This window comes from Benincasa hispida, chromosome 9 (genome assembly GCF_009727055.1).
Source record: "Benincasa hispida cultivar B227 chromosome 9, ASM972705v1, whole genome shotgun sequence".
Taxonomy (NCBI): Eukaryota; Viridiplantae; Streptophyta; class Magnoliopsida; order Cucurbitales; family Cucurbitaceae; genus Benincasa; species Benincasa hispida.
In genome coordinates, this window is record NC_052357.1 from 59,960,486 (window position 1) to 60,104,664 (window position 144,179).

The 144,179-nt window shown below is 33.8% G+C and overlaps 7 protein-coding genes across 11 annotated transcripts; 1 reads left to right on the forward strand and 6 right to left on the reverse strand.

The window, feature by feature from the left end:
* Positions 1 to 16,324: 16,324 nt before the first annotated feature.
* LOC120086186 lies at positions 16,325 to 22,117 on the forward strand. 4 transcript variants are annotated; one of them, XM_039042712.1, is made up of 9 exons: positions 16,325 to 16,667; positions 18,324 to 18,526; positions 18,924 to 19,535; positions 20,404 to 20,591; positions 20,740 to 20,978; positions 21,060 to 21,259; positions 21,377 to 21,502; positions 21,597 to 21,716; positions 21,800 to 22,117. In XM_039042712.1, exons 2-8 carry the CDS (start codon positions 18,371 to 18,373, stop codon positions 21,693 to 21,695), a joined length of 1,620 nt encoding a protein of 539 aa, XP_038898640.1. In that variant the 5' UTR covers positions 16,325 to 16,667; positions 18,324 to 18,370; the 3' UTR covers positions 21,696 to 21,716; positions 21,800 to 22,117. The 4 variants fall into 4 exon arrangements, with proteins under 4 accessions (XP_038898640.1, XP_038898641.1, XP_038898639.1 ...); XM_039042713.1 differs by having other exon boundaries at positions 18,292 to 18,526; positions 21,597 to 22,117; XM_039042711.1 differs by having other exon boundaries at positions 21,597 to 22,117.
* A 263-nt stretch (positions 22,118 to 22,380) lies between these two features.
* Positions 22,381 to 25,502, reverse strand: LOC120085105. Its single transcript, XM_039040965.1, has 2 exons — positions 25,078 to 25,502; positions 22,381 to 22,849 (listed from the first exon to the last, which is right to left on the reverse strand). Exons 1-2 carry the CDS (start codon positions 25,432 to 25,434, stop codon positions 22,823 to 22,825), a joined length of 384 nt encoding a protein of 127 aa, XP_038896893.1. The 5' UTR covers positions 25,435 to 25,502; the 3' UTR covers positions 22,381 to 22,822.
* A 25,723-nt stretch (positions 25,503 to 51,225) lies between these two features.
* Positions 51,226 to 55,180, reverse strand: LOC120086179 (protein IQ-DOMAIN 32-like). Its single transcript, XM_039042691.1, has 6 exons — positions 54,854 to 55,180; positions 53,977 to 54,309; positions 53,681 to 53,893; positions 53,451 to 53,528; positions 51,704 to 53,354; positions 51,226 to 51,611 (listed from the first exon to the last, which is right to left on the reverse strand). Exons 1-6 carry the CDS (start codon positions 54,938 to 54,940, stop codon positions 51,592 to 51,594), a joined length of 2,382 nt encoding a protein of 793 aa, XP_038898619.1. The 5' UTR covers positions 54,941 to 55,180; the 3' UTR covers positions 51,226 to 51,591.
* A 2,878-nt stretch (positions 55,181 to 58,058) lies between these two features.
* Positions 58,059 to 64,208, reverse strand: LOC120086299 (protein RCC2 homolog). 2 transcript variants are annotated; one of them, XM_039042866.1, is made up of 16 exons: positions 63,640 to 64,208; positions 63,376 to 63,437; positions 63,199 to 63,266; positions 62,989 to 63,110; positions 62,671 to 62,776; positions 62,511 to 62,562; positions 61,837 to 61,954; positions 61,700 to 61,730; positions 61,569 to 61,592; positions 61,284 to 61,408; positions 60,426 to 60,534; positions 60,179 to 60,301; positions 60,042 to 60,095; positions 59,899 to 59,968; positions 58,852 to 58,885; positions 58,059 to 58,714 (listed from the first exon to the last, which is right to left on the reverse strand). In XM_039042866.1, the coding sequence occupies exons 1-16, from the start codon at positions 63,836 to 63,838 to the stop codon at positions 58,344 to 58,346; spliced, it is 1,668 nt and encodes a 555-aa protein (XP_038898794.1). In that variant the 5' UTR covers positions 63,839 to 64,208; the 3' UTR covers positions 58,059 to 58,343. The 2 variants fall into 2 exon arrangements, with proteins under 2 accessions (XP_038898794.1, XP_038898795.1); XM_039042867.1 differs by having other exon boundaries at positions 60,453 to 60,534; positions 63,640 to 64,205.
* A 5,766-nt stretch (positions 64,209 to 69,974) lies between these two features.
* LOC120086858 (aldehyde oxidase GLOX) lies at positions 69,975 to 71,858 on the reverse strand. The gene has a single exon (XM_039043675.1). It carries the CDS (start codon positions 71,844 to 71,846, stop codon positions 70,215 to 70,217), a length of 1,632 nt encoding a protein of 543 aa, XP_038899603.1. The 5' UTR covers positions 71,847 to 71,858; the 3' UTR covers positions 69,975 to 70,214.
* Positions 71,859 to 83,642: 11,784 nt separating this feature from the next.
* Positions 83,643 to 88,683, reverse strand: LOC120086668 (protein DECREASED SIZE EXCLUSION LIMIT 1). The gene is made up of 13 exons (XM_039043418.1): positions 88,372 to 88,683; positions 88,199 to 88,261; positions 88,037 to 88,108; positions 87,799 to 87,855; positions 87,307 to 87,512; positions 86,958 to 87,004; positions 86,773 to 86,866; positions 85,909 to 85,975; positions 85,551 to 85,633; positions 85,378 to 85,469; positions 84,871 to 84,977; positions 84,377 to 84,440; positions 83,643 to 83,940 (listed from the first exon to the last, which is right to left on the reverse strand). The coding sequence occupies exons 1-13, from the start codon at positions 88,473 to 88,475 to the stop codon at positions 83,842 to 83,844; spliced, it is 1,155 nt and encodes a 384-aa protein (XP_038899346.1). The 5' UTR covers positions 88,476 to 88,683; the 3' UTR covers positions 83,643 to 83,841.
* Positions 88,684 to 140,874: 52,191 nt separating this feature from the next.
* LOC120084826 (secreted RxLR effector protein 161-like) lies at positions 140,875 to 141,353 on the reverse strand. Its single transcript, XM_039040642.1, has 2 exons — positions 141,165 to 141,353; positions 140,875 to 141,060 (listed from the first exon to the last, which is right to left on the reverse strand). Exons 1-2 carry the CDS (start codon positions 141,351 to 141,353, stop codon positions 140,875 to 140,877), a joined length of 375 nt encoding a protein of 124 aa, XP_038896570.1.
* Between the last annotated feature and the right edge of the window lie 2,826 nt (positions 141,354 to 144,179).

The window sequence follows — 144,179 nt, forward strand, 5'->3', positions numbered from 1 at the left end:
TATCATTAAACTTCAAGTATCATTGTCGGGAAGATTGTTTTACTCCATAGATCGATTTCTTCAACCTACATACCAGATTTCTTTCACCTACATACCAGATTTCTTTCACTTGTGATCTCAAAACCTTGAGATTGGTCCATATAAACCTCTTTTTCCAAAGCTCCATTGAGAAAGGCTATTTTAAAATCCATTTGGTGAAGCTCAAGATCAAAATGAGCCACCAAAGCCATTACAATCTTTAAAGAGTCTTTTCTAGAAATTGGAGAGAAAGTCTCTTTGTAGTCAATGCCATCCTTTTGAGTGTAACCTTTGACAACAAGCCTGGTTTTATACCTCTAAACATTGCTCTTAGAGTCTTGCTTTGTCTTAAAGACCCACTTGCAACCAACTCTTTTAGAATTCTTCAACAATTCTTTCATTTTTCAAACATTGTTTCCATCCATATATTTCAACTTATCCTTCATGACCATTAACCATTTATTAGAATTTTCACCATTCATGGCTTGATCAAAAGAGACTGGGTCATTATCAATGCTCAAGTGCATAAACAATATACTCATTTGAAATAGATGGTCTTTTCTCTCTAATAGACCTCCTTAATGCTATTTCTTTTTGAGGTTGCACTTGCTCATTAACTTGAGCATTTTCCTCCTCTTCTTGAATAATGACATCCGTAATTGAGTTTAAAGAATCCATTTGTTATTCCATATTCATGCCTTGTGGCTGTGCTACAACAATAGGAACAATAACTTGAGATGAATTACTTGATGGATTTTGGTCCATCAATGACTCTCTTATCTCTACATCATGTGCTTCTACACTCCTATCGACTCTACCATTTTCAATGATGCGAGCATTCACAAACTCTACAATTCTTGTACTATGGTTAGGATAATAGAATCTATATCCTTTTGACCTTTCCAGATTTCCAATGAAATAACCATTAATGGTCTTGAGATCCAACTTTTTTTCATGTGGATTATATATCCTCACTTCAGCTTGGCATCCCCGCACGTGAAGATGTCTTAAATTAGGCTTCTTAGATGTCCACAATTCATAAGGTGTCTTAGGAATTGCTTTACCAGGTACTCTATTCAATATGTATGTGGTTTTCTTCAATGCATACCTCCACAATGAAATAGGTATAGTACTATCATTCATTATACTCCTCATCATTTTCATCAATATACGATTACGCCTTTCCGCTACACCATTTTGTTATGGCAATTCAAGCATTGTATACTGCGCACAAATTCCCTTAGACTCAAGGAGTTTCTTAATTGAACCTGGAATTTGTCCAACTTCTGATGTCTTTCCATAATACTCACCACCTCTATTGGAACGTATTACCTTAACCTTTCTATTTAACTGCCTCTCAACCTCCGTAATGAATGTCTCAAGGACATCAACCAACCAATTAAGTTATTTCATGCCGCAAATAAAGGTAATAGTACCTAGAGTAATCATCAATGAAGGTGATGAAATACCTCTCACCACTCCAAGATGGTACATCGAAAAGACCATGAATATCTGTATGTATTAAATCGAGTAATCCACTACTCTTTGTGGTAGCCCGCTTTAATACATGTTTGGTTTGCTTATCCTTAATGCAATCCACACAAGTACCATTCCAATCAGTAAAATCTAATTAAGACAAAACTTCACCTATTATTAGTCTCAAAATCCTCTCTTTGGATATATGACCGAGTCTTTTGAATGAACCATTAAAGGTCCTTGAGCGAAAAACCAGATCGGACCCAAAAACTAAAATTTACAGTAAACAAACAAAAATTATGCATCTAAAAATAGTTTACAGTATGCTTGAGAAAATTACAGAAGAGAAAAAAATGAGTTTAGAAACCCTTACCTTTGAAGAACTGTTCTTAAAAAAGAATCCCTTGAATAAAAGGACACCATCACAGTGTTATCATCGTATTCTCTAGATGAGAATCCAGGAGGCATGAGCTCTGACTATTTTGGTTGAGAGGGAATTTTAGGGAGAAGAGAGGAGGAGGAGAAGATTGTGTAGAAGTTGGAACTTACATAATTCTTCTATAATTTTTCTTTAGGAAGAAGAAGATGAAAAACAACTGTTCCACCAAACTGGCTTCCCACTAATGTAGTAGAGAGAAAAGGGGAGAGAGTTACAACTCCCTCCATAAAATTATTTTTCAAAAAAAATAAAAGTAATAAATAATTTTTTAATAAATACTTTAATATATATTTATATGATAACTACTTCATCATATAATATATATTAAACTATATGTTATATAAAATATAATATATAACATATAGTTTAATATTGTATCTAGTACAATATAACCTATAAATTAATTCTATCAACCACGATATTTAATATAAATCTCATTTATATTAAATTTAATTATATGAATCCAATTCACATAATTAATATTTAAATCATATTCAAATATTTAATTTTTCTCAAATAAACTTTATATTATAATGTATCAAATACATTATAGTAATTATATCATATATATTTAAATTAAATTAATTATATCAAAAAATTCATTCTCTCAACTAATTTGAACAATTCAAATTAATCAAAAAAAATTCATTCTTATTAATTACCGTTGAATTACAGAGGGGACCTCATAGACTTGTAGCTTGAAACTTCAACGGTACGTAAATTATTAATTAAACTTCTTTAATTACATTATTCACCATCCGTTAACTGTCAGGCACTCCACTAATGACCAACAACTACATTATTCGCACTACAGATATATTTTTGTGTAGAGATGTCCACAGGACGAGGACGGGGAAGCCATCCCCGTCCCCGTCCCCGCGAATTTCCCTGCGAGGAACAAGGCGGGGATTCGCGGGGCTTGGGTTCCCTGCAGAGAAAATTTTCCCACCTTTGTTTTTTTTTTAATTTTTTTTATTTTAATCAAATATAGATTTTTCCAATGTAATTTTAATTGAAACAAAACATTTCTTAGTGCAAATTTCAATAGAATATTATCAATTTTTCTATTAAAAACATCCATTCATAATCCATCAATTATTTTCATTAAAATTCAACTTAAACTTAAATAATAAAAACATCCAGCCATAATTATTTGAAGAAAAGTTACAATATGACAACAACAACATATTTGTTTAAGACACAACATGACAATAACATAGTCAAACCAAGCCACCCTCAACAAATTTCATCCAATTTTGTAAGGGATGATTCCTGAAAAAACACAAATATTGTACATATTAATATAAATTAGTATTAGATTATAATAATAATAATAATACACGAACTTATAACTTACATTATCTGGATCTCGATCCTCAAGAATATTTTCCAAGACTTTAGCATTTATAGGAGTATGCTTATCTATTTAAGACATGTAAAAGGAAAATTAGATCTCAAATTGTAAATAATAAAAGTTTATTAAATAAATTAAACAATAATACTAATTTATACCTTCCGCCCATAACCAATCTTGAGTACACATCAAAGCTTCCAATAAATTTTCATGAATTTGAGAACAATGTGGACCTACATATCTACTACCAATACTAAATGCAGATTCAGAAGCAACAGTAGTGATGGGAATAGCTAGAATATCTTTTGCAATTCGATACAAAACAAATACTTCACTCCATTCAATTTCCACCATTGCAAAATGTTAAAGTCATCCGACCGCAGTAGAAGAGACTCATCCAAATAATGATCTAACTCTGATTTGACATTATCAACGTCATTTTCAACATTATTAACAAATTCTTCAAACTTGAGATATCGATCTTTCCTATTAACAAGAGCAGTTGAACTACTACTCCATCTCGTCTTGAAGTCTAAGAAATACTAATTGTAGATGTAGAACGTTGAGGTTCTTCTATTGTTCTTGAATTTGAACTATAAAACTTTATCAAATCACAACACAAGTCTCTAACGCGTTTAATTTCTATAGTATGATGAGATCTATAGATTTGAGGAAAATAAAACTGGATCAATCTCATATTAAACCTAGGATCTAATACTGTAGTTATTGCTAATACACCATTAATCACACTCAAATATTTTTCAAACTTAGCAATCATTCTTGATGCCATTACTTATACCTTCTCAACATCAAAATTAAGCCATTTAGAAAGTTCCAACCTAATTTCACAAACTTCTTCAAAAAAGACATTGGAGGTTCACATAGTTTTAGACGAGGAAAAATATCCTTGTATTCCAAAGCAGTTTTGAGCATTGAATGTTGAATTCCATCTTGTAACACAATTAAGACTTAGTTTTTTAGTGCATGAAATTTGTAATTGATGAACTCATTCTTCCAACTTTTCCTTCCTTTTTTGCAGAAAGAGTCCAAAAATGAACACCACTAATCTTCTTTATACCATCTGAAATTACAGCCAAACCATCTTTCACTATCAATTCAAAATATGTGCACAACAACGATTGTGGAACAAACTTCTATGCAACCACAGATTTAGTGTCCTTAAATCTAACTTCATTAATAAAATGCCAACCATTGCATCATTTGTTGAACAATTATCTACTGTTAAAGTAGATTATTTACTATCTATATTCCAATAAAAAATACACTCCATTGATGCTTCAGAAAGTAACTGTCCAGTATGTGGATGTGGCACATGTACAAACCTAGTATAATAGTATTATGTAATTGAAGAAAATCAGACAAGAGGATTTCCACGAGCAGCGGAATGATCATTCCAAATTCCATTCGAAATTGAACATCAACAATTACAATACAAGAAATGGAAACTAACAGGTCATGCACAACAAGAAATTACAGCATGCTAACAAGATAATCAAGGGATAGAGTATGCGTACCTTTGGAGGCTCATTCTTCAAACTCCCTCGATCAATCTACCAGCATCCACAACAACACAGCCCTCAAACACAACGATCAGTGCAACTAGGGGTGTTCATGGGTTGGGTTAGGTTGGGTTGAAAGACTTTTTAGACCCAACCAAATTGTTTGGGTTGTAAATTGTTGGGATTGGTGTCCTAATTCTCCCGGAGTCTCCTAGTTTGTAATCTATACACATTGTTATCAATAAAATAAGAGTTATTTTATCTGGCATTTACTCATATCCAATAAACAAAGCTCCATGGTTATCGTATGTAAACTCAAGCATGTATATGAGATATACAAGTGGATCATGCCTTAAGTGATAACCTAAATAGGTTTGTAGTATAAGGATTAAGGAGGGATTCTTGATCCTAGTGACACTACGGATACGACTCGCTTTGTAGAAATTTGCAAGTGTTGTGAACTACTACAGATGATAGATCCTGACCATTCATGTGGAGAAACGAGGGAGGGTGTCCTATACAAAGAGTTTGTATAAGATTGGACCACGAGATGATTCATCTCTGTATATAACGTCGTTGATACTGGAGACGTACATCTCACTTAAACGGCTATAGGTGACATGACTTCAATCCTGAGTGTTTTGGAAACTTCTGCCTTTGAGGCTGGTCCTTTGATTAGTATGGGTGAGAGTGGCCAGATTTCCAACTCAATATGCCTACTTTTTTTGGGACTTGTCTAATTATGGAGTTGGGAACTTAGTTACACAAGATGGAATTCACTCCTTCTCCAAAGTAGAGGTAAGTAAATAGATTTCTCCCTTAAGGGCTGATTTCAGGGTTTGAACATAGTGACCACAGCTTCTCTTTGGAAGAGAGGACTCAGTCATAGTAAGACTATGACTTATGTTCATTAGAGGGATCAGTGGTACTTAAGGAGTTAGATGTAACTACAGGGGCATAAAGGTTATTGGCCCAATTGTACTTACGAGCGATATGTGAAGGGTTATCGCACTGTTGATTGATTGATATGGACATATAATATATCTGTACTAAGGAGAGTTCAACTGTCGATCTTTAGTGGAGTGCCTGGTAGTTAACGGATGGTGGATCCTGTGACTAACGTACCGTTGGAGCTTCGAGCTACAAGTCCATAAGGTCCCATTGGTAGCTCAATGAATTCAAGTTGATGATCAGTTCTTGGTGTTGATTTAAAATGTTCAAATTGACAAGAGGTAATTTGATTATATATGATATGATCGGTATGATGTATGAGATACATCAAGTAGAGGATTAATGTAAATTAGATTTACATTAAGTATCATGGAATAGAAAAAATGTTATGGTTTATATGTTTCATGAGATGAAATATTAGAACTACATGTTATAAATATAGTATGGTAAGTTGGTTATCATGTATAAAAATATTAATTATTGGATAATTATCTCTTTTTCTCTAATAACCAATTGAGTGGGAGGTTATTAGTGGTTTCATGGTAACCGTGAGTTAAAAGGAAAAATGTTTTCCTAAATTTAGTAGTTAAAGATTTGCAAAGGTTGTTGAATTGAGATTTCTATTCTCAGAAGTTCTCATGGTGGCTGTCAAGTAAATGAGATTTACTAAACGACAATTGAAGAGAGACTGGACGATCGTGGAGTGTTTCTATACGATAGTCACTCAGCTGGCCGATTAACTAAATGATCGTGGAGTTTTTGCTAAACAATCGCATAACTTCTGTTAAACGATTGGGCATCGTCTATACGATGGACTTGTCATCTCTCACTTGCTCAATCGTTTACATGATTGTTTCTCTAGTCTCTTCCTCTAACTAAGTCCATACAAAGCCCACACTTCTAGATTTTCACGCCGAGAATACCAAGGTAGCTATTGTGGTGGTGTCATACTCAACTCGATATAGTTGAGGTTTTCGGAGGTCGTTCGATGTGTTCGTGATCTTGGAGATCGCTGAGTTCATGGTCGCTGTGATCGTGCAGTGTAGCAGTCGTAGTGTTCGAGCGTTCGAGTTTACAGTCTTGCTGATTGTTCGAGCGTTAGTGATCAAGGGTGTTGAAGATGAGTCTTCAAAGATATGTGTATTTATTCCTTTGATCTTAGAAAAACATGCTGTAATTTCGTTTTGTGCATAGCCTATATGTTTCTGTTTCTTGATTGTAATTGTTAATGTTCATATAAGAATGGAATTTGGAATGATCATTCCGTTGCTCATGAAAATCTTCATGTCTGATTTCCTTCATAAATTTCTTCAACCCAAATAACCCTTATTAAAAAATGAACCCAACCCAACCCAATCATGAAATATTTAGGTTGGGTTGGTTCGGGTTAATCGAGTCATTTATTTAAAATTTTGTTCTAAAAAGAAGCAAAATATAAATATGTAAAAATCTAATTTAATTATTTTCATATATTGAATTAAGATTAACTACTCAACTTCAATTTATATAGTGTAAATTTTCTTTCTAAAGTGCAAAGAAGTTACTTTTAAGAGTTGTTGAAGAATAAATTATTAGAAAAATATTGAAATTAAATAAAATTAAAATCAATATATGTATAAATAATTATGTTATAAGTAACAAAAAAATATATTTTAAAATTAATAATAAATTTGGGTTGGTTTGAGTTATATTAGGTCAACTCATGAATTAACCCAACTCATAAAATTTTCATTTATTTGAACTCAACCCAACCCAAATGAGTTGATAACTTAACCTAAACCACACGGGTTGGGTTGGGTTGGGTTGATCGATCTTTTCGGGTCATCGAATTTTTTGAACACCCCTAGGTGCAACACGATCACCAGCATGAACACAATAAACACGAACCCAATGAATGGCCTCAAGAACCTCAAAATCAATCGAGTTGAGTGAGGATGCCACCACAATGGTTACCTTGGTATTCTCGGTGTGAGAATTAGGATTTGTGGGCTCTGTATGCTCTTGGTTAGAGGAAGAGACTAGAGAACAACAATCATGTAGACCATTGAGTAAATGGGAAACAAGAGATGTCTATCATATAGACGATGTGCTCAATCGTGTAGAAGATGGCAGTCTATTGTATAGACAATGCCACACGATTTTTTAGCTACGACCAACTGAATGAACTATCGTATAGTTTAAGTGCACGATCGTTTAATCTCTCTATGAGCTATCGCTTAGTGAAACATTTTCACTTGATAGCCTTTTCCGTGAGTTTCTTTCTGAAAGTAGTAACACTTCAAAATAAGGAAAACATTTTTCCTTTTATTTCACGATTACCATAAAACCATCAATAACCTCCCACTCAATTGGTTATTAGAGAAAAAGAGATAATTATCAAATATTAATATTATTATAAATAAATATGATAACCAACTTACCATATTATTATAGTTTTAATATTTCATCTCATGAAACATACAAACCATAGTTCCTTTTCTATTTTATGGTACTTAATGTAAATCATATTTATATTCATCATCCACTTGATGTATCTTATACATCACACCAATTATATCATATATAATTAAATTTTTCCTTGTCAATTTGAACATTTCAAATTAATCCCAAGAACTGATTATCAACTTGAATCCATTGAGCTATCAAGGGGACCTTATAGACCTGTAACTTGAAGCTCCAACAGTACGTGAATAATTGACTAAACTCTTTAGTCATGGGATCCACCATCCGTTAACTACTGGACACTCCATTAAAGATCGACAACTGCACTCTTCTCATTACAGATATATTTTGTGTCCATATCAACCAATCAATAGTGCGATAACCCTTCACAGATCGCTCGTAAGTACAACTGGGCCAATTTACCATTTTGCCCTTGTAGTTTCATCTAACTCCTTAAGTACCGGTGATCCCTCTAATGAACATAAGACATAGTCCTACTATGACTAAGTCCTCTCTTCCAAAGAGAGGCTGTAACCACTATATTCAAGACCCAGAATCAGCTCTTAAAGGGGCAAAGGAAGCAATCTATCTACTTACCCCTGCTTTGGGGATGAAGTGAATTCCATCTTGTGTAACTGAGTTCCCAGCTCCCAAATCAGACAAATCCCTAAAAAGGAGGCTTGTTGAGTTGGCAATTTAGTCACTCTCACCCATACTAATCAAAGGATCACCCTCAAAGACAGGAGTTCCCAAAACACTCAGGATTAAGGTCATGTCACATATGGTCGTTTAGGTGAGATGTAAGTCTCAAGTATCAACGGCGTGATATAAAGAGACTAGTCACCTTGTAGTCCGGTCTTATACAAACTCTTTGTATAGAACACCATCAGCTTTCATGTCTTCACATGAATGGTCATGATCAGACTATCTATAGTAGTTCACAACACTTGTAAGCCTCTACAAAGCGGACCGTATCCGTAATGTCACCAGGATAAGGTATCCCTCCTTTAATCGTTGTACTACAGACCTTTTTAGGCTATTACTTAAGGCATGATTCACTTGTATATCTCATATACATGCTTAAGTTTACATACAATAACCACGAACCTTTGTTTATTGGATATGAGTAAATGCAAAATAAAATAACACTTATTTTATTCATAACAATGTGTATAATGTTTACAAACTACGAAACTCCAGGTTAATTAGGACACCAATCCCAACAATCTCCCACTTGTCCTAATGCCTCGGGAGACTAATGTACAATACATGAAAAATACAAGTACAATATACAATAAATTAGGGCATACTCTATACCCCAGTGTCATCTCCTACTTGTCCTAAACAAGATGTCGCATGTCCCGTAAACCCAGACTCTTCAGATGACCTTCGAACACTTTAGCCGTGAGAGCCTTTGTAAACGGATCAACAATATTGTGCTCCAACGCGATCTTCGTGACTATCACATCATCGCGATGCAAAATCTCCTTGATCAAATGATATTTCCATTTTATATGCTTGCCACAGTCTCGCTGTTATCATAATAAAGAGTGATTGACAAAGACAAATTTAGAACAACATACAAATCTGTAAGGAATTTCCTAAGCCAAATAGCCTCTTTAGCAGCTTCACAAGCAGTTACATATTTTGCTTTCATAGTGGAGTCCGTGATGCATTCTTGCTTCACCACACTATAGCCCCTCCAATCAGAGTGAACACTGACCTCAATGTCGATTTACGAGAATCTCTATTAGTCTGAAAGTCAGAGTCTGTGTATCCTTAAGAATCAAATCCTTATCTCCAAACACGAGCATGTAGTTTCTTATTCTCCGAAAATACTTAAGGATCGTTTTGACCGTTGTACAGTGATCTAATCCTGGATTGGACTGATAATGACTAACAATCCCTATTGCATAGCAAATGTCAGGTATGGTACATAACATTGCATACATTAAACTTCCAACAGCTGAAGCATAGGGAATCCGTCTCATCTCCTCAATTTCTTGAGGTGTCTTAGGACATTGATCCTTAGACAATACAATTCCATGCCTGAAGGGTAATAAAGCCCTCTTGGAATCCTGCATCCTGTACCTGATCAACATTTGATCGTTGTACAATGCCTGTGACAAGGCTAACCTCTTGTTCTTACGATCCCGAGTAATCTTGATCCCTAGAACATACTGCGCCTCTCCCAAATCTTTCATTTAGAATTGGGCGGTTAGCCACTTTTTCCCATAAATAGAAAGCTTTCACGTTCCAGCATTCGATAGAGATTTAGGTAACCCTGCATAACATTAGAAACATGAGTGGTAGCACCAGTATCAAGCTACCAAGTATTAGAAGGTACCTGAATTAGATTTGATTTAAAGCATACAAAAACAAAATGTATACCTATCTTTTCAAACCATTCCTTCATCTTTTGGTAATCAATCTTCTCTTGCCTAGGTTTGTTGCACCAAAAACATTATAGAATCTTAGCAATTTCTCCTTGCCCTTTACCGGGCTACACTTTAAATGGTTGTTTTCCCTTTTCATTTCTTACTTAGAGCTTTGCTGCCACTAGAACCAACGTTTGAATTACTATGATAGGCAAAACTGGCATGGGGAAGTTTGACCTTAAAGTCTTCCCTTTGCCTTGCCTCCTCTTGTATGAGCATGGCCTTAATTTCTAAAAGAGAGAATTTTTCCTTAATTTGGTTACAAGTTCTCCGAAATTGCTTGAAATCATCACCCTGACATCATTTCAGTAGGAATTCAACCAACACTTTCTCACCAAGATCCACATCTAAACTTTTAAGCCAATTGTAGGCGTTCACCATGTGAGTAATGTGTTTTTCCATTGACTAAGCTATAGTGTACTCTCTATTAGATAAATCATTAATAACAACAACAACAACAACAAACTTATCCACAATGTCTGTCATAGTACACTTCTTAATTTCAGTAAAAAATTCCCTCACTTTTTTAGTCTTGGGCTGGGAAGGCTTAATATTAGGCGTTATGCTAAGCTTAAGAAAGCTCATCAAAAGCCTATTCGACCTCTCTCAATTCTCCCACAGTTTCTTGTCGGCCTCCGAACTAGTATCTGTCGATTTAATGGTCTCATCCATATCTAGAACTGAATCGAGTCCCAAAAAGCCAACATTTAGCTTGACATATTTGAACCATTCATCATAATTTTGTCCATTAAATTTAATACCATTGGCAGTCTTATTTGACATATTAGAGACCATGGTAAACATTTACATCTTACATGTAAATTTCTTTGAATTTAAACCACAATTTAGACTATACAATACACCAAAACATTACATTTAAATTCACTTTTGGACTAAATCTAAACACAACCAACAATCATCAATCATGCATCATTCATATAACATATATAAGGTCAATCACTAAGTTAACTTCAATATACAAGTCATCTTCGGATGTACATTATATATTAATTAAACAAAGTTTATAACCTACTTCAAATGTTATTGACCAAGTAAAATCTACCTTTGGGCAACCGTATAACTTCATGTTAATAACTATAAATGTATATCATTCTTAAATGTCATTTATGATGCTATATCAAATAAACATTTATAAAATAATTAAAATCTTTTAATAAACTTTGAGAGGGCCACTTTGGTGACTAACACACTCACTAAAATATTAAAGATTTAAATCATGGTTACAACCAAACACTTCTCTGGTTCATCATTGAAAGAACCACCACAAAATTCTACAAACATTAGAATAATTGTTGTAAAATAATTATTCTCTATGAAATCAATTATAAATAATCAACTTCAATTGAAAAAAAATACCCAAATTCTCATAAACATATATTAGTGATTTTCTAGAACTTGGCCATGATACCAAATGTTGAAATTTGGCAATTTAAATTAAAATGTGGAAGCAATTAACACTAATGAATTCTAATAGGATAATTAAATCAGTCAAGATACATATAATAAAGAAGTGAACACTTACTTGACGATACCACGATGAATATCCAAAATTCTTTAAATCAATGTTCTCCAATCCAATACCGCACATTCTTCAATTTGCCCTCTGATGATATAAGGATTTGTGTAATTCAATGAATTAAACTTTGACTGACAAAGAGTGTGTTATTCTTTTGGAAACAAAAAGCCATGCATAGATTGTGAGAGTCTTACGGAGAAGTTATTTATCACTCATATACACACCACTAACTTAGATAACTACCCACATCCCAAGTAACAACCAATTCGCCCACTACATGAATAACTACCCATGATAACTTAGGTAATTACCCACAAGACAGGTAACTACCAATTTTTCACTACACAATTAAGGATTAATCTTCTATTTTTCCAACTTTACATAATACCACTCAAATTTATAAATTACGCTGTATGGGACGGAGGGATTTACACCCAATAATTGTCTCTTCAATACTATATTAATCATCGCCGTATGTACAATAATAACAATTATCAATGACTTAAATTATATCAATGAATATTAGAAATCAAAATTTCCATCTCCTAAAAGGAAAAAAAGGAGGGAGAGAGAGTACATTTTGTCAATTTTTTTAGTACGGTTCATTTTATCATTTACATTATCACTCATTTGTTTGATTTTTTTTTTAATCTCAATAAAGTAATATTCCAATTATGATTGAATTCTTCCATTAAAAAAAAATCTTAGTTGTTAGTACTAAAAATTGTGCAATAAATCGAGAAAATGAAAATTAAATGAACAATCCAGCTTAGTGTCTAGGAAAATAGTCATGTACTTTGTAATAGGATATATATAAACAAATACAACTCGATGGAAAACTCGTGAATTCAATTATTCACCTCTATATAGTTTAACTAGTTAAGAAAAATAAATTAATACGAATATAACTCATAAAGGAATACAAATTATTCATCCACCACTTAGTCATGTACTTTGTAACATGATATATATACTAAATATAAATTGATTGAAAACTTATGAATTAGTTCAATTATTCACCTCCATATATTGTATAACTTTTTTTTTTTAAAGTTAATTTAAGCATAATTCATTAAAGTACATCTATCATTCCTTTCTAATGAAAAGTTTGAATCATTTGCATTCACATGTTAAAAAAAAGCTCAATTAAGAAAATAATCGTTCAACATTTTTTTCTTAGAGAAACATCCAAAATCTTCTTTCTGTCTGTATTTTTATTTTTTTAAGTAGAACGCCCAAAAAATTTATTTTGTCCAAAGATTTTTGGTATATTTCTAATTGAGTAGAATTTTGAGTCACAATAATCCAAATGAGTTTAGCTCAATAGTATTGATCTCCAAGACGTCGGTGGTTCAATTCCCACCTTACAATTATTGTACTATTTTTTTTAGTAATGGTAGAGCTGATTTTTTTTTCCCCAAAATTTATATAGTTGAAATGTTGTTCCTTTTTATCTTGAAAAATTGCAATGGATTACAAAACAAATTAGGAAAATTGCAACCGTGTGTTTGAAGTTATATATATATATATATATATCAAAATATTCAAATTCTACTTTTGATTGATTTTGTATTCCACTTTTTATTCTTTTAACAAACTTAAAATTATTAGGAATATTAATAAAAAATAGATGTCCATTATTTAGTATCTCAAAGGCATGTGTCACCACTCATATTGTGGATGTGCCTTGTAGTTATTCATGCTTGTTATATATGTAAGTCTACATCCTACTTGCCACTTTACCTATAAATAGTGACATTTGGTGGATCTTAAAATCACATATACATTGATGAGAATTCTATTTCACTAATTTTCATATTATCCAATTTCATGATTTTTTTATTTTATGTTTTTAGTTATTTTATTTTATAATTATAATTATAATTTATTTATTATTTTTATACCCGTTATGTTACTCAATTTCATGACAAAAACGCCTTTTTTCCTAATTTTTCCCGTGCTTTTTCTCCTCTGTTATCTTCACATCTCCAAGTGTTTCTCCTTAACTAATCGCCCTCTTCTTCATAATATTTAATCGCCTGGATCATCTTCTCAACTTCCAAAACAAACATACACAACTTCATTAAGTTTATTGGAGCCGAGCCATTTCAAAGCAGGTTGCTCATCAACCCATGATCATGGATTCTTCTACCGGAAATACCAAGAGCACTTAGAATCATGGAGGATTCTGTTTCTTTTTCAAAGCAAGGCCTCAATTCTCAATAGCAAACTTTTTTTCAACTTTGATTGCGCTATGCCCACACTGATCGAAATTTGAATCTGAAACCTTTTTGTTGTGGCTCTATCTCCACACTTCCACTTCGACCATCGTTTCCCCCGTCCCCCCACGGTTTCATATTTTTGATAGTATACTAGTTTTATGATTTACTTGATATTTTGTAAATCCATCAACTGATCTTGAAGTGTATCAAACATCAATTAGTAATAATATAAAGTAAAATATGAATATATATATTTTACGGATATTTCAAGTATATCAAACATCCAACAATAATTATTTGAACTAAAACATGAGTGTACAATTTTATGAATATTTCACGTTTATCTAGTATATCGCATAACAATCAACGTTTATTTTATAAATATTTCAAATATTCATTTACTAATGTTTCAAGTATATCAGTAGTAGATCAAACAACAATTAGTAACTTATTTTGAAGTAGAGCATGTATGTTTCATCTTATTGATATTCCATGTATTCATTTATTGATATTTCAATGATATCAATAGTAAATTAAATCTGGTCATAATGATCTTTCCGTACAACGACGATCTCAACATTTAATCTCTATATCTTGTTGGTAACATCATTCCAATATTTCCTTACAACGATGTCACTCTGAATTAAGATCAGGCTATGGATATCGCCCAATTTTCGATCTCAACATCTTGTATCAAGTGTATCAAATGTACATAAGTTGTGTATCAAATGTACATAAGTTGTGTATCAAGTGTATCAAGAGGTATCAAATTAACATCAATAATATATCAAACGATATCAGATGTATCGATTGTGTATCAAATGTATCAAGTATGTGTCATCAGGTGTATCTGAATATTTTTTACATTTATCATTTAAAATCATGGACTAGGTTTTTTTTTATATATATATTTTTGTAAAATTGATGGACTGAGGGTCTAATAATAGCAACTTGTTTTTGTCTATTTTGCAAATACACTTTTTACAATTTCTATTTTGCTCAATTTTATGCCAATTTAAAAAATACTTATACTTCTGAATATAGGTATTCATGGGTTGGGTTGGGTTGGGTTGAATTGAAAGACTTTTTAGACCCAACCCAATTGTTCGGGTTGTAAATTTTTTCAACCCAAATAATTATTATTAAAAAATGAACCTAATCCAACTATGGTTGGGTTGGGTTGGTTCGGGTTAATCGGATCATTTATTTAAAATTTTGTTTTAAAAAGAAGCCAAAACATAAATATGTAAAAATCTAATTTAATTATTTTCATGTATTGAATTAAGATTAACAACTCAATTTTAATTTATATAGTGAAAAATTTCTTTCTAAAATGCAAAAAAAAAATACTTTACAGTTGTTGAAAAATAAATTATTAAAAAAAATATTATAATTAAATAAAATTAAAATCAACATATGTATAAATAATTGTGTTATAAGTAATAAAAAATATATTTTAAAGTTAATAATAAATTCGGATTGGTTCAGATTCGTTTGGTTATATTATGTGAACCCATGAACCAACTCAATCCATAAAATTTTCATTTATTTGAATCCAACCCAACCCAAATGAGTTGATAATCCAACCCAAACCGCACTGGTTGGATTGGGTTGATCGATTTTTTCGGATCATTAGATTTTTTGAACACCCCTATTTCTAACGGGAGATAAATATTTTTTTCAAATATTCTTTATAAATTTTCAAAAGGTCATAGATGCTAATAATGTAACATTGCGATTTTTAAAAGTTTAAATTTATTTTTAAACAATGTTGACGGTTTTTACCTGTATATTAACTATAAAGATATTTATTTAATTTAAGAATATTATTAAAAAATTTAGACACTTAGATTCTTAGTAAAATTTTAAAAACAAAACTAAAACTTTTAAAAACATTTTTAAGTGAGCATTAAAAGTGAGCAAAACGCATCGGCGGAAATGTAGGTCAATGTAGAAACCCAGGCCCATAAAACACCCCAGCGTTTTTTCCCTTGTTGAAGTGACACGTAGAATCCAAAAGCCTTACGCGATGCCACGACGTGATCGGCTCTGGTTTACCGGTAACTGAAAAAAGAAAAGAATAAATGAATTTTTATTGAAGGAAGAAACCAGACGCGGTGGTAGATCAGTTGATCCCTTTCGTCCGACGTCGAGTCGTCTGGTCGCCGTTGAAAAAGCCAAGCCATCATTTTAGTCGTTGAACCTAGCATTTGCTTTCGTTTATGGCATCAGAATTAAGATTCGCATAGTGCTCAGTTTATCGCTATCAGGTTTACTTCTCTTACTACTCTAATCCTTCTTCCTTCATTTTCTTTGTATCATATTATTCTTTCTTTACTCAGATACCTGAAATGTGTTGCTCAGTTGAAGTTCAAATTCAGTAATTCTTAACTTTTGTTCGTCTGAGTTTTCTTTATTCTTAATTGAATCCTTGTGGCCAATTCCAAATGTTTTTCTCCACTTCCCTTACCAAATTTTCTGGCTGTTTGAAGAGAGAGTACAATTCTTGTTTTATAATTTTCAATTAACGGTTGTGATGGCTGGTATCATGTTCCAAGGTGGACCTACCTTAAAGCATTCTAAAACGCTAGTGATTTGTTCGTCGAAATGGAAAAACCTTTATGTGACTGAAGGTGAAAAGTAAACAAAAGAATTCTTTATTATTTTTCAGTAAAGTCTAATGAACTCTTGTTATATCCACATGTGCTGAGCTTGCAAATTTAATTCGTCCTCAATATTACGAATTGGACTGTCTGATTGGTTCAAATCGTATATTTTGGCTTTACCGTAACTTGGATTTCCTGTTTTTATACTAAAAAATTTATGACATCTAATATTCTTCGTTTTTATGATGTTGATTTATTTATTTGTATCTATAATGTTTATCCGTGGTCGGCTTTAATTTCTTTTGATGTTAACATGTTGAAATTTTTTTGGTCTTATTCCTTATATTTATTTGTTCTTCTTGTTCTGTTTAAACTGATGTTTCTGTTATTATAATTTGTTAGTTTGTTACTACATACTAGTAATTTGTTTTTCTTCTTAACGTCTGATGATACGGTTGGCATTTTCTAATTGTGAATTCCGATGAAGAGTATCTGTAATAGCCAAATTAATTAGGGATGTTTGTGGATTGTGTCAGTATGTTGATTACGACCACCTTAGTTTACTTCTGGTAGTGAATTAACATCATGATCGGCTGTGGCAGAAATCCAAACGATTCAGGTTAAATCATTGGATTTATGTGGCAAAGATGCAACTTAAGTCTTCCAATCTTATTCTTCCCATATTTATTGCATTCAATGCTTGTCCCATTATGTTTGATTTATAAAACCTTCAATTAATTGATCTATGGACTTTGGTATTATTATGTAATTGAAAGAACATATTGTTTGATGTTAACTGTTGCTGCATATTCTCCATGCCTTCTTTCATTTTTCCCTCAATGAAAGCTTGGCCTTTTATCCCAAAACTAAATAAATAAAATATTGGAGTCTTACTATTTAGCATCTCTTAATTCAGTTGATTTAACACAAAGATGTTGTTTCTATCAAGGAAACGCTGTCCTTAGAAATTTTAGCATTTGACTGAATATTAATGAAGTTATGTTTATACTTACTTTTTCTTTATTGAAATTTTGTTACAAAAGTCAAGATAAGATCTCATGAAGTTTGTTTTTCCGTAAGATGTTTATACTCATCAAATCTTAAAACGAAATGGACTACCTTACTAATATTGAGGACTTTTCCTTCAATATTTTATAATTAGTTTTTTACTCAATTTATCTCTCTCTGCGGAATGTGTTTTTTTCCCCTTTCTGTACCTCTGTTCTGATACCAATATTGTCATACTTTAAATTGTTGCTACTTTATTTACAATTGTTCATCAAACTAGTTTTGATGATTCAATTCCTGAAAATCATACAGAAAAATAGGCAGGTACATTGTTTCATTTCCAATATTGTTGAGTGACAATGGGAGCATCAACATCAACGGAGAAAAAGGTTCCTGATGACCAAAAAGAGGCTGAAGCCTTGGCAGCTTCAACGGGAGCACTTCCTCAGCTTCAGAGTGCATTCTCTAAGCTGGCAAATCCTCAAACTAATGCAATCCCTTTCGAATCCTTACAGGCAATTTTCTAAACTATTTTTTAAGAGCTATATTGGTTAACTCGTAAATGTAAAATTATTACTTTGTTGGTTTGAGATCATTGTTCATAATTTCAATGGTTTTAAGAGGGAGCCAATTTTAATTATGTTGAAAAAGAGAGAGATCAATCCATGAGAATTTATGGAAAAAATCAACGAAAAGAACTTCGAAAAAATGGTCACCTATGCATGATTTTTTGCACTGAGTTCTGCTACAAACCATCAAATGGTTTTCCAAAACACTCCCAAACCTTCTATAGATTTTTGAACTTGAAGAACATGAACACAGTTAGTTGAATAGGCCACATTGAGATCTGATTTTCGTTTATTTGTTCATTCTTCATGTTTGCTATCTTTCTAACATGTAGTTTGGTTTCAGAAATGTTTCTTTTTAGGTTATGAAAACCGAACTCAAGAAACATCTGCAGTGCCTGAATCCTTTCAGGCCATCCTAGATCATGTGGGTTTAACAATTGCCGAACTGTTCTTCATTCCTGAGGAAGGAGGAGTTACCTGGGTTGAATTTCTTAAGGGCTACAACAAATGTTGTGGAAAAATATCTGCATCTGTGTTGCTTAATACATTAATTAGGGTATTTGATGCTACAATGGTAAAGGTGGGATTCCCTCCAAAATTGGAGTTTACATCCTATGAGGATGAATTTAAGATGAGTGGTTTCCTTCTTCCCGGTGATGTGCTTATGCTTTTTTTGACGTGTTGGGCTATGTTTTGGGATTCTAGTACTTTCAAAGCCTTAGGTTCAAATTCAAATTTATTTTTGCCAGATATCAATAATCTGGTGCTGTCTTCAGTGATATCTTGTGCTGAGGTTGGTAATACCGTAAACATTTGGGATTGCGATATCTTAGGTTTGGCCATTGAAGTACCCATAGAAAAGTTTCTTTCTTGGGCAGTGAAAACTGTTCCAAGTCTTCCAGATGGACTCTCAGGATTTGTACATGCAAGAATTCTTCAAGCTCCCAGTCGAGAGGTAATTGATTCGTCTTTCTTTTGATAACTTTACATCTGCTTTAAATCCATAGGCTGGCACTCTGAAGTATACATTTCTTTACTAGGTGGATATATAGGGTGTCTGATTGAAGTGCCTTTAGATCTGCGATATCTCCGTAAAATTATCTGCAGAGGTGTTCTTGCATTGAGATGAGTATGAACTTATTGTCTAAGGAAGTGGCAATCAACTAAATATCAAATATCATTTAATCAGTACTGTTATCTAATAAATTTGCTATTCTTTAACATTTCTCTTGTAGAGATTGAATATGATTATTGGGTAACTAAAAAAGGGACCAATTCCCTTGAACATAGAACTGTGTTTATCGGCCGATATTTATTTATTGCATTTTTATTTATGGAATATTTATATGAGGTCTTCTCTTAGAATGTAGTTCCTGGCTGATTGGAAGTGTTATTTCAGTACTCTTGTTATGATGACGTGGGATCCAGTTGGTTATTATTCTTTGATGAGTCAAAGATGTTAGCACATAGTTGGGCTTACAATCTAGGTCCAGTCTCTCTTGAATGAACTTTGGTGTTATTCTTCTATATTATAAAGACCTTCCTTTAATATTCTCAAGTTAGACGTGATGCTCATTCTTAGGTCATATTTTATGTGTAGGTCCTTAGAGTTTGATGCAATTGTGTTCTTAGGTTATATGTTATTACTTATTAGCACGTGGATTTAGGTTAATGTTTCATGATGAGTTATAGAACGTATCTGGTATATATTCTTTTCTATATTTTGAGAAAGGATACTATTAAGCCTTGTGTCTTTGAAACAAGTTATTTTTCTTATTGAGGACACTAGTGGACCTTCCCTTTTTCTGGTTGGTCAATGGCAGGATGGAGTGAAGTCATCAAGTTCATCAGCTGTCGATATTGACTCACCTGAGACATCGAATTCTTTTGTTCTCAGCCGTGGAACAGCGTGGGCAGTTTCCCTTACACAAAGAGGTGGCATAAGGGAGGAGATAACAAAAATATGTTTTTTGATCAGTGGGGATGGAAATTATGAGAACTTACTTTATAGGTTTGTATCGGAGTCTTCCATAGCTTGTCCTTGTACTAATAGTTAATACTTTGTTGAACCTTTCTTTTCTCGTTGATGGTTTTCAGAATGCATGTCACATGTGTATGATGTTGGTTATTGATGTATTTATACACTTTATGTATTGTAGGTCGTCACTTCATGGGAGAGGCTTGAATAGATTCTGGTCCAATGTCGAAGGTTACCAGGGTCCTTTGTTTGTGGTTGTTCATGCCGTATCTGGAGACACTCGTGATGGTTGCACCAACGAATTGAAATGGACTGTCGGTGTACTGACATTCCAGGGTTTTGAAAATAGGGATCTGTTCTATGGAAGCAGAGGAAATATCTATGCTCTTAGTCCAGTTTTCGATGTATATTCACCGACTGGTAGGACGATGTGGTTGAGGTTCTTGTAGGTTCTCTTATTTGCCAAATATTTGTTAGCTTACTTCAAATGATTGTTTACAGGGAAGGAAAAGAACTTTGTCTATAGCCACTTGCATCCCTCTGCAAGGGTTTATGAACCACATCCAAAGCCGGTTGGAATTGCATTTGGGGGAAGTATGGGAAATGAGAGAATATTTATTGATGAAGATTTTGCCAGAGTTACCGTTCGCCATCACGTGGTTGACAAAACTTACCAGCCTGGTCCTCTCTTCCCAGGTCAGGTAGGAATAATACACGTTCTATCGATAGTTTGAAGATGACATATTCAAGTTCATGCATATTCTTTAAAGCAGCATGCTACTTACCAATTTTCAATTTATTATCTAAATAAAATCCAGGGGTTCCTCCCTGTCGAAGCTTCCATTTTAGAAGTGGAAGTTTGGGGATTTGGCGGCTCCAGGGCTAAGGAAATACAAAATTCCTACAAAAAGAGAGAGGAACTTTTCACTGAGCAAAGAAGAAAGGTAAATGAGTAATCGATTAATGGTGATATTCTATTTCTTTTAAGGAGCTGAATATTGAATTTAGAATCCATTTGCTTTGTGGAAATCTTTGTAGGTTGATTTGAAAACATTTGCAAGTTGGGAAGATTCACCGGAGAAGATGATGCTAGACATGATGTCGGACCCAAATGCTGTTCGAAGAGAAGACCGTTAGAAAATGATGAGATGACATGATGTAAATGAGTAATCGAGTAATGGTGATATTCTATTTCTTTTAAGGAGCTGAATATTCAATTTAGAATGTGGAAATCTTTGTAGGTTGATTTGAAAACATTTGCAAGTGAAGATTCACCGGAGAAGATGATGATAGACATGATGTCGGACCCAAATGCTCTGTTTGACGAGAAGACCGTTAGAAAATGATGAGATGACATGTTTTTTCCCCCTCATTACGAATGGTCAATGCTGTGTGTACATTTGTCGGTATAGCTTAAATGGATGGTGGCAGTACAAAATTCTATGAACTGCAAACTATATACAGTGTCTAATGTTTCTGTTGTCTATTTTCTCCATGATATATACTTGGCCCTGAGGGGCAGTATGGTCACCTGGCTCGTGTCCATTGCCATAGAATAATGTTCTTCATGGCGAAATTATTCAGCGTTTGTGTTTAGCATTTTTAAAGGTGTAATAAGTTTTTGGGAAATTTGCAATGATCAATTAGATATAAATCTAAACATTAATTTCGTCAAGAGACAGCATCAGAAGTTGGAGCCATACGTAGGTTTTATATCGTTGCAACATCAACCAATTTCCTCGTAAATGTTGGGAAAGAATTTTCAATATTTTTTAAAATATGAAACTTGGGGAAAATTTTCTAGTATTATGGGAGACTTGTCTTTGTTTATACAGAAAATTTGTATCAACAAATATCTTCTAATGTAAGTGGATTTTAAACTAATATTAGGGGAATTCACACTATGTCACAATAAATGGGGAGATGGTAAAGAGAACGTGTTTCATACTACAACCTAAATGGAAAATTCTAATTTTTATGGGACTTGGGGTATCTGGAATTGACTGCGCAACAAATCCTACCAGTGCAAATTTCAAATTCGTTATAACGTATTGGTAACATCCACAGACCACATTTGGAACCTGATGTGGAATTCTTCGACTCTAAGAAGACGAGACTAAAAAAATCCCTATGGAATTTAGAACGGAAAACATCTCAGTCCTGTTCCTACTCCACGGAAATTGATTCTATTGTCGACAGCCCAAGGTTATGAAAATAGTATCCACCCTTCCAATCTATCCGTGATTTGATCAACTGTGACAAAGTTACTGCTTGTCTTCTGCTTTTCTAGGCTGCAAAAACAAGAAATACACCAAACTTAAGACAATTACATGAAACTCAAATGCAGTAAAGGGGCATCTATGCCAGTCATCCAAAAAAAAATGACTCGAAAAATGAATGTTAAGTTCATAAAAACATATCTATAATCAAACTTTGGCGTAAAAGTACACATGCGGAGAAACTTGTGAAATACTTCTCAATTACCCAGAAGCATGACAAACTTACCACAATCTTAGATATTACTTGAAGCCTCAGACAACAATTGATTGAACATTTTTGAACTCTTTACAACTACAGATTGCTTGGGGATTCCAAAATCAAGTCAAAAATAAATTTGCAATATACGCTTCGTGTTTTACCATAAGATTCGATGGCCTGATGAAATTTTGCAGACTGGGGACATATATTGTATTCAATAATGTGGCTGAGTATTGTACTGGTAAAACTTTTCCTGGTTACTTGAGCATCTATTGGGCCATGGGTTCTCTTCTATTATACAACAACTCAGTTGCTATATGACTTCTGATTAAAATTTTGCTTATTGGAATTAGTACCATGGTACTTGTTCTAGCATCCCATACAACACCACAAGGTTAGATGATCCAGTATGAGAGAGAGTGTTGCTTAAATAATAAGAATGTAATGAAACTGAATTACTTGAAAGAAGGTTAACTAACAGTCCTCTTTTGCCTATGTGCTGATTTGGTTCAAGGGTAGATGGTGCGACTTCATTCTACAAACATGCTCTTGAAAACTATGACACAAGCGGGGTAACACAAATTGCGTTTTTAAACAGATCTAATACAGAAGACCACAGTCAGTAAAAAAGAGAGGGAAAAATAGAAGCAGCACCCGCACATTTGGGTATTTGTGTCTTAGGAGTTAGGACCAACTTACACTCACTAACTATCCTCACCGAACAATCTACATTTAATTGCCAAAGTAACTTATAATATGTTAAATCTTAGTTATGTCACCAACATGGATTGAATCAATCCTCTCTAAGCCCTTAGTCCTTTACTATTTAAATGGCTCTAGCTCTTCTTGACTACTAGACCGACCTAGGGGATTTACTTACTTAAATGAGGCCTAAGGAAAAGAAATTTAAACTGTATAACTCAAGGTACTTATTAAAAGACCAGAAGCCAAATCAAACCAGCTTGCCTGGTACTTAATAAAAAACATCTCTTGAAAAAAAAAAAACCCATCAAAGCAGAATCTTCTAAACTGGCCATATCAATGATTAGTATGAGAATGACGACTTGCTCCTTAAGCTTTAAAGGATAGAAGAATAATCAAAAGGTGGCTAGATGGAGAAATTCAAAAGGCCAGCCTTCAATAATCCACTAAAAAAATTCGTGCATAGGCTCATCCATAAAGGCCTCATAAAAACCACGGCTAAATTCGACAAAATTGGAATAATTGCTTCAATTCCCTTGAACCAATACATTAAATAATTGAAACAACCAACAACTCTTCATTGCATGGATCCTAAATAAAATGAGAGACCTTTCTAATGAAACTTCATTACTAAATTCAACTACCACCAAGATAAACACAACAATTAATCCGAGAAGACTTTTCACAACCACACCAATCAAACCAAGAAAACTCTTCGAATTCCAAACTGGAAGCACCAAAATCGGCCATGGCCAATAACAAGCAACCTTTCATCTGCCAATCAGGTCTTTCTTTTTTAGCCCAAAAAAAAAATAAAAAAATCTCATTAAATCTAACTTTTAGACAAACCGAAAGCCCCCAAAATTAAAATCTTCTTCGACAAGACTGAAGCCAAAACAGACCTCAAGTAATATTGCATCCAAACCTCTTCACCTACTGCTTCCTTTGAACTCCATAAAGATTCGATAGAAGTAAAAGTAAATCAAAATAATAATAATCTATATGTCTAGATCAAGTTCAGGGCATGCTTGATAAATACACATGCTGTAACACTGAATTCTCAAATGCTAGGACGGTTCGCAAAATAAATGCCAAAAACATAGTTCTTGCGAAGTAAACTAGAAACACTGGGTATTCTTAAATTAGCTTGAAACGCAATAAAATTAAAAATAAAAATTTCACAGTTAAAAAAAAATAATGTTAAAAGCAGAAAGTTAATAATACTCTTCGTGCCCCTATATTGTTCGACAAAATGCCACAGATAGTACTAAAACGAAACGAAACTCAGGCAGAAGAGGGCAAAGAAACGTTCACAGTAAGGGAGAAGAAGAAGACGAACCTTGATACCGGAAAGGGGCTGCTTGAGCTCCTCATCGGGAATGATAACTGGCCAAGTTTCCCCAGCTTCTCGGAACATTTGCTCGGTCTCAAGGAGTTGGCCCTTTTCAAGAATCATATTCCTGATTGTTTGAGCAGGAGTAGAGGTAGCGTCAAACACCTCTTCAACTCCATTGACGAAGGTGACGGCGATCTGGGGCGGGTGGTCGTCGGTTCGGCGCTTGACGATCAATTGGCAAGCGGGGTTGGATTCCTTGGCCTTGCGAGCATTACACTGCGCCAAGAATTCCATGCAAGACGCTAAGCGTGGATCGAGGGCATTGAATTCGATCTTCACTTTAGACAGGAACTTCAACATCGCTGCTTATTCCTTTCCCCTCAACCTTCGAACAAAAATGATTGGGGCCTGCGAGAAGAAGACGATTAAGCTCTAGGTTGTTGAGGTTTTTGACCAAACGGTGCGTTTTGAGAGATTAATTGAAGGCAGATACTTTTCCATTTTTACCCCTTTAACTTGTATAGTTTTACATTTTTAACCTAAACTGTCAATTTTATGAACTTAAAAACTCCAAATATCACCTATGTCCAATTTGCACCAAATTTAAACCATATGCTAAGCTTATAGAAAGGGGTGTAAAAAATATTCACTCATATATAATAAGTTATGAAATACAATTTATAGAATTTAACCGGATACAATATTAGAGTTAGTTTTAATTGAAACTTGTAACTTCATATAGAGATATTTAATGCTTGATTTTGTCCATTGATCAAATTTAATTTTTGGTAAAACTTTTTTTTTTTTTGGATTTTTTTTTGACAAAAACTTGATTTTTGTTAAATGAATGAATTTTTTACATTAGGTTAAACTAACCTATTAAATGATGTCATTGGGAGCTTAGTTTAATAAAAAATCATATATAAAATTATGGTGAACTTTTTCACATTTTTCTATTACAATTGGGGGTAGGGGACCAAAGTGAACATAACTCAATTGATATACGAGTATGCTAATAACCTAAAAGTTTGTGGCTCGAATTTACTGCTCATATTTTTTTTTTACTACAACAATTGTGTTTTTACTATCTTGTTTAATTTGTGTATCTATGAAACTAGGGAAGAAAATAACATTAAGCTTCTCAATTTCTATCTCCTTATGATTTCCAAATTCTTTGTTAAAAATTAAAATTAGTTAGTTGGAGAGTAAAAATTCTTCTTATTATTACTAGTTCAATACTATATGTGTTGCATGTATTTTATAATATTAAAAATACATATTCAGTTGAATTTGAGAAAAAAAATACATGTAATTATTAAAGGTTAAGTAAAACAAATATTTGAAGAATTTAAGAAAAATGTAAGATTTACTGGATCAATGATTTACTGGATCAATGAAATTTATTGTTTAATTTTAATGTTTATGTTAATTATGTTGATTACTTTGATTTTGGAGTTTTCAGAATCATCGAATTTTATGTACAGTTGGAATATAGATTTTTCTTTTTTCTTTTTTTTCCTTTTTTTTTTTTTTTTTTTTTTTTTGAATTTAGATTTTAGAATCTCAATATTGTTATTCTTATAATTTACAAGGGTTAGTTTATATTTTGTTCATTTTTTTTTGGAGCTACAGATGTCAATCAAGTAGGATAAAATCATGGACAACTTTTAATTTTTAAAATTTGTTATAATAATAAAGTATAGGTTGTTGTTTTGAATGCAATATTTACGAACTCAAGTTAACTTATTGAAACCATGGAAAAAATTTAATATATATTTTAGAGCTATTTAAATCTTTGAATATAACTAATCACCTCATATTCAAAATCTTTTAAAATTTCATGATAATCTCTCAGATAAAAAGAATTCTTTTCTATATTTGGTTATCTCTTAATTTTAAATTTTAATATAAATCAAAATATTTTTCTTTTTTTTTTTAAATCATGATAATTGTCTCCTAATTATTCTTTTTAATTTTTTATTTGGACTGTCTGATTAATTTTCTTAATTTCAAACTTGAGTTGAAACCAAATTATTATCATCATCATCCTCTCTTAGTTATATATTAATAAAAATAATATTTCCTTACTTTGATTTGGATGATTTGGATGATTCTCTCAATTAATGGTGTCAACACTCAACATACGGAAGCAATTAGGATCTTAAACATTCTAACTGTATCAATTTTAGCAAATAAGCATGCAAGTTCACAACCAAGTAATAAGGTTTCAAGAAATATTACATTTGAAGAACCTCCAATTCGTTCCAAGTCCAGCTGAATTCTCTTCTCTAACCGATTGTAGATCACCAAAAGTTTCTTTCCTATTATCCTCTAGCCTTAAATCAAATTGTGGGATCTAAAATGAGAAAAAATTGAAGATAGAAATAGATCGGTGAGCTGGTTTTTGGTGGCTGAACTTGAGAGAACTTTTTCTTTTAAAAAAAAAAAAACACAGTTGCAAAAACCTTTGCGACCCAAATTTCTTTTGTTTTTAAAGAAAATGAACATGCAACAGATTTGCATTACAAAGTGACACCAAAACACAATTAATTTAGTGGGATTGTAGGTGAAATAAGTGGATTAATCCACTTATTCCAAACAAATGTTTTTTTTATTTGATTTCCCATCAAATTTTAAAAGTTGAATTTTAATTTAATTAACTCAAATAATTAATTAAAATTCATTTCTTTTAAAACTAATTTTAAATAAAATTAATTCAATTAATTAATTAAATAAATGTAATTAATTAGTTTAATATCCAAGATTAAATTGATCAAAACGTCAATTCCGGACATGAATCCCTATTCATGTAAATCATATTTAAATATATCCAACTCTCAAATTCGTTTAATATGATAATTAAAAATCTAATTATATCGTATATATTTAACAAGTTCCTAAAATCAAACTTGAATGTTTCAAATTCTCTCATCACATTATTCTAGGTCTAGTCCATTTATAAGCTAGTAGGGGGATCTAATGGATCTACAGATCATAAGCTCTAACGATTTGAGATTAATTAGCTAAACTTTTTTAACTGAATTAACCAACATACCGGGTCACTCTACTAAAGCCAGTAGTTACACTCTCCTCACTATAGATATATTTTTGTCCACTTAATTTAACCATCATCAGTAAGTCAATCCTTCACAGGTTGTTCGTGAAGAAAATCATACATGAGGATTTCCATGCGCAGCGGAATGATCGTTCCAAATTTCATTCGAAATTGAACATACACAATTACAGTCAAGAAACAAAACTAACTGATCATGCATAATATGAAATTACAGCATGCTTATAAGATAATCTAGGGAAAAAATATCTTATCTTTGAAGACTCATGCTTCAAAATTCCCTCGATCACGAATGCTCGTTCAGTCTCCAAGACAACAACACACGAACGTTCAAACATAACGACCGTAACACAACACGATCAATAGCAGCCACGAACTCAACGATCTCTAAGAACACGAAACCAACGAACGGCCTCCAAAACCTCGAACTTAGTTGGGTTGAGTGAGGACACTACCACAATGGCTATCTTGGTATTCTCGGTGTAAGAATCCAGAAGTGTGAGCTCTGTGTGGATTTGATTAGAGGAAGAAACCGGAGGAATAACAATCGTGTAGACGATTAAGCAAGTAGGAGATGAGAAGTGTCTATCGTATAGACGAATGCTCAATCGTTTAGAAGAAGGCAAGCTATCGTATAGAAAATGCCCTGCGATCATTTAGCTACGACCAGTAGAGTGAACTATCATATAATGTCACTCCACGATCGTCTAGTCTCTCTTTCAGCTATCATTTAGTGAATCCAAATCACTTGACAACAAACCATGAGTTCCTTTCCCAATTAAGCAACTTTTCTAAATTTAGGAAAGCATTTTTGCTTTTATCTCACGGTTACCATAAAACCACCAATAACCTCCCACTCAATTGGTTATTAGAGAAAATGATATAATTATCCAATAATTAATATTATTATCAATATATATGATAACCAACTTACCATATTATATTTATAACCTATAGTTTTAATATTTCATCTCATGAAACATACAAACCATAACTCTTTTTCTATTTATGACTTACATTAATCCTCCACTTGATGTATCTCATACATCACACCGATCATATCATATATAATCAAATTTCTTGTTGTCAATTTGAACATTTCAAATCAACACCAAAGACTGATTCTCAACTTGAATCCATTGAGCTACCAAAGGGACCTTATGTACCTGTAGCTTGAAGCTCCAACGGTACGTGAATAACTGACTAAACTCTTTAGTCATGGGATCCACCATCTGTTAATTGCTAGGCATTCCACTAAAGACCGACAGTTGAACTCTTTTTACTACAGATATATTTTGTGTCCATATTAACCAATCAACAGGGCGATAACCCTTTACAAATCACTCGTAAGTACAGCTGGGCCAATAACCATTATGCCCCTGTAGTTACATCTAACTCCTTAAGTACCATTGATCCCTCTAATGAACATAATTCATAATCCTGCTATAACTGAGTCCTCTCTTCCAAAGAGAAGTTATGGCCATTATGTTCAAGACCTGGAATCAGCCCTTAAGGGAGCAATCTATCTACTTACCCCTGTTTTGGGGAAGGAGTGAATTCTATCTTGTGTAATTGAGTTCCCAGCTCCCAAATCAGACAAATCCCCAAAAAAGTAGTCAATATCTACCATCTGTAGTAGTTCACAACACTTGTAAACCTCTACAAAGCGGGTCGTATATGTAATATCACCAGGATCAGGTATCCCTCTTTAATCCTTATACTATAGACCTTTTTAGGTAAGGTTGGCAAAAAAACCCGATGGAGTGGGGATTCCCCGATTTGACTGGGGATGGGGTTAAACCGGGGAATTTATTCGGGGCCGGGGGCAGGGATGGGGACAGTATCCCCGCCCCGACCTCGACCCTGACCCCAACCCGATTAATCCCCGACCCCGAATATATATATATATATTTATTTATTTATTTATTTATTCCCCTCCCCAGTCCCCTCTCGCTCTTTTGCAATCTGCAACAAAACATCCCTCCCTTCTCGCTCTTGCTCTCGCCCTCGCCGCACTCTCTCTCGCGCTCTCGCTCTCGCCCTCGCCCTCTCGCTTATCTCCCCTCTCGCTCTCGCTCATCCCTCCCCTCCGTTGAAGTCTACCACGAATGGGGCCTAGCGGGGGACCCCGTTTCCCAGACGGGCGGGGATGGGGGGAGGACAATTTCCCTACGGGGTCGGGGACGGGGGATGCCCCCCGCCCCATTCTGGCCCCCGTTGCCAACCCTATTTTTAGGTTATCACTTAAGGCATGATCAACTTGTATATCTCATATACATTCTTAAGTTTAGATATAATAACCATGGAACTTTGTTTATTGGATATGAATAAATGCCAAATAAAATAACTCTTATTTTATTCATAACAATGTGTACAGTTTACAAACTACGAGACTCCAATAGAATTAGGACACCAATCCCAGCAATCTCCCACTTGTTCTAATGCCTCGGGAGATTAATGTACAATACATGAAAAATTACAAGTACAATATACAATAAACTAGGGCATACTCTATACCCTAGTATCATCTCCCACTTGCCCTAGACAAGATGTCGCATGTCCCGTAGACCTAGACTTTCCAGATGACCCTTGAACACTTTAGTTATGAGAGCCTTTGTAAATGGATCAACAGCGTTTTGCTCTGACGCAATCTTTGTGACTATCATCAAATGATATTTCCATTCGATATTCTTGCCTCGACGATGACTTCAAGGTTCCTTCGAATTTTCCATAGCCCCGCTGTTAATATAATAGAGATTGATCGGCAAAATCATATTTGGAAAAACTTCTAAACCTGTAAGGAATTTCCTCAGCCAACTAATCTTCTTAGCTACTTCACAAGCGGCTACGTATTCGGCTTCCATAGTGGAGTTTGCGATGCATCCTTGCTTGATACTTCGCCAAACTACAACCCCTCCATTCAGAGTAAACACTGACCTCGATGTCGATTTACGAGAATCTCTATCAGTCTGAAAGTCAGAGTCTATGTATCCTGTAAGGATCAAATCCTTATCTCCATACACGGGCATGTAGTCCCTCGTTCTCCAAAGATACTTGAGGATGTTCTTGATCGTTATCCAGTGATCAAATCCTGGATTGGACTGATAACGACTGACAATCCTTATTGCATAGCAAATTTCGGGTCTGGTACACAATATTGCATACATTAAGCTTCCTACAGTTGAAGCATAGGGAATTCGTCTCATCTCCTCAACTTCTTGAGGTGTCTTAGGACATTGATCCTTAGACAAAACAACTCCATGACTGAAGGGTAACAAACCCTTCTTGGAATCTTGCATCCTGTACCTGATCAACATTTGATCGATGTACGATGCTTAAGATAAGGCTAACCTCTTGTTCTTACTATCTCGAATGATCTGGATCCCTAAAACATACTGTACCTCACCCAAATCTTTCATTTGGAACTGGGTGGCTAGCCATTTCTTAATGTCAGTCAGAAACCCTACATCATTCCCAATGAGTAGGATTCATCCATATACAGTACCAGGAAAGCTGAGTTGTTGATGATCTTCTTATAAACACAAGGCTCATCGACGTTCTGATCAAAGTCATGATTTGACTACACTGTCAAATCTAATGTTCCACGATCTATACACTTGTTTTAGCCCATAAATGGACCTATTAAGCTTGCAAACTCTTTGCTCTTGATTTAGAACAATGAACCCCTCTGGTTAAGCCATGTAGATGGTCTCCTCAAGATTACCATTAAGAAAGGCAGCCTTGACGTCCATTTACCATATCTCATAATCATAAAATGTGGTTATGGACAGGAGTATCTTGATAGACTTTAGCATGACAACTGGTGAGAAAGTTTTCTCATAGTCCACTCCCTCGACCTGGGTATAACCATTTGCAACGAGTCTAGTCTTAAAAGGTTTGCACATTTCCATCTACACCTTGTTTTCGCTTGTAGATCCACTTACACACTATAAGTTTTACCCCATCAGGTTGATTTACAAGCTCCCAGACTTGATTGAAGTGCATAAACTCCATTTCCTGATTCATGGCCTTAATCCACTCATCCTTATCAATATCCTCTATTGCTTGCTTAAAACCCCATCATTAGAAATTACGTTCTGGTGTTCAGTCAAACCCATGTAGCGATTTGGTGGGTTCATAACCCTCCCACTACGTCGAGACAGTCTCAACTATTAAGCTGGTTGACTAGATGTAACGACCGACCTCAACAACTCTTTCAATCTGTCAATTTGTTCAAGAACTCTTTCACTAGAAATCTCACGTAAAACAAGCTTACTTCGTGGTTTATGATCCCTGATGTGGTCTTCTTCCAAGAAGATAGCATTTGTGGAAACAAACACTTTATTCTCACTCGGATCATAGAAGTATCCACCCCTCGTTTCCCTAGGATAGCCTACAAAGAGGTAAACTTTCAAACGCGGTTCCAACTTCTTCAGATTAGTCACAAGCACGTGGGCCGGACACCCTTAAATCTTGAAGTGGCATAAACTACCTTTACGGCCTCTCCACAACTCGAAAGGTGTTTCAGAAACACTTATCGAGGGAACGTTGTTCAGAATATAACATGCAGTCTCCATTGAAAAACCCCAAAACGAGTCTAGAAAATGAGCATAACTCTGTTGGGGTTGATGCCCTAAAGTCTCGTGTCCTGTAGTTTGTAAACAGTTTGTACGAATGCTTTTGTTATATAATATATGATATTTACTTCACATCTTGTTTTTTGCTCAATTGTATGTTTTATTTGCTTTACCACAAACCAATAAACATAAAATTCCTGGTTATCTGTATGTAACTTAAGCATGTATGTGGTGACATACATGTGGATCATGTCTTTAGTGATAACCAAAAGGGTCGGTAGTATATAGATATAGGAGGGAAACCTTATCCTGGTAACGCTACGGATGCGGCTCGCTTTGTGGAATGGTCACAAGTGTTGTGACTTGTCACAGATGGTATGATCCTAATCATTTGTGTAGGGGACATGCGAGCAGGGGCGTCCTATACAAAAATTTTGTATAAGACCTGACCACGAAGTGTTAACGTCTCGTTATATAACACCATTCATGACAGAGACTTCACTTCACTAGGATGACCACAGGTAACATGACCTCAATTCTGAGTGAGTTGGGAACTCCTACCGTTGAAGGCAATCCTTTGATTTGAATGGGTTCGAATGGCCAGACCGCCGACTAAAACCTACCATTTTAAGGATTCGTCTGATTTTAGAGCTAGGAACTCAGCTACACAAGATGGAATTCACTCCTTCCCCGAAGTAGGGCCAAGTAGATAGATAACTCCTTTAAGGATTGATTCCAGGGCTTGAACGATGTGGCGCCACACACCTTCTTTTAGCCCAAGAGGTGTTCACACATAGTTAGACTATGTTGTATTGTTCATTAGAGGGATCAACGGTACTTAAGGAGTGAGATGTAACTATAGGGGAAAAAGGGTAAATTGACCCAGCAGTACTTACGAGCATCTGTGAAGGATCATCGTACTTATGATTGGTTATATCCGATGGACACAAAAATATATTTGTGGTAAGAAGAGTTCAGCTGTTGGTCTTTAGTGGAATGCTTGGCAGTTAACGAATGGTGGATCTTGTGGCTAAAGAGTTTAGTCAGCTATTCACGTACCGTTGGAGCTTCGAGCCATAGGTCCATAAGGTCCCCTTGGTAGCTTGGATAAAGTTGAGAATCAGTTTTTGGGTCTGTTTAAAATGTTTAAATTGACAAGAGGGAGTTTGATTATATATGATATAATTGAACTGGTTAATTATATATGATATGATTGATTAAATGTATGAGATACATTATTTGGGAGGAAATAAGATATAAATATGATTTATATCATGTAGAAGAGAAAATATTATAGTAGATATATGATATCAAACTATAGGTTAAGAATATAATATGATTATATTCATTATTTAATTAATCAGGCAGTTATGAGACAATTGACCGAGAATTTCTCCGAAATCGTGCGAAAGTGGGAAGATCAAATTCGGTTCTTGTAACTGAAGAATAAAATGGAAATTGTTTTCATTTTGTAAGAGACGAAGTAAATCGCTTATGGTGTTAATCCATACGATCGCTTATTGTTGAGAGCCTATACGATAGCACTCATTGTCCTAAACGATCACACACCCGTGATTTCTAAACGATTGCTTACTTTTTCTAAACGATCGCTTAGTGCACCAAGCATACCTAAACGATCGCTTACTATTTGCTAGACGATCACTTAGCAAAACCTATATGATCGTGTATCTTTTCCTTAATGACAAGTACCCGACTGTACGATAGTCTTCTACTATCTCCCACTTGCTTGTTCATTCAACACGATTGTCTTTTCCTCCTCCCTCTACCAATTCCATCAAAGTCCACCCTTTGGATTCTCACTCCAAGAATACCGAGGGCTTCGAATGGTGGTGTCGTCCCCAATTGCTGTTGGTGATCGTGTAGATGACCGTGGTGCTGTTAGGCGACTGTTTGTTGGGCGATAAGGTGCGTAGAGGAGTTTTCATCCGCTAGTCTAAGTTTTTTTTTAAGATTGTCTTCAACTGGTACGTTTCTCTCAGTCTTTTGTATTTATTTGTTAAATCATACCTATAATTAGTGTTACAATGCATATCTATTTGTTAGAATGTATGTGTGATAATTTTGTCACAATGAAATCGAAAAGATCCGCTTCCGCTCATGGATGTTCTTGTTCAACAGTTCCTTCAATTGGTATCAAAGCCAAGTTGCTGATATTCTAATTTCATTGATGCAAAGGATTGCATATGCATTCGCGGTGGGTGCAGCATATCTACTCTCTGTTTAATTGTTAAATTGTTTGTGGATGTGTGGATTAATGGAGTTTTCTAGGATGAAACCTCGGTTTGATTAATTCTTTTGCATTTTTGGTTAATTGTAAAGGCCTTTGCGTTTTTTGGCATAATTAATTGTTATCGAGTCTGTAATTCAAAGTCAGTTTGAGTCTTGAGTCATTCGTGAAGAAGTTTGGAGCAAGGATTGTTATTCTTCGAGGAAGAATACGATCAAAAGTTGATCGGGTCGTGTAGACGATGGGGTAAGCGATCGTTGAGTATCGGATGCTCGGGTGTCGTTTAACGTGCGCACGCACTAGACGATCGTTTAGCTTAGGAAGCTTCATCGCTTAGTAACTTACCAAACGATCGCAGAGCAAATAGCGTGGTAAATCGTTTACCTTTTGTCACGTTAAGAGATCGCCTAGACAATCAGGCTTCATAGCCTCGTTATCGTCTAAGTGATCGTTTAGCTTTTTCGCGCTATCGTCTAGTGTGCGCTAAGCAATCGTTTACCTGCAGCATTTACTAAACGATGGAGCTTTACCCAGCGGTTTAAGACCCGGTTCGCTTGCGAACCGGTTTACTCGATGAAAAAATGTAATAGATACAGTTATTTCATTCCGGTTTTGTAAAGGTTCATCCCGGTCCATTGATCTTTGGTTTATTACATGAGATGTATGTTTATTTATATGTCATATGGTATGCACATATAGTAAATCCCACCAAAGGTTATGCATTAGTCATGCATCATCTCTTTATTGTAAATATTATAATTTAGAGAAGCATGATTTAATTATGTAAGAGCATGCTCATGAATCATATAATATAAGAGTTATATTTATGCATGCATAAAAAACATTGACATGCATCATCTTTATATTATAATTGTTATAGTATAAAGGTGTATGGAATGCATGTTTGCTTGGTTATTACATGTATATCAAAGTTATGTATAGTAATGACCGGACATTGCATGAAGCATGACACATAGGTTTCTTTATAAGCGTTATAAACACCTAGTTATGCGAGATGTATTTTAGTTGTTTCTTTTTAAAGATTAAAGAGAAATTAGAACTAAAAGCAATAAGAAAGACATGCATGCTCACTTAGGCTTAATTCATGGTTTAAAATGTTTAAAACTTGGATGACATAGACCTAAGATCACGGTTCTAATATGATTAGCAACCCTTAGACTTTAATATTTTAATAAGTTTAATAGGATTAAATTGACTAATAAAAGATTAAAGTGTAGCAAATCTATCTATAAGGGACCTTTTGTCTAAGGCGAGTTCTGGCTAGGCTGGGGTATTTAAGTTGACGGAAACGTAATACCCCTACTAGGGAACCTACCTGGAAAAGTGAATTAGATAGATTTGATGCATGCATGCAAGTTAAGGAAAGTCCATTAAAGTGTTTAAATGTGACTACTTGAACTTGTTCTTTTTTCATAGACAAAAGTTGTTTATAAGCGGACTTAAAAAGATGACTTAGACTAAAATAAGTAGTCGGATTGTCTAGGTTAATGAACCCCTAAGTAGAACATTCAGTGGGAGGTACTTGGGGCATATGATACTTTATTTAAACCTTTCACGTTTCTCCTATATAGTCCACACCAGGAGATCTACCCTCGGCCTCGTGGCACCCTGGAAGTATCCCCCTAAAGGATGGTGTTTGGGTAGGTCAATATCATGGTTGATGGAGAGAGTGTTCATAGTAAGTGAGAGCGGAAAGTGCAACAACATATCCCTCGGTATCCCTCGTTGGATTGAATAAAGTTTNNNNACATCGCCTCGAGGCACCCTGGGAGTGTCCCCCTATAGGATGGCAGCTTTGCACGTTTTTTTATTTGATCTCCTGAAAGAGGATAAGGTTATTTAGTCTCTTGTCCTAATCTGCTTCTTCCCTACGGTGGGCTCATTAGGGCAGGACTTTGGCACCGAAAGCGAAGGGTCACACTTATGCGTAATTGTTAAAAGTTAACAGTTCTGGACCAAATAAATGATGGCTGTTAGGTTTAGTTCCAAGAGTGGTTCTGCCTAATGGTTGAGGAGGTCTCATGCCAGTGAAGGGGCATCTGATCACCCCATCGATGACGTTTGTCCTGCCTTGCTGAGGCATCATTGCAAAATAGAAGTTTAACACTTAGGGTACTTGGAAACTTTTTTGCAAAATTAATTGGTTAAAATATGGTGTGGCAAAATTTAATAAAACTTTTTTTCGTTATTCAGCAACAAGTTTTGAAAATGGCCACCACCACATTAGCTTTGCTTAATGCCGAGAAATTAATTGGCGATACTTTTTCAACATGGAAACACATGATCACGATAATCTTAATCATCGAGGATCTCATGTTTGCTCTTACGAAGGCATGTCTTCCTATTCCAGCTCCGAATGCTGCTCGAAATGTTCGGAAGGCATACGAACGATGGACACAAGTAAATAAGAAGGTCTGAGCCTATATCTTGGAAAGTCTTAATGACATCTTGGCCAAGAAGCATGAGCCCATGATCTCAGCGCGTGAGATCATGGAGTCCCTGTGGGGGATGTTTGGACAACCTTCTGAACAGCTCAAGCATGAGGCTCTTAAGTATATATTCAACTCCAAAATGGAAACAGACACCTCTGTTCGTGAACATGTGCTTAACACGATGGTCCAATTCAATGTGGCGGAGTTGAATGGGTCTACTATCGATGAGGGCAACCAGGTTAGCATAATCCTGCATTCTTTGCCGTAGAGCTTTCTGCACTTTGTTAGTAATGTGATTCTTAACAAAGTGAAATACACACTTACAACTCTCCTCAACGAGTTGCAGACCTACCAATCTTTACTGAAAATTAAGAAGAAGAAGAAGGCTGAGACAAATGTTGCTTCATCTTCAAGGACGTTCCATACAGGTTCGACCTCAGGAACGAAGTCTACACCTTCTACTTCTAACTCTACAAAGGGGAAGAAGAAGAAGGGTGGTAAGGGGAAAGGGAAGGTGTCTGTTAACCCGCCACCTATCGCCCCAAGAAGGCATTCGTCGCTGGTTGAAAAGGGAAAATGTTTCCACTGCAACCAGGATGGACATTGGAAGAGGAACTATCCTCACTGGCTGAAGGAAAGAAATGCCACCAAGGAAGATAAAGGTAAATATGATTTACTTGTACTTGAAACTTGCTTATGGGAGAATGATGATTCTACCTGGATAATTGATTCGGGTGCCACTAATCACGTTTGTTCTTATTTTAAAGGATTAGATCCTGGCGATAACTTGAGGCTAGTGAGATGATGATGCGAGTAGGCACCGGGCACATCGTCTCAATTGTGGCAGTGGGAGGGATCCAGTTATCTTTACAGAATAGGTTTCTTGTTTTACATGATGTATATATTGTTCCTGAACTTAAGAAGAACCTTATTTCTGTAAACTGTTTGTTGCAATGTAAGTACACTATTTCGTTTAATGTGGATAAAATGTTTATTCATAAAGATGGTGTTAATATTTATACAGCATATCTTGAAAGTAACTTGTATGTGCTAAGATCGTTAGCTATAATTTTCCTCCATAACAAAGAGGTTTAAAACTGTCATAATTCAATCTAAACGTCAACAAATTTCTCCAAAAGAAAATGCCCAACTTTGGCGCCTTCAATTAGGGCACATCAATCTCAATGGGATTGAGAGATTGATGAAGAATGGACTTCTAAGTGAATTAGAAGAAAATTCTTTATCAGTATGTGAATCTTTCCTTTAGGGTAAGATGACTAAACGACCTTTTACTGGAAAAGATTATCGAGCCAAAGAGCCTCTTGAGTTAGTACATTATGACCTTTGTGATTCTATGAATGTGCGAGCCCGAGGTGGCTATGAGTATTTTATCAGTTTTATTGATGATTACTCTAGGTATGGGTATGTTTATCTTATGCAACGGAAGTCTGAATCCTTTTAAAAAGTTCAAAGATTTCAAGGCTGAAGTTGAAAACGCATTGGATAGATGGATTAAAACACTTCAATCGAATCGAGGTGGAAAGTTTTTGGACTCGGCATTCAAAGACTATGTTATAGAACACGGAATCTTTTCCCAACTCCCAGTGTCGGGTACACCTCAGCAGAATGGTATAGCAGAGAGGAGAAATAGAATCTTGTTGGACATGGTTTGTTTGATGATGAGTTACGTTTCCTTACCAGACTCATTTTGGGATTTCACAGGAGGCTGCGGTATACATACTCAACTGTGTTCCTTCCAAGAGTGTTGCGAGAACACCTCTGGAGTTGTGGAACGGGCGTAAAGTTAGTTTACGTCACTTTCGCATTTAAGATTGCCCTACACATGTGCTTGAGGCAAATCCCAAGAAGTTGGAACCACGGTCGAGGTTATGCCTCTTTGTAGGCTACCCCAAAGGTATACGAGAGGGTTATTTTTATGATCCGTCGGAAAATAGGGTGTTTGTTTCCACAAACACTACTTTCCTAGAGGAGGATCATATTAAGGAGCATAGTCCACGAAGTAAAGTCGTGTTGCGTGAACTTTCCAATGAAGCTACTGAAACTTCAACAAAAGTTGTTGAAGAGCCTGCTTCATCAGCAAGAGTTATTGATGGTAGTTCATTTAGTAGGTCAGTTTTACCTCCAGTGGGAAGGTTGTGAACCCACCCATTCGTTATCTGGGTTTCACGGAAATCTTTGCATTATCAGAAGGATGGCGACATTGACGATTTGTTGTCTTATCAGAAGGAAAAGAAGGATGTTGACTGGGATGAATGGGTCAAGGCCATGGATCTCGAGATGGAGTTGTTGTACTTCAGCTCAATATGGGATCTTGTAGATCAGCCTAATGGGGTAAGACCTATAGGTTGTAAATGGATCTACAAGCGCAAACGGGGTGCTGATGGGAAGATACAGACCTTCAAGGCTCGACTTGTGGCAAAGGGTTATACCCAGGTAGAGGGAATCGACTATGAGAAGACTTTCTCATCTGTTGCCATGTTAAAGTCAATCCGCATCCTCCTGTCCATTGTAGCTTATTATAATTATGAGATATAGACGTCAAGACGGCCTTTCTAAATGGCAATCTTAAGTAGACCAGTTACATGGTGCAACCCGAGGGATTCATAGCCTAAGGCCAAGAGAAAAAGGTTTGCAAGCTGAATCGGTCTAGTTATGGTCTGAAATAGACGTCTAGATCTTGGAACATACGGTTTGATACTACGATCAAGTCGTATAGCTTTGACCAGAACGTTGATGAACCTTGTTTCTAAAGAAGATTGTCAACGCTTCAATAGTATTCTTAGTGTTGTATGTAGACGATATACTACTCATTGGGAGTGATGTAGGTCTACTGATTGCATTTAAGAACTAGCCAGCGACTCAATTCCAAATGAAAGATTTGAGAGAGACTCAGTTTGTTCTAGGTATACAGATCTTTCGGGATCGTAAGAACAAAGTCCTAGCACTGTCTCAGGCATCATACATTGATGTTGCTCAAGTACTCGATACAGGACTCCAAGAGGGGCCTACTGCCGTTCAGGCATGGAGTTACTTTGTCTAAGGACATGTGTTCTAAGACGCCACAAGAGGTTGAAAAGATGAGACGGGTCCCATGTGCATCTGTTGTTGGCAGTTTAATGTACGCGATGCTCTGTACTCGACCAGAAATCTACTACAGACCCTCTTAGTTATCACTCAAGACATGATCCACTTGTATGTCACCACATACATGCTTAAGTTACATACAGACAACCAGGGATTTAAGGTTTATTGGTTTGTGGTAAAGAAAATAAAACATTTAACTGAGCAAAATCAAGAAGTGAAGTAAAATATCATATATTATACATCACAAGCGTTCGTACAAACTACAGGACACGAGACTTTAGGGCATCAACCCCAACATTTACAACACTTATAAACATCTATAAAGCGAGTCATATTCCGTAGTGTCACCAAGATAAGATATCCCTTCTTTATCCTTATAGTTTAGACTATTTAGGTTATTACTTAAGGCATGATTCACTTGTATGTCTCACATACATGCTTAAGTTACATGAAATAACCACAAATCTTAGTTTATTGGATTTTAGTAAATGCAAATAAAATAACATTTATTTTATTAATAACAATGTGTTTACAAAATGTTTATAGATTTGAGACCACCGGGAGAATTAGGACACCAATCCCAACAAGTAGGAGTCCATAACTCATTCAGGATTCAAATTGAGTTACGTGGTAATCATTTGAAATATTAATCTCTTCAGTCAACGGCGCTATAATGAAAGACTATATATTTTGTGGTCTGGTCTTATACAATCTCATTACATAAGATACGACCACTCACATGTCTCCACATGAACGATTTGGATCAAAGCGTTCGTAATAATTACAAAGTTGGTCGTATCCATAGTGTTGTCAGGATAAGGCACCCAACTTTATCCATATACTATAGACCTTTTAGGTTACTACTTGAACATGATTCACTTGTATGTCAGCACATACTATTCAAGTTACATGAAAATAAACTTGGATCTTAGTTTATTGGATTTGAATTATGCAATTAAATAAACAACGATTATTTATTAAAGGTAAATAAAATTTGATTTATATAAAAAAAAAATTGCTTACAAATTTACAGACTACGAGTTTAGAACATAAATCCCAACAATCTTCCACTTGTCCTAAAGCTAGTGGATGTACAATACATGAAAGTAAAATACAATAAACTAAGGCAAACATTATACCTTATACATCTCCCACTTGTCCTAGACAAGGTGATGCATGTCCGGTAGACCCAGACCCTCTAGATGACCCTCAAACACTCTAGTGTGAGAGTCCTTATGTGGGATCAACAATGTTGTGCTCCAAAGCTATCCTCATGACAATCACATCTCCTCATTGCACAATCTTTCGTATTAGGTGATACTTCCTTTATGTGCTTGCCATGCTTATGGCTACGAGATTCTTTTGAATTTTCCACAGCACCACTATTATCACAATAAAAGGTTATAGGCAAGGACATATTTGGAACAACTTCCAAATCAGTCAAAAATTTCCTTAGCCATATAGCCTCTTTAGCATCTTCACAAATAACTACATACTTTGCCTCCATGGTAGAGTCAGCAATGTAACCTTATTTGATGCTTCACCAAACTATAGCTCCTTCATTAAGAGTGGACACTAATCGTGATGTGGATTTCTTGGAATCCTTATCAGTCTAGAAATCAGAGTCGCCAGTGTATTCTATAAGGATCAAATCCTTAGCACCATACACAAGGATATAATCCTTCGTTCTCCTATGATACTTGAGAATTTTCTTAATTGTCGTCCAGTGTTCATATCCTAGATTAGATGATATCTATTGAAAATTTCAACTGCATAGCATATGTCAAGCCTTGTACACAACATGACGTACATAAGTCTACCCATAGCTAATGCATAGGAAATATGTCTCATTTCCTCAACCTTTTAAGGAGGCTTAGGACATTTTTCCTTAGACAATATAATTCCATGCCTGAAAGGTAAGTTACCTTTTGTGGAATTTTTTGTCGAGTACTTGACAAGCATTTTGTTAATATAAGATGTTTGAGAGAAGGCTAGCGGTTTGTTCTTACGATTTCAAACAATTTGAATTTCAAGAACATATTTCGCTTTTCAAAACTTTCATTTGGAATTGTGCAAATAACCAGTTCTGAATGTCAATAAGAAATTCTACATCATTCCTAATGAATAAGATGTCATCTGCATATAAGACAAGAAAAGCAACGGTACCTTTATGCTTTTCTAGTAAACACAAGGCACATCAACATTTTGATCAAAGCCATAGGATTTGACTGCAGTGTCAAACCTTATATTCCAATATCTGGATTCTTGCTTCAATCCATAGATGGATCATTTCAGCTTGCAATTCTTTTTCTCTTGACCTTATTTTATGAATCCTTCTTATTGATTCAGGTAGATGCTCTCATCAAGATTATCATTTTGAAAGGCGGTTTTAACATCCATTTGTCATATTTCATAGTCATAATATGTGGCAATGGACAAAAGGATCTGGATAGACTTTAACATGGCAACAGAAGAGAATGTTTCTTCATAATCATCCCCCTCAACTTGGGTGTAACACTTTACCACCAGTCTATCCTTAAAGATTTGTACCTTTCCATCTACACCTCTTTTCCTATTATAGATCCACTTGAAACCTATAGGTTTTACTCCATCGGTTGGTCTACAAGATTCCAGAATGAAGCGGAGTACATGGACTCCATTTCAAGATCCATGGTTTTGACCCATCTTTGTCAATATCATTCATTACCTATTTAAAAAGGACAATGGATCCTCAATGTCATTATCAGATATGATGACTTGGACTTCTATTAAACCCATATATCGTGTAAGATGGGATATAACCCTCCCACTAGGACAAGGCTCTCTCAACTCTTTAGGAGGATTTTGACTAGATGTGATTAGGACATCAACAACTTATGTTAATGTACTAGCATTATCAACAACTCTTGTTAACGTACTATCTTTTCTGTTGGAAATTTCACTCAAAATCAATGTACTACATGGTTTGTGATTTCTCATATGATCTTCTTCTATGAATGTGGCATCTTTCAATACAAAAACCTTAATCCTTAGGATCATAAAAGAGACCACCTCTAGTCTCTTTATGATAGCCTATAAATAGGCATATCCTTGAATGAGGTTCCAATTTCTTTAGATACATCAATAGAACGTGTGGTGGACATCCCCAAATTATGAAATATCATAAACTACCTTTACAATTTTTCCACAACTCAAAAGGTGTTTCAGAAACACTTTTTGATGAAATGTTGTTCAAAATGTATACTACAGTCTCTACTGCATAACCCCAAAAAGAATCATGTAAATGAGCATAGTAATCTGTGTGACCAAACCATATCCAACAAGGTTCTATTTTCCTTTCTGATACATCATTCTCTTGAGGTCTACAGATGCGGGAGCGATTTATCACTTTACCCCAATTTTGTTACAGAAAAATTGCATAACAGAAATATAAAGAATTAGGCTAAACATGCTTTAAACGGTAATTAATTAGGGAAGATGAACTACAACACTTGTAGAACCAACTCTCAAAGACCTTTTCCCAATCTTCTAGATCCACTGCACGGTTAGATCAAAAGCAAGACACGACCACCAATCTTTTTTGCTATTCTCTTTGGAACAAGGACGCTTATGGGAGCTTTAGTTGTCTTGGAGAAGGGGAAGGCAAAACAAAACTCTTCTCTGTTCTTTTTTTTTTCACGTGAGGGTGAGAGTGAGATTTTGTATTATGCATTCTCTTAGTATTCTTGGGTTCAGAATAAAACATAAGGGGAGTTAAATCCCCTCACTCTACTAACCATTCCCCTACAATGCAGGGAAGTTGACTGATTAATTTATTTAATTTGAAACTTAAATTAAATCTAATTTAATTTTGTTGAAAAAAATAGCTTGTAACCCTAGGGGTATTTTAGTATTTGTGTGTACCCTAAGGCTTCCTACTAGTCTATTTATTTGGTCTATTCTCTTGTACTTTGATTATTAGAATCAATAATAAAAATCAATGTCTATCGTGGTTTTTCTCTCTATACTAGGGTTTCCACATAACTGTTTTTGTTATTTTCTTCCTTACTAGGGTTTCCACATAACTATTTTTGTTATTCTCTTCCCTACTCTTTTATTTTTAACATGGTATCAGAGCATGGAGATGAAAACCTAGCCACCATTGAGGAAAATCCAACATGAAAATCCCAAACCAATAACCCAGATATAATCAGTATTATCCAAGCCATTGACAGGTACTTCCAATCTCTTCTTCCCCACTTTCATGAAAACTAGCCACCGCCGCCCTACCCACCGCCAGCCGACTCCTTCGCAGATGGACTGACCAGCTTACAGACCCAGCAACCCCCGACCAGCGAACTAGCAGCTACCCATCTAGTTCGATCGCGCGCAGACGAAGACGACCAGCTCACAGGTACCCATCTGGTTCGGTTGCGCACAAACGAAGATGACAGCGATCGGCCGAACAAAGTCGAGATCTTTCCGGCCGCCCTCAAACACTGTTGAACAACTCCGACCATCCCCGATCTGTGATGCCTAGGCGCGTAGACGAAGACAACCAGCGACCGGCTGAACGAAGTCAGATCTGTCCGGCCGCTCTCAGACACCGCCGAACGACTCCGACCAACCCCGATCTATGATGCCCAGTGTTGACCGGTCCAGATCTGTGATGCCCAGCGCTGACCAGTCCAGATCGACCGTGCCCAGCAGTTCCTGTATGTTGCCGTTGTCGCCGATTTTCTCTCTCAGATCGGCGTCTCATCTCAGCCACTGCCGCACCAAAAGACAGATGGAAGAAGTGTGGGTGTTTTCCAGGCGAGTATGAGCAACCGAATGGAGTAATTTTCGCTGATCATGGATGAGTTTGGAGGGGGAGATTCTTCTTCATACCACCAGGACTTGGAATCGACATCCAAGATCCAACCAGATCTTGTCTCTTTTCCAGTTGCGCCCAATCATGGTGACTCGACACAATACCCAGATTGAAACCCGGTAAATTCTTTCCCTATTTTACCCACTACAAATATCCTGTATGGTTTTTCCTCAGCTGACAGTACCACCAGCCTGAGTACAATTGGAATCAGTATTATCGCCTAGTCAGGCAATATACAGTCTTTTGGTCTTGATAGTGTGAACGGTAAAAAACCTTGGATTGTTGACTTAGAGGCGACGAATCATCTTACTGGTACCTCTGATCAGTTTCTCTCATATTATCCAAGTGCTGGTAACGAACAAATTAGGATTACAGATGGGTCGTTCGCACCTGTTGCAGGAAAAGGAGATTTATCTCCATTTGAGGGTTTGGTTTTGCGGGACGTTTTACATGTTCCTAAAATTTCATATAATTTGTTATCCATCAGTAAGATTATAAGAGATCTGAATTATCAGACAGTTTTTTCACCCGACTCTGTTTAATTTCAGGATCTAAGCTCGGGGACGATGATTGGCACTGTCCGGCACGATAGGGGACTCTACTTCCCAACTGATAATGCTTCCTCTAGGAATGATTATAGGACTAGCCTTGTCTTCTTAAATTTTTCTACCTCTGAGACATTCTCTCCCGTAGCTAAACTCAATACTATCCGAGTATTGCTATCAGTTGCAGTTAACAAAGATTGGCCTCTACATCAATTGGATGTAAAGAATGTCTTTCTCAATGGAGAACTTGAGAAGGAACATGAATCCTCCTCTCGGATTTGAAGTTCAGTTCAAACAGCGAGTCTTCCAGTTGAGAAAGTAGCTATATGGGTTGAAACAATCTCCGAGAGCCTGGTTTGACAGATTTTCCACCTTTGTCAAAGGACAAAGGTATACCCAAGGGCACTCAGATCATACACTTTTTACAAAGAAGTCAACTTCAGGGAAGGTAGCAGTCCTCATTGTGTATGTTGACGATATTGTGCTCTCCGGTGATGATGATGATGAAATTGTGAAACTCAAAGCAAAGATGGCCAAATAGTTTGAAATTAAAGACCTTAGGAAGTTAAGATACTTTCTCGGAATGGAAGTAGCCCAGTCTAGGGACGGAATCTCAGTGTCCCAACGGAAATACACGATTGATCTTCTAACGGAAATAGGAATGACTGGGTGCAAACCTGCTGACACCCCAGTTGAATATAATTTAAAGCTCAGCAATATTAGTAACAGTTTTCTGGTCAATAAAGAAAGGTATCGGCGGTTAGTTGGGAAATTGATATACTTATCTCAGACTTGATATTTCATACGCAGTGAGTATCGTCAGTCAGTTTATGCAAGCTTCTTGTGAAGAACACATGATAGCAGTTGAACGCATCCTACGATATCTGAAAGATACACCAAGTAAATGGTTAATGTTTAAGAAGTCTGATAAATGTTGCATTGAAGCCTACACTGATTTTGATTTGGCAGGATCTGTTGTTGTTAGAAAATCAACATCAGGGTATTGCACCTTTGTTTGGGGTAATCTTATGACCTGGAAGAGCAAGAAACAGGGAGTTGTGGCCAGAAGTAGTGCAGAAGCTGAGTATCGGACCATGAGTTTAGGGATATGTGAAGAAATCTGGTTGATGAAAGAGTTGTTAGATCTTCATCAAGACAATGAGCTCCTAATGAAACTATTTTGTGACAATAAGGCAGCAATAAGTATTGCAAATAATCTTGTTCAGCATGACAGAACAAAACACGTTGAGATCGACCAGCACTTCATCAAGGAAAGACTTGAGAACGGAAGTATATGCATTTCTTATGTTCCCTCAAATCAGCAAATTGCAGATGTGCTCACAAAAGGGTTACTGAGACAAAGCTTTGATTACTGTGTTAGCAAGTTGGGTCTTATTGATATTTACGCCCCAACTTGAGGGGGAGTGTTGAAAAAAACAGCTTGTAACCCTAGAGGTATTTTAGTAATTGTGTGTATCCTAGGGCTTCCCACTAGTCTATTTATTTGACCTATTCTCTTGTACTTTGATTATTAGAATCAATAATAAAAACCAGTGTCTATCGTGGTTTTTCTCCCTGTACTAGGGTTTCCACGTAACTGTTTTTGTTATTCTCTTCCCTACGCTTTTATTTTTAACAAATTTAAATAAATTAAATAATTAATTAATCAAATTAACATTTATTAATTTATTTAGTTTAAATTTCAAATTAATTAATTAATTAATCAATCAATCAAATTAACATTTATTTATTTTTTTAATTAAATATAAATTATTTAATTAATTTAATATTCGAATCATATTCAAATGTCTTTCTCTCTCATAACCTATAGTTTAATATGAATCTTATTTACATTAAGTTTACTATATAGATTTAATATGAACCAATTCATGTTATTTAATATTTGAACCTTCAATATTATTCTCCCATATATATAGTTTTAAATTTGAATCTAATTTAAATAAACTATATATTATAATTTATCCATATACATTATATTAAATGATATCATATACAATAAATTTCCTTAAACAATAACTTGAACACTTCAAATTTACATCACCTAAATCCTGATTTGATCTTGTTGTGAGCTAGCAGAGGCACCTTATGGTCCTACAATTATAAGTTCCAATGATATGAGATTAATTAATTATACTCTTTAATTAAATTAATCAACATTCATTAAATATGGGACACTCTACTATAGACCCAAAGATGTACTCTTATGAACGGTAGAATATTTATGTTTCTGTTGATTTTTAACCATTTCTTGTAAGTAAATCTTTCACAGGTTGTCCATAACTACAACTAGGTCAAATTACCGATTTACTCTTGTAGTTACTTCTTGCTCTTTAAGTACCATTGATCCTCTAATGAATAATATGTTTATGGTCCAACCATAAACAAAGTCTCGCTCGAGCCAGTGAAAGGGTTGAAGCCTCATTGTTCAAGTCTCGGAGTCAGCACTTAAAGAAACAACCTATCTACATACCCTAAATGAGGGAATGAGTAAATTTCATCTTGTGATGCTATGTTCCCAGCTCCCCACTCGGTATTGTTTACAAGATGGTAGGTTTATGGAATCGAAAACTAGGGTCACTCTCACCCATACAGATCAAAGGATGACTCTCATGAGCAGGAGTCCATAACTCACTTAGGATTCATATTGAGTTACATGATAATCATTTGAAATACTAATCTCTTCATTTAACAGTGTTATAACGAGAGACTATATATTTCGTCGTCTGGTCTTATACAATCTTATTGCATAGGATACCTCCACTCACATGACTCCAAGTTTTATTACTTCTTCGACAGTCTATGGTTACACTTAGACCATATTTATTCATTTTCATCACTCATACACATTTGGTCAATCGGATATGAGGGATTGAATTCATTAGAAGAATTTGAGCCCTCAGACTTACATATGACTCATTTAATCCATAAAAAAAATCATTATGAATTTTGAATAATCACGGAGATTTTGCCAAATAGTCTTCAATTTAGTATAATATGCTTCAACCGAAAGTGTACCTTGATTTGTAGTGACTAACTATTTGCAAAGTTGATAAAGATGTAGACTATTGCTCTATCTAAAACGATCCTTGAGTTCATCTCAAACGAACTTTGCAGATCCAGAGTAGATAATACTTATGGAAATTTCTTTCGAAACAGAATTCGTGATCCATAAAGTAATCACTATCGTTGTTACATTTCCATGCAACAGATAAAATTTTCTCTCTAGGACTTGGTTTTACGATCGTTCTATCTACTAATCCTTCTTTATTCTTTCCAGATAAAGCGAATGTCATCACTCTACTCCTTGATCCATACTTGCTTGCTCCATGATCCATCCTTCTCTCACGGCACCGCCCAGACCTCTGTTTCCGTTCAACACCTGCCTCCTCCGTTCGACGTTTACGTGACTCGAACGTTTCTCTGTTCAGCATTCGCAGGACTCAGTGCCGCCCCAAGCCAATCGGCACCTTCACGCACGGGCTCCCAACTGTGACTCGAGGCTGCCGTTCGGCCACCCACGTGCAGATCCATTCCTGTCGCCGCGCCTAACCACGAACCAATGCACCGTCGCTCACCACTGCCCCGATCCTTGCCAGAATCTTGAGAAAAATCTTGAGTAAGACTTAATTTCCTTGGAATTTGGGAGGTGTAATTCACCCATTTGATTTTGAATTAAATTAGTAATCTCTCTTTGGTTTGAAACTTAGATTCAAGATTTGGAAATTTTTAGGTGTTGACCATCAAGATAGAGACCATTTGTTTTGCAGAAAATTGTTAAAGTTTGATAAGTTTTGGGTAAGTTGTTGGATGGTTATTCTTTTGGGTTGAGAGTAATAGTGGAAAATTTAAGTTATTGATTTTGGATTTAATTCATGTTCAGGTTGGCAAATTGAATTGAATTTTGGAATTTGTTTTGGACCAAGCCAAAACTTTGAGTTGATTCAAGTTTATTAAAGAAATTTTAAGGAGATTATTTACGTGGACCATTTTTTTTAAACTAATTTGAGGTAAATGGTACCATTACCGGTGTCGTCATACCAGGCGGCCTAGATTAGATTTATAAAGTTAATTAATGGACTTTAGAAGCATGATTTTGTCTTTGTGATATACTTGTTGCATGACAGATTTGAGTATTATGAGCGTGTTTGAACTTCCATGTTATGCTATGATCTGTGCGGTGGGAATAATACTGAAATTATGTATGTGATGCATGATTAGACCAATAGGGCAGTTTACCGTCTCACCTCGATGCATGTTTTATTTCAGGGGATCGACGGGTCTAGTTTCATGTCTTGACGGTGTTCCTTCAAGCCACTAGACATGCGTGAGCCAACGGGTTCATTTGCATGTTATGATTTGGTGAACCAACAGCATCACTTTCATGTATATTTCTATGTTTTGACGGTGTGCCATCAGGCCACTAGACATGCGAGTCAAGGCAAAACAATATGTCCTTTGGTTGGTTTTTTTTTTTTTTTTTTTTGAAACAGTTATAGTTGTTTGAACTACGGGTTCCGCATTTGAACTTATATGTCTTCTCATGTTTTGTTTTGTTTTTAGTTTTCTTTTCACAAACCTTCCTTGACTGGATCTAAGGTTTAAGTTAATATTTTTCCTCTGCTTTTTAATTAAATTTCTATCTTCATGTTAAGGGGTACCCTGATGAGATCTTGAGTTAAAATCCAGATAGTTTCTTTATACACTTAGGCAGTCCAAAATTCTATTATTTTATTTCATTTATTTCTTTTTCCTCAATGTGGCATTTATGCATGCATGTAGTAACGATCCCCTTTTTAGGTGTCCTAAGAAGTCGGGTTGTTACACAACAGCTGTATAACAAAAACCCTAGTTGGTCCAGAGGGATGGTGGAGGTGAATGATTGAAATGAGCTTAGATTGACGAAGAATAAGTGCTAGAGTTGCTAGGGTTTATGGAAATCATAGTCGTGAACGAAAGAAGAAGACGAAAATGAAAATGAAAAACACAGAAAGATTGAGTAAAATTACCACTCAGATACCATATCATGATAATTGAGAGGGAAAATGAAAATTCATGTTATTCCACAAAAGAGAAATCCTCTCTTGAATATAGATACATGTGCACGGCACGAAATAATAGAAATTAAATGGATATTAATAGAATACGGGAGAAATATATAACAAAATACATATATTGTAATAAGTTCCAACCTTAGACTTTTACGTCATAGATATTTGCTTCGAGTTATTTAAGCTTAGTTGACAACTAACCACTTCATTCAACATCGTACCTTGTCAATTTTGCGAAGGGGAGGTGTGGTAAGGATAATTACCACTTTTATATAAGAATATAACAATAGTAACGAACTGATGGTGGATCATCAATCACAATTTACACAAACTAAACCCAAATGTATATATAACCTTTCCCGTGGTAACCAAACTTCTAGAACAGATGTTACAAACTGCACCAATTTCAGTAGCGATGCTACTCACGAAACTCAAAGAACCGAAAAGAACATGAATCATATATACTCAGTAAAATATTGGTCCACTAATCAAACCCAAATTCATCCTTCAGATCTAATGCTAGTCATAATGTCGGTCTTTGAGGCTGTGATCACTTCAAAAAATGTTGATCACAAGGAAGCCCCAAATTCACCATCTATCTTTGCCACTTTCTCTCTGAAAATTAAAATAAAAGGCATAACCAGTAAGCAAAACAAATATATAAATATGTTTTTTGGGGAAACGAAAATTTTAACAAGAACGTTTACCATTTCCCTTTCCGTTCTTCTGTGCTTGAGAAGTTGATCTTTGGATTCGTGGGGAACCCTGCCTTCCATTGGCACCAGGTAATGAATGCCTTTTCTTGATGTAGATTTCTGCATCTTGGACATCTGGACTGGATCTTGGAGAATTGTTTAAATGCACCTTAGCTCTGGCAGACTCTGTAGCTCGCATGAAATGAGGGAGAGATTGATTGCAACTGCTTTCTCTCGACTCTTCTTCAAGATGATCAGATCTTGCTGAGCCAAAAGAATTGCGTCTCTTTTCAATCTTCTCATCTTTAGGAAAAGGTTCCAAATGATTTGGCGAGTCAACATTGCGATGGAGATTTGAGGGTGATTTCTTACTAGCAGTTAGTGACTTGCGCTTGTGGTTGCTTCTGCTCGCATCAGTTTTTCTCTTATTAGATTTTATTGAGATCTGACTGGGAGGTGTTCCTTGGGATTCAAGATGAGTGACATGGCTTCTTGGAGAGGCTGATGGGGACAACCTGTAATTACCTGTTTCAGCATCCTGTTTTCTCTGCAGATCAGATGCATTTACGTCCGGCTTCAATTCATTTTGAGTAGACTTCACAGTTATTTTGTTGATGAATTCGCCAGAGACAACACTAGACTTTTCTGGAGACGCCAAAAGAGGTTGATATAAGTTTGACACTAGACTGGAGGGAGCACTACCCACGTCAATTTCTGTGCTCTTATTACTGCTACGGTCATGGACACATATCTCAGTTACATTGGTTTCATGCTCATATTCTAAGGCTCCAGCTTCGGATAAATCGGGTGAATCAAGAGTAGAGGTAATAGAAAGTTCAGTCCCACAGTCAGAGCCACCAATTCGAACCGTCCTGGATCCATTTGTGATGAAGTCTTCTGTAGTGGACAACTCCTCCGTCCTTAGAGCAGTACCTGAAGCAGATGACATAGCACCAATACGAGACTCTGCCCCAGTTTCTTGATATGATGAACTGATTGATCTACCTGAACTTTCCATCGAACTCAATTCTTGAAATTTGGACTGTGCAGCAATGAAAGCTGGATTACTTGCCCTCCTCGAACCAAAGATAGTCTTTTTCTCCTTCACCTCTGGTTGATTTGAGGAAAACATCCCAGTCGATGTTTTGTTTTGCTGGATTTCTGTTCCAAGCTTCTCTGTATGAGTGTTATACTGCAACTGAGAATCTGCGACCAATTGCATCCTCTGATCTAAGGGAGAATTTGCCTCCATCAAGGTCTCTTTCACATTCCAGACATCTGTATCCTCCTCAACCCATGCCTGCTCCAAACCCTCCGTCTTGGAAGAGGTAAGTTGACATGGCTGAAACTCTGCACTGTCCATATCATAAGTAATCAAGTTATCTTCACTTTCAGAATGCACAACTGATTCCCCAACGCAGGTTCTTGAAACAGCTGACTTGCAAAAAACATTAGAGTCAATCCCAGCACTAACTTCAGACGCACAAAGTGTTTTTTTCTTTTCCTTTCCTTGCTCCCCCGTCATGAACTCTGCTTCCCTCATCTCCAGAACATCGACTGATGAAAAAGACGTCCATCTCTCCAACCATTTCCAAGTAGTCTCAGATTTAGAATGTTGGTAACTAATGTTGATAGGTCCGGTGGTTGATGTAGACTCCAGCAGCTTCAAATAAAATAAAAACCAGTTTTATAAGATATAAATATATGTAATTGTTATGGTGCTTAATTCTTAACAAATCACAGGATAACAGAATAAAACCTGTCGAACAAAGCTGTTGCCAAGTAATTTCTCAATTGAAACGTAAGTCTCACTTGATTTCCTCAACTTTTCCTTCTCCTGAAATACAAGATACAAAATAAAGAGGAGGTAGCATGAATATTTCTTTCGTTATCATCGCTCTCATGCATAATTGGATTGGTAATTTGAAGCCATGAACAGTATGCATATTTTTTTAAAGTCAAAATCAAATCTGGGTTAAGTTGTGTTACCAAGGCCTTATATCTATTGCTGTCCACGTCCTGTTCTTCAGAATTTGACTGTTCAAGTGCCAAATGGGTAAAACGTGCACGCACAAGAGCTTGGAATTTGATGATGGCCTGAATACAGCGAAGAGTTTCAACAGCATGTTTCCTGACCAAGCGCCCACGGATAGCAGCTTGCAACTTAACCACATTCTTAAGCTTCAGAAGCTCTCCTCGGGCCTGCAAAAGAAGTTCACATAAATGAAGGGACAAGGATGGGGATCGGTCATAATATCTGATCTGAACATTTCAATAGAACATACCAACCACCCTCTGACAACAGTCTGGATGATAATAACGCTGCGTTCCTCAATATCAACGTCAACTTTACTCTCCTTTTGAATGACATCAACAACTTCAGATTCCTTGAGATTTTCAGTACTCTGTAATTGAGGTTTCTCGCTTGCGCACTGCAAAACAGGATCTTTTTCTATTATAGAACCGTTAGTTGGTGGCTGGAAGTTAATGTTAGCAGTATCGAAGCTCTCTTTATTTCCAGGAGAAGCGATTTCAGCTATCACAGTGTTGCTTAGCACTCGTTGCCGGCTAGATCTCTTTCGAAAACTCCAACCTTGTTTGTCATTCAAACGCTTGCTCTGGATAAATTTAAATTGGATCATATTATATGAAACACAAATGCAACATAAAAATGACTAAAATACACATTCCGTATCTTGATCCAATCGCGCATAACAAGAAATGAACCAAAACTTGGAACAATAGCACTTTTAACACTACAGAAAGGCATAATCTCACAAAGATGCATTGAGAAAAGGACAGTAAAGCGATAGAAGGTAATCGAATCCGTAATGCAGCACAATTCTCATAAAATGCTTAGCAAGTCTCCACTATAATTCATTTCTTAATTCCAATTATTTGATAAGCGAGAAACAAACTAGATCATTATCGCTAGATTTTAGCAGAACACAAATTCTAGAAACATCAAATATTGCTTATTCAGTAAACCCGCCGAAACAAGTACATTGCTCACTTCCACTAAGTAGAGACTAAATTTGAGCATTAAACGCCAGTTCAACCAAAGAGATACATTCATAATAAGCAGAAAACTAAAAGAAAAGCAAAAGCTGAGAAAGCAAACGAAGAAAAGCCAAAATTCCGAAGAGCCAATGAGATAGATACCTCAGGAATATCATTATCAATGTCATCTTTCTCCCTCGAATCACCACCGCACGCGATTATCTTAAAGCACGAAGTAGACTTCCCCATAGCTACAAACCTTTCACCGACTGTTTCACAGATCTAGGAGACCAAAAACAAAACCCTCCAGCACTAGACTAGCATCGGGAGCACCAAAAAGAGGCCACACAGAGGAATCCGGAACTCAAAAACCACTAAAACTCAACAAAATTTAGCTATTTGAAATCCGTTTCAGCAAAAGAACGAGAGGGAGTGGGGAGGCCGAGGGAGAAAGGCTTCTGCAGTTCTGCTCCTTTCAAGTATTGCAGATAAAAATAATAATAAAATATTTCAATTCCCCAATTTCTCGACAATTACTCGCGATAAATTACGTTTACTAAGTCAATATCGTTTTAATTAATTTAAATAAAGATATCATGTGGTTAAAAATATGGGCCACCGGCAAAGCGATAGAAGGTAATCGAAACCCCTTCCCCTATATATATTTTTCAATCTGTTTCACTGTTCAATTATATAATAAAATTATTGCTTCTATAATTTCAGCAATAATAAAATCAAATAATGAAGTCAATTAAATAATATGCCCAAAATAGAGAAAGGAAAAAGATATTAGATGGGACGGAAAATTTCTAGATTAATGTCACTAATTTCGTATAATGATTTACACATTTTAAATTTTGAGATGATTATTATAAAATAAATAATATAGTTAAAATAAGAGTGGAAACTGGAAATAGTATAAAACTATTGGATATTAATACTGAGATTGAGGCCAATTATTTTACTGCCACATGTGTGAGATGGGAAGATTGGAAATTCAGGAGACAGAAAATGTGTGACAGGGTAATATGGACAAAGACAGTGTGACATGATAATTAAATTAAATTGGAGGCTACGGATGTAGCTCAACTTGGAGACCATTTTTTTTTTAAAATAAAAAAAGGTCTAATTTTAGATCAATGAAATTTTATGATATAGTTATTTTGATTCATATAACTTGCTCCAACCTCGCAAATTAACCATATATAGTTTGAAGATTCACCCAACATTTCCATGTAAATGGAAGATATGCTTCATATTCAATACTACCACGCTACAAGGTTGGTTCATGTAGTCTGCCTGAACCATATGGATAAAATTTAAAATTTGTATAACTAAAGATACTATATTGAAATTAAGTTCAAACCATAAACACCAAATCGAAACATCTAAAATTATTGGGAATAAATTAAAATTAAACTCAAATTTTAAGGATCAAATTAAAAATATATATAATTATGCGGACTTGAACTTCAAGTGATATATATATATATATATCATAATTCATAACACAACAGGAATTATAGTAGCATTGGAAACTAAAATTATATGAAATTAAAGGTCTGCTTGGATTGACTTAGAAAAAAATATTTTTCAAAAATTTATTTTCATTTGATAAAAACACTTATATGTTTGACAACTTTTTTCAAATTTATTTTTATATATAAATTTGTTGGTTTGTTATATACTAATAGTGCTTTCACTAATGTCAAATTACTATAAAATGGAACTAACAATTTAAAATAATGGTGGTCGGTGGTGGTCGCGGAGAGCAATAGTAGCCATGGGAACATAATGGAAGTATGGTAGACGACTTTTGGAGAGTTTTAGTCATTATAAGAATTGGACAAATTAAGGAGAGATTAACTATTAAACATTTGAAAATCATTTTTAAAAAAAATATTTTCAAGTGTTTATCTTAAGCGAATTTATTTTATAAATTCATTTTTTTTAATTCATTTTAAGTAGTTGTCAAATACTTAAATTTTTTCAAAATGACTTATTTTTTAAATTAAACGGTTGAAATGGTGTTCTTCTATTCGTCATTTCCTATTTGGATGAAATAACAATTATGAGTTTCTGGTAGGGCACCTCTTCGTTCTTGCAACTACTCACCTACCTCAATAGCAGGTAATAACCCACACATATACATGTGATGACACTAATGGCCATAGTATCCAACCATAATATTTCTAGGTTTTTTCTATAATAATAAAAGTGACTGACACAGTTTATGTTAAATTGAAATTTGAGTTTTTTAAACATACCAAAAATCTCAACACAAATCATTTGCACTCGAAAAATGAAACTAAATTTTTTAGTTCAACAATATACAAATTGTAGTATTTGAATTCTGACCTCTTGGTAGAGAGAGTGTGTATATTTAAATCAGTCGATGCATGTTAAAAATGAAGGTTGATGGATTAAGATCGGATTTAATAGAAAATTTGAGTTAAAATGAAGCAAAATAGGTGACAAGAGAGACAATAATTATGTTGGTGAAAGAATGTTTGAAGAACCAACCAGGGCATATTATGAGGTATATGACACTGCACCGTCAGGACGAAGGACCTCACACCATGGGATGTCTGGTGGAGCCAGACTCACATGGGTTGATTGCCAAGAATCATGTGAATGCTTCAAAGTGTAGTGTACTAAAATTGGCCAACGATTTTGAAATTACTAAGCCCACAAGGAATCAATGTATGTTTCTATTTAAGCCACTTGATTCCCCACAAGCCCCAGGAGCTCTCTTGAGAGATACTGTGGTCGGGGATCTTACCCATCTAACAAAAACACAAAAACAAATGTCAAACAACTCGGAATTTTAATCAATCAAATACTTTGTATATACTTTCATTACCCGGTTTGGATTGATCTAAAGCATATGCTGAACCCGGTTCATTGTGTGGCATGTTACACTTTGGTTCCTTTTTCAAGTTGAATGTGACAGTGTTGCCAATATGGCAAACATAAGATGTTACTGTGAACCTTGCTTTATGAACTGGAAAGATGATGAAAAAGACAAAGGGAGAATAATATGCACAAACTCTCCAGAACTAGTAATCCAACAGCGTCTTCTTTCAAAGAGGGGGTTGAGATGTTAGAGTCCTTGAAGATGGGTCCTCCCCTCTCTCTCATGGCTGTATCCAGCGAAGCTCAGCTAGGAGCGAGATGAACTTGAGAAACCCCTGATGCGCTCTCTTCCTGTTCCTTGCTTTAGTTTAGAAGCAAGCATGATTGCTCCCATTGGCCCCAGCACAAACTTCCTCGAGATTCATCGAATATCAGATGTCCTACACAATGCAGAGGTTAACATTGCTGGATGTTTTACGACTAAGACTTATAATAGGTGATGAGAGTGTTGTTCTCAGAACAATCACGTGAAAGAGACTTTCCATTTAGCTCTAAAAATTTCGAAATGTTTTTACACTCGATATACCTTCAAAACTCAAAAATAAAAGTCTTGCTGAAGTTCTGAACAATCAATGTCATCAGGTAAGTTAGTGTACATCTCTGGATAATCATATCATTGAAAATAAATGGTGGGGAAATAATCTCAAAACTGCAGATATATCGTCTGGTGTAATAGATGGTTGAATTCATTTTAATTGAAGGGTCACCAATTAAACCTACACTATGACGGATGGCTTCATGTCTTCCGAGGTCTGCCTCTCTTAGCTCCTACTGCTTTTCCTTGAGAAGCTGCTGGTTTCTTGTTGTTCGATGGGGGACGACCCCGTCCACGACCCATGCCGTTCCCGCCACTGGATGACTTTTTACCACCCTTTCTGCTACCTCTACCCTTACTTTTGCTTCCATACTGTTCACTCGTATCTGATAGCCCATTGGCCTCTTCATCGCTACTGTCATCATCTTCATTTTCCCCCTCTTCTTCCTCCGAGTCTGTTGAATCTTTTGATTTCTTCCTCTTTTTCGCATTCTGAGATGCTTTAGCAGCCTTTGGAGTTGACTTGATGGCTGAACCTTTACTCTGTGGTATCGGATCCGATACCGCATTCTCTGCATCCAGAATAATAGCTTCAGTCTCTGAAATTCCCACTATAATCCTCTATCTTAATCTCAACTTTCACATGCCAAAGCGATCCTGATTATCCTTAATAACCATATTATCTTGTTTATTATTAGTGTTAACATACCTTCATCAAAAGCTTTGCCATCGTGTATATCAAGCTGTTATCAAATAAACTAAAAGTTAGAAGTATACATATACCCAAGTAAAAAGCAACATTTATAATGAAAACCGAACAAAAAAAAAATGGAAAGAGCTGTTTGATAGGTAAATAGCAGTGATTAACAAATGAAAAATGGAAAATGCTGAAGAGTACAGATGCATTTGCTATATATGACTAGTCCTGGTATGTCATTGCAGAATACAGCAGTTTCAAGCACAGCGCAGTTAAGAAAAAGGTCAAGAAAAGCAAGGGAAGGCAAGTCCAGCTGCTCCAATTCCAGAGGAACAAATTGTTATGAATGTGATTCCTCTTTTTTTATGGAAACCCTTAAATAATAAAGGGCCCATAACAAAAATGATAGGCCTCAGTCTCAATTTTATTTATCAACAATGGGAAAGGATTCAAGAGCTCCCCAATCTCTTCCAATTCTCTTAACAGAACCTAGTCACAGAAAAGATGCCCCCTCCCTCGGCACAACTCTTTCAAAAAGGGTCCATCCTCTACCCAACTAACAGTCGCATGGACACAGCAAAATGTAAATTTACCACCCAACACTCATTCGCATGGTTACCTTCCTTCCTACTGGTATACAAATTAGTAATAGGAGACCTTCACAATATCCATTGCTCCATTACCTGAATCATCCTTCCAACTTTACACAAACATGTATGTTTGGAATTGTCATCCACCCCTCACTTCTCATACATTTTCCCAGATATTGCACACTAAATTTGAAAACAAGAAATAAATTCTGGAAATGGGGAAGGGAACTATTACCAAACATGCTTTAAATATTAAACAGACAGAAAATAGAGAAGATAAGTGTTAACAAACAAGGCTTGAATATCTTGGAACCTAATTACAATCGATTAAAACAATTTCCATAAACCATCAACTTACCCATAACATTTTGAACACGTTGACATCTATTTCAAAACCAAAATATTTGGAAAGCATACTAAATGTCATTAAAGTGAGGACATTGATGAATGTATACTTTTAAACTGTTACCTGAGCAAGTCGATCAGCTACATTTGTTCTATCAACAACCACCATAGAATGTCCAGCACCACATGCAACACTAAAACAAAAATAAAAATCTGTAAAATCCTACAATACTTAAGGAGAGCCTCTATATATAAATACTGATATACCTTATGATATGCATGTTCTCCAGGATATCAACCTTTTTGGGTACTGCCGAAGACCTAAACAGCAGAGGCCGGAATAAGATAACATTTAAGATGAAGACAACTAGGCAAGAGGCATTTAGGATTGCAAAAGGACATACTTCTGCCCCATTGGGCCATATCCAAGCTCTCCATATTGTGCATGACCCCAACTAATGCACGAGTTATCGGCACCCACAAAATGGTGCATGTTGCCCGAATCCATGCATCTTATATTCCATCCACTGAGTGAAAAGAAACAAGCACATAGCTTGATGAAACAATATATGAAATAATTCCAAAGAGAAGGCACAATACAATAATTCAAATTCACATTGATAATAAATAGTAGAGGGAGAAAAACTCTACATAGAGCAACATATAGCGGAGCAAAACCTTAAATCCATGAGAGGTTTGGGATACATCCAGTCATCTCCAGCATTTTTTATTTTTCCCCACATATATAGCTGCCCTCCACCTGGGGAAAAAAAAATATCAATGTGTACCAAAAAGCTAGGCTAGTATCACATCTCCAGTTCGAGTTCAAGTTCAACAGATCATCTCTGTCATCATACAAAATACTTCAATACCTAAAAGACTTCTTGCAATGAAAAGAACGAGAAAATCAAACTCAAAAGCAACAAATAGAGGAGTGACAGGTTGCATAAAAATCAGTGGATATACAATTCAGAACACTACAAAGATGGGGGTACGCCATATGCATGAGGTAAAATACATAGCAAACAGAAGACTCATCAGAAACTGAGTTCGGAGGCAGTGGTGGTAAAAGAAAATTCACAAGGTAGAATAATTTGTTAATGGAAGCAATTTATTTAACACATAATAATAATAATTTGTAATAATAATAATAATAATAATAATTAATAATCAGAATGATAATAATAATAATAATAATTTTTTTAGAAAAAAAAAAAAAAAAAAAAAAAAAAAAAAAAAAAAGGAACATTGATTGGTTTTTTTTTCAAGTATTTACCTTGTTTGTAAAGCAACAATCGAATAGTTTGTTTTAGCATTTATAACCACTAAAGTGGAATAATGACAAAGCCTCAAAGAGTAAAATGGAAAGCCAAGGACAGAGATATATCCTTATTCCTTCCAAAAGAAAGTTGAGACAAAAAATCATTTTTCTTTGATAAGAGAGACAAAAAATAATTTGAAAATCAGTTTTTGAAACAATGTCCAGGCCCTCATGTTAGAAACTAGTACCTGCAGTACAAGAAGAGTTCATAGCCCCCGCTGAAACGATAGCATCAGGAGGCAAAGTATTTTTCCTCTGGAATACATCAATACGTCGAGGGGCCCATTCATCCTTCTGCTCTCTATGCCCGAGTCTGCAAATCAACACGTCCAAAAAGTCAACACAAATTGAGAAGTTGAACAAAGAGGGGGGAGGTGGTGACTGAGAACAAGATAAAGAGAAGAAGAGCTAGAAAGGGTATTCGAGTTGTGGAATTGCAGGTAACCAAATGCAAGCTGATCCATATCACAAACCTTCCATAACCGCCAAAGCCCCATCTAAAAATAAAAGTAAACATTAACAAAACAAAGCCATTAGAATCCATGGCATACAACATTGACAAAACAAAGTAAACATCAAGAAAGTAGCCTAAAGCAACACTCACGTATAGACAAAGCCATTAGAATCCACAGCCACTGCATTCCATTAAAAAAAAAAAAAAAAGAAACATAAGTATTAACAAGCAGGTCCAACAGGTTCCAAAAGTGGCTGCATACCATAGAGGAAGGTTGTATGACAAACCTGTATGATTTGTTCCACATGCAACTTTAACAATTTTTTCTCCAGCAAGGGAAGCAATTGCTCTGGGGCGTGGTTGGGCTTCGTAAGCAAGTCTCACTGAGCTATCCTTTGTGTTGTACTGCAATCACATTTTTAGGAATGCAAACTTCATATAAAATAAGTCTTAGCATATCTTACCATTATGAGTACAACAGTGCTTAATGTATTAGGCAAGCATCCCAAATAAAGTTGTGTGAGCATAATCTTAACACCAATTCTCTCATATTATTAATACAGAAAGTTAAATTACAGCAAGTACACGGGTTCCTGGACAAAAAAAAAGGGTCTAAAATGCTGTCATATTCCCATAACACATGGAATAGATGGAAAATTAAAAAATCAGCAAACTTTGAGGGAAGCTAATAGTTGAAAAGTACATTTCTAACAATCACAACCAATGCTTCAGACATAGACCATAAAGGTCGTTTGGGTATTAAAATCACAAAAACAAGATTCCACACTGAAACAATAATTTCAAAAAGCCTGCCTCACACTTGGTAATCACATATCAGACTACAATACTTGAATGAACATAATGGAATGATTCTCACGATGTACAGTGAAAGATATTCCATTTGTTCAATTCAAACTAAAAGGAAAGGAAGAAAAAGTAGTAAGAAAACATTGTATAGTACCTCATTATCTGTTCCATGACCAAGCTGTCCATACTGTGGAAGTCCAGCAGTACTGAGAAAACCAAAAGGCAAAACAACCATTGCTACAAGTAGTCAAGAAAGATGAAATAAAGCAAGAAACTGACAAGAACAATAGAATCTAAAGATACACAAACCATACAGTATAGAAGCTCCTTCAATAGAAGATAACCACACAGTGAATTCACCTCCACAAGCAGTATTTTGCACTTCAGATACAAGACATCGCACAGGAGAGAACTCAATCTCTACATAACAAAAAGAAAGAAAAAGAAACAACGATCAAATACAAGAAAAATTTTCAGTTAGAAATGAAGTTAACTTAACATATGGACATGCACTGATACCCAATTCCCATATGCAACCATTCCAAGGCACATTTCAGATTTCTCTTTCTAAACAATGCAACATAAAAAGTAAACATTTACCTTTAGTAAAAACTCTTATTAATTCAACTCACCATTTTTTATTGAACCTGTACCCAACTGGCCATGTTTGTTCCAACCAAAGGATAGAGAATTTCCATCATCAGTGACCACAACAGTGTGGTTTCTCCCTGCTCCAGCTTTAACCACCTTGTACCTTGCAACATACATCATTAACTCTTAGAAAAACATATTAAACTTGAATAGTCCAATGGATTAAATCTCCGTCAAATATAGTAACATACTTCGAAAGGTCAGATACAATAGTAGGCCTATCTCGTTGAATCAAATCTCCATGACCCAATTGACCTTTCTGAACACAGATAACTTCATAGTTCAGGAAGAATTCAATTAATAGACAAGAAACTATACATACAGGAAAATGAAATGGTTATAAGCTTCAGAGTTGAGAGTAAACATGCCTCATTGCGTCCCCAGGTATAGCAACGCCCTTCCACGTCCAATGCCACACAATGACACGATGCTACGCCAAGATTAACATTCAAAACGTCAATAACCACTTCACTGCAATGCAGGATCAGAGTTGAATACACCATAAAATACATCAAACAACCTCTCTGTCTAGTTTAGGAGAAAAAATGTGACATAAAAACCAAACCTGACCAAACATAACCTATTTTAAAACAAGAAAGTCTCAGTCCCTGAACAGAATAGCAAAAACTTACTGCAACCAGAAGCAACAAAACGAATGTCAACGCCGACAAGCGGACGAAGGCGAGTGGGAGAGACCAAGTTTCCTTCAACGGGACCTTTTTTCCGACCAATTATATCCCAGGAGGTAGCACCACAGAACAAAAGCTCCCCTGCCTTATCTTGCTTCTCCTTAACCTCCTCGACCTCGGAACCGGCATCGAGCGTAGACATTTCCCGCCAAGGTCAGATGGAGCAACGGTAAAAAGGAATTCCAAAAGACACCGGCAGCGAAAAACGACAGAAGGAAGCGGAAAGCAAAGGAGTTGAAAAAAACAAGTAAAGAAATGGGTAAAGAGAAGCTAAAATTGGCGGGAAAATGGAGAAGTTAACGGCTAGTAGAAGAGATCGGGAAGGGTATCAGCTTTTTTCACTCCAAGACGAAGAAGGTGAAGCAAGAAGAAACCCTAATCCAAATGGGAAGCAATAGCAATAACAATAGCAATAGCTAAAGCAAAAGCAAAAGCAAAAATAAAAAATTTTTAAGATAAAATAAAAGAAAAGTGGTGGGGTGGATTTGTTTGGGCATTCCGAGAATTAGGATTTTTCAATTAATAAAGGAAATAAATTCAAATAGAGAGAGAGAGAAGTAGGCATTAGAAATAAATGGATTTTATTGGACTCCGTTCTTTTTTCTTTTTTCTTTTTTTTTTTCCCTCTTTTGGGGTTGCTGAGACTTTTACTTTAAGTCATTATCTCTGAGATTTTCTCTCTTTTTAATCCAAAGTCTTGTCTGTCTTGTCTTCTTCGTTAATCTTGACCGTTCCTGCTCTTTCTGCATTTTATTTCTCCAAATAAATTTAAGAATATACTCTTCTTTTCTCTTTCCTTTTTTTTTTTCAAAATTTTACTTTTATGGAACTTATTGTTTTATTAAAACTGCAACTGCAAAAGCAAAAAACCCGTGAGGAACAGTAAAAAAAAAAAGAAGAAAAAAGCGAAGGAAATAAGGAATTTGTATGGTTCGGAAATTGGAATGGTCGGACGGCGTTGTCTCGGCCTCGTGACCCTATTAACTGTTCCTCGTGATGATCAATTTTGTCGCGGATAAACGGTACATTGTAGGCCCGACCCGACTAAAAGACCTTGATGGGCCTGGCCCAGCTATCTCATACCAACCCAAATAGAATAGAATGTCCAAAAACGTTGTGGGCCTGGCCCAGTTGAGGGTTTGACATGCTCGCACGTCTGTTTCTCATTGAGTTTGAAAAATTGCAAAACCTACTGCCAACTCACTCACCTCCGCACTTTCTTCCCGACAAACATCCTGGAGCTTCTTCTATTGTCTGAATTCGGTATCATCGTTTCTTTGAATATAATTAATAAACACGTCTATTTAATTTGGTTCTCTATTCAATCGCACCCGAGAAGTCCACTGACCAAATTCATGAGTAATAATTAATTTAATTTAGAGAGAGAACTCTTAGATATCACAAGTACCTTCGAATATTCCATATATTGGTTATGCTTCTTTTTCATATCCGACTCTTGATTGCTGGTTCATAGGTGAATCCAGATTTACGTGTCAGTTTCCCCACCATCGCAATTAACCCAAAAGGTAAGTGGACAAGAATATATATAGATTCGAATCCCTAATACCCATTTCGTAACCATATTGCTTTTTCTTTTTCTTTTTTTAAATTAAATCTATTTCTATATATTTTATTCTCATGATTTGTATTTTTCTAGAGTAAAATAATTCAAGTCTTAGTTAAATTTAAAAAGCAAAATAAATTTTTAAAAACCTTTTTTTTAGTTCGCAAGATTTGGTTTGGTTTTTTAAAATACGTAAAACTTAACTTTCAAATGCTAAAAACCAAAAATTAAGGTCCTGTTTGGTTACCATTTCATTTTTTATTTTGGTTTTTGAAAACTAAGTTTATTTTGTTCTCATTTCTTACTCTGATTTGCAACTTTATCAAGTATAATACTTGAATTCTTAACCAGATTTCAAAAACAAAGGCAATTTATTAAAAGCTATTTTTTAGTTTTTTAAATTTTGGTTTGGTTTTTTAAACCTGTGGTAAAAAATAGATAACTAACCAAGAAAATTAGAGGTGGAAATAATATCTATAGACTTAATTTTAAAAAACAATAACCCAAAAACAATGATTATCAAATGATACATAAATGGTTACCAAACGGAACCTAACTTTCTACGTCAATATATGGGGATCAAAATAGTATTTTAAAAAACATATTCGCACATCGTATTTATATATATATAAAAGTTATTATTATTATTATTATTTAATCAATTTCAATAAAAAATAATAATAATAATTTAAGGTACTAAATTTAAAATTCATTGAAAGTACAAGACTATAATTTATCAAACTTCAAAGTATGGAAACTAAAATGATATTTTAACCTATTTATTAGTTGAACTAGATTCAAATTAACCAACCAAAGAGATTCAACTTAACTTGCCTGCAATATGTGTTCACGACCAAGAAATCAGTGGTTCGAATGGACCATATATACTTTAATCTAAAGCTTTAGTCTTGGTCAGTTTTACATTTTAATTTGATGTATATTAGGATTATATATATGAACACATAAATAAGGCATATTATCTTAACGCTTATATTATAATGAATTAGAACTATAGTTTGATGGTTTGTTAAATTTCCACTTCTGACGATTTTTCTTGTACCCACTGGCCATAAAAATAACAGTCCTGGTTTTCAATCAACTTTTTACTTTCTAAATATGACTAATAATTTGAGATTTACTTTTATAAGAATGGCCAGGATCTTTGAGAGATTTTTATGTTACGCTATTTTGATAAAAGTATTGTTGTTTTCAGTTTCTCTCTTCTTTTTTTTTTTTTTTTTTTTTTAAGAATACCTCAAATTTTATAAGCCTCAAGGGCAATTAGATGAGCATACATCAAATTTTAAGTTGTTGAAATATTGTTAGAGTGCATATTTGAAATTCATATTAGTATATTATAAGAAGAATATATTTGAGAACCCTTCCTCAAATAATAGAATATATAAATATAATGAAAACCCTAATCAAATAAGCCTCACATAGTTCTTAAAAACAAGGTTATTTACCATGGACAAACAAGACAATTAAAAAAAAAAAAAACTAAAAAAAAAAGTTTACAAAACTTAAAATCCACATGCATGTAAACTTGATTATTTTTATTTTTTTTTTTTTTAGAAAATGTAGACTTGAAATTAACTCAGGTTGAATAAAATGTGGAAAAAAAAAACAATTGTTTGAAGTAAAGTAATTGAAGAAGCAAATGACAAAAAAAAATCCATATAAAGAGGAAAAGGTAGAGATAATTAACGCACAGTAAAGATAACCTCCAATTTGAAAACTTGCTAATCTAATATGTTCTAGTTGTAGAATGATGTTAGAATGTCTTGAATATGTTTTCTAACGTCTCAAACAACGATCAAGTATGGAATTTTCGTTGGTGTCTCTTGAAACTTAAATTATCCGATTATCATCTTAAGGTTTAATAGATCAGTGTATTATATATATAAACTCTCTAATAAAACTTTATTAGTGTCTCTTGTTTTGTAATATGATGTTTTTTTCTCTAATAAAAAATTATTCTCTTCTTTTATCTGTCGATGTAGTTAGCATATTGTTAATGAATCGTGTAAATTTCTATATTGATTTTATATTTGGTATTGAAACTAAATATGACAATAGATAAGAATGAAAAGTTAGAAAATGAAAACGACTCTCTCGTCTTGGGTGTTGGATTTATATTGGATTTGGAGCATAGCATATATAATTTAATGAAAATTTTGACGGCGGAAACGACAGTAAGGTCGGTTCACCCTCTTTTGTCGTCGATTCGAATATTCATATAATAATCCCATGAAATTCATTCGATTAATATTATTATTGGCTAAAGCAAAACAGACTCACCCACTTCCACTGCTTTCTATTCCCTTTTGGAAACCGTCACACCTTTCCATCACAACCAAAGACCTATTTTCGCTCAACCTTTATAAATCTCATTTATTTCATCCCCAATTCCTCATCAATCATAACATCCTATTCATATAAATTACAACACCAACCATTATATTTTAGTTTTCTTTTAATTATATATATAGCTCATTCATATCTCTCTAATTCTTAAATGGTCTTGACAAGCACTTTGTTTGTTTAAAAGGAAAAAATTTGCATTTTCTTCGATTTCATAGGTCCAATTTAGATTACATTTGAGTCGTCTCGGATTTTCAAACTCAATATTTAAAGTTCTAAAGATTTGGCATCATCTTACTTTTGGTTCATACAATTTACTTTCTATTAGACAGTGAATATATATATATATATATATATATATACAATCTAAAAGCGATCAATCTTGGTGATAAGACTACTACAGTTAAATTACATGAAGTTAACTTTTCTCTTATGGAAATTGCAAGTTTTCTCTTATGGAAATTGCAAGTTCTCACAATACTGAGGATATGGGCTCAAGAAATTTATTGATCAAGAAACTAGAATTTCGTCAAGATACACCGATGTTGGATATTGGTCTTTGGAAACACCTTTGATTAATGAAAAGATTTTTGGGTGCAAATGGGTATTCAATATTAAGACAAATAACTCACATGCTTATATTGCTAAGTATAAGACAAGACTAGTTGTTAAAGGATAGAACCAATAAACACATATTGATTACACTAAGATTTTTAGTCCAATTGTGAAGCAAGTAACCATTTGTGTTATTTTTCACTTTGGCTCTTGTATAATGGCTGGAAGTTGAGACAAATCGATATTAATAATGTATTTTTACATGGATTGCTAGAAGATGAAGTGTATATGTTTCGATCACAAGGTATGATTAATTCTTTAATCTTTACTGTGATTCATAAATTAAACAAAGCTTGAAGCAAGTAAGTAATCACACTGATATGCAATATAGTTTGTTAAACTAAATCTAACAATAAAGACCATAGGTGAGATTATGTCAATCCCTAGAGTTATAATGTTAAGTTTAAAATTGTGTAATGATTAAGTGTTGTCTCATACATTTCATTTTTCTTACATAGTAAAAAAAAAATAACTCAACTTTTTTATAAAAAAAAAAAAAAAAATCTACCACTTGACAACTTTTTATTAAGGTGTTGTCTACATAGAGATGAGTGGAGCCATATGGGATTGGGAAAACCATCTTCTCCCGCTTTTTTAACATACCGTTGGGATAGGTCACTAAAAAACTTTTTATACCCAATTTTCTTCTAATAGCTAACCAAATGGGGTTGGAAAAACCATCTTCTCGACGATATTTAAAGTTGTGTCAGAAAAGATGTTTTTCCCGCCTAAAAAAGTACTAGAAAATGTATCATTTCTTTATGGTTTTTTAGGCGTCGGGAGAAAATTCATTGAAAAAGATAAATTTTCTTGTAATGGATGCTACACCCAATTTTTTTTCTTTAAAATTATAGAGACCCAATTAAAATCTAATTAAATCAAATCTCAATCCTTTTTTTTTTTTTTTTTTAAATTTACGACAGTTAACAACTTAACTTTTATTCCCTCTTTATGGGACATTTAATTTTGTGTCAATCGTCAAGTAATTAGTTATCGTTTAATTTGTTGTTTACATTATACGTTTGTGCCACCTATTAGACACCGACTTGCCACATGATTTTTTCACAATTTAATTTTATGGGACGTTTTATGTTCACTTTATTTTTTAACCTCCAATTATAATAGTTGATAATGCTAATTATTATAACCTATAATTATATATAGTATTATTATTTTAAATTTTTTTATATTATAATATATATTATTTTCTAAGTATCTTATGTTTTTCTCATTGCCATGGTGTCTATTATTTCTTATTCAAACTAAAATAGTATGCATTTCAAATATAAACCATTATAACTTACAAATTACTATAACTCACAAACTATAATATCTAACTTAATTAGTACCTCATTACACTCTATGTGAATCAATTACGAACAAAAAAAAATATTAAATCAAGGCCTATAACTTTTAAAAAGACATCATAGAAATATTTCAACTATCAAACTGTAATTGAATAGTTTTTATCTTCTTCGTTTAAGTATTACCAATTTGCATAGACAAAAACTCAAAAACTTCACTAACCTATTATAAACGTTTTGAAAAATAGGGAGATAAAAAAATGAGTGCAATTCTGAAAGCTAAAAGGAAAAAAAACATATATTATAAATATTTCATTTCAAATAATCAAAAGGACTTATAAGCAAGTAAACACCAATCAGAAACCAAGCTATATAATTAAAATTATTTACGGCCAATGAAATTTACAAGTAATAACTAAATAAGTAGCCGACCTTCATCATTTAATTTCCTGCTAATAATAATCCAACTTTTATTCATTTGAAACACATCAAACCTTTCTCCAGTCAAACCACTATATATATATATGCATGTATGTATTTTTTTTTTTTTTCAATTTTCTCCCGGTATATTTATCGACAATTATTGTGTTAAAAAGTAAAACCTCAAAAGACGAATGAAAATAAAATATTATATCCAAACAGAGAAAACTCGAATCGATGTCAAATGTCCGTCACTGAATTTGCACCCAAACTCCCTCGCTGGGAATTTCCTTATGAACAAGGTATAATATATAATATCCCGACGGTGCAATATTACCTGATGCCGGAATTGTAACTTCAACTTCATATTTCAAATTCCCTCTAAGTCTGTACTTCCTGCTGCCCAAAATCAACAGCCTCTGATTCATGGAGAACGAATGAGTATTGAACGACGGCGACAAAATCGTCACCGACAGCCTTGTTGGGTCAACTTTTCCGGGGACTGTGAAACTCACCTTCAATGCTTGCCCGTGTCGAAGCTTTGACGGAGAAACTGGAAATTGGATTGCGGGCCGTAGATATGAAAACTCACGGTCTAAATACGAAGGGGAAAATGCTTCTAACCGCAATTCCGTCGGATAAAGTACGCCGGTGAAATTGTATAACGCGTGTGGATTACTGCCGCCAACGAGAACACGCCCATCGCGGAGTAATATCGCCGTCGAGTGATACATTCGGGGAATTTTAGTCGGATTCTGCAATTCGAATCTTTTACCGCGTGGGTTATTTGTGTGGTACACAACCGGGTTTAAGACCGGTTTCCTGCCGATTTCCCAACCGGCAGTACCGGCGGAGCCTCCGTTAATGAGCAAAACGTTGCCGTTTGGAAGCAACAACATATCAACCATCACTCGGGGTTGCGGCATTGTTTCCATGACCCACTGAGGATTTCGGTCAGTAATTTTAATTCTGGCACAAGTTCTCAACGCCTCTACAAAAACTCCACTATTGGCCTTTGTAAAAGCTCCTTTCGGAGCTCCACCACACACTAATACCTCAACTTCAATGGATTTAGCATCCACTTTCAACGGAAGCATCACGGCAGAGCCAGTACTCGGGTAGCACCGCGGCTCGCCATCAGGAATCGCCGGAAATGTTCTGACGACTCTGTTTTTAGTGTAATCGAATAAAATCGCTCGGTTATTGGCGAATATGAATAAATTCCCATCAGGTTGAAGGAAAACAAATGGGTATAAATTGTTTTCGATTTGATTGTCATTTGTCTCTGCCAAGAAACGCAAATCGAACACTTTTTGAGTTGCTCTATTTTTTGGATAGAATTCGTAATTGAACTGTCTCCGTCCGCCGATGATGATCTGTCTACCGTCGGGAAGAATATGGTTAGTGGCATACCATCGGCGGGCCGATAGTCCCAACTGAATCTCCTCCCAGTCGCAGGTGGGACAGGGCTTGAACATTCTGACTCGGCGTTCGCCGGAATTGAAACCTCCAGTTTGGACGAGAGTTCCATCGGGGAATACGGCGCCGGAGGAACACCAAACGTCGGAATGAACCATGAGTGGTCGGAATGTGTTGGTGATGACATTATACTCAATAGAATGGGCTGTACAGTCTACTTTTATGTTGGCGTTAGGGTCTCTAAGGCATTTTCCTCTGGGCAAAGACAAATTGGAGGGACCAAAATCAGTGCGGTCGAACATCACAACGCGGTCGTTTCGAAGCAATTGCATGTGCATGGCTGATATGCCGACGTTTCTCTGCAGCAACCGCCAACTCCCCCCGGCCGCCTCCGTGGGAGGATAGCCGGAGAAGAGGAGTAAATTGGCAAAAATAAGTGATAAAATGATTGAAGGAGTATACATATTTGGAGAACTTTCGATCTGCTTTTGAATGCATGGTTTAAAGGCGAGTGAGTTTGTTTATATACACGTGTTGAGGACATGGACTTGCACCAATAAGAAAACGCGTGGGTTAGAAGGATACACTAAAACCATTTGAATTAAGAAGGAAAAAAAAAAAAAAAACATCTTTATTTTTTGAAAAGTATTTTAGCCAATCAATATACTCGTAGTTAATAATTCTAAAATTTTCTAATTAGATTTTTTTTTTTTGGTTTTTTTTTTTTAAGGTATCAGGTTGTTTTAGAATCCTCAATCAATAAACTAATATTACCAAAATTTAAATAAATCATAGCAGTTTTGGTTTGTAAATAACATTTTGGATTTAAGAGAGGTTCCACCTTGTGTATGATCGCTGTATGTGTTGATGTGTGATATACTGTAATTCTTATCTATTTGATAACCTTTTATTTTTTTATTTTGGTCCATTTTGTAATATAACTCTAAATGGAAATCAATTTACTAATCAAATTTTGGATTATAATTTATCTATCTACTATATATATGGGCTACATGCAACTTATTTTACGATTTCCTTTTTTGTTATATTTATTCTAATGTTCTTACTTTGTTTAGTTTAAAAATCATTTTTTGTCCATTAAAATTTCATAGACTATAGACTTTGATTTGTACAATATGATCGTTATATATATATTTTTAATCATGTACTAGTTTAATCCTTAAAATTAAACTTTAATATGTAACAATTTTTGTCTTGTAACTTTCAAATTTATAACAATTTAGTCATTATCATGAAAAAATTCATCAAATTTAGTTAACAATTTTGATCCTTTAACGATTTAAGTATTTAAAATTTATAAACAAACTTTACCTTTAATCAGTTTATCAATTAAGATATGGAAGAAATTTCATCAATTTTTAATAGTATATGTGGAAACAGATATTTGATTGAATAAAATCTTGTGTTTACTTGAGAATTATATAGGAAATTTATAGAAAGGACGACAACCTAATTATAGCCTAAATACATAAATTAAGGCATAAATATCTCAACACCCTCCCTCAAACTCTAAGAGAAATTACTCAAGCTAAGAGATGGATCCAATGAGCTTTTACATGGCTTCTGGCCATTTGAGAAGTAGTGATTATGAACCTAATTTAGTTATGCAAATGAGTTAAATTAAGGTGATAGTAACAACTTGAGTTTGTAAGCGGATAAATTGAAACAACTGGATCACAGAAACTGAAGAAGTAATTTTGAATCAAAACACGATAGATCTGGGCGGGAAGCAGAAACCCATGAAAAACCAGACCACAGAGAACTGGCTGGAAATAGAAACTCACGAACTTCTATGTTGGAAACAGAGACCTTCATAAAGATCTAAAACAAAACTCACAAACTTCTAAGCTGAAAACAGAGATCTACAAATGCCAGATTTGAAAACGAAACAGAATAGAGTTGAAACCCATTAACAAAGACAAACCAAAACTAGGCTTGACTGAACCAAATCAAAACTAGGCTTGTCAGAAGCAAAACATCGAGTGGGTTTGGGTTTTGTTTTGTGGCAGATTTGAGCGAGCATCGAGTGGGGGACTTGGGTCGAGTTCTGGACCGAATCAAGACTTGGATCGAGTTCTAGATTAGATTGAGTTCTGAATTGGATCAAGACTTGGATCGAGTTCAATCGAAAATTGAGTTATAGACCGGATCGAGTTCTTCATAGTGGGGATCGAGGATCGAGTTATTTCACAGTGAGGATCGATGGTCGATGACTTGAGGATTGAGGCAAATTTGTAGATTTGACCAATCTGCATGGTTGGAACGATTGGAGGTTCACGTCTAGAGAATTTGAACAACAAAACTGGAACAAATCGAAGATGGATTAGTGCGTAGATCTGGCTCCATCGATCGGTCGTCGACGGAGGCAGAAATCGAACAACAATTACGACTGAAAAATAGAAAACTTTAGAGATTGAGCTCTGATACCATGTGGAAACAGATATTTGACTGAATAAAATCTTGTATATTAACTTGAGAATTACAATCTCGTGTATTAACTTGAGAATTACATAGGGAATTTATAGAAAGGACAATAACCTAGCCTAAATACATAAATTAAGACTTAAATATCTCAGCAAAAAACCTAAATTGTCACAGATGGAAAAGTATAAGGACTAAAACATTACTTATTAAAGTCTAGGAATTTAAATATTACAAATTTCGGTATACATGAACTAAATTATCATAAATCCAGAAATAACTAACTAAATTATCACAAACTAAAAAGTCTATGGTAAATCCTCAAAAGTTTAAAATGTCTAAAAGATTTATAAATTTCGTTGTATAAAATTGAAAGTTCAGTACTTATATTATCAAAATGAATTAGGTTGATATATTCATTGAGTTAAGTAACGTTGAGTTTAGTAAAATGGTTGAAATTATATAGTTAGAAACTACAGAATTCGTGTGGGGAGAAGATAGTGAAGGTTGTGTGTGTTTTAGAACAAAGTTTTTATTAATTAGTACCGTGACGTGCTTGAGACTTAGTCATGAAATATTATTTAATATGATCTTATTATTCTATCTGATACGGCAAAGTTTTTAGTTGGGGTTTTTGTCAAACCAATTATTGGTTTATTATTAATTTATTTATTTTCAACGCTTCCAGCTATTGATTATTATTTAGAATTTTTTTTGATGTGGATACGATAGTGGCTGTTTGGTTATATTTATAAGTGTGGTGGATAAATATGTTTTGAATTTTAATTAAGTCATGCTACATGAAATACATTTCTCAATATTCCTTTTTAGGACGACATTTCCCTCTTGTTGAATCCAATGTATAGAATATATGTTTCTTTGACGTTAAACTTAAACCCTCACGCAACTCCACAAATCAAATTGACTATATAAAAGTGTTTTTTCTTAAGCCATTTTTATTTAAATTCTTTTAATAAAAATATACTTTAAAATTATTTTGAGAGAAATATTTCATTTTTTTAAATAATTTATTTTCAAAATTAAACACATGAAAAATTAAACTAAATACATCTTCTATATGTACATATATTTCAAAATTTATAAATTATAAGTTTGTACCATTCTATTATTGTGTCGATTTAGTTTTACATTTTGTCATTCTAATATATTTCTAAACTTTTGAAGTCGTAGATACCTTTTTAGTTCTTTTATATGAAGATTGTATATAGAGGTTTTAGAATTATTTGATCCATAAGTAATAAAATATTACATTTTTACTTGTGAGTTTTGAATTTAATTTTCATTTAGTTTTAGGGTCTAGAATATTATATTTTCACTATTGAATTTTGAGTTTAATTTTTATATGATCTCTATATTTCAACATTTTACATTTTTGCACTCGAGTATTGACTAATGCTCACTCTAGTATTTGGCGTTAACTTTCGATTAATTAATTTAAAATAACTATGATGCAGACATTTTAAATTAATTTCAATATGATTAAAACTTAGTGACGATCAATTTAATTCTTTTACATTAATCAATAAACATTAACACCAATGACTGAAAATGAGTATTTAATAAAAATAAATAAGTTTAAAATTTAAAATTTTAAACCTAAAGAAAAGAAAAGGAAAACTTAAAATTCGAGGGTCAAAATGTAACATTTTGAAATCCAAGGACATAAATAGAATTTAAACTCAAAACTTAAGCGACAAAAGTGTAATATTTCAAACTTATGAACTAAATGAAAACTAAGCTTAAGATTTAGAGCCAAACAAATATTTTTCCCATAATAAATAGTTTAGACTTATTATAAATGTTTATTGGTTTTAATCATCCCAACTGAGAGTACATCTCCGGAGAAAAAATATGTTGGGTGCATCATAGATTGCACTCATCATTTGGTAGTCAATTTAACCTAACTACAAATTGTAACATGACAAAACTCTTAGGCCCTATTTGGTAACTATTTGGTTTTTTTTTTTTTTTTTTTGAAAATTAAATCTATTTCATCCGCATTTCTTACAATGATTTACATATTTCTTGAATATAATGGTTCAATTCTTAGCCAAATTCAAAAAACAAAAACATCTTTTTGAAAGCTATTTTTGTCCGTTCTCAAAATTTAACTTGGTTTTTTAAATTACTGGTGAAGAGTAAATAACAAAAAAAGAAATTTGAAGGTGGAAGTAGTGTCTATGAACTTAATTTTTAAAAACAAAAATAAAAAACAAAATTGTTACCAACTGGAGTTTTATTTTTTTTTAAAAAAAATATTTTTAAACATTTTCTATCATATAATTAGTATGAACACAAAAAGATTGATGCAACCAAAAGTGCTTCTAAATATTATTCATTATCTTCGTAAGAGATAACTCAAACAAAGTATAGACAATAAACAACAGGGTGAACGCTTCTTATACTATCAAGATCATCATCATGCCTCATTCAATAATAACTTTGCATTTAAGTTTTAAGTTTTTCATAATAAAAAATTATGTTGTTTTTTCTCTGTTTAGTTTAGAAGTCTTCATCACACTTTTAAAGTCTTAATTAACTTCCATAAGCTAAAATATATGTTTGAAGATGATTTTTTTTATTTAATTCTTGTTCTATAATTTCAAAACTATTTTTAGAAAAGTATATTAAAAAAAGATAGAGTTGAGTAGCAAAAAAAAAAAGATTGTTTTGAAATAAAGAAAAATGAGTTGACTTACTAATTAATATAGTAAAATATAACTATCTATCGGTGACAAATAATGATATTTACTATATTTAAACATATTTTTAACAATTTTATTATTTAAAATAATTAACCATAAATAAGCTCAACATAACTTTGTTTTTTTTTTTTTTTTTTTTAATAATAATAATAATAATTAGAAGTGGTTTCAACCTTTTTTTTCGTTAATCCCAAATCTCCCTATTTAATTAATGTTTCGTGATCCAATAAAAAAGCAGAAACCCAAATAACAATCATTTTAGACAATCCAATAATAATTAATATTCATGTATTATTTTTAAAATCGGAAAATATTCGTCATTTTCTTATCCGTTTTCGTTTCAATATTGGAATAAATATTAATTATTTTCCAAAAAGAAAAAGAAAAACTATACCCCATCTATAAAAGAAAATTCCATTCAAATACAGATGATAACGATAACGAGGAATTGAAATGAAGTTGATAAACTTTAATTTTTTTTTTCTTTTTGAACCATTGATAAACTTGTTTATGGTTCAATACTTGAACAAGGCAACCTTTGACAAAATAAATTTTCCTCTTGAGTTTCCCTTTTTCTTTAAGAAAAAAATTGTAAATAAAAGAGGCCGGTTGCAAAAATATCAGGAAGGTAACAATTTGACTATTTATTAGGTATGTCACTCATATTTGATATTTTGTAAATATGACAAAAATTTCAAATCTGAATTTTTAATTATTTTTTATTCAATATTTTTCCTGAACAATTAATTGATAGAAGTTCAATTTTTTTTAATATGACTGTATCATCATGAAGTATATCAATTCAGTCAAGTGTATTATTATTAAATTTAGCAACACTATATTAGTCAAGTATATCAGTAGTATATCAGTCAAGTGTATCACCTTTATAAATAAAAGAGTGCATCGTTCTTAAGTTTATTAACAACATATCAATCAAGTCTATCAAATTTATTAACAGTATAAACAAGTGAATGATTGAAAAATTTATCAATTATTTATCAATTAAGTGCATTATTATCAAATATATCAGTCAAGTATATCAAGTATATAATATACTATATTTCGTATATCAATCATGAGTGTATCAACAATATTTCTAGCCTCAATCAATATTCAATCAGTAATTATCATATTGTGTTTTGTTATTATTGTCTTAATTCTTTTCAAGTATATCATTAATATACCAACAGTATATCAATACTCATTAAATATAATATTTTAAGTATATTATTAGTGTATGAGTAATATATCATATAGGGGTGTTCATGGGTTGGATTGGGTTGGGTTGAAAGGCTTTTTAGATCTAACCCAATTGGTCGGGCTATACATTTTTTCAATCCAACTAACCCTTATTAAAAAATGAACCCAACCCAACCATGAAATATTTGGGTTGGGTGGTTCGGGTTAATCGGGTCATTTATTTAAAATTTTTGTCTAAAAAGAAGCAAAACGTAAATATATAAAAATCTAATTTAATTATTTTCATATATTGAATTAAAATTAACAACTCAATTTCAATTTATATAGTGAATTTTTTTTTAGAGTGTAAAGAAACTACTTTTAAGAGTTGTTGAAGAATAAATTATTCAAAAAATATTGGAATTAAATAAAATTAAAATCAATATATGTATAAATAATTGTGTTATAAGTAATAAAATAATATATTTTAAAGTTAATAATAAATTCAAGTTGGTTCGGGTTGGTTTAGGTTATATTAGGTTTGGGTTATATTAGGTGAATCCATGAACCAACCCAACCCATAAAATTTTCATTTATATGAACTCAACCCAACCCAAATGGCACGGGTTGGGTTGTGTTGATCGGTTTTTTCAGGTCATCGGATTTTTTGAACACCCCTAATATCATAGTTGTCAGTGCATCAACTATTACCATATCATCTAGTCATTGTTCAATTATAATAATATTAAAAAAGAAATACACATTTAATTGATATTTATCAAAGGTACGCATATCACTTAATTAACTGATATACTTAAAATAAGTATATTCAAAATTATATATCATCTATATATGTTCAAAATTAGGTATATCACTTAACTGAAGTACTTGATACACTATTGTATAGATATATTTCACTTTAGGTATGTCAGTGATTTGATATACCTAAAGGCCCCGTTTGTTTCATAGGGTTTTCCATGAGACTTCAGACAAACATTTAATATCCCTGTCACATAATTCCACTTTTTAAAATAAGGATATTATTATCTAGGAAATTTTAAACCCATTTGACATGGGTTTTTCAATTCCCTACAAAAATGTGTGAAATTTTTATGTCTGAGAGATGAACAGTAAAAATATAGCTTAATTAATTAATAAATGAATATCAAGTATTCATTACAATTAATTTTATTAATTATTAAATATAAATATATTATTTAGACTTAATACATTTCAATGAATATATTTACCATTAATATATTATGCTATTTTAACTATTTAATATAAATTATTATTGTTAATTATCAATATTCTAATTAATTAATTAATTAATTAAATTATTATTAGTAATCAGTTTAATTATGTTTAATTAAAAAGTATTTATTTACTATTTATTTTATTAATTAACATAACAATAAATAAATTAATGTTAAGTTTAATTTATCTCTTGCATTTAATTAAGTAATCATTTACTTTTAATTTCAATATACAAATTATTGAATTAAACACAAATATTTAACTTCTAGACATTAATTATCAAGCAAATTTGTTTGGTGTCAAGAATGATGTCATTAGTTTCAAGCTCAACCCAAGACAAATAAAATTTGTAAAACTCATACTGCTACTAACAATAACAAATAGTAATAGTGGAAGTACGATTTGGAAACAAAGTAAAACTAAAACTAGGATTGATATGAATATTGTAAAAGACTAATAGTAGAGAGCATTAGATAATTCTTGCTAAGATTTGAATGTAAAAGAACTCGGGGAATTATGTTGGTTAGTCTAATTCAATCATTGGCTTAATTATACTTATGCAATTTAGTTGTTCCATAATCCATTAGAGAAATGCTCTAATGTTCCAGTTAGTTAATTAACCTAAAATTGTCAATTAACCCTAATTTAGTTCTAAGGTGCTAAGACATTCCACATCAAATTCCTAAATTACATTAATTCTAGGGTTTTCTAAGCTATGACATGCTTGAAATACTATAGATTCAATTCAAGAATGATTTATTCGAATGTTCTAAACTAGTCATGCTTTCAAGAAAATAGGAAAAAGTCCAAATTTTTATTCAAGATTTCTAGTTTTTGCAACTTCATTACAATTATGCTATAGAACCATGTAATTTTGCATAAAAAAATCTAACAAATTTGAGTTGTCAACTCATTTCTATCAGATTTTATTGAAATTAAATCAAGAACATTTGGGAACAATCAATTACACAAGATAAAAATACAAGAAAAAGCCTCAAGAATTTACTAACCTAACAATTTCCCCAAAGAAGATTACCTAGCCATGTGAAGTGGTAGATTTTTGAAGAAATCAATTGAATCAAACAAGAAATTGATAGAAGAATTAAAGAAGTATAAATTGCTCTCAAAATTGGGAAATTGAGTCTTTGAATCGTAAAAAATAGGTCTCCCTTGAGAAAATGGATAAAAAACTGCTCTTATATCAAGATTATAGCGTTGCAACGGTGGAAAGAAACATTGTAATGCTCTCTTGCGGCACACTTTTTTTTTTATCTTTCTGTTAAAATCCGCAGTGTTGCGATGCTGCCCTATATATCAGCATTCTGCCTTTCAGCGTCAAGGTACCGTTGGACATAGGCTAGCGTGAGTGTTACGACACTTAGATTATGAAGTGAAACGCGTAGATTTTTGCTTCAATTGAGGGGCAAAATGGTAATTTGCTAGGGTTTCTTCTTCTTAATTGATTCTTTGCTCATTTTAACTTCTTTTAGCTCCAAATTTCTTCTTATGACTCTAAAATATGTCGGGATTCGATTTTACCTATAAAATTGACATATAGAGCAAATTAACAGCATAAAATTGAGGGATTTGTGTACTAAAATGTAGTTATTTTCAAGACCTATCAACATCCAAACATAGACATTAATTTTTCTAGACATTTAAAACTCAAACATTCAAATTCTAGATATTTAATATCTATACTAATGAAATTCAATATCTGCATTCCAAACGGTCTAAAATGAAGGTATTCTAGATTTTTAGTATAACAAAGGTGGAGATTTATTACACTGTTGTAATTCTTGTCTATATATTATTTGATGAATCAATTGAATAATACAACTATCGCATTTCTTCCATTGCTTGTAATATGTATCAGAGCAAAACATAATGTTCCACACTTTTTGAATATGAGCACAAAGCCTCCTCCCACGACCAGAGTCCCTGAAAATTCTTCTTCTGCAACTACCATGGTCGCTTAAAATGAACAATCTCTGACCGGTGTTTTGAATCCATAATATCTTCATCACAGTGATGCTTCAATTTTGGTATTAGTTATGCAACTCCTGACAGATGATGACTATGTTACCTGGAGTCAATCCATAATGTTTGCTCTGCCAGTCGAGAATAATCTAAGGTTTGTTGATGGAAGTAGTCTAGCACCTATGGGCGATCTTCTCCCATTTTTGATCCGCAATAATCACATGGTGATAGCTTGGATCCACAAGTCGTGTTGTACTCGTGGTTCGTGGAAATGTGGAGGATATAAGAAATTAGAAGATTTTTTTCCAGTTGTTGTATCGTATGAGTTTTCTTATGGGACTCAATGATCGCCTTAATTTTCTCATGCTCGATCATAGATTCTTTTAATTTGATCCTCCTCTACAAGTTAACAAAGTCTTTTTCCTAATTTTGCTTAAGAGGAAGAGCAACGTTTAATCTCAGCTTTGACAAATCTATATCTCCACCAGTATAACACATGCAGTTGGTAATTCACATAAAGGATAATCATCAAATACTAATAAGAATGCTCCTTAGAAAATGTCCTATATGCACACACTATGTTATACAAGGACATACTATATATCACATTTGTTTTGTTAAGAATGTTTTTGATACATTAGAATAAGTGGATACTTCTATGGTTCTTCCTAACAACACTATAATTATTGTCAAGTATGTTGGTATTATTACTCATTTTTATTCTTTAAAGCTTAAGAGGAGTATTATTTATTTCTGAATTTCAATACAAATTAAACCTATTTTTTTTTGGCTCAATTGAACCTAGACCTAAATATTAGTATAAAATTGGACTAAGTTTATTCAATCCAATGATCATGACAAAGGCACATGAAATCAATGAGATATGCCAACTTTTGCCTTCAATTTAATTTGGGACACATGTTGACTTTTAATAAGTCTCCAATTTGATTAGATTTCCGTTATTAATTTAAAAAATGATATGGACTTTTGTGATTGATCTAAATTCCTTATTCAACAACATCTCACATTTTTTCTTAGAAGTATATCTTTAATAATAAATATAAAATTTTATGAAAGTTTGAATATTGAAACTAGCTTTCGAAACCCGACGGCTACAAATGAAAATGAACATAAATTTATAGATTATAATAAGAGTAGAAAGAAAAAATTAATTAATGAGCTTTGGTTGATGGGGTGTTACGATATGAGACTCGTGGACAATGTAATAATAATATTTATTGTTGTTTTGATAAGATTGTTATTATTATTTTTGAGTAAATGGCCAATGCAATTAACATATTATCGGTCTAATTAGAACTTACAGATTCAAATTTCATTTCTAACTATGTTGACCTTAGGCTACCAAACAAATGTTCATGGATTTCTATATATTCTATCTTATTCATAGGTCGCTTTAATTGTTTTAATCATTGTTTGCTAACTCTTAATTTATGTACCAATTTCATAGACTAAAGAAAAAAAACCTACCACGTTTTAAATTTATATAAGATTTTAAAATATATTCTTGTGATGCAAGAAACATTATTGAGAAGAAATTTAGTTTTGCCAAAATAACATAGGTGAACTGGTACTAAGCATATAAAAAGAAGAAATTAAATTTTAAGAAATAAAAGATAAAGTTTGTGATTATAAATTATAGTATAAGGAAACATTTTCATTTCTAATGTCTCATTTAACAACAATTTGGTCTTTTATTTTAATTTTTAAAAATTGTTCTTGTTTTATCACAATTTTTTAAGTATGATTTTCATCTATCCTATGTAAAATATTAGAGGGCATATTTACCAAATTATTGTAAAGGAGTTCTCGATAGAACGTGTTTGTGGCTACATCGTACTCGACAGAATGGGCAGTACAATCGAACCTGATTCGATGTCCATTGTAGGATCTTGTGCATCTTGCTCCGGGGAATGATAAGTTGGAGGGCCAAAGTCGGTGCCGTCGAACAAGACGACACGATCATTGTGGGGTAGCTGCAAATGCATGGCTGAAATGCAATGGTTTCCTGCAGGAGTTGCCAGTGGCTAGCGGCGGTAGTCTGAGTAAAAGACATTCCGGCGAAGAGCAACACATGGCAGAAGACAGAATCACCTTTACTCGTTCATATCTTTTAAAAGAACGGTCTTGCAGCGGCGATCAAACTAAAGAACAAGAAAGACCAAGCAGATTCAAGTGCCCAGACCAAAATTAACGGTTGAGTAGAACAAAATTATCCACTAAAGAATTCGGGAAGAAAAAAAAACAAACAATTAATGCACCAACCGATAATACTCCAATCTCCTTTAAAGTCGGATCAAAGTTCCAACTATAGAACACTGAGAATCTATCAATAAAGTTTCATTCATTCAGGGAGGTGCTCTATCAGTAAAAGTATACCTGTACTTTTAATTTTGTGACATTACCTTTAGTACGTAATAATTTTATCTTTATACTTTCAAATTTGTAACAATTTAGTCGGGCTAACGTAAAAAAATTCATCAAAACTTGATATGTTTTATTATTTTAAGGTGTATATTTTGTATTTAATAAAAATATCGAGTGTCTAATTAGTTTATCGATTTATTTATATAAAAAATCTCATTAAATTTTTACATTGACTTTTACGATAGGATTAAATCGTTATAAATTTAAAACTATAAAGACGAAATTGTCATATACTAGAATTTAAAGACTAAATTGTTATAAAACTAAAAATATAAAAACTAAATCGTTACAAACTAAAATTTCAGAACTAAATTGTTATTTCAAAGTGATTTTTAACCCTCAAAATAAAAACATAATTAAGGCACATCAGCGCACAGTAAGTCAGACGTTGTACCCCGCCAAAGTTAGGAGCAACATCAGCCAATTGAATTTAAGTTCGAGGAGGATAGAGCTCCCAAAGTGCCACTGTTCTGTCTTCTGATGCAGATGCCATTAACTTACAGTCTTCCGAGTATGATACAGCATTACACTGAAAGTATGAGAAGCAATAATAAGAAATAGGAAGCAGATTCTGCAATATAAGATGATTAATAACCAATTTGTAGCTGTAGCCATTTCCATAAAAAAAAATCCTTTGCTATACCTTTCCGGGATACAAGCAAGCCATGAAAAATATAAAAATGATTCATTATAGAAAAAGAAAGTTAGTTCAACACTGTTAAGAAGATGAAGAGTTGTTTGAACTAGTGTTCAGGTTTAAGGCATGTCAAAATTATTACCCCATTAGAATCAAGATCCATGGGATATTAGAGATGAAGTCAATGACCACATAAGTTTGGAGGGGAAAATGGGAAATAAGAAAAGATAGCCATGTTCCCCGTGTTTTATCATCTTTCATACAAAATGGTTTTACTGAAAGTGACGATGAAAACGTTTGGTAGTACTGCCATATACAGAAAATATACCAAGGCCTGATGGTACTTCAATGTAGCAAGAGGATTTCCTTTCCGATAGTTATATATCCGCACTCTGCCACAAGGAGAGAAAGCAAATTAAACAGTATAATTGAAGGATCCTCCTTCAAAACATGATTTGCATATTTCAGTAAAGTCACATTTAATCTTGCACATGTTTCGTCCCAATTTAAACATAAGAAGCAGTTCTATTTAAAAATTCAATAGTAATCTTATAAAAGATCTTTCGACGACTATTTTGATTGGGGACAACTAAACATAACAATCAGAATATAGAAGTATTCCACCATAAATCACGGATTACCGTCTCTCCATTGGCTTCCAATACGTCATTCACCATCTTTATTTGACACTGTATATCTTCTTTTTAGTATGGTAGACGGGGTAAACATATTTTCAGGCACAACATAAACATATAAAGCACAGCTCATCGCTCATTCCAAAGAGAAATAAACCACCGAATTCCCAACCATAACATTGCTAACCTGTGATCCCAACCAGCAGTTGCAGCAATCTTGTCATCTGGTCGAATAGAGACCTTTGCTATGCCAGGCCGTTCCAAAGTAATTTCTTTATTCACCAAACATGTCTCCTTCATAATTCAGCACAACTAAAATAAACAATTCGCATATAAAAGTGCAAACTGGCAACCACTCATACCAGAAGTTAAAAGGCATATGCATATACCAACATGCAAAAACACATTTTGTATCAAAATAAATTTCTCCTTGGGAAGAATGCAAGTTTCAGTTATTCTCATTGATTCATGGAACGCATTTGAAGAGTCATGATAAGCATCCCTCCACCGAACAATTATTGAGCCCGATATTTTAATTTTGGAGTAGGCAATTAGCCTTATCAATAAATTAGGAAGGTTTAACATCAACTCTTCAAGATCAAAATCTAGCCGAATATTTCAATATTGCAGGAATATTATATCATACTTTAATTACGTAAAAATATTTTCTATTTGTCTAGAAAAATTTAAATACCGTGGACTGATCCAAACTAAACATCACAACTTTGTCATCTGCAGCTCCTGAGATACCACCATGGCACGATCCATTGATGCAGATGCTAAGAACTGGAAACAAGATACTCAAAATCATGGCTTCTCATTGAGGAAGAAAGAATATATAGAAGTCCACAATGTTCGAACAAACACCTGGCTCTACATGAAACTTCACTGATGTTAATGGAACTGCCGGATTTCTTAGATCCCACCAAAGCATGGAACCATCCTCGTATCTATAAATATTGAAAAGATACTGAAAGAGTGAAACTTACATTTTATACAGGAATGGATAGTGAAATTGATAAAACCTATAAACTGTAATGCGAGAACCAAAGATGGCTTGATCCAAATGCATGATTATTAAATAAAATTCTTTAAAACTAAATAAGCATAACCTAAACTGTGGTCACACAATTTTTGAACGGTAGATTATATGGTGTTAGGTAATAATCAAGTCAAGATGTTATGAGCAACATGACAAGAAAAAGATCCACACAAGCATCTTTACCCAGACAAGACATTTAAGAATCCCTGAGATTTAGGAGGTAAAAAGGCTTGAACTGCCATGCACAATCCTGCCAGAGACAAATTCTTAAGATTTCAAAGTGGACATGAAAATGAAAAGAGAAATTTTTTATCATATATCTTCTTCTCGCTGGCAGATGCATCAAATAAAAGTAGCTCCCAGAGAACAAAAATTTATTTAATAAATTAAAAATTAAAAGTATATATTATATGTTGAAATTCTGAATTTTCTCAATGTTTTTCTACATACATTTTACAAGGGGGAGTCTTCCTTATATAAACAACAATGTTTGCCAAATATGGCAAAGGCCCATAACGTAAAAATGGACGTAAGGAAAGAATAATACTGAAGAGGATAAATACAAATTGCAAGGAATAACATTCCAAATGGGTACAGGGAAGGAGAAGGTTTTCCGTATTCAACATTATATATAAAGGGGAAAGAAAACAAAAACTTAAGATTATCCTGTAGGCTGTATCTAAGATGATAAAATGAGATTATCATATAATAGAAGTACATATAACTATAACTACAAGCTATTGATTGTACGAAAGCAATAGAATCAAAGAATTATTAGAAACATACCCCATCTGGTTTTGTTTGTTATCCCAAAAAAAAAAACCCGTTTGGTTCACTAATAGTGATGGATTGAATAGTTGGACTCATCCGGGAATCAATTCTTTTATTTTGCTAGGTTAAGGAATGAATGGTAACTATACTTGTAAAAACTTTCAATATTATTATTATTACTACCATCATTATAATCAATATATGTTTTCACGCTATTAAAAACACCAATGTAAGAAATACTTAGTGATGATTTAAGCAAACAAAATGAAACCGAACCTCTATCCTTGGTAGAGATATTTCGGCAATCCCCTTCACAGTTTGGAGGAAGTCGTAGCAACCTTTCCCCAGTATTCAGATCCCAAATTTCAACCTTTCAACAACCACCAGAGAGAATAAGAAATCAGGGCTTAGATAATGAGTGGTATATGTGTTAACACAGACAAAAATAATCTTCTTTTAACCTCTGAAGATCGCTCCCCTGCGACAGCCACATACTTCAACCCATCAACTGGTATATCAGCAGAAATCAGGAAAAAATCATCTTAAGGTTTGAGTTGCATTGAGTTGATACATTAGAATAAGTGAATAAGAAATCAGCATTGAGTTGCATAAATCATCTTAAGGTTTCATCAAAACAAGGTTAGAACGAGAAGTTGTACCATCATTTCTTTTTTCTATTTCTACAACAAATGGGGTATGAGAATTTGAACCTCCAACCTCAAGGGAAGGAGTACATATCAATCACCACATGAGCTACTCAACCATACATTTGGAAAAGAAAAATGACATGAACTATCAATTTGAATGGACCTTCTGATCTGCATGCATGCTCAGTAGAAATTCCTTGAGCCTTTTCTCTGCTGCAGCTCAAAGTTTCCACCTCAACAGGCTTCTTGTTTCGATCATTAATACACTTAGGACCATCTTCATGGTTTGCTAAATCAGAAGAAGGCTGCTTCACCAAGGAGAGTTTGCAAAAGTGATAGGCATTTGTCTTGATTGTGACAGTGGGATCTCTGTTGTGCATAAAATTTTCCAACAACGTATGTGAATTACCAAAAGGAAAAGACACCAAAAACTATCCATGATGAGAAAATTACAAAGATGGGCGTCACATAGAGTCCAAATGCCCAAAATGGACAACCAGTTCAGATGATAATTTCTTGTCCAATCAATAAAGTCATGATTCATAAAACCATGGCCTCTGCAACAGCATTCTTAAAATGACATGTTTGGGGCGCGAGTGACCGAAAACTAAAAAAAATAGTGCCAACGAATAAAGCCTTATAAGGCACCAAATACCTGGACAGAGCCCTATCAACAATATCCCAGCACTTTACAGTTCCATCCCTACCCTGGCTACACACAGAGGATTAAACTATAAGCATACACAATTTTCATTATTTAAAAAAAAAAAAAAGATGACTACGAGTATACACATAACACAACTCACAAATCATTCAAGTAATGAACTAAAATTTTCATACTGGATTAAGAAGACATGAATGGTAAACGGACACAAATACATGTAGAAGAGCACCTGACAACTCTATTTGTCCCAATAGAACGACTGCAAGCAACACTAACAATTCCGTGTGCTGCACTATGCACCCTGATATAAGGTATTCCAATTATAAATCAGTTACAAATACAGAAGATAAAATAAAATTTTCAATGAGCAAAACAGAAGTCGATACCATACCATGCCGATGATACAGTTCGATGCTGGGACGTGTCCCAAATACGCAACTCACCGTCTGCAGAGCTAATATGAACCACAATCACAACGCTTTACTACCCACCAGAATATTCATACGAATAACGAAAGGAAAAGGATAAAAAAGGAAATCACGAGAGATCAGAATTAATGGATACCCCGAAAAAAGAAGAGGTTCAGATGGATGAAATGAAACGTCCATGACAGAGGTCCGATGACCTCGGAGCACGGCCACGGGGTCCGGCGGGGGCCTCTTACTCATTCTCTCTTCAACGTAGTTTTTGTCTCCTTACTGATCCTTCCACTCACCGGAAAAATTGTTGTGCCGGTTAACGAATCGCCGGAGTTGGACGGAGTTTCTGTTTCTTTACGGCCAAAGGGCGACGACCAGAAACACCACGGTCGGAGGGGAGACGGTGGTATGCTCTCAGTCTCCACTCGAAGACGGGATGACTCCATTGGGAGATTTCTGTTGTGGGCCTCACTTTTTAATAACGCTTAGGCCCAATATTTTCAATAGCGCTTAGGCCCAATAAAACGGCATTTCCTTGAAAACACTGAAAGCCCAGCCCATTTCATTGCCACTGGTATTTTTAATCTTGATTAAAAGAGGGTATAAGTAGGAGAATTTTCACACCCCTATTTTGCCCTTGATTTTTAATCATATTATCATCATATCCTTTTAATAGTTAGTTAAGAACATTTTTTTTTCAGGAATCCTTTCCTTAAAACACTATTTTGCAAATGAGACTTATCAAACAATCTTTTTCTTCTACTCACTTCACCATTCCCAAAAAAAAAACCCATTATCGTACCTTTGTTTTTTCTACATTTATTTTCTTATGAAAATTTGTTTTTCTTTTATTTTGCTTTATATTTGTTTTTAAACACTTTGTTCCTCTTCTTTTGTTTTGTTTTATGTTTCGTAGTTTTTTCTTTTTTCTTTTTATTTTTTTATTATTGTATGTGTTTTTTTCCTGCATCTTTTTTCATCAAACAAAAAAGATGTAGAAATATAAGTCCTTCTGTGTTTACTTCAATCATCACTTTTGCAGAACGTTCTACATTTACTTTTTTAGAAAATCTTAATTTTTCTTTTATTTTGATTTATAGTCATTTGTGAACACTTTGTTTCTAATCTTTTTTTCCTTTTGTTTTATTTTCTATTTCGTAGTTTGTGTGTTATTATATATATTTTCTTCCCTATATTTTTTTTTGCAGCATCCCAAAAAAAGCATTATCAAGCAAAAAAACGCAAGTCATCCTTGATATAGTTCCACTTTTTCTTTAATTCACATTAAAGGTTTATTTTTAGAATTTAATTTAAATTAAGAGTTTTATTTTGATAGAAAATATAAGAAAATATGAGAAAATATGAGAGATGAGATTAACTTGAAAAATTTAGGGAAGAGGAAAATATGAAAAAGAGTACTTGAGAATATTCTGAATATTTTTTTAAAATAAAAAATGTATTGATCGAGAATAATGTGATATGATAATGTGAGGAAGTCGAAAGGAAAACTAAATTTGAGAAAATTAGGGAATAAGAAGATATGGTGGAAAAGTTGAGAATATTCTAAAAAGACGTATTTCTTTAGCCTACTTTATTTTTTCTAAATCCACATGAGAGGATTTTATTTTATGAATGTTGAGGAAATTATGAAAAGGATAATCAATTTGAGAAAAATAGGGAAAGGAGATATGTGGAGAATATTAGTGAGATACTAGGTAAAATTTGACTTTCTTAATTTTAATTTAATCTCAAATTGAAAAATTATATATTTAAATTATATTGTGATTCATATTTTATATTTATTTTCCTCTTAATTTTAATTTTCCTTATATTTTCTATGACATCATAAATTTATACCTACAACTAATATAAGGTAAGTTAAAACTCTTTGTTAACCTCAATACAAAATAAACTATTAGGTTGAAAATAAAAAGTTTTGTTTAAAAATAATACTATAAAATATAGATTTTTTCATGACCATAAAATATTGACATAAATATTAAATTGACATTTTTAGATTTGTGGCAAAAAAAAAAAAAAAAAATTAATGTTTTAAAGTATTTATTTTTCTATTTTAAATATAACACTAAATTGAAATTGTTGGTAAAAAATAATATAATAATAATATAATAATAATAATAATAATAATAATAATAATAATAATAAATAATAATAATAAATAATAATAATAATAATAATAATAATAATAATTTGTTCCTTTTTAAAAAAATAAGTTTTTTCTTTTTATTAATTTTATACATCAAACAAAATATTTGAAATAAAAAAAAAAATTAATTATTTTAAACTATTTTTTTCAAATTATAAAATATTAACATAGATATTAAAATTAGAATTTTGAGATTTGTGACAAAAAAAAAGTTTAATATTTTACTTTAAAAATTATGAATGATGTTTCTATTTTAATATTTTAAATATACAAAATTGTTGTAAACTTTTCAAATAATAACAAGATTGTGTTCCTTTTTAAAAATGATTTTTTTTCTTCATAATTTGTTAAACCAACAAAATCTTTGAAAAAATAATTAACTACCTCAATTTTTAATTATCACATTTAATAAGACAGATAAAATTAAGATTTCATAATCTATGGAAAAAAAATTATGAATGAAACTTTTTTTTTTAACAATTTAAATATAACCCATAATATCTTTTATGAAAACAAAATTTAAATTATATGTATCTATGACAAACTAATCTTAAAATAAAAACTAATACTCTTTAATTACCTTGAATTAAAACTCTAAAATTTCATACACATATATATGACGATACGTGTTCATTTTGTGTATGGGAGTGACTATAATATTAATGACATATATGTAGCAACATTGAAATAAAAATTGTTGCAATATATATATTAAAATATCAAATTGTCAACATATTTATTTTAACTTAATTATATGAGTATAGAAGAATTTTTGTGGAAATAATGATAATATGAAAACATTGAAATCAAAATTCTTATATTATTATTATCATTTATTTTTTTTTACAAAAAAAGATAAGAAACAATAAATTAGGAAAAACAATGATCAATTTTTAAAAGAAAATCCACCCATGGTAGGTGATCTTTAAGACAAATTGATACCATTCGATGTCTGCAGGCATGTGTTGCAAGTTTGTGAATAACAGAATTGCAATTGTGATTAACAAGAGAAAAAACCTTGAGTTTTCCCTCTAAGATGATGTAAAGAGTCTACAAAATATCAAATTTCATTATCATAACGTGATGATCTATTCATAAGTAATTAAAATTATTATATTATCTAAGTTTTAAATGTTGTAGTAATTATTTTTTTAAAATATATATATATATATATATATATATATATATATATATATATGTATATATTATTTATTTATTACATCAAAAAAAATCTATTCTAAAATTCTTCATTAAAACGGCAAGATTCATAACCATTGCACATGTGTCTTGATTAGTATTACAAAAGTGTTGGGCATTTTTTTTAGAGAGGAAAAAAATTAATATAGTTGTTGACATGTAAAATTGAAAGGTACGTATGGCATTGATTGGGATCTTTAATATTAATATTGTTGTTTTCAAAATTTATTAAGAGAAATATTGTTGTTTTGAAAATTTTTAGAGAAATATGTTTGTTTTGGGAGTTCGAGGCTAGAGGTCGAACGCTGAGAACTCGACTAACGTGGAGGTCGAACGTTGAGAACTCGACGAACAAAGAAAAACTTGGAAACGATACATAAGCCAAAACTTCAACCCTCGACAAGGAAAATCTTGCGAATCTCACTTAGGTTGTCAAAGGTTGAAGTTTCGACACACATCCACCATCGATATTGCAGGTTTATTACTTTTTTTTCCCTCATAGAGAAAATAAAGTAATGAGATGGTATACTATATGTATCTGTGTACTCGAGCTGCTTCTAACAACCTATGCATTTTTTATCATTTCGAATTAGACGGAGGCTTGTGGGATTGACATGAGGGGTGGGGATGGCTATATTTCTGGGAGCGAACTCTAGGCGAATATGAAGCGCATGGATACAAGTTATGCCTTGGAATGAAAGACGATTCCGAATTAGTTTTGTCTACGAACAAAATTTTGTATATTAGGTTGTCGAAGGTTACACACCTTTCGAAACTTCAAAGCAATTAAAGAGATAAGTGGGCTGAAGCAGATTAAGGAGAGAGCGAGATTCAAAGCGAGATAGTAGGAAAGAGCGAGATGTTAAACGAGATTTTAAGAGAAGCGAGATTTTAGGAGAGAGCGAGATTCAAAGCGAGAATGTTGGAGAGAGCGAGATTTAATTTATATTGACTAATCTGACTAACATTGAACTTGGTAAAATGAAATGGTTGAATAATTGAAAAATGAGATTATTCAGGAATACACATTGAATGCTAAGATTACACATTGAGTTTCTGGTAGTAGATCCATAATAAAAAAAGTGTTTGTGATTGTTCCAGAAGAAATGAAAGCTAGTAATCATTAATGGAAAAATAACAACAATAACAGACAAAGCAAGATATTGAGAAAGAGCGAGAGCGAGAGCGCGAGAACTTAGGAGAGAGCGAGAGCGAGATCGCGAGATCTTAGGAGAGAGCGAGATCTTAGGAGAGAGCAAGAGTGAGAGTGAGAGAGCGAGTTCTTAGGAGGGAGCGAGAGTCTTCACTTTATTTGAACTTTCCATAGAAATATATATAAAAAAAAGAGAAAAAAGACTAATAATCATACTATAATTGAATAATCATTAGACTATAATAGAATATATTAGATTATTATACTATAATTGAATAATCATTAGACAATAAATTAATATATAGATTATAGATAATTGAATAATCATTAGACAACAAATTGAATATATTAGATATTATACTATAATTGAATAATCATTAGACGACAAATTGAATTATTAGATTATTATACTATAATTGAATAATCATTAGACAATAAATTGAATAAATTGAATATATTAGATTATTATAATGTAAAACTTTATTGATTACAAAAAAAAAAAAAGATATACAGTAGATTATTATAAAAGAATATACAATAAATTATAATAAAAATTGAATATCAATAAAATGAATATAATAAAAAAATTATTTATTATTCAATCCCTAACTATATGGAGTTCGTCTAGTCACGAAGGATACTTCTTTCGAATATGTCCTAACTGGTTACAAATACACATCGTTGTCGAGTGGTTTGGTTCTGCCCAATCCATCTCGTTGTGATAATGTGAACTTTTCGGTCTACCAGGTCTTCTCAACAACGATGGATCAGGATGAAGACATGCATATTAGGTGTGTGATCAGTAATTCTTCATGCGGTAAGATTGAAATTGAGGAGAGTAACATTCAGCATACGTTGACAATTTGTAGTAGTTCTCAATAAAATCTTCGTAGTTCATGTTAAAATATGAGCAAATGGCCATAAAATGCGAGCATGGAATGTTGAATGCTTGCCACTTGTTACATGAACAGTACCGCTCGGTATGATGGCTTTTTGAGATCACTAAGTATGAAACACCTGAAAAGAAATGTAATACATGAAGAGGTGTGTTTAATTTCAGATCAACATGCTGGTATAATTGCAACAGTGAACAACCCAGCAAATGGTTGGACGGGACCGAAATGTCACCATCATTTCTGCTTACGACATATCGTCAGCAACTTCAATAAAAAGTATAAATTTAATTCATTGAAAAATTATGTTTATTGTGTCGGGTATCAGTTTCAAATTCAAAAGTTACAAAAAAGCAATTGAAGATATCAAAGGAATAAATCAGAGCTGTCTAAATTTTTTTGACAACATTAGTTTAGAGCAATGGACTCAAGCACATGATGGAGGATTCAGATATGGGTGGATGATGACAAATCTATCAGAGTGCATAAATGGAGTCCTCAAAGGAGCTCGAATGTTGCCTATAAATGCTCTTGCTCAGATAACATTCTTCAAATGCGTGAACTATTTCGAGAAAAAGAAGAGAAAAAGGATGCATTGGAGCGTTAAGATAAACCCAGGACTTGTTGATCCCGATGTTTTGTACGACCAGTCCATTCATCGATCATATTTGTTGTATGGCGAGATCGTACTACTGGAGAAATATCTTGCAGACGCTGAGAGGCCGGATTTATTCAGTTGGACTGGCATCTGATCACAGCCTTGGTCGAGAGATGGAGGCCCGAGACGCATACATTCCATATGTCTGTTGGAGAGTGCACTATCACTCTACAAGACATAGAAGTGTTGTTGGGGTTACCTGTTGACGTGAGCCGGTCACCGGAGTGATGCACGATGACTGGTTAGAAGTTTGTCAACTGTACCTCGGTTCGACCCCACCTGCGACAAGATTAAAAGATCGAGGTTAAGTTTAATATGGTTAGGAACACAATTTCGTGAGCTCACAGATGATGCAGACGAGGAAATCGTCATAAGATATGCGCGAGCATATATACTACAAATGATGGGTGGAAAGTCTGTTTTCAGATAAATCAAGTCATTTTGTTCACTTGATGTTCCTGCCACTGTTAGCTATTCTCCATGATGCGGGGCGGTATTCGTGGGGTGGAGCATGCTTGGCATGGTTGTATAGACAACTATGCAAAGCAACAAGACCTGAGGTTGAGAGATAGCTGGGCTCTCATACTTTTGCAACTATGGGCTTGGGAGCGATTTCCAACAATGGCTTCACAGCTACATCATGTTAATGACGCTCAGTTAGTTAGACGAGCCAACAGTTCTCGGTATGTTGTTTTAATTCAATTTAATTTTTATATCACTGATCTAGTTAATTTAAATTCTAAATTATCAATTTAAAAATTTAGGTGGAGAGACAAAATTTGTGTGACTAGGACAACCACATATGTAGTCAACCAATATAGATACATGTTTGATTTGCTTCAACTTGAACAGATACATTACACTAAACCTAATTGATTATTTTATTCACATTTTTATTGTATTTGTCTTTAATATTCTCTAATATAATATTTTGTGTTTCGGGTTATTTGGGAGCCGTACAAAATTATTGTGCATACTTTGCCTAATTTTTGTACGAATGGTCAAAAACATATGGCGGACGATGAGTCCTCTCATATGTTTTCACATTGGTGAGTGGCATCTTCCTGACAAGGTGATGAGACAATTCGGTTTTCAGTAGGATGTCCTATCGCCTTGTAATACTGAACCCGTACTGCATGATATTGACCTAAGAACTGGAGATTGGTCCGAAAAAGTTGCACATTTGGTAGTGCGATGGCACTATCATGCAAGGTTTATTGCAGTGAGGGTTTTTCTTGAACAGTTTGACACATATGTCACTCCAGAATATATTCATTGGTTAATAATATCACAAGGTGCTACGTCATTCGTCCGGAGCAGCTGTGGGTCATCTGGTAAATGAATGAATATTATCTATTTTTTAATTTAAATTTATTTGAATATTGTCTAATTATTTTATAATTCACAGAGATTGAACAACAGTAGACTCCGTGAAGTTGCGAATGATCGAATCAGGTTCTTGCTATATGTAGTGACAACCAAAGCTATATGGAGGAAATTCATTATATGTACGATATACCTATTGTTCCTCCACTAGCTCCTAGACGTAGAGGACCTGTTCGAGAAGAGGATGAGTTTGATGAGGTTGCACATAATGTGGAAGAGTTGGCCCCTATGACGCAGACGCAGAGTCAAACTAATTATGTTAGTCCGATGATGATGATGCCAACATTTGGTTCAGGACATTATGACTCAGAGGCTGGTCCTTCGTCTTCATACGTGCATGGACATGGTAGGGGTCGTGGAGAGCATAATGAATATTTATATTATGAAGCGCTTGCAGAGGTACCAGAGCAACATCAAGAAGAACCCGAGCAACCTCAAGTTCGAAGTCGATGATGACAACCAGCTCGAAATCGACGACGTCCGCCTTGTGGGGCACATTGATTTTTGTAATTATTTTTATATAAATGAAATATTTAATTTACATTTTTTTTATTTATGAGTTATTATTTTTAATTTATTCTTTTTAGAGTTTAATAAAAATAATAAAATATTTTTAGAAATTGTTTTTTAAAATGGAAAATTAAAAAAAAAAGGATTAGAAAGAAGAAGGTGGAATGTGTAATATTAAAAAGAAAAAAAAGGGAAATTTGTACGGTATTCTCGCTCTCTATCAAAAATCTCGCTATTTCGCTATCGCTCTCAAAATCTCGCTCTTTCAAACTCTCGCTCTCTCTCATAATCTCGCTCTCGAATTTGATTGGGAAGTTCAGTGGCAAAAAGAAGGAGATTCATTAGCTCGTTATTTAGTCAGACTTGCTGAGATGACAGAATCCGTAAAAATTATTCAACAAGCTTTGGAAAGAATTCCAGGGGGACTTTATGAAAATTTAGAAATACGATCTTTTGATAGAGGAAGGTCTCCAGAATGATAATTAAACAAACTCAATAATAATGTTAGAAGGGTAAGGTCAAGGGTTCAAAGTTCGACGTACAAGTGAAAGGAAGGTCGAGGGTTCAAAATTTGACCTCTAGGTCGAATTTTGAACACTCGACTTATTTTTTAAAAAAAAAACAACAATATTTTTACAAATAGTTTGAAAACAACAATATTTTCCTAAATAGTTTCTAAAAGGACAATATCTTTTTAATTTTCCCCATTGATTGCAACCCATCAATTTTAATATTTTTACCATTTAATTCGACAATACTCATATTTTATGTTAGTTAAGCTATGTTCGTACTAACAATAGTGTTACTATTTTATTTTCACTATAAAAATATGTTATCATTCACCATATTATTCACATAATCATTTTTTATGTACTAATATTCTTATTAATTTACAATTTAAAAGTTTAAAGATTAAAATGTAGCATTAATACATTGATATAAATAACATACGTCAAAGTTTAAGAGATATTTGGAACCATTTAACCAAAAAAGGAAGATATTAATAATAATGTTTTTAATATAGTCACATTTGTCCATCTAATGTCTTTTTTTCTTGACAATTGACTGTCTATTGTCTATTATTTTAAGTATAGAACAATAATTTTAACTTTTTTTTCCTGAAATGACGAACCTCAACTTAAATGAACAAAAGAGAATAAACTAGTGGCCGACTATTGAAAATATAATCCAGAGATAATGTTAGATAATACGAAGTTCAAACTTGAGTAATCACTTGATGATAATACTAAATTTTATTGAAGAAAAATGATATATATAAAACTGAATATTCTAACAAATTGATTACACCCCAATTACTAGAAATAATATACTTAATGTAAAATTTTTAAACTTAAACGAAAGTTAAATGACATAATAAGGTTTTGATATAAAAATAACCAAAGACCGAAAGAACTTTAAAACCTTTAAGGGCTATTTGTTTTTTTGGAATGTAAATTACCAGAATCTTTAGATGTCTAAAATTGCAGATGTCCGACATCTTTAAATAACCATGTTTGTTTCATAGAAATATGTTTTACGAATGTTTAGGAATTATTGATAATTGTGTTTGTTTTGCAAGATTTGTACATGGAAATCTCTTATATTTACATAATCTTCCAATAATGTTCATTCAACTATTCATGTAATTTTCTCATCAATTTAATATAATTTGAATTTATATACATGTTTATTTTTCTTATTAATTTAAATTTAATTTTATATGTTATTTTTCTCACCAAATTAATTTTTATTAATTAATATTTTGTTTTAAAAAGTAAATATTAATTTGAATTTGAATACAATATCTTTATAAAAAGAAAAAAAAAACTTAGATGTAACTAAAATAAAATGATATAAAAAACCATCCTTATTCATTTCATAAAACAATGATCCATATCTCTTGTCGACATATAAACAAGAGAAATAATAAAGTATGCGACTTTTTTATTCTTCTAGTTCTTCAAACAATAACTAGGACTAGTTGAGACAAGAATAAAAAATAAAACTGGAATCTCAATAGATCTTTCTACAAATAAAACACAAAAGTTGGAGATCCTTTTCAACACAAAATAAAATGTCTTTCACATATCTTTCTATTGACTAACTTTATCCTGCCAATAACTGTAATATAAATTCCCTCTCGTAAGAATGTGGCAACGTAAGAAATAATGGGTCTGATCATGATCCTTTGCTAGAAGTGCACTTGCTCGAACTCTTTGAGCCTTTGTAAGCCCATCAACATCTACTAGCTCAGTTGATATATGAGTTCTTTTAAAAGCAACAATTTGAGTTTCAAAATACTTAGCTATCTTACCAATGTTCTCACTTGTTTTCTCATACATTGTACCCAACCCAAAGACTCAATCATAATTTCAACTAATTTATCTTCATTGTTTACCTTTCTCTTTGATAATTTACGAGTAGTTTCAGACTGAGTTGGAATATTTGAACCAGGTTTATCCATGGACATAGAATCTCCCTTATCAACTCCTATTTGGGGCCTATTTATCTTCTCAGATGGGTGCGACACATAATAGTCGTTAAATTCATCCCACATCTCATTGTTTGTCTCCATATCTATTTTCTCGGCCATATCTTCTATTCCTTCAACTCCTAGGCCATTAGTTCGATCTTTGCCAAATATTATTGTCATTTCATCTAAGTATGAAAATGACTTGTTATGCAACCCTTTTGCACTTGGATGACTCTCCAACAAAATTTATGTAATATTACGTTAAGAGCAAAAACTATATTAATGAATGTAATGAAAATTATAATTTTCATATCTTAACCCAATCATGAAAGACATCTTTCGAACAATCAAAGCACTCCCTTACATTCCAACTAAAGCCACTACAATTTGGTCCCAACATTTCTGCAATTACATATTACTTCTTCAAAAATTTCACTCTTGATTCTATGTGAGGTTGAGCCTTCACCTCACATTCAGACAACTTTAATTTCATCATTTGCTCCACTTTTTGTAGGTAGCCTAATCTAAATGTTCTATTATCGCAACACCATTGGCTTTGACTTGCTAACTCCATTAGACACTCAATTAACTTATCATCCTCTTGTTTAATCCAAACATGTTTTTTGTTTGAATTCCGTCTATATGGATCATTTTCTTCCGTATCCTATCACATGTTTTGAATTCAAAATTACCAACCAAACAAAGTACCAATTATAAAGGTGCATATTGATTACAAGACGTAGAATACAACATAAGCATGTAATCAACTTTATATAACATAAATCATATAACAAAAACAAGTAGAATAGTAACATTTTAATACGCTTGATTATAAAAATTAAAATCAACAACCAAAATAGGTAATTAAATAATCTAAATTAATGAATTATAGAAAAACTATAGATTCCTAAAAACATAAATAGTAGGTCGTCCATTATATTATAAAAGATTCATTAATTCATTCTATATCTCCATTCATCATACATCTGTTGCACTAAGTTATCTCGCCAAGCATTCCACTCATTCGATGTTTCCACATATGTGATGGGGTCTAATTCATGTTCACTCAAAGTGTTATAAACCGACTCATTTTCTATTAGATCATCAATGGGCATTTTCCATCTAATTAAGTTTTGGAGTAAACAAAAGACTATTATTATTCTACATTGAACTTTGACGGGACAATATGACTTTGATCTAAGAATAGTCCATCTTCCTTTAAGAAGGCCAAATGCTCTCTTAATTACATTCCTTGTAGAAGAATGTTTCATGTTGAAAAACTCCTCTAGTGAAGTTGGTGTATGACCTTGTCGCCATTCATCTAGATGATAATGTGTTCTCTATATGGTGTTAAAAATCTCTCCCCATTTATATACCCAATGTCACATAAGTAATAAAATCCTACAAATTGATGGGATCAATTAGAAAACAATTTAACATATATAGATAATATGAGAACATTTGAACTATTCATGTAGTTACTACCTTTTGGGACTTTCAACCTATTCCTCCTCGATATAACATCTCTTAATACTCTGGAATTTGAAGTTGATCCTTCCCACCGAGATAAGACATAAATAAATTTCATATTTTGGTTACAAACACCCAAACACATTTGTGGCTATTTCATTCTTCCGTGTGCTATATATGGGTCTATCTATGATATAGACATTAACCTTAATATGAGTTCCATCTAATGCTCCCAAACAATTCTAGAAAAAAAAAAAAACAAATGATTGTTTTACCTTATTCAAACAAGTATCATGATGATAAATATTAAGTTCACTACTTCAAGTTATACTTCAAACTATCTCCACTTTCCATTGGATAAATTTATAGGTACAGGGACTGATTTCTTTAGTAGGCACAATATCGAATTAAGAACTTCATTAAAGCATGTACTAACTGTTTCACCCAGCCGCACAAAATATCTATGCATCACACTATTTTTTACATCATGTGTAATGATGTGTAACAATAATACTGCCACCATTTCTTCTATCTCTATATGTTTACTTCCATTTAACTTGCCTACCGTCTTGAGCATATAACAAAGTATACTAAATGTTCTTTTATTCATACTAGTATTCTCAAGACACACTAAATCATTGTCATTATCAATCAATGGATATTAAGTTGTCGAACCTATAATCTAAAGAATGTACTTTCACCTCTTACATATTTACGATTAAGCTTCTTGCATGCAATAATTAATAATAATAACAAACTCAAAAAAACATTTGGTTCAACATGTCTATATCACAAATTAATATTTTTACAATATTATCCATCAATCTAAAGTACGATGATTCATATTTGTAAAGAATATAAATATATATTTTTCATAAGTAAGCTTCCAAACATTAACAATATGAATATTAAATTTACTTGTAAATGTCTCAAAAGAGTAAGAAAATTTTAGTTAAAAACTACCCTATCAATACAAATATAAATAAAAATCTATAATCTGAATAGCATTATATATANATTTTTCAATTACTAAAATACTTTTATCAATGTTTTCTATAATACTAGTAAATCTAATTTTTAAAAATAACTTCTATAAAGAAACAAAATATTAATTTTAAAAAATTAAAATGGAAAATATAATAGAAAGAAAATGAAAATACACCATTAGCTAATTTGAATCAAACTTGAATATCCAATCTAATCTTTTAACAAAGGAAAAAGAAAAAAAATCAAATCTTCTATCTTTATTCTATCGTTTTTTATCCCAACTCTTTTTATTTATCTATTTATTTTATTGGATGCATACATTGTATCTTGATTTCATCTTTTGTTTAAGATAATCTTTTCCAATGGATAAATGTTATATTAGCAAGTATTTAAGAATGATGGTACATATTTTTTTTTACAAAATAAATAAACAAATAAACGGTACGCAATTTTTTGATAATATATATTAATTTTTCCTTTTAACTTGATTTTTGGTGTTTAAAAATTTTCATTTTAGTCATTTTCTATAAGATTTTAAAGTTATGTCCTCAAAGTTGAGAAGAAAAATTGCATTAAAACAATACTCAAAAATGGTTTTTTTTTTAAAAAAAAATTAAAAAATTAGAGATAAAAATAAATTTGGTTGCAAAATAAAAAAATTAAGAAAAAAAAAAAGAAACAAAAAATATTAAAAAAACGAAGAGGAAAAAAAAGTAGAAGAAGATAGAAGGATATTATTAAAAATCAATTTCTATTTCTTCAAGCTTTGTTGCGTTGTCAAGTTAAGGTATAGGACAAATGTCTTTTATATCCTTTCTTTGTTCAGTTTGTATTCTTTATTAAAAATAGTTTCCTCATTTATTCTTGATTTGGGTAAATTGAACATGCAAAACAAGACAGCGATTAGATTTCTCTCGGGCTCGATAGCTTGAAGGAATTAGAGGGATCTAATTCCCTACACACTGCAAATCTTCGAGAGATTTCTTTATTGGGAGATTTTCAATAATGAATACAACAAATGGAAGATATGAAATATACCACATCTAATTAGTTATAGATTCTAAGTCATTTATTGTCCCATTTAAAACTTATTAGAAAATTTTTAAAAGTTCAAAGAAGAAAAAATCGGATGTTAGAACCCATAAGCACTTTCCCTCTAGACTCAACAAAAAAACCCACACACACAAATTAAAGAAGGCAATTAAAAGAAAACACATATACCAAATGCGAGATATTGAGACCTATAATTAATTAGTTAATTTTTTTTTTTTAAGAAATCAGAGATGGATTCATTCATTCATAAACAACAAAAAGGGGAAAAAAGCTACTACTCAGTAGATAAAAAAACTGACATGTGAAAGGTGAAGGAAAACCGAACAAAACATCCCCAGATTGAAACAAACAAAAGCGGGGTTAACTCAACAAAAGAATTGTCTATATTTAATTTTGATCAGTTTGTTTTTTCATATGATAATTTCAAGGTAGGTCTCACCATAAATCTCATATGAAAAAACCAAACGGATCAAAATTAAATATACACAACACCAATAAGAAAAATGTGAATGGGTAGAAAAATTAAGAAGAAAAGGAAGATAATGCAAAATGGAGAAAAAGTAAGAAAGGAAATATGGAAATACCTTGTATAGAAATATATTAAAGTGAGTTCTGTGTGATCACCTTTGTGTAGATGAAACCTAACTAAAAACTAAAAAGTAATGAGAGAGAGAAAATAATGAGGTGCCTAATTATATTCTAATTAGGACTAAGGGTAAGAATTGTAAATTTACAGATGCGGGAATCTTGCAAACTCATGGAATGGAGATGCCTAAAATTGAAGGATTTTAATATGTCGGGTATCTTTGGATGTCTGGCTATTTTTAAGTTATAGTAATTCAAACAAAGTCATCCTACTATTACAAAATGGGCTTTAATGTGGTTTTAAAACCGACATTATAGAGGTACAATGTCGGTTTAAAACCGACATCGAAGATCGTGTTATAAGAGGTCTTTAATGTCGGTTTTAAACCGACATTATAGATGACCAAGATTTCAATGCTAATTATCTTCAATGTTAGTTTTTAACTGACATTGAATACTGATAACTGGCAGAAATGCCAGTTATTATAAGCCTTTTATTTAGAATTATGAGGGCTAACAAGTAGAAAACACAATGATATTACTTAGAATTTTTGAAAAATTGAGTTTTGCGTCGATAAGCACCTAAAACTCCACTGACCCAATATTATGCGTTATTCCGTGCCAAAGTGTCTATTTTTGTAGCTATTACAGGAATCAAACGCATGCGTTTGTAATAAGCAATCACAGATAAACGCATGCGCTAAAGCCAGACGACCGCAAAAGACGAACGCAGACGGCAACCCCATGGGTCCAATGCATGGAAGTTGCAGTAATCGCATGCGTCCAACGCATGGAAGTTGCAGTAATCGCATGCGTCCAATGCATGGAGAATGCGGTGAACAAATAGAGATTACGACCACTAATCGACAGCCATAATAGAAGATCGCAAGATGGGTAGAACGCATTGATAACTTCAGCTAAATTCAGCTCGAACGCATACCTTGGGAGTATCAACAATATAAGGTGATGTGATAATGCCCATACCGCGAAAAAAGCAGCAGTGAGCCATACCTTTATCATTACAGCTGTCGGCGTCCAAGTTCTATAAATAGCCCTTGAGACCTTCATTTTGAGACATCCAAGCCTCTGCCTCAAGGCAGAAGTTTGTGATCACCGATGAGAGCTTGAAAGAGATTTCCAGTGAGGATTCTTCATCTCCACAACTCAGACCGAGTGACGATCGGAGCATTCGCCGGAGATAGAGCTCGAGAGAGACATCTCCACCATTCAACCATGGCACCACCGGCAGCCTTGATACAGAGTCCTTCATCTCCCTTCTAATCTCTGTATTGTATTACATTTTAGCTTGAGATATTAAGATATTTTATGATCAATGCAAATCTTAACTCCTTCATTACCGTCTTCTTCATCATCTTCATCTCTATCATAGTTTTTCTTCAACGTTTATTTATCAAAGTCAATCACGTGCTTAATCGTGTAGCCTAGAGATAGGACGCATGAAGCAAACCACTGAGAGGTGTGCGTTGTGCGAGTATAGTGAGTTAATCCTCTTTGCTTGGTGAAAGGCTGTAGCAACGCCTATCTATGGGATGTTATATTGCTTGTCTATAAGTTAAATAGCCGCGTCTAACTGCCTGAGAAGGTAAGGGATGAAACACACTAATCAAGGTTCGTATTGTTCCTAGAGATAGGCACAATCTTATGCTCGACGCAACCATGCACTATAGAGATATAGTCATGCGGCTGACCACCTAGAGGTGTGATGCGTTAGTACAATGAGCTGGAATTACTCGGGCGATTTTAGATAATAAACATTACTATGCGTTAATGGTTGTCGTGTCTCTACTTATTCTCATTGCAAATCTTCTATTGCTCAATCTGTTTAGTTAGGAGTAGGAGTAGTGTGTAAAACATTTAAACTGTCTTCACTTTATTTTTATTCATTGCCTCAAATACATCACTTCACAAATATTATTGAGTGACAAGTTCCCGTGTACGACCTTAGATTACCCGAGAAACTTGCGTTTGTGTTATACTTGGCGCAAGTGTAAGAAAACTTGTGATAGGAACGCGTGATTATTGCATGCTAAGATTAACGCATCATCATTTCGACGCATGACCTCAGACGCATGGAAGCAAACGCATCAGTCATGTATAACGCATAATTTCATGTTCAAACCCATCTGTCCTTAAATAATAATAAAAATAAAACAAAACAAAAATGCGTCCATAAAATTACATCCCAACAAATACTATTTCACATGAAGAGTGTTTTCACACATTATCTGGACCTAACTCTGATGATGGTTTGCCTAGTGCTTTTAAATCTCTGCAGGAATTTAATGACATGTTTCTACATGAAGATGCACCTACAGGTCTACCTCATTTAAAAGAAATTGAGCACAAAATTGACTTCATACTCGGGGTAACGCTTCCAAATATGGTAGCCTACAAGACCAACCCAATCGAGGCCATGGAAATTCAAAGGCAAGTAGAAGAACTCATGGATAAAGGTTATGTTAGAGAAAACAGGAGTCCTTGTTCGGTTCCAGTCATTTTAGTACCCAAGAAAGATGGAACATGGAGGATGTGTGTTGATTGTCGAACCATCAATAAAATAACGGTAAGTATCGACATCCTATTCCTAGATTGGATGATATGCTAGATGAATTACATGGTTCAAACTTGTTTTAAAAAGTTAATCTTAAAAGTGGTTACCATCAAATTCAAATGTATGTGGGAGATGAGTGGAAAACGACTTTCAAAACAAAATCTGGTCTTTGTGAGTGGCTTGTTATGCCATTTGGTCTTACTAATATACCAAGTACTTTTATGAGACTAATGAATCATGTTTTGAGAGAATACATTGAAAAATTTGTTGTGGTATACTTTGATGATATTCTTGTTTACTCTAAAAATTTGAATGAACATATTTTGTATGTCAAGACAATTTTACTTAAACTTAGAGAAAAAAAGCTTTATACCAATTTCAAAAAGTGTAGTTTTTATCTAGATCAAGTCAATTTCTTATGATTCATTGTTGGAAAGGATGGGGTGAAAGTTGACGAAGAAAATGTCAAGGCTATTCGAGAGTGGCCAACACCCACCGATGCAACCAAGGTGAGATCTTTTCATAGTTTGGCTGGTTTTTATAGGAGGTTTATTAAGGATTTCAGTAGCATATCCTCACCGTTGAATGAACTTATTAAAAAGAATGTGAAATTTGAATGGAAAGAAAAGCAAGAAAATGCATTCAATGAATTGAAAGATAAATTGACTAATACACCTTATCTTGCTTTACCTAACCTTGATCAATCTTTTGAAATTGAATGTGATGCAAGTGAGATAGGGATTGGAGCTGTTTTGATGTAAGAAAAGAGGCTAGTCATGTTCTTTAGTGAGAAGCTAAATGGAGCACAACTTAACTACCCCACATATGATAAAGAATTACATGCACTTGTAAGAGCTTTGCAAGTCTGGCAACATTACTTGTAGCCAAAAGAGTTTGTCATCCACACGGATAATGAAAGCTTGAAGCACCTCAAAAGTCAAACAAAGTTGAACAAGAGGCATGCTAAATGGGTAGAGTTCATTGAGACATTTCCATATGTCATTCATTACAAGGAAGTTATGGATAATGTGGTGGCTGATGCGATATCAAAAAGGTATGCATTGTTTTCTTCCTTTAGTGCAAAAATTCTTGGTTTTAAATACATGATTGATTTGTACAAAGTAGACACATTTGAATTTCATGATATGTAGATTCAATGTTTAGAAGGAAAAAATGTGTGTGATTATATTGTGCTTGATAAAATGCCTTTTAGGAAAGGAAAACTTTGTATTCCTAAGTGTTCCATTTGAGAGTTGCTTGTGAAGGAAGCTCATGGGTGAGGATTAATGAGGCATTTTGGGGAATTTAAAACACATAACATGTTGGCTGAACATTTTTATTGGTTGAAAATGAGAAAGGATGTGAATAAAGTGTGCAAACAATGTTTCAAATGTAAGGAAACTAAGTCTAAGACACAACCACATGGTCTTTACACACCTTTAGATGTTTCTAGTAAACCTTGGGTTGACATTAGCATGGATTTTGTTTTAGGACTACCAAAGACTAGAAGACATTATGATAGCATTTTTGTGGTAGTTGATAGGTTTAGTAAAATGGCACATTTCATATCATGTAATAAAACAGATGATGCTATTAATATAACTAATATTTTCTTTAGGGAAGTGGTTAGATTGCATGGAATTCCAGAGACCATTGTTAGTGATAGAGATGTAAAATTTTTAAGTCATTTTTGGAAAGTTTTGTGGGGTAAATTAGGAACTAAGCTTTTGGTTTCAACAACTTGTCACCCACAAATCGATGGGCAAACTGAGGTGGTTAATAGAACATTGGGGACTTTACTTAGGTAACTAATATCCAAAAGTCTCAAGTATTGGGAGGATACTCTACCTTTTGTAGAGATTGCTTACAATAGAGCAATACATAGCACCACTCATTGTTCACCTTTTGAGGTTGTGTATGGCTTTAATCCATTAATTCGTTTAGATTTTTCACCCTTGCCACCTAATATGTTTACTAGTGATGCAGCCGTTTCAAGGATAGAATACATAAAAAATTTGCATAAAGAAGTCAAAAAAAAAAAAGGATTGAAAAGAAGAATCAAAATCTTGTCAATAGCAAGAACCAAGGAAGAAAGAAAATGATTTTTAAACCTGGTGATTGAGTTTGGGTTCATCTACGAAAGGAAAGGTTTCCAGATCAAAGGATGTCTAAACTTCAACCAAGAGGAGATGGTCCATTTCAAGTGATAGAGCAGATCAATGATAATGCCTACAAATTAGATCTTTGAGGTGAGTACAACGTAAGTTCTACTTTCAATGTGGTTGATTTGACTCCTTTTGATGTAGGGAATGAGGATCTTGATTTGAGGACAAATCCTTTTAAAGAAAGGGGGATGATGTGAATTCAACCATTGAACCACTGCATGTACCCAAAGGACCAATTACAAGAAGCAAGACAAAGAAGATCCAAGAGGCATTCACACTACCTTTTCAAAAACTAGCAAAGTCACAAGAACCGATAAATAATTTTGAGACCAAAATTTTATATAATGTTAGCTCAATGAGTCAAAAAGAGAATGGTATGAAGATGACATAGGAAAAGTCCTATAGTTTGGAAGATGACAAGGTGGTAAAAAAAGTGTGTAGATTTTGTGAAGAAAATGATGTCAAGTGTGTACTATATGGGGAAATGTGATGTCAAACCTTGTCAAACGTGCACATCTACATAGAGGAGATGTATAAGGAAATTTTAAGACTTATTATATTTCTACTTTTGCACTTTGACTTATAATTTAGTATGCAATCAAGTTTCAAGTTTCTAGGTGTTATTTTCTACAATTTGCAATTATTTGTATTTGAATGACTTTTGAGTTTCTTGGTCTATCCACGACCATTTGACCTATATAATGACTTGTAATACTCTTCAAAACTCAGATTATCCATAGTAAAAAAGCTTGTGGTTATTCAACCCTTTGGTGTTGTCTTTTCTTTCAAATCTTGCTTTAGATTTGATGTTTAAATCAATTCATTGGATTGTGTTGATCAAGCTAATTCTGGAGTGAGTTGTTTTAGGATCTAAGAGTGACCATCATACATTCTAAGTTCGATCTAAGTTAGCTTCTTTGTGAGTGTTTGCAAGGATCTTAGAAGGACTCTAGTTTTACATCTAACAAGCATCGCAGACGCTTATCATTATCTCAAATGTGGGTTTTCACCTACTTTTTGTCAGTAATTATCTGATATTAAATGTCTATCATTGTTTTGTCATTGAAAAAAATTAAAAAAACATATATATATTTGTTGCTTACGTGAAAATCAATAATATTTCTCTTTTACCTTTACATGCACAAAAAAAAATCTTAATTACTTTCATAAATCCCTAATAATAAGTCACGAAAGAGGAAAAAAAAAGCACCAGATTACCTTAGGAAGTACCCTACTAAAATTAACAAGCTTAAACTAATAAAAATTTCAAAGAGTAAATTCAACAGAGGAGTTCTTTTTCCATTTTAGAATTTTTACGCAACTAGACCAATCATACTAATTAAATAATTTTAAAATGAAAATATATCACATGCAAGTGTAAATGCCAAGAAGGAAATCACTCATACCAAGTTGCTAAATGTTGGTTTGTATGTCCTAAAACTCGTAGTTTGTATATATAAACATATTCTATTTGTAATAAAGTTGTTATTGAGGTTTATTCAATAAAGTTGTTATTGAGGTTTATTCAATAAAGTTGTTATTGAGGTTTATTCAATAAAGTTGTTATTGAATGTATGAATTGCTCATTTCATTTTAGAAAGAACCTAAATCCAATAAACTAAGATCCATGGCTATTATATGAGTACTTGGACTTTATGTGGTGACATAAGAGTGGATCAAGTTCAAGTAGATAGCCAAAACGATCTAGTATACGGATAAGGCTGGGTACCTTATTCTGGGGACACTATCGGATGCGGTCCACTTTGTATTTAGTATCGTTCATGTGGAGACATGCGAGTGGAGGCATCCTGCAAAGAGTTATAAGACTGGACCAAGAAATAAGTCGCTCTTACATTATAATGTTGTTTACCGTTTAAGATTGACTATTTCAAAGCGATGACTTAGGTAACTTGACCTTAATCCTTATCTTAGATTTACATGGGTGAGGGTTGGTTCAACAGCGGCAGCTCAATAAGCCCCCCATTTCTGGGGTAAGACCGGGTAGATAGTTGGGGACATAAGGTGCAAGACGGAATTCACTCCTACTTGCTTTTAGGGATAATAGAGAGGTTGTTTCCTTAAATGCAGACTCCAGGTCTTGAACAAGGGGCTCCACTCTCTCATTAGCCCGAGAGGGACTCGGTTTAGTGATTGGATTGCAAATCAATTGTTCATTAAAGGATCAGTAGGACTTAACAGGATATTATCTCGGAGGTTAAACACCTTTTGACCCAACTGTTATTATGAATAACCTGTGAGGAGTTGACTTACTGATTATGGTTATATCGAGTGAACAAAAATATATCTACAATGAGGGGAGTGAAACAACTAGGTTTTAGTGGCGTGACCCGATAGTTAACGATGTTGGTTAATTGGATTAAAGAGTTTAGTCAGTTAATCTCGGATCGTTGGAGCTCATGTTCTATAGGTCCATTAGGTCTCCCTATTAGCTCATAAACAGGTCAAACCTTAGAATAACGTGATGAGAAAATTTGAAATATTCAAATTTAATTTGAGGAAATTATTAATTATATATGATATAACTAAAATATTTAATTATCGAATTAAACGAAATTGAAGAGTTGGAAAATATTTAAATATAATACATGAATAAATATTCATGTTTAATTAGGTGTTTTATTAATTTAATATTTGATATTAAATTAATTTTAATTAAAATTGTTTAAATAATATATAATTCATTATTTAATTAATTTGAATTTGAAAAAATTTCAACATTAATTTTTCTTTTTATTTTTAATTTGATTTGGATAAAGTCAAATTAAATTGAAATTAATAATGAATTTAATAATAATAGTGGATTGTTCCCACATTATGCACTTAACCAAACTTACTGTAATTTTGTGTGTCAAAATGTGGCATTTTCAAATTACATGAAATTATTCTATATTTTAATTCAGTTATGGGGTTCATGCAAATTGAAAGAAAGGAGAAAATTGGTTTTCTTCTTCAGTAGAAAAAGTAACCCAAATATGAATTCCTTCTCTTAAATTCACACTCATTTTAGAATCCACCTTCCAAACTAAGGTCCTAGAGAATAGTAAGGAAGATCAAGCGGTAGTCCTCAAGCATTGTAGTGAAGAATTCAACTGGAATTGCAGTTGGAGGAGGGTTCTACAAAGGTATAATACTGAAACTCTATTTTTTGAAATGTGTTCATACATGCTTATTTACTAAAAGATGTAATTAGAGTGCTGATTGATTCTGATTGCTTCCGCTTGTTGAATGTTAATATTATCACTGAAAAGGCATCTGCAATTGATGGGAAAGCAAAGTCGATCATGTTGTTGATCCAGGTAAGTTTAAGAGCAATGCCTGCCCAAATTAAGTCGTAACAAACAAAGAGGCATGAAGCAAAGAATTTTTTTCTTTTCCTACACAAAAACCATTTATGAAAAGATTAAAAATAAATTCCTTATGCAAACTTTCGAGTAACAATAGAAAATGATACATACATAATAGAGGCAAGAATTTTGCGAATACCTATAACACTATGGTAATGACCCTAGAACACTATGATACATGAAGTTATTGACCTTAGAATAAGTAATTTTGGGAACTCCTAGAACACTATGGTAAATTTATCATCATCAATGTTATCAACCAAGTAAATCAACTACACTGTGCTCAATCAGCTTTTAAACTCTTTAACTCTCAAAATATTATGGAGCTTTTCAACCTATCACCTATTTTAATCTAACTCTTTATCATTCAGGTATGCATTTCATAAATCGAATCATTAGCAAATTACTAACTAAATATGGTGTGCATCACAGGATAGCAATAACGTACCACCCACAGATAAATGGACAGGCATAAAATTTCAATCATGAAATCAAATCTATTTTTGGAAAAAGTTATCAATACCACTTGGAGAGACTGGGTGTAGAAGCTTGATGAAGCGCTATCGGCTTACCGAACCGCATACAAGACGCTTATAGAGATGTCCCTCTATGCATTGGTATTTGGGAAAGCATGTCATTTGTCTATGGAACTGGAATATAAAGCCCATTGAGCCGCCAAAAAGTTGAACCTGAACTTGCATACAGTTGGAGAAGCGAGAAAATTGCAATTAAACGAATTGGATGAATAGAGACTCCAGGCTTACGAAAACACAAAGACATATAAAGAAAGAACTAAGTGTTGGCATGATTAACGCATCTGTAAGAAAGCCTTCTTTGTTGGACAAAAAGTTCTTTTATTTAACTCAAATTGTGTTTGTTCTAAGGAAAATTGCAGTCACGATGGTCAGGATCCTTCGTAATTAAAGAGATCTTCCTACATGGAGCAGTGTAGCTGACAAATGAAGAAGGAATAAATGTTTTTAAGGTCAACGGAAAAAGAATCAAACTATACTATGGAGGCGAAGTTGATTGCAATCAAATCTTCATTGATCTTGGAAAGCCTGAGAGAAGAATGGATGGATAGTTCCTAGGGCGAAAATGATGATATCTCATCAAGGACGCATCCTAACTCTTTTATCTTTACTTTATTTCTCACTTTTTTAATTTTATATTTTTCTTTTATTTGAACGACTTATTTATTTATTTATTTTTTTGGAAATTGGTTATTTGAAAGTTGTTGCTATGGTTTTTGGTTGGTTTGATTTAACTATGAATTTATGGGAAAAATAAAGCGTTTCGATGAGTGTAGGATGCAGAAAGGTGACAAACCCATCGCATCTAACATGCTCATAGTAGGAGAGGGTACCTGGAAGGTGGGTTTTTTTAATCATTAATGAGATTTGAAAGGACGTCAATCACGTGCGCCACCTGACACGATATCATGTCTTCTAGTCATTTAGTGCACCATCATTATACTGACATCATGCCTTAACCCACGTGCCCACTACCACCTATAAAACCCCTTCCCCTCTTTCCTCTTTCATTTTCCCATTCTGAATTCACTGAGCCTTAAATTCTCTCTCTGAAAAAAATTCTAATGAAAGCTTCAGTAGCCTATCAAGCCTTCTCCCTTGTCATTCTTCCATTTCTTCTTAAAAAATCGAACTCATGGACAACCGTAAGGACACGTGCCTTCATCCTCAAAACCAGCAGTCTCTTCATCCATTCTTTAGCCCCTTCGTTGGAAATACGAGGTGGTTATTCAAACAAATATACTCTGGTCAATAGAAAATCCAACTGTCTGTCTTTCTACCCCCTCATTTAGCACTCTTTCGTTCCCCCAACTTGCCCCTTCCTCTGCCCTAAGGCCAAGTCTTCTTGACCTTGCCCTTGTGACTCCGTTGGCCATTGTTTTTCCCCAAGAACCGACCCTCTAATGATCATCCTCAGGAAGGTAAACCCAAGTTAGAGCAGCCATCATAAGACCGCACGAGAGAAGACATGTTCTAACAGTCTTTAGTTGGGAATGCGTCCAACACAATCATGCGCCATTGACCTGGTTAGTACTAGCAAAGGTGAGGAAAAGGGATAAGCAAGAAGTTTTTAGGGAAATCTTGGAGACAATGTGACCACTGGAAAGCTTAGACGAGAAGGTAGTGGTTAACTAGCCAAGCAAAGAGTTGACTTGGCAAAGAAAGGAAATTTCGCTGCAAGGGTCTGTCCCTATGGTGAGTAGCCCTAAAGCATTAGCATCACACATCCCAAGCCCTGTTAGTGCTAAGGATGGATATGTGATGAATTTGTTCACTGTGTTCGAAAAGAAACAGACGACAAAGAAGAAGAATGTTAAAGAAAAGAAAGTGGTCGCAAGGCCTGAGCAAAAGGATCTAGAAGAAGAGAGGAGAGAAAAGGCAGTTGCATCTAAGGTTGACCTTGAAAAAGAAGTAGAAGAAGAAAAGATGGTGCCCCTACGACAAAAGAGCACCAAAACAAGGGAGGTGGACCACACCTAAAAAACACAAGAAGGAGAAGAAGTGTCCCCGCATCCTCTATGGAGTGGTTGGCAGCCCAATTGGCCAAAAAATCAAAGAAAACAAAAGAAACCTTCCAGAACTTGAGGAAGAAAGCACAAAGTCTCATCGTGGCAACTGAGTTTCAAAGCGAAGTCCACGATGAGGAAATTGAAGCTGACAAAGTGGCAAGAAATAGGCCCATTGAATCTGAGGAAATGGATAGCGTGAATGGAGCCACGATAGAACTTGAGAAGAAAATGAGAGAAGAAAGTGATGCAAAGAAAAAAAGGAAGAAGGAGAAAACTCAGTGCATCATTAAAAATATTAAAGATATCAAGAAGGAAAAGAGAAAGATGGCAATGAAGGAGAAAGAAGAAAGAGGTTGCAAGAAGGAAAGGGCAGCCTAAGAAAAGTGAAAGTCAGGCGGGGAGTAAAAAGGTTACACCGAGAAAAAGAAAATAAAAAGGAAAAGATAAAGTGGAGGTTGAGGCAAAGAAAACGCCCAAAAGACGATCACCATTGCTGCTGAAGATGGGGTTTCTCCTTGAGGCCACACCACTACCCGCATTCATAATTAATGTCATCAGCATCATGAGGTGGCGGGACTTCTGTGAGGGGCCTCAAAATCTCAAACCAAGTGTGGTCCATGCGTTCGATGAAAAGACCCTACATCCCAACAAGTACATCACTCAAATAGGAGATGAGAAAGTTGGTTTCGACACCAAAAGGATGAATACATTGTCCAACTTACAAACCAACCCTAAAGCTAAAGGGAACAAAATAATTGAAGAGCCAACACGTGAGGAGATAAAAGATACATGTGTGGATTTATTTTGTCCAAAAAATAGTTTCTCCCAACCACACACTTTATATTAAAGGATCGAGTAATAGCATTATATTGCATCATGCAATGCATCCCTATGGATGTTAGGCGCATTGTCGCAGCCAAAATGTTGGCTACATTTTTCAAACCTAGGGGACAATTATTATTCCACTTTCTTGTAATAAGGCTATATGCTGCCCAAGGGATTTTTGAAGATTAAGAAGATGTGTCTGTTAGGGTCAGTCATCACAAACAACACTTTTCGAAGACTAAGAAGTGACCTTCTCAATCGCAAACAACATCTCCAATGCTGCTTCCCTAGCTCAAGAGAAGGAGGTTGGTGGAAAAGTTATTTGAAAAAATCGCACCAAACATTGAAGAAGAATTACTCAGCACGTCTTCTTCGCCTATTGAAAAAGGGAACTTGATCGCACCACCTCAGGCTAATGATAAAGAAAAATCAGCCTCCCTCCACCTTGATCTGACTGAAAAAGAACATGAAGAAGAGAAATCTCTCTCATCACAACCTAGACGATAGACTTCTTCATCACGCCATACTAAATCTGAGGATATCATTTCTCCGCCTCAAGAGCAATTGATAAGGGAGTCTCTAAGGCTGCTTGTTGATTTGAACACCCTTCAATCCTTCCATATGAATCCTTCATCCTAAAGGAAATTAGACATGAGGATTTCCATGAGCAGCGGAATGATTGTTCCAAATTTCATTCGTATTTGAACATACATAATTACAGTCAAGAAACAGAAACTAACCGGTCATGCACAAAATGAAATTACAACATGCTTTACAATAAGATCAAGGGATAAAATATACATACCTTTGAAGACTCATTTTCAAACTCTCTTGATCACAAACGGTCGTTCAATCTTCAAGACTGCAACACACGAACGTTCGAACACAACGACCGCAACACTGCACGATCAACAACAACCACAAACACAACGATCTCCAAGATCACAAAGACAGTGAACGGCCTCCAAAAACCTTGACCTCAGTCGAGTTGAGTAAGATACCACCACAATGGTTACCTTGGTATTCTCGGTGTGAGAATCCAGAAGTGTAGGCTTTGTGTGGACTTGGTTAGAGGAAGAGACCAGAGGAATGACAATCGTGTAAATAATTGAGCAAGTGGGAGATGATAGAAGTCTATCGTATAGACGAATGCCCAATCATTTAACAAATACTCCGTGATCGTATAGAAAATGCTTTGCAATTGTTTAGCTATGACCAACTGAGTGCACTATCGTGTAGTGTCACTTCACAATCGTTTCGTCTCTCTTCAGCTATCGTTTAATGAATCCTATTCATTTGACAGCAAACCGTGAGTCTTTTCAAGAATGGAAAATCTAAAAAATCTCTCAAAATTTAGGAAAACATTTTTCCTTTTATCTCACAGTTACCATGAAATCACCAATAACCTCCCACTCAATTGGTTATTCAAGAAAAAGAATTAATTATCCAATAATTAATATTATTATAAATATAAATGATAACTAACTTACCATAATATATTTATAATCTATAGTTTTAATATTTCATCTCATGAAACATATAAACCATAGCTCTTTTTCTATTCCATGGTACTTAATGTAAATCTCATTTACATTAATTCTCCACTTAATGTATCTCATATATCACACCGATCATATCCTATATAATTGAATTTTCTCTTGTCAATTTGAACATTTAAAATCAACACCAATAAGTGATTTTCAACTTGAATCCATTGAGCTACTAAGAGGACCTTATGGACCTGTAGCTTGAAGCTCCAACAATATGTGAATAACTGACTAAACTCTTTAGTCACGTAATCCATTATCTGTTAACTGCCAGACACTCTACTAAAAACCGACAACTGCACTCTCCTTACTATAGATATATTTTGTGTCCATATCAACTAATCAACAGTGCAATAACCATTCACAGATCGCTCGTAAGTACAGTTGAGCCAATAACCGTTATGCACTTGTAGTTACATCTAACTTCTTAAGTACCATTGATCCCTCTAATGAACATAAGTCATAGTCCTATTATGACTGAGTCCTCTCTTCCAAAGAGAAGTTGTGGTCACTATGTTCAAGACCCGAAATCAACCATTAAGGGAGCAATCTATCTATTTACCCATGTTTCAAGGAAAGAGTGAATTTCATCTTGTGTAACTAAGTTCCCAGCTCCCAAATCAGACAAATCCCAAAAAAGGTAGGCATGTTGAGTTGGCAATCTAGCTACTCTCACCCATACTAATCAAAGAACCGCCCTTGAAGGCAGCAGTTCCCATAACACTTAGGATTGAGGTCATGTCACTTATGGTCGTTTAGGTGAGATGTAAGTCTCAAGTATCAACGGCGTTATATAAAGAGACTAGTCTCTCGTGGTCTGGTCTTATACAAACTCTTTGTGTAGGACACCCCCGCTCGCATGTCTCCATATGAATGGTCAAGATCTACCATCTGTAGTAGTTCACAACACTTGTAAACCTCTACAAAGCGGGTCGTATCCGTAGTATCACTAAGATCAAATATCCCTCCTTAATCCTTATACTACAGACCTTTTTAGGTTATCACTTAAGGCTTGATTCACTTGTATATCTTATATACATGCTTAAATTTACATACAATAACCATGGAGCTTTGTTTATTTGATATGAGTAAATGCCAAATAAAATAACTCTTATTTTATTCATAAAAATGTGTATAGTTTACAAACTACAAGACTCCGAGAGAATTAGGACACCAATCCCAACACATCCCTCTCTTACCGCTTGAACTAAGGGAGCAAAATCCACTGCCAAAGCTAGAAGAAAACAAAGGCAAGGCTTCAATTTTTGAGGAGTTAGTGATTATAGGCCTTTTGCCACCGCCTACTGTTGATGAACCAAGCCTCTGTCCTCCCACTACTTTTCGAATGGAGGAACGATCGAACATTGGTAAGGTTGTTAAACATTTACCACACGTCGAAAAAGGAACTTAACACAACATTCCTCATTCCCTCGAAGATGAATCAACTGATGTGGACTTTGATGACTTGTGCATGTTATTTCATGATGACTTCCAGGAACTAGTCTTGTGGAGTCTTGACGAGTTGTCGTGCAAATAAGACACACTTTTGCAGAAACACCAAGAGTATGTGCAGTAACAAGCCTAGCTATGAGAGTTTGTTCAACACCAATCTCAAGAAGTTTAGCGCCAACAGATCTTAACGAGGAATTTCATTTGGCATTAGATGCAAAGGCAGCATGAGCAGTTTCGCTTCACACTTCAATACATTCAAGAAGTTCTTGCTTAGCTCCTTATAAGACGTGTTATTCCGCTGCATCTCTAACAATCCCAACAGTTTTCAGAGGAAGAATTTTTTTCTTTGCGGCCAAATGACAACAACAATGCAGGCAAAAATTAAATTTAGGAATGTCATTTTGTATTTCATTCAATGTTTTGTATGCACTGATCGCTTCATATTAATTAATCACATTGAATGAATTATCTAGTTCAATCCATTTTCCTTGTGATTTTTTTCTTGCGCTAGTTTCTTGTTTATATTTACTACTCTCTTAGTATTTCTCCTTGCTTTGATGTGTTTTGTTGTATGACCTCAATGATGATACTTGTGTTAATCAATACCTAGATTTGTTATGATAAGTCTCTAGTACTTAAACCTTAGGACTTTACCTTAAGAAACATTTCTCGAAATTAGTATATGTGCAAGTTTTTCCACAAACCTCTTTTGCAAAATTTTTCCAAGGTCATCGAACAATTTGATTTTAGCAATGAAAATCTTGTTGCCATCTAAATTTGAGGGTGGGAGAGATTTAAGCTAAATGCGTTTGAAATTTTTGAAAATCTCCTTGCTCATTTAATTTTTCACTATCCAAAAAAAAGGAAAAAAAGAAACTTTTAAAAGCAACTTTGAGATTGGAACCTATTATAGATGAATGTCTGCATAACACTAGTGGGGGCAAGCCAAAACAAAGGTAGGAATCATGATCAATGCAAAAAAAAAAAAAAAAAAAAAAAAAAACAATTTCACTACTTATACTAAAAGAAAAATTCCAAAACAAGAGTTGAGTTTGAAAAGGGCTCTTGCTCGTAGTTGGATGTTTGTATGACACCTATGGGAGCAAGTCGAAACAAAGGTGAGATGTCAAGATCAATGCATAACTACCTAATAATATAAGAAGTAACAGAGAAATTTTTGTAAAACTTTGAACCATAAGCTCATTTCTGAAAAGAAATATAAGAAAGCCTTGGAAATGAGTAAGGAAAATTTGAAGAATAAGCTTCCCGCATCTAAGGTCTAGAAATGTTTTCATAGGAAAGAAATAAAGCTTGAGGAAGGATACAAGTCGAATAAGTCTTGAATTAAGAAGCACTTTGAGAGGTCTAGCTAATACGTTAAAGTGAATTGAGGTATATATTAAGACTTTAAATATATGCTTGAAGAAAAGCATTATTTTAACTTTGGGAGTGTGATAACTTGTAGAAATAGAAGTTATTTTGTCTTTTTTTATTGAGCACAATTAGGAAAATTCAGAGGATAACAAATTAACTTGACAAGGAATTCATGCAAATAATTATATCTTGCGATCATATCCTTGCAAAACTAATAATCCTTGAAAAGTGTAAGAATTTGTCACTTTTGGACGCAGGATTCAGATGAAATGAAGAGAAAAACTGGCGTGCATAGAAGGAATTACTCAGTGACCAACTTTGCAACGCATAGCACCATGCGATGAGATGAAACACGACAAATAGAAAACGACAAAAGCATGAGTTGTAGAAGTTAAATCAACAGAATAAGTTGGTAGCTGATGTGAAATGTTCATAGCAGAGCCAATGGATTTTGACACAAAGTAAGCAGCGCAACAACGCATGAAATTTAATGCGAGGTGTTAGTATAATCATTGAAAAGAGGCAAGGAACCTTCTTCTCGATGTCTATAAATAGCCCTTCGAAGAATCAGCCATGTATAAGGATTTCTAGCATCGAAAGAGGTCGAAACTATGTCAAACTTCCATCCAAAATCCACCATAACCACCATTTCTTCGAGCTTTTATTTGAAGGATTCTAAGTGAGAGCTTAAAGTTCTTCCTTGAAAAAGGATAGAGACCTTCACACCATTGCAGCCTAAATGAAGTAGCCACCACCAGAGCCAAAAAGAGCAAGAGATTATGGCCGGTGGCTTGGCATTTCCTATTTTAATTTGTTTACATTTTTCTTGTCATCCTCGTTTATATTAAGTTTTTAGAGATTGAAAAACTCTACTTTTCTTAATATGAATGCAATTACTTCTATATTCTATCCATCCATGTCTGTTTTCACAAGCATGAGTAACTCAATTCCTCATGAGTTGAGAAAGATAAGCTAACACTTTTGCTAAATTGTGAATAAGTAGGTGTTCATCTTGTTTAATGCGTGCAAAAAGATTTGCTGAAATCAAATTGAGAGATTGATCTGAGTAAGAAACAGTCTACTATTTGAGAGAGTAAGAGATTATGGAAATCAAAGGATATAAGTAATCTATCACAGGATATAAGTAACTTTAGAGACAAAGTTAATCTATCACAACCAAAACTCATTACCTGCATCATAGAGATAGAACACTATGACTCAAAACACCGAGAGGTGAAGTTATTACTTTAAGAGTTTATCGCTTAGGAAAATGTTAGTGGACTTTTCTCAACCCCGTCTAGCCATTGATATTTTATCCATCCTCAACTTGCAGGTTCGAGCAACTTTCAAATTCATCATGCATAAAAAAACTTCTAATAAAGCAAAGGAGACCCACTTCCCACTTCTCCTTCCCCGCCCCTAAAATGGGGCGCTATTTACTATGCGAGTGGAGCGATTGTTGCAAGCTAATAGTTTTTCCATTCATCCATCTATCTCCTCTTTGGGCTACTGTGTGACAGAAGCAAAGCGGTGAGGTGAAAGGGAGTTGGAAATCGAGAAACTTCTTCCCACACTAAGAAGAGGTGGTCTTAATATTCAATATTAAAGTAAAGGCGAACGACATTCTGAGCTGGAAGGAGGCAAGTAAATGAAGGGAGACATTACACTTCATCTAGCACTTGCAATTACTATAGCATCCATATCATCATGCATTCCACTATCAGTATAAATATTCTATTAGATAGTAAATATTATTTTCATCCCATACTTAAATAGCAATTTAAGATCAAACAATTATTTTCATCACTTTTTTGTCATATATCTCTGAGTTTGATCTCGAAATCGAGAAGTACTCTAATTAAACTTATACTCGGGTTCAATTAGAGAAAATATTGCGTTTAAACTAGAAAATTCTCTCACTTAGATTTAAGAGCACATCATAAGACTAACCATCATTTCATCTTTAAAAAATTCAACAGTAATTGAATAGAATCACTCAGATTGTTGGCGAATATGAATAAATTCCCATCAGATTGAAGAAAAATAAATGGGTATAAATTGTTTTCGATGTTATTGTCATATGTCTCTGCCAAGAAACGCAAATCGAAAACTTTTATAGTTGCTCTGTTTTATGGGTAAAATTCGTAATTGAATTGTATCCGGCTGCCAATGATGATTTGTCTACCGTCGGGAAGAATATGGCTAGTGGCATACCACCGGCGGGCAATTAGTACCAACTGAATCTCCTCCCAATCGCAGATGGGACAGGGCTTGAACATTCTGACGCAGCATTCGCTGGAATTGAAACCGCCGGTTTGGACGAGAGTGCCGTCGAGGAAGACGGCGTCGGAGGAACACCAAACGTTGGAATGAACCATGAGTGGTCGGAATGTGTTGGTGATTCCATTATACTCAATAGAATGGGCAGTAGAATATATTTTTACATTGGCGTTAGGGTCTCTAAGGCATTTTCCTCCGGGCAGAGACAAATTGGAGGGACCAAAATCGATGCGATCGAACTGTCCAGGAAGAGAGCAAAACACACAGTTTCATTAAACCAAAGGACACTTCACCTCCATTCTCGAAGAATCCATCAAATACCTAGTGGGTATTTTCACAAATATTGTTTACCAATAGAAAGCTGCTACATGTACCTCCGTAGCCTGAGAAATACAGAAAGAAGAAAGTAAAAAATTGCCAAACTCGCTTGAAATTCTAATCTTCGATTCCAACATCACAATGCGATGGAGGAGAATATAAAAGAGTTCATCAAAAGTTGCTCAGTTGGGTATTCAGTGCCGATATTCATGTCTATACACCTCAGTCCAAAATGGACAAGCGGAAAAAAAAAATATGGACGCAGTCGAAACTGGACTAACATTATTAGGTCAAACATCCATGCCTCTTAATTACTGGTCGGAGGCATTTCGGATAACAACCTTCATTATCAACGACCTTCGCTCAAATGTTTTAAATGGCAAATCTACAATGAAATTGTTGGTTAAAAAAGATTGAATTATTCTGATTTGGGAGTATTTGGCTGCGCATGTTATTCATATCTCAGACTATTCAGCTCACAGAAAGTTGTATTTCATTCTGAAAATGTGTGTACCTTGGCCCAAGCCGAATTCATAAAGGGTATCGTTTCCTTAGCTCAATGGGAATAAGAAATTGTGTAGGATGGCCAATACGGGACATCCAATTGAAAATATGACCAGTTTTTTAATTTCATGATTTATGGCCAAATTGTTATGTGTAGGGTCCATCTCTCCATTTAATTTTTCAATCTTGCCCTACAAGGCTTCCATCAAGTAGTTATATCTTCTCATGATTTTAGCAAATCACCCGGATGATTTATCTTTCTTCTTTCAATTTTAGGAATCAATTAAATGGAAAAAACAAAGAACCATCCTTCTTCTGAAGACTCAACTCTCAAATACTTATCCGACAATAAAAACAAAGAACCATCCTTCTTCTGAAAACTCAACTCTCAAATACTTATCCAACAATAAAGCTTCTTCTCCGACTTGCTGTAGCTCAAAAAATGATTTTTTTTAAATCAATTAATCGGAACTTCCCAATTTAAAACGGTATCTTAAATTGTTCTATACATGAAATTTGTGATTCAAACTCACGATTTGGCTCATTTTTCATTAATTTCGATACATAACATCATGAATCATCTGTTTTTTTTATAACATTGGTTATGAGTTCTTAAAGATCTACAATATGGAGGTGTTTCAGAGGATTGAATAGGATATTGGAAGGTTGGAGATGAAAGATTGGGGGTATGGGAGGATTTGTGTTCAATATGGAAGGTTGAAGATGGAAGGGTGGTGTATTGAAGGATTTTTCGTTGGAATATGGAAGGTTTGTGTGGGAGTTGTGTTGTTTTTGCAGGAATTAAATGCCATTACTGATTTGATTGTTGTGGGTTATGTGCCATAATTATTGGATTATGATTTATTTATCTAGATATACTGTATCTACATTTGAATGTTGCATAGGTAGATCTCAAAAAAAATTAAAAAAATAGATTATTTCGTTATCATGGTTTGAATGTTGCATATTTAGATCATTTAAAAATATTAAAAGAATGGATCATATTTTTTTTCATTATCATTGTAGGCGTTTTAGGAAGATTTCTGATTGTGTATTTTGAATACAAGGTATTTATATACCACAATATGGCTCACTTTATTTGTATTTTAGCGGTTAAAAGGTATTTTTTTAGTTGTTGCAAGGTATAAGATTTAAATTGTCTTACGTATTTTGTGTTACTAGAAGACTAATAAAAGTTTTAGCTCATTTTAGTACAAGATATTTGTGTGGCAAAATTATAAAGAAAAATCTAGCAAGATATATGTGGAATGCTATGAATATGAAGTAAAGGAAGAAGGAACATAAAATAAAATACAAATACACACAAAACACAAATACACAATATTTTGCATCCTAGATATTTATTCTTTTGACACAATTTTTGAAACTTTTAGGGAATTCATATATTTGGTAATTTGTTGTTAATAACCATTTTTTTTTGCTTGTTTTTAAGAGTTGTTTTTTCATAGGTTGGTTCAATAAAATAAATCACCAACATTCCTTAATTTGAGGGATTTGTTTGTTTTTATTAAAATTTTAAATTTGCTAGTATTTTAGTTAGATACTTTGTTAGGAGGTATTTTTTATATTTGATAAATTCTATTAAAAATTCTAAAAAACTCATTTGGCTATTAATTCAAAGAAAAAGTTTAGTGATATTTTTTAAAAAGTCCATTATGTTTGGGTTGACAAGAGAAACGACAAATTTTAAAGTTCATTTGGAAAAATGGCAAAAAAGTTTCAAAATTATAAAAATAGAAAAATGAATTTATATAATAAAAAATATTAATTAGTAAATGACAAAACTACCCTAAAACAATAAAATTAAGTACAAATGAAAATGCAGAGATACACGGCTTTAAAAACAACACTACGAATACCACAAATACACTCTACCTAGACATTCTAGAACCACAAATACATAGTATCTAAACATTTCAGAAGCAAAATTAAAAAGATAACGAGCAATCAAAAATCACCACCCAATATACTTCTTTATGCATGGGAAGATGACGAGCAGTTGATGTGGGTCATTAAGTGAGAAAGGACAAAGTTGATTTTATCAGTAAAGTTGTGACCATTGGAAGTATGATTGTGTTTGACACCAAACTAGTTGTAGGCTTTAAACACTATCAATCCGAGAACGTCATTTTGAACTCATTGTTGAAAATGATGTTTAAAGTAGAAACAAAAGCAGAAAACATGTGTGCAACCAAAAATGGTCGGCAACTTGGTGAGGTTGGTTGTTAAAAGTTGGCCAAGATGATGGAATTCAAAGAGTTGCTGAACCAACGATCGAAGACATGAGATTGTAAAGGAGAAAATTAGACTTGACAACTAAGTGAAGAAGATGTGATTTATGAGTATTTGATAAATGGGTATAAGTTGTTGGGTTGGGTGGGTATTTATTACTCATGTTTGTTAAGCCCATAAAAAAAAACTGTGGGTTATTAAAACCACATTTTTTACCCACTCAAAACTAACCAAAAAACCCATGATATTTTCTTCTCTCTTCCTTCATCTTCGCCATTTGAATTCTCTCCCAGATCTGATTTTTTTTTTTTTTTTTTTTTTTTTTTTTTTTTATCTTCAAACCTTTGGAACATCACTTTACTATACTACAAGTTTTTTTGATATGGTGATTTGGTTCATTGTTTTTTTTGTTGGATTTCTTCCAAGGACCGATCTTATCTTATGTCATATTCTATTTGAAGCCCTCATTGTGTTATATTATAAGTATCGAAAAGGACATATATTTTGTAAATTTTTTTTTGGAAACGGGTCGTTTCATATTATTTTTGTGATCTTATGAAAAATGTTACTATACTACATCACATTCTCACCATCATAATCAAATGAAAGGTGATTTTACTATGTACAATTTCAATTCCAAATATACTATCCATATTATATAAAAATAAACTGTATAATATGTGAAATAATAATGTTAAGTTAGCCAGATGTAATATATATATATACACAATATATCTACATACAATATACCAACTAGTAATTGGGATAATTACCTTCAATATATATACATACATTCAATATATATACATACAATATACAATATACCAATTAATTGAGTAGCAATATGAAATGTATTTTGTTGGTATGTTCTACTGAAGAGAATTGGAATTATTATAGTTTTTGAAAAGAATATATGAAAAATAATCTATTATGTTCTACAAGTTGAGAAAAAAAATTGAGATTTTCCAATTTATGTTATAAATGATCTAAGAGAATACGTGTATATTTGAAAATTAATCAACAATAGCAAAACATAAAACTAAAAAAATAAAAGAATGAAATAAAAAATAAACGGAAAAAAATAGAACTAATCTCATTCACAAAAAAACTACATCAGATACCGCAACTCAACTCAACTCTGCACAACAAACACAGAAAATAATTACCAACTCAACTCTGCAAACAACAATATAACTCCTAAGATAATTGAACTCTCCAGATAATAATTATCAACCCAACTCAACTCAACTCTCTATTTTTATCACGCACCAAACACATGTTTTTTGTTATCTTATTTTAATAAATAATAATATTAATAATAATAAACTGATATATATATATATACACCCACATGTTTCAAACCTTTAAAATTTAATTATATGAAAATTATATCGAAAAAAAAAATTAATTTGATAACAATATGTATAAAATAATGAAAAATATTTAGATACAATTGAATTTGTAACAAACATATAAACAAATCAAAAGTTGGTTGGATAAAATCAAATTTATAAATTCAAATATAAATTGGAGAGAAAAAACAATAAGTTTGTGTTTATTCCGATTAAAAAAAAACGATAAGTGTTAGATAAAATCTAATTTGATAATAAAATATAAATTCAAATATAATTCGGGGAGAAAAATCAGGAAGAGAGTTTGTTTCATAATTTCATTTTTATAAGCTTCAATATTTATAATTTCATCAACCACAAAAACCTATAAAAAATCCTAACTCCTTGCAGAGGCATAGCAAAAACAACAAGATTGTAAAAGGGAATGCTTATTTGTTTGTCAAAAAGACAAATTAATGATATTATAATATAATAAGATGATAATGAAGAAAAAATAATTAAAAAATATAAAAAATTATCAAATTTAAATGAAATATATAGTTTATTAGATAATAATATGATAAAATATTCCGTAATTAAAATAAAAAATTTAACCCGAATTTAGAATAATAAAAAATGAATAAAATAATATAAAATCTAAAGATGTATTATAAATTAAAATCCAAATGGTGATAAACAAATTAAATATTGGTTAATTCTGAATATTTTCGAAAAGTGGTTAAATCAAATCAAAACAAATAGAAAAAGTGGCTAAATCAAATCAAAACAAATAGCTAAATAGCTAATTCAAATCAATTATGGGAGAAAAATGAAGAAGAGATTGTAATTCTAATTGTAAAGTGTAAGTAAAAGGTGCAACAATCCAACTGATTCTTGTGTAATCAATGTATAACCATTTTTTAAGGAGTATATTTTTTTCCCAAAAGGTTAAAATAATATAAAAATAGCATATACAACTCATTTATTAAAAATGTGAGAAATATACCGCTAATTCATTAAAAATGTATGTATGTATTATGAAAAACAATATAGAGATTTGAATAAAATATATGGATAAAAGAAGTTTTAATAATATATGGATATTTCAAATATAAATTTGGTAGAAAAAATTGAATATTTTATTAAGGTGAGATAAATTCGGAAAGTGGTTAAATAGAAACTAAAATAATAATAAAATATAGAGATTATGGTAACTACATGAGCAAAATTAGGAGGGTAGTTGTCCTTGACAAATATCAACAAATATCTTGTATATATACCTCGACCATATTTTCTATTTTGGAATTATCTAGTATTTTTAGCTTCATCAACAACTATGAAGAAGGCAAAGGCAAATCAGGGATTTAGAAATTTGTGGTCATTTGCATGTCAGTTGCCATAATTCTTATTCTTGGGCAATTTTGCTATTTTTCGGATGAATTAGTTAATTAGATCAAATGAGCCTAGAAGTATAAATTTAGGATATTCTTTGTCAAGCTCAATTCGTTCTAGCATGAATGTACCAATTTGAATGTCTTCCTAATAGTGCAACAATGTCGCATTAAAACTCTTCAATTTCAGCTCCTATTATTATCTAATCATTCTCATGCATTAGCAAATAATAGTTTAATCACTCAGATCCAGTAGAAATTCTCTTTCATAAGCAAAAATTTCAACCTAAAACATAATGTTTAATGGCCAATCAAATAAAGAAAATTGCACAGAGAGATTAAAATCCAATCGTCAATTATTGATACAAATGTTAACAAACATTTTAATATGAATTCATAATAAGAACAACATCCTAGACTCCAGGGAGTTAGCCACTCGTGATTGTGAACAAAATGAATATAATACATAAATTCATCATATGAAACAAGACAAAGAAATAGAGAAGTAATCGATCTCTCTTCGTCGTCGCCGTGTTGCAATCTTGATCTCTTGACTCTCTTCGTTGAGCTCCAGATCGATCTCCAACAGCGGCTACCTGGCTCAGACGTCTCTCTTCTCCTTTAGGTCGAAATCCCCAAAGAAAGCTTATGCCTAATCATGTAAACATCGAGTGTTTTAAAAAAATTCTGTTGGAGTGTAGTTGCGCTCATGTCACGTGCAAAAGTTCGGAGCACCGCGATGCTCACCCAAAATGAGCTCTCAGGTTTAGAACGCTGACCCAGTGCAAACCTCAGTATAGTTGCGCTCAACCTGATCTTCAACTGATGAATTTTGACCTTGTTTCTTCACATCTCTTTGCATGGTTGGTCTAAAAGTCCTTATATTAAGAAATTTGTATCAATTTTTCATTCAAATAAGCTCGAATAGCTCCTGTGACTCGATTTCCTAAAATTGACTAATTTAACTACGTCAGATCACACAAACTATTGACCTACCCAAGCACCATCCTTTAGGAGGACACTCCCAGGGTGCCACGAGACTAAGGGTAGATCTCACAGTGTGAACTATATGGGAGAAACGTGAAAGGTTTAAATGAAGCATCATATTCCCCAAGTACCTCCCACTGAATGTTCTACCTAGGGGTTCATTAACCTAGACAAACTGGCTACTTATTTTAGTTTAAGTCATTTTTTTTATGTCCACTCATAAACAACTTTTGTCTATGAAATAAACAAGTTCAAGTAGTCACATTTAAATACTTGAATGGACTGTTCTTAACTTGCATGTATGCATCAAATCTATCTAATTCACCTTTCTAAGTAGGTCCCAAGTAAGGATGTTACGTTTTCGTCAATTTAAATACCCCAGCCTAGACAGAACCCACCTTAGACAAAAGGTCACTTATAGATAATTTGCTACACTTTAACCTTTTATTAGTCAATTTAATCCTATTAAACTGATATATAACTCTTATATCATATGATGCATGAGCATGCTCTTACGTAATTTAAATCATGCTTCTCTAAAATTATAACAATTATAATAAATAGATGATGCATGATCAATGCATAACCTATGGTGAGATTTTCTATATGTACATACCATATGACATATAAATAAACATACATCTCATGTATTAAACCAAAGATTAATGGAATGGGATGAACCTTTACAAAACCTGAATGAAAAATTCTATCTATTACATTTTTCCATCGAGCAAATTGATTCACAGACGAACCGGGTCTTGAACCTCTGGGCGAAACTCCATCGTTTAGTAAACGCCTTCAGGTAAACGATCGCTTAGCGCACACTAGACGATAGCACGAAAAGTTAAACGATCGCTTAGACGACAACGAGGCCGCGAAGCCTGATCGTCTAGACGATTGCTTAGCATGCAAAGAGGTAAATGATTTATCTGCTTTTATTCCGCGATCGTATAGTCAGTTACTATGTGATGAGATTTGCTGAGCTATACGATCGTCTAGTGTGCATGCACGTTAAACGACACCCGAGCATCCGATACTCAACGATCACCTACCCCATTGTCTACACGATCCGACCAACGCTTGGTTGTTTTCTTCCTCGGAAAACAGCAACCCTTGCTCCGAACTTCTTCACGAACGACTCAAAACTCAAACTAACTTTGTATTATAGATTCGATAACAATTAATTATGCCCAAAAATGCAAGGGCCTTTACAAGGTTTCATCCCAAAAAAATCCATTAATCCACACATCCACAAATGATTTAACTATTAAATAGAGAGTAGATATGTTGCACCTATCAAGAATGTATATGCAATTTTTTGCATCAATGAAATTGGAATATCAGAAACCTGGCTCTGATACCAATTGAAGGAACTCTTAAACAAGAGTACCTATGAGCGGAAGTGGATATTTCCGATTTCATTGTGACAGAATTACTACATATACATTCTAACAAACAAATATGCATTGTAAACAATAATTATTGGCATGCTTTAACAATAAATACAAAAGACTGAGATAATGTACTAGTTGAAGACTATCTTCACAGAAACTCGGTCCAACGTGAACGAACTCCTCTCGTTCTTACTCGTCCAGCAAGCAGTCGCGTAGAAACACACGGTTGTTTACACGATCAGCAATACACGAACAACAAGCTACCGGGGACGACACCAGCACATGAAGCCCTCAGTATTCTAAGAGTGGGAATCCAAAGGGTGGACTTTGGTGGAATTGGTAGAGGGAGGAGGAAAGGCTAATCGTGTACTACGAACAAGCAAATGGGAGAAAAAGGAAAACTATCATATAGTCGGGTGCTTGGTCATTTAGGTCGGGGTACACGATCGTGTAGGTAAATGCTAAGTGATCATCTATCAAAAGATAAGTGATCGTTTAGTTACGCTTGGCACGTTAAACGATCATCTAGTAAATGTAAACGATTGTTTAGATAATCACGGGCGATCGTTTAGAGACGCGGGTGTGCGGTCGTTTAGGAACGCGGGCATTATCGTATAGGCTCTCAACACTAAGCGATCGTAGACTTTAATATCGTGAGAAAATTTTTCGTATCTTTTGCAAAATGAAAACTATTTTCATTTTATTCTTCAGTTACAAGAGCTGAATTCAACTTCCCACTTTAGCACGAATCCGGAGAAAACTTCGGCCAATTATCTCATAACTGCCTAATTAATAAAATAATGAATATAATCATATTATATTCTTAAACTAGAGTTTGATATCATATATCTGTAATGTTTTCTCCTCTACTTGATATAAATCATATTTATATCCAATTTCCTCCAAAATAATGCATCTCATACATTTAGTCAATCATATCATATATAATTAACCAGTTCCATTATATCATATATAATCGAACTCCCTCTTGTCAATTTGAATATTTCAAACTGACCAAAAAACTAATTCTCAACTTTATCCAAGCTACCAAAGGGACCTTATGGACCTATGGCTCGAAGCTCCAACAGTACGTGAATAGCTGACTGAACTCTTTAGCCATGAGATCCACCATCCATTAACTGGCAAGCATTCTACTAAAGACCGACAACTGAACTCTTCTTACCACAGATATATTTCTGTTTCCATTGGATATAACCAATCATGAGTATAATAACCCTTCACATATACTCGTAAGTATTGTTAGGCCAATTTACCATTTTACCCCTGTAGGTACATCTCACTCCTTAAGTACCACTGATCCCTCTAATGAACAATACAACATAGTCCAACTATGTGTGAACACCTCTTGGGCCAAGAAAAGGTGTGTGGCACCACATCGTTCAAGCTCTGGAATCAGCCCTTAAGAGAGCTATCTATCTACTTGCCCCTACTTCAGGGAAGGAGTGAATTCCATTTTATGTAGCTGAGTTCTCAGCTCCCAAATTAGACGAATCCCCAAAGTGGTAGGTTTGAGTCGGTGGCCTGGCTACTCACACCCATGTAAATCAAAAGACTGCCCTTAATGGCAGGAATTCCCAACTCACTTAGGATTGAGGTCATGTTATCTACGATCATCCTAGTGAAGTGAAGTCTCTATCATGAACGGTGTTATATAAGAGATGTTAATACTTCGTGGACAGGTCTTACACAAACTCTTTGTATAGGACGCCCCGCTCGCATGTCCCCTACACGAATGATCAGGATCAAATCATCTATGACAAGTCACAACACATGTAACTATTCCACAAAGTGGGCCGCATCCGTAGCATTACCAGGATAAGGTTTTCCTCCTATATCCTTTGGTTATCACTTAAGACATGATCCACTTGTATGTTGCCACATACATGCTTAAGTTATATAAAGATAACCAGGGATTTTAGTTTATTGGTTTGTGGTAAAGCAAATAAAACATTCAGATGAGCAAAATCAAGAAATGGAGTAAATATTATATATTATACATCACAAATGTTCATACAAACTGTTTATAAACTACAGGACACGAGACTTTAGGGCATCAACCCCAACAGCTCTGTCTATTATCGTCTCCAAAAATTGACATGTACGTCAACTAGATTTCGATAATGCATTATAGAGGATGTTTATATAGCGCAGCCTCCCAGCTATGTTGATGATCGTTATCCAGACTACATCTGTAAACCCAATAAAGCCATTTATGGTTTAAAGCAACCACCGAAGCTTGGAATCATATGCTCAAATCAGCTTTGTTGTCTTGGGGTTTCATCAATGGTAAAGCTGATACCTCATTATTCATTTAAAAACAAGGTACCTCTTGTTGGGATTGGTGTCCCAATTCTCTCGGAGTCTTGTAGTTTGTAATTTATACACATTGTTATGAATAAAATAAGAGTTATTTTATCTGATATTTACTCATATCCAATAAACAAAGCTCTATGGTTATTGTATGTAAACTTAAGCATGTATATGAGATATACAAGTGGATCATGCCTTAAGTGATAACCTAAATAGGTCTATAGTATAAGGATTAAGGAGAGATACCTGATCCTGGTGTCACTACGGACACGACCCACTTTGTAGAGGTTTGTAAGTGTTGTGAACTACTATAGATGGTAGATTCTGACCATTCATGTGGAGCATGTGAGTGGAGGTGTCCTATACAAAGAGTTTTTATAAGACTGAATCACGAGATGACTAGTCTCTGTATATAACGCCGTTGATACTGGAGACTTATATCTCACCTAAACGACTATAGGTGACATGAACTCAATCCTAAGTGTTCCCTCAATCCTAAGTGTTTTGGGAACTCCTACTTTTGAGGGCAGTCCTTTGATTAATATGGATGAGAGTGGCCAGATTGCTAACTTAATATGCCTACCTTTTTGGAGACTTATTTGATTTGGTACCTAGGAACTCAGTTACACAAGATGGAATTCACTCATTCCCCGAAGTAGGGGTAAGTAGATAGATTGCTCCCTCAAAGGCTGATACTGGGACTTAAACATAGTGGCCACAACTTCTATTTGGAAGAGAGGACTCAGTCATAGTAAGATTATGACTTATGTTCACTAGAGGGATCAATGGTACTTAAGTAGTTAGATGTAACTACAGGGGCATAACGGTTATTGACCCAGCTGTACTTACGAGCGATTTGTGAAGGGTTATCGCACTGTTGATTGGTTGATATGGACACATAATATATCTGTGGTAAAGAGAGTTCAGCTTTCGGTCTTTAGTTGAGTGTCTGACAGTTAATGGATGATGGATCCCGTGACTAAAGAGTTTAGTCAGTTATTCACATACTGTTGGAGCTTCGAGCTATAAGTCCATAAGGTTTCTTTGGTAGCTCAATGGATTCAAGTTGAGAATCAGTTCTTGGTGTTGATTTGAAATGTTCAAATTGAAAAGAGGTAATTCGATTATATATGATATGATCAGTATGGTGTATGAGATACATCACGTGGAGGATTAATGTAAATGAGATTTACATTAAGTACCATGAAATAGAAAAAGAACTATGGTTTATATGTTTCATAAGATGAAATATGAAAACTATAGGTTATAAATATAGTATGGTAAGTTGGTTATCATATATATTTATATTAATATTAATTATTGGATAATTATCTCTTTTTCTCTAATAACCAATTGAGTGGGAGGTTATTAATGGTTTCATGGTAACCATGAGATAAAAGAAATTTTTTTCCTAAATTTAGTAGTAGTTTAATTGAGAGTTTTTATTCTCGGAAATTACTCACGGTGGTTATCAAGTGAATGAGATTTACTAAACAACAGCTAAAGAGAGATTAGACGATCATGGAGTGATACTATACGATAGTTCACTCTGCTGGCCGATAGCTAAACGATCGCGAATCTTTTGCTAAACGATCACAGAGCTTCTTCTAAACGATTGGGCATCGTCTATACGATAGGTCTTGTCATCTCTCACTTGCTCAATCGTTTACATGATTGTTCCTCCGATCTCGTCCTCTAATCAAGTCCACACAGAGCTCACACTTCTGGATTCTCACACCGAGAATACCAATGTAGCCATTGTGGTGGTTTCGTACTCAACTTGACATAGTCGAGCTTCTTGGAGGTCGTTCATTGAATTCGCGGTGTTTGTGTGGTGGTTGCCGATTGTTCGTGATCTTGGAGATCGCTGAGTGCAAGCGTTCGTGTGTTGAAATCTTGGAGTCTGTTCGAGTATTCATGATCAAGGGAGATTGAAGATGAGTCTTCAAAGGTATGTTAATTCTATCCCTTAATCTTATATAAAGCATGTTGTAATTTCATTTTGTGCATAGCCTATATGTTTCCGTTTATTGATTATAATTGAGTATATTCATATACGAATGAAATTTAGAATGATCATTCAGCTGCTGATGGAAATTCTCATGTCCGATTTCCTTCACCTCTATGATTTTTTTACTTGTATATTTGGACGATGTGATTTTGACTGATAATGATTGTGGGTTGCTGGCCAAATTAGTTGTAACTCAGGACAAAACCTTTGCTCTAAAAGATCTGGGATCTCTAAGTTATTTTCTTGGGATAAAAATGAATAAGGTTGAGTTTGGTATGTTACCCACTCAAAAAAAGTATATTGATGATTTACTTTCAAAACTTGATATGACACATCTTAAACATACCCTGTCACCCTCAGTTGTTGGCAAACACCTTTTGTAATCCACTGGTGAGCCCTTGTTGGATTTTTTTTATTTATCGAAGTACCATTGGGGCACTACAGTATCTGACCAATACACCTCTCGACATAGCCTATATTGTGAACCACCTTAGTCAATTTCTGAAACAACTAACTACGGATCACTGGCAGGCAGTTAAGAGGGTATTATGGTACCTTAGTGCAACAAGAACTATGGGGTCACTAAGAGCTCGCTTGATAACGTTCTTGTTTCCTGTTTCTATTTTTTATTTTTAATATTTATTTTATAATTATTTCTTTCTTTTCTTTATAATTATTTTCTTTATTATTTTTTATACCTATATATTAATTTAATTTTTAATTTTGAATTTTCAAATATTTAAATTTATATATTATTTTGATTTGAAAATTTCAAATTTTTAATAGAATTATTTTCCAATATTGGAAATTGAACCAAAACATATATAAATATAACAAATTTAATTTTGAATTTTGAATTTTCAAATATTTAGATCTATTTATTATTTTGATTTTTAGATTTCAAATTTTCAATAAGGTTGTTTTCAAATATAGGAAAATAAATCAAAATATTTACAAATATAGCAAATTTAATTTTGAATTTTCAATTTTCAAATACTTAGATTTATATATTATTTTGATTTTTAAATTTCAAATTTTCAATAGGGTTAATTTCAAATTTTCAATAGGGTTGTTTTTTTTCAAGAAACAAGAAACATGAATAGTTATTAAACATATTCGTGTTTCTTGTTCTAAAAAAAGAGGAAACAGAAAACAAGAAACAGGAACGAAAAACAAGAAACAGGAAATGGGAACGTTATTAAACGTGCCCTAATTCAACCCAACGATGAGCTCCCTATTTCAGCCTTTCCTGATGCTGATTGAGCATCTAATGTTGATGTTAGAAAATCAATTGTTGCCTAGTGTGTGTTCTTTTGAACTAACCTTGTGTCTTAGTCCTCAAAGAAACAGATTGTTGTTGCGTGATCTGGTACCGAATCTAAGTATCGGGTCTTGGCTCATGCTTTTGCTGAGGTTAGTTGGCTCAAGAAGCTTCTTGGTAATTTTGGTGTCCTTCTATATATTATTCCGATTATTTGATGTGAAATATGAGTGTTACTTCATTGACGAAACTTTTTCCGATGCAAAAAAAAAAAAAAAAAAAAACGTCGGGTGATCTCATTTCCCCCGACGATAAATGGAGACAATGGGAGAAAATCCAATACCGACGGAAAGTTCACTAGGGTCGGGATAACCAATCTATCTCGACGGTCAATAAACCTACTTTCGGGCTTGTTGAACTATCCTGACAGTCTTAAGATTGTTGGTAGATGTTTAAAATGAGAAAACTGCAGTTTAATGTTCTCTTGACGGTCGAATCAATACCATCGGAGGAAAGTCCCTTCGCTCGGGTTCAGAACCGTCGGGAGGTAGCGAAATAGAAAATTAAAAAATGTTATGGGAAATTATAATATTATCTCGACGGTCCTCGAGCAATTGTCGGAAGTCTCTACTTCCGCCGACGGTGATGCAATCAATGAGCCTTAAATTTTTTTAAAAAAGATATTTTTTATATTTTTTGTTCGCCTATCCCGGTAGTTTGGGGAACGCCGTCAAACGAGGTTTAAGTTTTAAAAAATTAGATATATAAATAAAAAAATTTATGGAAATTTGTCAAGTTTTGCTCGACGATATGCAAGCACAACATCGGGATATAGTTGAGTTCACTCGACGATATTCAAGCGACCATTGGGTGTTTATATTTCAGCCGACAGTATTAGAGTGACCTTTGGGATATGGGGATTTAAATAAAAAATATATGGTAATTGTAAAGTTATGCCGACAGTGTGTAAGAGCACAGTCAGGATAAGGTTGAGTTCACCCGATGGTACTCGAGCGACCGTCGGGAGTTCATAATTAGGCCGACGATATTTGATTGACTGTTGGGATATGGGTATTTATCCCGATGGCTGACCAAACAGCCGTCGGGAAAAGTTTGTTAAAAAACCCTCATCGCCTCCCCATCTGTTCGCCGTCCGATTTTGGTACCATGATTTTTTCCCTTTTTATTTATTTTTCATTTTTTTCCTTCTTTATAAAGGGATGTGGATGAATGTGATGAATGTGATTTTAAGTCGTCGTCCACTTCTCACCGTCAATTTTTCTGCTTTCGTTCTTTGCTTTTCGTTTTTGTTCATTTTCTTCCATTTTAATGATGTTCTGCTTGCCGTCCAATTTTGGTACCATAATTTTTTTCCCTTTTCTTTTCTTTTCTTTTCTTTTTTTCTTTTTTTTTTTTTTTTTCAATTTTCAGTTTCCTTCTTTACAAAGGGATGTGGATGAATGTGATTTTAACGTTTTCGTCCACTTCTCGCCGCCCATTTTTTTCCTTTTTTCCCTTTTTTTTCTTTGTTTTTCGTTTTTGTTCATTTTCTTCCATTTTAATGATGTTTTGCTACAATTTTCTTATTTGGGGATTAGGGGTATCAAAATAATACAACATTTTACAATACATAGCCTATTCAATTTTTTTTTTTTCCAATTTGTAAATCTTTGGACATAACCTATTCAATGCAACAAGCTAAGATAATATCCTCAAACCTAACCACATCAAATGTGTAACAATTGAATATTTGTTTGTCACTATTTTTTTCTTACCAAAGTTGTGGAGTTCTATGGTTAAAAAAGCGAATGAGATTGGGTATTAAAGTTGTTATAGTAAGAGTGATTGTTTTCAATGGTTTGTTTATATTCAAAATATATTCATGTATTTAGTGATTTGGTTTGTTCATATTCAAAATTGTTATAGTTGGAATGATTATTTTCTATTATTAATCACAGTTAATACATTCATGTATTTAGTGATAGGATGCATGTGTAAAATGAAGTAAAACAATGTTGGAAGTTAACTATTCTAATATTTATAATTAGAATTAATGGAGTAGACTAAACTCAGAAGAAATAAGAAAGAGATCGGAAAAAGAAAATTGTAAGATACAAACATATTATAAAATAGATACCTATCATTATTTTAGTTTGGTTATCCTATTTTCATATATATATATATATATATAAGCACGATGTGCTTGTTACTTATTGAAATAGAGGGCATATTGTTGTGAAGTAGGGAGAGCCTTCCTTTATTAGTTGTAAGTAAGGACAAAAATGTTCAAGGGTGTTGATTTCTTTAATTCCTTCATTAAGTCATGTAAAGGTTTCTATGAATTATTGTGTTAATGACATGTTTAAGTCTAGAAACTATAATCTAGTTGTTGGCACACAACCTACCCTCTATTAAAGGGTTTACTATACCAAAACTAAAATTTCCTTTGATGGGATTGAAAGACATAAAAAAAGAAGCTTTTAGGTCGCATATACCTTTTTTTTTATTATTATTATATTATTAAAATTACAGTTTATTGTCTAAATTATACAAGTTCAACTTATCGCATATATTATTAAGAATGGATAAAGAGTGGATTAAGATTAGGAACAAGTTATCAAATGAGTATGTAGAAGGAGTATATCGATTACTTGAAGTTGCCAACTTCATGTTAATAACTTAGAAAAAACAAGATGTCTATGCAGAAAATGTATGAATGCAATGTGGGAGCCAATAGATGGAGTTGAACGACATCTATTCATTAATGGAATTTCTCCATTGTATCATCAATGGATATATCATGGAGACTTAGTCGACTTGTCTAGGGGATACGAGAGTCATACATCTCAATCAACACATGATGATGGATTAAGTACGATAGAGATGAATGTTATAGATAAAGAAAATGAAATTTTGAATATTATAAATGATTTATAGTGTCCAATTGCCGATGTAAATGAAGAAGAAAACGAGAATGAAATGCACACCAATACCCAAGAAAGATATAACAATTCAAGCTTATTTGAAGACTTAATAAATGAAGCACGCAACCAGTTGTACCCTGGTTGTATAAATTTCTCTTCTTTTTTGTTCTTGGTGAAGTTGATGCATATTAAGGTTTTTAGCGATTGGACTAACAAGTCGTTTGATTTGTGAAGTGTTAAAAGAAGCATTTTCCGTTGGAGCATCTATACCTAGTTCATTTCATGAAACTAAAAGAAAATTACGTGACTTAGAACTAGGTTATGAGTCTATTTATGCTTGCAAATACGATTGCATCCTATACTGGAAAGAATTTGTAGATTTGTAATAGTGTCCAGTTGGTGGTGAATCTCGGTACAAAGTTGAATCTAGAAAAAGTAAAAAGATTCCACATAAAATTTTACGACATTTTCCTTTAATACCAAGATTGAAATGATTATTTGCATCTAAATATATTACACCTAAAATTTGGTGGCATAAAGATAAACGTGTTGAAACTAATAGAGTGTTGCGACATCCAGTTGATGCTGAAGGGTGGAAGCATTTTGATCGTGAGTTTCCTCAATTTATTTCAGACCCACGAAATGTTCATTTAGGACTAGCTTCCGATGGCTTCAATCCATTCGGAAATATGAGTACGATGTATAGTATGTGGCCAGTGGTGCTCATTCTTTACAATTTTCCACCTTGGAAATGCATGAAAGAGACAAATTTCATTGTCTCCCTTCTTATACCAGGCCAAAATCTCCTGGAAAGTTATTTGACATTGTTTTTATGTTGACATTGTTTCTATGTTGACATTGTTATTTGTATATTGAATTTGAGTTTAAAATGTGTAAATACGGGCTGGTTTGAATACTAAGTTATTTGTATATTGAGATTGAGAATACTTTTGAGATGGGTATATGTTACATTGAGTAGGTGGTTAAAATATAAGTGGGGGAGGAGATTGAATAAACTTAGGTTTGAGATTGAAATATATAAATATGAGTTGGTTGGGTTTAAGTTGGATTTTAAGTTCTATATTAGGATTTTGAAATATGTAGATATAAGTTGGTTGGGTTGAAGTTGAGTTTGTGGAACAGGGGTGATTGTCTAATTATATTGAGATTATTATTTGTATATTGAATTCGAGTTTAAAATGTGTAAATACGGGGTGGTTTGAAGTTGAGGTGAGTTTTATTTGTTAATGTTCCTATATTGGTTTTAAAGTTGGTATAGGGGTAAATGTATAATTATGATTAAATTTGAGTTAGGTCTTAAGTTCTATATTGAGTTTGAGATTGAAATATGCAAGTTTGAGTTGGTTTGTTTCAATTCATTAATGTTCTTAGTTGAATTTTAAATTTTATATTCATTTTAAGATTGGTACATGGTATATTGAGCATTAAACTTATTTAAATTTGTATTTTGTAGGTATCTCGAGATTTATGTTGAAGATACACCTCCTGATAAGCGTAGTTAGGTTATAGAATTGTGTTTTATAGGTAGTTTGTTATCATCTAATGTAATTTTGGAGTTAAGGAATTGTGGATATTATGATATATATTTAAGACGAATAGTATTGGTATATTGTTTACTTGACAAATTCTTGAGATTCAAACATGTTTTCTATATATTATTTACTATTGTAGACATGTACTTGATTTTGTCAAATTTTATTTTAGTTTGATTGATATTTGTAAAATTCAAATAGGTATGACATTTTAAAAAAAAAAAACTGATTTAGATATAGAAATAAAAAAAAAAAGTTTCCGATGGTTAAATATATAATCCCGACGATTCAAGGGGTCAGAAAAAAGCATAATTTTATGCGTTTTTACCTTTTTCCGACTCTAAGAAACCATCCCCCAACAGTCCAAGGGTTGGGAAAAGCCACTAAATCCCAACGAACAAAACACACCGTTTGGGCAAGCCCACTTATCCCGACGGTCTTAATTTATAAAGAACATCGAGAGCTAAAATTTCGCCGGACGGTGCAAAGATACCCTCGAGACATATGAATATAACCCGACGATGACACTAATTTGTCACCATCGGGAGATATTTATTTATCCCAGCGGTATCTTTGTACCGTGTTGGGGTTGAGATGCGAAAATTAGGCTGAAAAAAAGACTGATTTGGCTACTCATTTGGGCCTTGAGTAAACGATGACCCTTAAACGGATACCAGATACCACCTTGTTTCTTCACACAAACACAATACAACGTACTGTAAGCACAATCCGTGTGATGAACGATTTCAACCTTACACTTTGATGGCTAAGATTAGAACTTCAATCTTCTGCTGGAAATGCCTTTCGAATGACTAATCTTTTCTTTTCTTTTTGCAAAGAAAGAACGACAGAAAAGAAAAGAGAGAATTGTTGAGAGGCTGCTGAAATTCACAGAAGCGAGAAGTCTTCGGTCATCTAGGCGATGGAAGGTAAAGGTGGGGTCGTCTAGACAATAAGGCACAAATCGTTTAAACAATGAAGGCTTTACTGAAGATCATCTAGATGAGGTCGTCTAAAAAATGGTCATCTACACGATGAGGCTTGCAGAAGTAAACTATCGTTGGCTAAAAGCTAGACGATTGTTTGCTAAAGCTACACGATCGGTAGGTTAGGAGTATACGATAGAGGAAGACGATAAGAAGATGAAGAACACGATCGTTTACATGGTTCGGCCAAGGGAGCCTACGTCCAAAGAGAAGCTGACAGAGTTTTTTTTATTCAAGATTGCTTCAAGATAAGTGTAGTCACTCAATTACAATATGCTCTCACTCTATGTACAAATTAATTATACAAAGTATTTAAAGGTAGCTTGATTTGTAACTAATTCTGTAACTGAATGAAGTTATTTTCACTTTTGTATAACAATCTCCACCTTGAAATGAACTTCATGCTTTCTTCAGCTTCTCTGATCTGACTGTCTCTTTACTTTAACCTTTGTCTCTCAGCTCAAACCCTATTATATCAAGGCACTTTTGGCGTTTGAGCTGAGTGACTGTTTTTGTCAACATATCGGAGGCATTCTCTGAGGTATGAACTTTCAGAACTTCAATAAGTTTAACTTCTATTTGCTGTCGTATGAAATGATATTTCACATCTATATGTTTTGTTTTGTTATGGTACTGTGGATGCTTTGACAAATGAATTGTACTCTGATTATCACAAAAGATCTTCACTGTGTTCTGTTTAATTCCGAAGTCACTTAGGAGACCCTTTAACCATTGGTCTCCCTTCACTGCTTATGATAGTGTTATAAACTCTGCTTCAGTAGTAGAAAGGGCTACTACTGATTGTAAGGTAGCCTTGCAGTTTAGGATACACATTCCAAATAGGAAGATATACCCCGATAATGACCTCCTCTTGTTTAGATCTCCTGCATAATCTAAGTCTACATAACCAACCAGCTCTGGTTCACTGTCTGATAGCTATTGGTACTTCAGTTTAGCATTAGTAGTACCCTTAGGTATCTCATAATCCACTTAGTAGCCTCCCAGTGCCTCTTACCTAGATTAGCCATGTATCTACTCACCAGGCTAGTAGCATAGGCAATGTCAGGTCTTGTAGACACCATTAAATACATCAAACTTCCCACAACTTGGGAATAAGGAACTGTTGACATGATTTGTTGATGCTCAATGTCTGAATCTTTAGGTGAATTCTCTACTGATAGTTTTAAATGGTTGGCTATAGAAGTAGTTACTGCTTTTGCCTCTGTCATCTGATACCTTTTTAACAATTTACTGCAGTATTGTGACTGATCAATGCTTTGAATACTTGTTTTTCTGTTTCTAATAATGTCTATGCCAAGTATTCTTGTTGCATCTCACATGTCTTTCATTTCAAACTCTGATTTCAGTAGATCTTTTACTTTATTCAGCTCTTTCATTGTTGCTCCTGCTAAAAGCATATCATCCACATGTAGTAGCAAGTAGATAGGATGAGAATAGAACTCTGTATTTATATAAAAACAGCTGTCATAGGAGCTTCTATAGAAACCATTCTTCTGAACAAAGTCACTAAACCTTCTGTTCCAGCATCTTGGGGACTGTTTGAGGCCATAGATAGATTTTTTTAGTAGGCACACATAATCTTCCTTCCCTTTGACCTCATACCCCTTCAGTTGGCTCATGTAGATAACTTCCTCTAGGAAGCCATGTAGAAAAGCTGTTTTGACATCTAGTTGCTCCAGTTCTAGGTTATTTTGAGCCACAATTGACAATAATAATCTGATAGAAGACCGTATTACCACTGGAGAAAAAATCTCATTAAAATCAACACCTGACCTCTGTGTAAAGCCCTTAGCAACCAACCTAGCTTTAAATCTAGGTCCTTGATCATTAGAAAAACCTTCCTTCAGCTTGTACACCCATTGGATGCAATTGTTTTGCATCCTTTTGGCAAAGATGTCAACTCCCATGTGTTATTCCTCACCAGTGAATCATTCTCTTCATTCATAGTTTCTATCAACATCTTAGCTTTAGAACAACTCACTGCTTCCTCAAAGGTTGAGGGTTCTGCATCATTAGACAAATCAGTAGTATTCAAAGCTAAGTAGTCTTCATACCTCGATGATGGGACAATGTTTCTTCTCTACCTATCTCTAGCTAGGCTGTAACTTCTCAACTCTGGTTCTTCTTGCTCAGTATCAATAGTAGCATCTTCTACTACTTCTTTTAAATGAGGTAGTTGATCAAAGTATGATTCAGAGCTTGAAGGATCAGAAGTAGGAACTAGAACTTGCTCCACCTCAATTGTATCATTCTTCTCTTGAGGTACTGAAACATTAGGGTTAGTTTTCTGCATATACATCTCATCTTCCCTGAAAATCACATCTCTACTAGTTATGCATCTTTTCTCAATAGGGTGCTACATTCTAAACCCCTTAACACCTTCTGTGAAGCCCAAAAGCATACACTTCACAGCTCTGGCAGCTAGTTCCCCTTCTGATGAACAAAGCCAGTGCAACCAAACACCCTTAGGTTATTCAGGTTAGGTGGCTGTTTGGTCCATCTTTCTTCTGGGGTTAGAAGGTTAAGAGATGCATGAGGGCATCTATTCAGTGTATAGATTGTATATGAGGCTGCCTCTACCCAAAACTTCTCAGGTAGTACAGCATCAGATAGTAGGCTTCTCACCCTCTGCATTATTGTTTTGTTCAACCTCTCTGCTACCCATTTTGCTGAGGTGTATACCTAACTGTCTTGTGTCTAGATATACCCTGCTGTCTGTAATAAATATTGAATTCTTCTGCACAATATTCAAGCCCATTATCTGTTCTAAGACACTTAATCTGATAGTTATACATTTTTTCAACCATAACCTTCCATTCTTTAAACTTTTCAAAAACTAAATCCTTAGATTTAAGGAAATAGATCCAGGTCTTTCTTGAGTAATCATCAACAAAAGTTAGGAAATACCTAGCACCACTCAATGATTGAAAAGGTGAAGAACCCCATAGGTCTGAATGCACATAGTCAAGGATGGCCTTGGTTGTGTGCTAAGCCTTCACAAAGCTCCGCCTAGTAGCCTTCCCTATTACCCAATGTTCACAAAAGGATAGGCTCTGGTGAACTCCCTTAGGTAGAATACCTTGGTTGGCTAGAGCTTGTAGACCTTTGGCACTAATATGTGAGCGTCTCTTATGCCATAGGTCTCCTTCAGTAGGCTGATTTTGAGTCACAATCAAAGTTGAGTGTACCTGATGAACTCCTTACACTACATACACTCCATTTATCTTCACTCCTCTAAGGATAGACTTAGAGTCCTTCAAAACTTCACAGTAGCCTTCCTTGCCTCGATATTCATAGCCAATAGAATCAAGCATGCCTAGTGAAATTAGATTTCTTTTCAGCTTAGGCACATGTCTGACATTTATTAAGAGCTTGACTATTCCATCTTCTAATTTCAATGAGACTGAACCAATCCCAACCACTGACATGAGTTATTGTTTCCCATGTAGATTGATCCTCCATCCAATTCTCTGTAAGTACTAAACTAGCCTTTGTGAGGTGTTCATATGGAATGAACACCCTGAATCTAGAACCCAATCTAGGTTCTTATTTGCTTCTTCTTCTGACCTGCAATTAGATGTAGCCAAAGCATCAGAATAAAAGTAAGAGTCTTCACAAACTGAGGCTTCACTTGACTAATTTGGTTGGACTTTGGGTTGTGGCTGAGATTGCTTATTTTTTTGCTCATTTTTCCACTTCATTGTTCTGCAACCTTTGATTAAATGTCCAAGCTTTTTACAATATTTGCATATGACCTTGGACTTCTCTTTTCCTCCTTCATCATTTGAGCTCTGTTTGCCTTTCTCCTTGTTGTTCTGTTTTGACTTCCCTTTAACAAACAAGCCTTCTGCACTAGGCTTGTCTTCTTTGCTTGTAATGAGCTCTATTTCTCTGATTTTAAGGGCAGAAATTATGATATCAGTAGTAATGGAATCTCTCCCATATTTTAGGGTTGTCTTCACTTCTCTGTAGGATTCTGGCAATGAGTTAAGAAGCACAAATGCTTCATTGTCTGCCCCAATTTCTTCTCCTTG

What these genes read in the sequence shown, in the direction of transcription:
- LOC120085105 (XM_039040965.1), bottom strand. Translation starts at nt 25,434, where the DNA reads ATGTTGAAGTTCCTGTCTAAAGTGAAGATCGAATTCAATGCCCTCGAT. An exon ending in AGCCCCTTTCCGGTATCAAG is followed by an intron (nt 22,850 to 25,077) that starts GTTCGTCTTCTT and finishes TTGTTTTTGCAG; the next exon opens with CCTAGAAAAGCAGAAGACAA.
- LOC120086299 (XM_039042866.1), bottom strand. Translation starts at nt 63,838, where the DNA reads ATGTCTACGCTCGATGCCGGTTCCGAGGTCGAGGAGGTTAAGGAGAAG. An exon ending in GTCATGGAACAGATAATGAG is followed by an intron (nt 61,955 to 62,510) that starts GTACTATACAAT and finishes ATGTGATTGCAG; the next exon opens with TACAACACAAAGGATAGCTC. An exon ending in GAACTCTTCTTGTACTGCAG is followed by an intron (nt 60,535 to 61,283) that starts GTACTAGTTTCT and finishes TTTTTTCCCCAG; the next exon opens with GTGGAGGGCAGCTATATATG.
- LOC120086858 (XM_039043675.1), bottom strand. Translation starts at nt 71,846, where the DNA reads ATGTATACTCCTTCAATCATTTTATCACTTATTTTTGCCAATTTACTC.
- LOC120086179 (XM_039042691.1), bottom strand. Translation starts at nt 54,940, where the DNA reads ATGGGGAAGTCTACTTCGTGCTTTAAGATAATCGCGTGCGGTGGTGAT. An exon ending in TTGATAATGATATTCCTGAG is followed by an intron (nt 54,310 to 54,853) that starts GTATCTATCTCA and finishes AAATTTATCCAG; the next exon opens with AGCAAGCGTTTGAATGACAA. An exon ending in GAAGAACGGAAAGGGAAATG is followed by an intron (nt 51,612 to 51,703) that starts GTAAACGTTCTT and finishes TTTAATTTTCAG; the next exon opens with AGAGAAAGTGGCAAAGATAG.
- LOC120084826 (XM_039040642.1), bottom strand. Translation starts at nt 141,353, where the DNA reads ATGACAGAGGCAAAAGCAGTAACTACTTCTATAGCCAACCATTTAAAA. An exon ending in TTGCCTATGCTACTAGCCTG is followed by an intron (nt 141,061 to 141,164) that starts GTGAGTAGATAC and finishes AAGTACCAATAG; the next exon opens with CTATCAGACAGTGAACCAGA.
- LOC120086186 (XM_039042713.1), top strand. Translation starts at nt 18,371, where the DNA reads ATGGGAGCATCAACATCAACGGAGAAAAAGGTTCCTGATGACCAAAAA. An exon ending in TTCAAGCTCCCAGTCGAGAG is followed by an intron (nt 19,536 to 20,403) that starts GTAATTGATTCG and finishes GGTCAATGGCAG; the next exon opens with GATGGAGTGAAGTCATCAAG. An exon ending in TCACTGAGCAAAGAAGAAAG is followed by an intron (nt 21,503 to 21,596) that starts GTAAATGAGTAA and finishes AAATCTTTGTAG; the next exon opens with GTTGATTTGAAAACATTTGC.
- LOC120086668 (XM_039043418.1), bottom strand. Translation starts at nt 88,475, where the DNA reads ATGAGTAAGAGGCCCCCGCCGGACCCCGTGGCCGTGCTCCGAGGTCAT. An exon ending in GAACCTCTTCTTTTTTCGGG is followed by an intron (nt 88,262 to 88,371) that starts GTATCCATTAAT and finishes GGTTCATATTAG; the next exon opens with CTCTGCAGACGGTGAGTTGC. An exon ending in CGAACTGTATCATCGGCATG is followed by an intron (nt 88,109 to 88,198) that starts GTATGGTATCGA and finishes ACCTTATATCAG; the next exon opens with GGTGCATAGTGCAGCACACG.